The sequence below is a fragment of the Myiozetetes cayanensis genome, unplaced genomic scaffold, assembly GCF_022539395.1.
Source record: "Myiozetetes cayanensis isolate MyiCay16 unplaced genomic scaffold, myiCay2020 scf12, whole genome shotgun sequence".
NCBI classification, from domain to species: domain Eukaryota; kingdom Metazoa; phylum Chordata; class Aves; order Passeriformes; family Tyrannidae; genus Myiozetetes; species Myiozetetes cayanensis.
Window position 1 is genome coordinate 2,783,210 of NW_026086826.1, and position 116,486 is coordinate 2,899,695.

The window sequence follows — 116,486 nt, forward strand, 5'->3', positions numbered from 1 at the left end:
TACTTATCGTGCCAAAACAACTGACCCCTGCAGAAACAATGGAGCTGCATTACGAGGGAATTCAGGTGAGACAGGCAGACAAACAGGCTTAGCTGGCATACCTCTTGAGCAGCCTTTGCTGCTGAGAACCTTAGGCAGGCTGGTAATGCACTGCTATGTTCTTTTTTTTGTGCTCTTCATTGACAACTTACCCGAAAGCACAGAGGAGGAAGAATTTTTGTCGTGCCAGTTCTACCACTGAGTGTGCAAGTTGCACCAAAAGAAAGAATCTGCTAGGCAGCTGGCTTAATGCTCCACTAAAAAGATCTCTCCAGAGACCAGCAAGTTGGTCTGTCCTGGGCCAATTTCGGTGAAATCTCCTGTGTGTCCCAGAAGGATGTTGTGGAAAGCTGTACCCACTAATCTTTCTCCTGAATGCTAAATTCACAGCATTCAAAAAATCCTCATAAAGTTGTTATTATTCCAGAGTGCCCTTCTGCTCTCATCAGCATCATCTTTGGACATTTGGTAGGGTCCATTTTGTCCCTTAATATCATGTTGCTGCAATGAATTTCCAGCTTTCTGGGATATGCTGGCCCCTAGGTACAAGCACAGAGAGCTGCAGGCAGCACCCAGTTACCAGCCTGAGTACAGGCATAAATTCAGTGTCTTAAATGGCAGAGAAGGGATTTCTTAAAACAAGCTGGTAGTTTTCCTGTGAACCTTGCATATCTGGCTCAGGAAGCTTAGACTTAGAGATGGTGAGGTTAAATAAGCTGAAAACCATGTGGCCACAGAACTGCAGAGACATTGTTGACATGTGAGGTCTGTCCACTGCAAAATGTCTTTGACTTTTGTTCATGTAAGAAGTTACACACTAAAGCCAATATGATTTAGAAAATGTCTTTGTCAGCCTTAGGTTATGGGTCATTTGTGGTGGTGATTTTCCTCCAGGACATGTTAGGAAAATAATGTTAGGAAAATACAGGATGAAGATTACAACCCCAGCTAGTCCTCTGAATTAAAATTCAATAAACCTGTACAAATACTAGTGAGCAGTGCATCATACAAACAGAGTCTAAACCAAAATGTTTTTCTTCATCTTTATAACAGTTTACCTAGTTTGCCTTTACCCTCCAGGTCACGAACTTAGGGGTTAACAGGAGAGAAACAGGAAGAGAAGGCTAAAACATCCAGGAACGCAAAGCCAGGATATCCTTTCCCTTTGTTTCTCACATGACAAAGATTTTCCCATAGAAACTCATGAACTCCAGTAGGAAATCAATTGTGATTCAGTGACCTAAGAAAGTTCAAAGCTCCTAAAGCAGCAGATGAGCTGGAGAGAGCCAGTGCTTACAGAGAACACAGGCTACCAGTTACACACCTGGAGACTAATTTACAGTAGTGCTGAGCACTCACAATGCCAACTGAAGCCAAGTGGAATGATGGCAGATCAGCACATCAGAAGATGAGGCTCTTTGATTCAAAGATTATCCTGAGGCACAGAAAGCCCACCAGTGGGATGAAAGTGTGGAAGACAATGACTGTCGGTAAGAGCCGAGCACTTTGGGAAAACAAGTTGAAGCCAACAAAATAATCTGCTCTGTGTCTCACTCCTCAGAAACTCATAAAACTCAGCACTCTTAAGAATCCAGGGGTGAAAATTCCTTGTGGAGAGGAAAAAAGTGGTAAGTGTGCAGAGGTGGGTTTCAGATGTGGGTTTTTAGGGTGACTGCTGAATAGATTCTTGATGAGTGTACCTAAGGGAAGGCTGTTATGCTCTCCAAGTGTTAGAACCCATCTCTGCAAATAGATGGTGCAGGAATTCTTCTATTCCTGCAGAAGACAAAGCACAAGCAGATACTCACATGCACAGCCCTGTAACCTGTCTGCCCAGCTGTTCAGCAATTTCCCAATCTGCATAAGTATAATAAATCATATTTTACTACAAAATATATTCTCTCTAGTACCCATAAATATGACAGTTTATTGCAGAGTCTTGATTCAAGAGTATTGAATGCCCTCATTTAGTAATTGCCTCACCCACTGACAGCTATAGCTCTATCAAGGTGATCCTAGTGATATTCATTATGCATTGTATACAGTATTAAAACACTAAATTCTTGCTAAATACCAAAGAAGTGTCACCCTCTACTCTTTCTCCTTTCCAGCCAAAAAGGAAATGTGAATAAAGCTTGGTACTTTTGGTAACCACAAAGGAGGAATCGAATAAATGTGTAGTAAACTTCATAGTAATGCCATTAAAGCTTGCATGTGATTTATATTCACTGTGGATCATAAAGTTGAAGCCCATCCAAGCTTGATACACCTTGCCCAGTACAAGAAACTCAAGAGAAGGCCAGCCAAGCTCAAGAAAATGCATGTGTCTTTCTAAACACCAGTCACATTAAACAACTTAAAGAAAGGGTCTTAACTGATGCATTTGAAAAAGAAATATGATAAGGAAATTATGCTTTTCCTCAGCTGGTGTACAGGGAGAATACCAGATAAACTGAAGGCGAGACAGATCAGGTTAAAAGTTATTCCAGTTGTAGTTACAGAAACTGGGCACAAAACACTTGCAGAGTTTTGTTTATTTGTTTGTTTGTTTGTTTGTTTTAAAGTGCAGGAATTAAACCTGGTTTAGCTGTACCAATGGCTACGTGTTTTGATGATACTGTAATCTCATCTTTCAGGGAAGAAGGTTATGGCTTGCAAAAAAAACAAACAACAGGGAGTCTACCCCTCATCCCTGAACAAGTATATCTTCTTTCTGAGTGACTTAGATTGGCATATTCCTGGAAGGGTAGTCCTTCATCCTCTCAATAACCAGATTATAAAACAGTAGGCATCGCCGAGGGGAAGAAATCAAACTTCCCGTTCTGATGCAATGTGGCAATTCCTAGAGCACTACCAGTGGTTCATTTCCATACAAAGTCCTTCAAACAGCTGGGTAAGAGTTTCACTCTCCCTCAGATATCTCTGTCAACAGAAATTTGCACGGCATGCAATATTTATCGCATCCTTCAGGCGTTCCACGTGACTTGTCTCACAGTGCCATCCGCACATGTCCAGGTGCGTGTCAGATTCCCCGACAGGTTATGGGGGGACCCCTTGGCAAAGAAGCTCCAAGAGGCAGTCAAGGGACTAAGTGTCAAAATATTGAGCTAGGATTACACTGAGACTGCAAGACATTATGAGTTAGCTCTGTGAAAATACCTGCTCGAGACAAAAATTAAGACACAGCAGACACTCCACATCAAGGAACAGTCTGGCACACTAATTAGTTGTTATCATTTGGTATATTTGCAGAATGCAGCATAAGGAAACAATTAAGCCTCCATACTGCTTATAAGCTGTAGAACTGATTTTTGAATATCTTATTTGATAGAAAATAACAGCAGCTTCCAGCCTGCTGTCTAAGTAGGCAATGCAGGTTTTTTCTGACATTATGTCACTTACATAGCAGATAAGATCAAAACATGCACTATCCCCCTGCTTTTATTGTCAATTATCTTCTCTTTAATGAAATTGCATATTTTGGAGGCAGAAAACAATCCTGCACTTCTGAAAAAGTGAAAAGAACAGCAGCTGTTTACTTTTGAGTGTTTAATACCACCAGATCAACTTCTCTTCCCTCCAAATGAAGGGCTGGGTTTTAAAGTCTATTCCCTGTGCAGCATTTTCTATCCAAATACGTGTTGGAATTTTTCCTGTCAGTTGTTGGAAAATATGCAAAACAAGTATTGAAAAAATGTACTTTTCACTATAGAAAAACATACTGACTTGAGCGTTTAGCCCAACTAAATTCCCTTTGAAATATGGAGATATATCTATTTGGAATTCCAAAATAAACAAGGAATCCCCAGCCAAATCCTAGAGGAAGGGAAAAAAGGAGGTATAAAGCAGTTATCTCTGTTGTCAGCATGCCAAGCAAAGAGTTCACCCTTGATTTCTAGCAAATATTTCAGTGAAAGCAAGATGAAGTCTTTATGAAATGAGAGGTGAAGACAAAACATGCTCCATAGACTGAGCTCTGGAAATAAATGAGAAGGCTCCATGGTGTAAAAGTAAAACAGATCCTTTTGAAGGAAAGGGACCACTGCAGAATCTAATTCATTGGCAATATCCTCTCCTCTGTTTAGGCTCCATGGTAAGTGTTATGTCTTCCCTTTTGGTAAGTTTTATCAAGGTTTTTTTGTGTCTTCTGCCGCTTGTTTGGGATGAAATCTATGAATACATAACCAGCCCACGGACGTGTCATCATCACAACATGTGTTTTGTATATTTATAAGTAGGACATATTTTTTGTCATCTCCTAAATGTCCTAGAAATGCCTCCCCCACCCCACCTCCCCCTCTTCAAAGAGTCCATCATAGCAAAACATCCTTCACGAGTGCCAAAACAGATATACTGAAACACACTGCTAGGTTTTCTTCTGTTCCAAAAAGTTGGGTGCTCTGTAGTCTGGACAGCAAGTGCAATGTATCTACCCCCAGCTGTGACTCTTTTGGGGGGCACCTCACTGGACTGGGATGCATCTAACAAGGGTTATAGTCATTTGTATGTCACCATAATGCTTCCCAAAGGCTTCTGAACAGACTTCACGTCCACCTGGTGCCCCAAGGTGAACTGACAAACTCATCCTTTTTGATTTGAGCTTGTCTCCTTTCTGGTGCCCATCACAGCACTACAAGTTCTGCTGAAGTGGCTTTGCCTCAGTGCTGCTCCCAGCCCTCCTTTCTGGGCATCATCATCTCCACTGTTACACTTCTAGACATTCCACAGTGACACTGAAAGTGCTAAAGGACTGGGTAGGAACTCAAGGTGAGGCCACACCTCGAGTGCTGTGTCCAGCTCTGGGCCCCTCAGGTCAGGAAGGACATGGAGGGGCTGGAGCAGGTTCAGAGAAGAGCAAGAAGGCTGGAGCACAAGTGCTGTGAGGAGAGGCTGAGGGAGCTGGGGTTGTTCAGCCTGCAGAAGAGAAGGCTCAGGAGAGACCTCATCACTCTCTACAACTCCCTGACAGGAGGTTGTTCCCAGGTGGGGTTGGTCTCTTCTCCCAGGAACCAGCAGTAGGACAAGAGGGCTCAGTCTTAAGCTGTGCCAGGGGAGGTTTAGGTTGGATGTTAGGAAGAAATTCTTTACAGAGTGATCAGACATTGGAATGGGCTGCCCAGGGTGGATTCTCCATCCCTGGAGGTTTTTAAGATGAGATTGGATGTGGCATCAGTGCCATACTGTGGGAACCACAGCGGGGTTGGTTCAAGGGTTGGACTTGATCTCAGAGGTCTTTTCCAAGCCAGTTGATTCTATGATTCTTTCAGGCACTTTTGGAACATACTAGATCTCTTAACCATCCCAAAGGCCCATAGGCATATTGAATCTGGAAATATACTTAGTAACTACTCTAAATCTACTTCGCCTGCAAGCCTTGAGCTGGACATAATCCTAATGATTCAGTTTGTCTGGCTCTAGAGCAGAATTCTTCAGGGGGCATGTGCCTTATTCATCTTCAGTTTTTGACACAGCTTTCACCTTAGCAATGCTTGGTATCTCACTCCCAACACGCTACTTGGAATTGTCACAGCTTGGTACAGTGCTGAATATTGTGTTCATTGAGGCCTCCTTCTGCTGCAGAATCTCCTGAAAACCATAGGAAAGGTTGTCAAGAGGCTGATACTTATCTCTCATATACTCCTGAAACCCAGATTTCTCCTGAAACTTATCACTGTAAGATGGTCTATACCTTACAGAATTATTGAATGAGTGTTATGCTTATGACTTTTTGCCTGATGTTTCTGAGGTGTTATATTTTATGGAGGCTTTGACACTTTCAGGACAAGTGTCAAAAATCTGATTATAATTCCTTTTGACAATATTTCTATTAAAATACATAGGTCATCGCAAACAGTATTTTTGACCTTGTAGTTTTTTGACATCTGAGAATCCACAATATTACACAGCAGTCTGTCAAAAGTAGCATTGTATCTCTAACATGAATTTAAAGGATAAAAATTACTCTGTAAAAACAACTTTTTTTAAAAAATAGACAGAAAACATACGACAAAAGAAATAATCATAATGAAAGATATTAGCCAAACTTCTGTCAGAAGCATCTTTATCATAGCAAGGAGATTTTAATAAACCAATTAGTAAAAATGTGTTACAGTTACATTTAGAACACTGCAGGCTTAATGCAGTTGCCCACACATGGGCACATGGTGCCAGTTAGGATGCTGCTGGTGCCTACCCAGCTGCCATCCCAGAAGGGCTCTTATAGGTTCTCTATCACATCTGACAGCCCCCTGCATCAACATCATAAAAAATTTAAAAAATTTAAAAAAAAAATCAGTATGTGCACTATTCAACAATTGTAGAGTGAAAAACTTTACTCTTAGATCTTTTATCAACTTACTTTGCTTCTATAACCAGATTTCATAAATTATGTATTAGTCAGTAGTTAAGCTAAAAAATTCCATCCAACATCTTCATAATCTGTAATAGAAACAAGCATAAAATAATCATGCAAAAAGCAGCAAAATAGAGATTTTCCACATCTAAATGCAATCTCTAGAAATTCAGGTCCTTTCTCAGGCTCATAATAGAACTGCTTAGATTTAACAGCAGAAGACAATTGCATGTCACAGAGTGGCACAATACAAAATGAGAAAGCTTTAGTGTCTGTGAGAAAAATTACATAATTAGCATTCATAACATAACCTATAATGTACTGTATTTCCATTACTTAAGAGTAGTATTTGTTTCATCTCTTCAGAGCAACTCTGGATATGCAGATCTAATTACTAGACACAGTTTCATTACAGCATCTGAGATCAACAGCACTGTTGCTGCCTTTCCTGAACTCACAGGACTTCTGGGTACAGACTGTGAGGACACATTCATGTTTAATTATTGTGAAAATGTCACATAAAGAAATGAGAAGGGCAGTAAATCACTCTACAGAGATTTAAAGTGGAAGCTGGTAAGGTTTTAATAACACTCTGCTTGTGAATTATGCTTCCAATAACACATAAATGTATTATGAAGCTTCAGCTGGTATAAAACAGTTTCTTATGGTTTAATGTGTTTCAAAAGAGAATGGCTGTACTTTGTGGTAACAGAAATACCAATTATGAATCAAACTCTTAGCTTAATTCACTTAATGATAGCTGCAGTTAAGGCAAATGCCAAGCTTAAATTCTTTCTCTTCAGAGGGGAATAATGTGTGAGAAATGATCACCCAGGGGAGAGGTGGAGGAGAAGCTCCAGGTGCCCCTGCAGCCCCCAGAGAGACCATGGGGGAGCAGATCTATTCCTGAAGGACCAGGGCCTGTGGAGAAGATCCATGGAGGGGCAGGGGAGAAGCATGAACTCCTAGCTTGTGCAGTGAGAATGGCAGAGGTGCTTGCTCTGTCATGAGCCATGTGAATTGTCCTTACAGGAATCCAACCTGTTAAGCCCACCTTGCATCAGCAGGTGAAAGCAACAGCAGCACCAGACATTTTGAGGATGGCTTTGTGGCAGCATCATGGAAAAAGCTGCTCAGTCTTCAGATTCTTCTTCACTTTACTGACTAATGAAGAGAGGAGGAGGTCTGTTCTTGCAGTACAGTTACCACAATAAAAAGTTCTTTAAAAAAAAAAAAATCCCATGTTGTTGTACTGGTTTCTAGCTACAGACTGTCCCTCTGCAAGAAAAATCAACACATCACGGAAAATTTGGAAAAAGGGATATTTATTGTATTACAAGGTTTTTACTTTGTATATATGGAAGTATTATCCTGTTAAAAAAGGCCTCATCACAACCCTAACTGAAGGGGAGCCATGACAGAGCCTGGCAGCTCAGATTTGTCCTGACTGCTTCTTTTCTGATTTAAATAGCAGCCTTCAGACCCAGCGTCCCCATCCCTACATCTGCTTTAGCTGCAAGTGAGAACATCCAAAATTTACACAGACGGACCCCTTTTGGCCTCAGAACAGCTGCCAGCCCTTCAAAAGTCACTGCTATTCTGTTCCCACAGTTCCATCATTGAGAAGGCAACCACAATATTCATGTATATTTAATACCAACATGAAATATTGATTAGCCTTTCCAGCTTTAAGTTCTGTTTAGCATTTTATCTCAAACCTCAACTTGGCACCAAAAAAAAAACAAACCCATACAACTGTAAAGATTTCAGTCCCTAAATCCAGGAAAGCTACAGTCAAGTCAGTTGCTCCTCAGGATCACAATTAGAGGTTTATTTGCATAATCACCACTCTTACACTCTAAATTATCTCTTCATTACAGTGATACAGGATCTTTTTAAGAGATGTTAAAGGATTCGAGCCTGCATTATCTCATCCCTCTTATGCAGTCTGTCAATAAATCAGTATATTGTGTATGAGTGGACATGCCTGGCATATCCTTCCTAGCTGTCTACCCCAAGAATAAAACTCACTAACATTCTGGGCATTTCAGATCCCACACCTCAACCTCCAATGCAACACAAAGCCCTCACACTGCAGCCTGCCATCTCTAAAAACCTCCCTGTGTCCTACCACAGGAGGAAGAGGCTGAACCTGAGCACACCGTGTTCATGGGCACCCCACCTGGGTACTGGCACTATCAGCTGGGTGGGGACAGGGCTGCAACAGAGTCAGGCCCTCACCCAGCTCTAGTGGAAGCTGCAGACCAAAGAATCACACCTCAGTGCTCATCTGCACCAGAAGTGGTGCTTTGGTGTGCCAGCACCCTCCTTGCCAGGTGTGTGGGCAGGGAAAAGTTAATCTTCAGTTCCTCCCCAAGGTGGACGAACAGTTTATGTCCAGCTCAAAGGATTGGAATGTGCTGTTTTAAAAAAAATAATTTAAAAAGTTTAGAGCCTGCAGTGCGAGGGGGAAAGGGCTTGCCTTCCACAGGCTTCAGATACTTTCATCCATCCCCATCAGACTTCTTTGGAGAAACAATGTGCTGATACATTAAGAACCCCTCTGAATCATAGTCAGACTTCTGTCTCCTGCTATGACTCCCTCCAAAACCCTACCTTTCAAGCCCATTAAAAAAACCCAAACCTCACTTAAAATATACATTTTGAAATCCCATCAAAATCTGTTCTCTGTTATATTAACCACTGGCTAGTCAGCATCCTTTCCTGGCTTTAAGGAGTGGCCTTCAACTCACTCACTCACACAGCAGAGGTTTTGTTAGAGACATTCCCCTGCGAGAGACTATGTCATGTTTTATGTTAAACGTTTTAAAATATTCAAGTTACTTAAGCTTTAAGCAAAGTGATAAAATACAAAGACCAAAGCTTCTCCTTAATTAAGACAGTATATTAGGTCTGCTCCTCTCTGCTTTTGCTGAAACAGGTGACATTACAGCTCCCTTCACATGTCCATAGCCATTATTCCCTATTGCACACAACAACTTCCACCTTATTAGTCAGACAGGTTTTATCCAGGAGCAACTTTCATGTGTTTAAACAAGAGGAATTCTCACCAGCACTCATCTTCTCTCACCCCCTTCTTGCTTATGGAGTAACAGAAGTTCACAATTCTTGGTAGTTACATAATTACAGGTATAAGATGTAGGAATTCCTCCTATTTTTAAACAGCTCCAGTTCATCTCAGAAGGTTAAAAACATAAAAGTCACATTTTATGCAACAGACTAATAAAAATGCTACGTATCAGCATAACAGGCAATGTGTAGCTGGCAGTTCTGCTTGTGGAGGAAATTTTGCAAAGCCTCCTGGTGTCCAGCATCTGGAACACCCCAGCATGCTGTAAAGGGACAGCCCAGCTCCTTGCTTGCAGAAGAATCAACTATGTATTCCAAATACTTATCACTGCTTTCCCTTATGTCAGCAGCTCCTGTGAACAGGTCCAATCCATCCAGGCACCTTCCATCTCACAACAGTGGTGTACTTGAAGAAAAAATTCCTTTGATTTACCTGTGTTATCAAATACACTCAATAAGCAAGATCGCTGCATCTCAGCAGTCTGCGCTGACACTTCACAGAAACCAGGAGAGCATTATCAGCTGTGTTTCACGTTCTCCTTCTCATCAGCATCTGAATAGGTGTGTGGTGAATCCTTTGGGGAGAAAGAAGAAATCAAAAAATAAAAATAATAAAAAAAAATGGAACAGATTTCTATTGTGCCTACCTCCCCTTCGTTCCTTACTGCAAGAGGAAGACCAAAGAATCCCAGTCTATCCTTTGACCCACAGGGCCAGGTGGTGTTATACAATCCCAAAACTACCACGGATATTTTACCACCAGGAGCTGCCCCGCCACGTGCTCTCCCTGCAGTTTCATCTCTCCTGCCACTACAGGTTTTAATTTGAATGATCTTGGAAAGAAAAAGGAACATCTCAGTGCCAGCACCTCTCATCTTGGTTGCACAAAGCAGGCTTTGCCAGCATGAGGTTTCTCGTTACCTGGGTCAGCAGCTGATGACGTCTCAGCTGTCTGTAGAACTGCAGCACAGAAGGATCAGCTCTCACTACTTTTGGGTCAAAATCCAGAACACGGAGACCTTCAAGGCTACGGGCTCGGGACAGGGCTACATAAGCCTGCCCACTTTCAAAGACACGAGCCAGAGAGATTTCCACACAATCTAAAGACATGCCCTGCCAAAGACAGAGAACTTTGTTACAGAAAAAATCGGCAAGAGCACTGTGCTGTACCAACACTAACCTGTGAGTCTGTCAAAGGTATCATCTTTGGTGTAAGGACTGATTGATTTAAATAAAAAAAAAGTCTTTTGTTTTACTGTGTAACTGATTAAAAGATAAGAATCAGAAAGGAAAGGCAGTTTTCCACTGTCAGTAAACTTCTCGCAGATAGTAGGATCCACTAACTAACTCCAGTGAACCTGGAAACTCCATAAATCCCATTTAATCACCACAGCAGGGAAAGAAATCCTGCTGGTTTCACTCCTAGTAGTTAACTAGAGCAGTCACCATTTTCAAGCAGTCCTCAGGCAGACCAGAGAGAGAGTTTGGGATAGGCCTGGCCAGCCCTGTCTGCAGGGCTATCCTGGGCACAGCAGAATTTACAGCCTGCCCTGGTTTAAACAGTGGCATGGGAACAAACTCACAGGTCTCCAAGACCAGTATTTATCAAAGTGTGTGAAATCTTCTGGAAAGGAAGGAGCTTGGAGAAAGTTATGCTGTTACATTGAAAAAAAAAACCAAACACACACCACCAAAGAGCAAGTCCAGCCCAAAGAGCACAGCTGTGGCTCTGGCAGCTGCCTCAGTTACACTGCAAACCTCAGGGTCACTAGTGCTGATGACTCTCAAGGAAACACTGCTCTCATCAGCCCACAGTGGTAAATAATGCTGATTTATAGTTCAACTCCAACTGTGCAGATGGTAGCCCCCCTATGGAAACTCCAGCAGTGTATCTAGCCCATCTGTGACCCTACAGGCAGACATCCTGAGCAGAAGAGGTGCAGCTAAACACACATGTGCTGGAGTTCACCCCAACAAGGGCCTTTCAGCTTTCCCTCCTGTTTTACCAGCAATGCAAGCTCACCCAGGAAATAAGGCTTATGATGGTGTAAAAGTCTACAGACTGCTGTATAAGAACACCCACCTGACTCTTGTGAATGGAAATGGCCCATGCTAATTTTAAAGGCAGCTGTTGGCGACTCAGGTGAACTCCTGATGGTCCTTTGAAGACCCATTTCTCCATTCTTATGACCTGTGTGACCCCACAGAGAAACCTCACCTTAGGCAGCCCTGTAGGAATGGGAGCAGGAGAGAAACAGGGATGTATTCCTGACACTCAACAATCAGGAAGGCAGCAGCCTAAGAACACTCTTCTTCTCCCTAAACCAAACCTAAACCCACAGACAGTAAATAGCATGTGCTGAAATGATGTTTGGCTCCTACTTAAGGCAGGAGAATTAAAGTCACATAATTTATCAGTTGAGATGCAGAGAAAAAGACACATTGCAGGTAGCAGAACATTATTCTTTGAGAAAAAAAACAAACAAAAACTCACTTGAACAAAACAAACAGGAAATGCAAATGAGCACCCACATCTAGACAATACAGAAAAGCAAACACAAGAGGCCCATAGATAGCTACAGCTGATGCAGTGCATGACATCACAGCTGGTGAGAGCCCCAAGCCTGCAGAGATCTCCTCCCTGCTTTCCCTCTAGTTAGTCTTACCAGGCAGCAAACAAAGTTGAGAAGTCATCAGCCATCAATGAAAAATTGTTTGGTTATTTTTCCCCTCTTCCTTCAGCAAGAGATCAAAGAGCTTACTTACCCTTCTGTTCACTTTCAAATCCTACAACAACGCCTCGTGCCCCGTTCACCAGCCCTTGAGACACATCCAGATTCTTTGCTAGCATCACCTACAGAGAAAAAGAAAAATCCTTCAGTGCCCTGGATTTACAGCCTGTTCAGCCACCTGCAGCTAAACTTCTTTCCAGGAAGCATAAGCACATCAGGCTGATATGGCCACATCATCATACCCTGCCTATTGTGGGACAGAGCACCATCTCCAACTGAAATTATTTCACAGCCCTTCCTTCCTAGGATTCCCAACTATTTTGCAGCATTGAACACTTCACTTGAGCTGCTTCTATCTGCAGCTATGAGCTGCCTGTGCTCTCTGCTACTGAAAGCTTCTAAATCTGATTGGAAAAGTGTGTCAAAATCACAGCAATCACCACTGTACCCAAGACATGGACTGCACTCAAACCAAACTCATTCTCTGTCTAGATAAGATTCCAAGCAGAAAAGATATAAAAGATTGGAATAGAATCTTCTGTTGGCCTGGCATAGACATTCTATATTGAATCTACATTCTGTACATTAATCTGCTCTATATATTTATCTGATATTCCTTTAATTTTTCATATACCATTTGATCTGCTGTTCTATCACACACACACTTACCTGAGCTCCAACCTTCAGCTCAACTCTACCACCCACAGGACACTGAGCATCAATTAACTTCACTAGCATTGGGTCACTGTCCAAAGCCTCAAATGTGTGCACTTCTCCTGTTAAGGAATGAAATACATAAATTGCAGCTGTTGAACATATTACAGACAGCATGGCAGGAGGCTCAGCATTTATTTCTAACATCAGTTCCTCTTTCAACATCCATTCTGCTCTGCTGCTGGGACATCTTCACACAAACCTTGTCACATCTAGCAGCAGAGAGCTCACTATTGCCTCTCTTCCCAACAGAACTCCCAGAGCATGAAAAGGCACAGGAATCAAAAGCCAGCAGTAAATAAGAACTGAGCAGCCAGCATTTTGAGCATATGACCAGTTTCACTTGCTGCCAACACCAGATCTCTAAAGCAGACTAAGGAAGAATCCAAGGGCCAGAAAGGGGGGCAGAAGTGGAGATAGCCCTTAATTCATGACTGGATAGAGCACTGCCTAAGATGCTAGAGAAAGAAAAAGCAGGGATGTGGAGGCCATAAATGACCCCACCCTACCTCACAGCAAACAATGAGCTTAGCTTGTCTGTTACACACCAAGAAGTGACACTGAATATTTAAGCACAAAACTGAAGTTTTTCCCCAGGCAGCCCAACTCCAACACACACAGCTTCAACTGGTGCTGCTGTGCATGACAGAACACCAGTTCCTCCTGACACCAGGGTATCCCTGCTGCATCCACTCAGAGCTCAGCCCCAGAGTCAGCAGTTTCCTCCGGGCAGTTCACCTGGTAGCTGCTGCAAGCGTCTCTCATTAGTTATTTCGACATCATCTTTGTGGGTGCAGAGCCGTGTAGCCAGGATCCCATCACGCTCAGACCTGTTGGTGGCCGTCTGCATCAGCTGCCTGGTAACCTCCTCTGTGCACCTGGCAACCAGGAAAAGGGAGTTATTCTTCAAAGTGATCAGAAACAGGTCTTGAGCAGCAGTAACCTTCACACAGCTGGATCAGTCTGTGCGAGCTGCAGGCCTCCCGAGAGGAGGACAGAGAAAGATATATAAAAGTTAGAGAGCAGTGCCAGTGTGTGCCCCAGCCCTGCCCTGGCCACTGCCAGCTCAGGATCCACTGAATTAACTCACAGAAATTAAAGAGGAATCCTAGAAAGTGTTCTTCCTTACCAGAGCAGGATATATGAAATCTGCCTACGTTAAGTAAAGCATTTATAGCTTTTGCCCCTAGCTGCACATTCCTGATAGAGCCCAGAAAAGTGACAAACTGCTCTTTCTTCTGCTCCTTAGGTGGGGAGCAGAGATTACAAAGAGATGAGTTTCTCCTCACCTGCCTAAACGGATTGCACTCAGGAGGGAGACAAAGGTCTTGTCAGTCTGTCGTCGCACTTCAGTCAGCTCCATGTTTATGTGGATACATTTCCTCCAGCTTTTTGCCTGGAAAAACCATTCTCTGGTTAAGAAAGAGGCAGACTTGAAGTATGAGAATGAGTTCAGGGGCAGTTTTGTACCTGGAAGCAGAACTTGGTTTCTTCATTAGCCTTGCAGACTGGAGGTAGCTGCAAGAAGTCCCCACAGATGATTAGCTGAATTCCCCCAAAAGGCTCATCCCGTTTTCTGACTGCCCTGAAAGAGACACAGGAGATAAGTTTTGAATGTCTTCCAGAACTTGGACATAATAAGGTCTCAGAAGTTACTTCTTAGTCTATCAGTATATTCAAACATACACTAACTGCAGTAAAAGGTGTTTATCCTCAGCTTAATCAGAAGAGCTCAAATAATTAAGCAATGCTCTTACAAGACATGAAGTTTTCTCTGCCTGCCCACCCCAGATGTCCCTACTGGTCTTTCTTCTGTAGCTGTTGAATTACAGCTACTTCTCTCTGCAAGAGAGAAGTACAGCTGGAAACAGCTGTATTCTGGACTCAGCTCTACAGGCAACACTTAGCTCAGGAGATGGAAAGAGCAATCTGAACAGCCACAGCTGTGATTGAGGTGGGACATGATCAAAACCTATCTCATGATAAAGACCTGCCCAGATGCTATGATTCCACGCTTCCCTATGGTCCTATGACAGCAGCTGCCTTGTATCTATTTACAGAAACAGAGGAAGGAAGCAGTCTGAAAACTTAGGGAAATTCATTTCAGTTAGTTGCTTGACCTGACGTTTGCTCACCTTGCCACTGCCTCCAGCCTGTCAAAGAACTTTCCATCCACCATGGATATCTCATCGATAATCAGGTGCTGGCAGGCCAGCCAGTGCTGCCGCACCCCCGGCCTCTCTGCCAGCTGAATGCACTGTTCCAGCGGTGCCTTCCCAGAGCCGATCCCTGTCGGGGCAGAAGAAAGCAAAGCTTTGAGAAGCTCCTAATTCATTGGGAAGGGAGTGAAAGCTCCCAGCTCTTCGCTGTCGGGCAGGCATTACCTGCAAAGGCATGGAGAGTAGTGCCACCGATGTGGCAAGCGGCCACTCCCGTGCTGGCTGTGGCATAGGTGACGTTCGGAGGGAGGGAGCCCACGATCCTCTTCAGCAGGAACGACTTCCCAGTCCCTTCGGGGAGAGAGAAGCGACAGGTCAGCAGCGAAGCCCGAGGGCTTTCCCCGGCGAGAGCCGCCGGGCGCTCCCACCTGCGCAGCCGGTGAAGAAGATGCTCCTCCCGCTCCGCACGGCTCCCAGCACCGCCTCCTGCTCCGCCGAGAGCCGCGCCGGGGGCCGCCTCTCGGCGCGGGGCACCTGCGGGACAGACAGACAGACAGACAGCGGTGCGCTGTGAGGGCAGCGCCCGCACCCGGGGTCGATACTGGGACAGCCCCCCGCCCCGGGACTCACCTCGGCGGGGCACTCCCCCCGCCCGTCCCCGCAGCCGCGGCGGGGGCCGGGGTTGCGCAGCAGGTCCCGCTCCTGCACCGGGCTGATCACGGCGAAGGACGCCGGCGGCCTTTCCAGCAGGCGCGGGGGCCGCGTCGGGCCCCGCGACCCGGCGGCCACCTTGAGGCGCAGGAGGCGGAGGAAGCGGCGCAGCGCGTCCGGGGGGCAGTCGGAGAGCAGGACCTGCGCGCCGCCCGGCCCCACCCGCACCGCCGCCCGCCCCTCGCCCGCGAACCGCGTGAAGAGCCGCACGCCGTCTCCGCTCAGCGCGAAGCTCAGCACCGCGGCCGCCGCGCCGCTGCCGCCCTCCACCCGCAGCACGGGCTGGCGCAGCTCGTTGCGGCCCAGCAGCACGGTGGCGGCCCGCAGGACGCGGCGGCGCGGGGCGCAGCCCCCCGGCAGCGGCTCCTCCACGGCCGCCGTGCAGCGCAACTGCGCCGCCGCCATCGCCGCGCCGGCCGTTTTGAACGAGCCGCGTGCGCCGCCGCCAATCGGCGCCCGCGGGGATTTAACCCGGCGGCCAATGGGAGGCGGGGAGGCGAGCGGGCCAATGGGCGGCCCCGCAGGCCCCCCCGCGTCAGGCGTTGCCAGGCAGCGGGACGCGGGGCCGGCGCGGCCATGGCCGCCCGCGGCGGGCAGCGGGAGCGGCCGGACGCGGTGCAGCTCGACCGGCTCCTGAGCGAGCGGGTGCACAAGGAGATGCGGCACCAGAGGCTCTACACGCAGTACACCGTGAACCCGCTCCTACCCGGTGAGGCGGGGGCGGGCCCGCAGCGCTCAGCTGCACCCAGGAGGGGCAGAGGGGGAGCGCTGGAAGGGGCAGCCGGTGGGCCTTTCTTTCGCCTGAGGAGCCGGTCTGCGTGCCCAGAGACAGCAAGGAGACATTCCCGGATAGCCTTTAGTAACCCTGGAGAAGCGAGACAACTATTTAGGATGTGGAACCTACAAATCCTAAGCAAATACAGAGCTAAGATGGGGTAGAGAGCCCAAACACTACACCGTGTTCCTTCAGACCCCCTGGACCTGCCAATTCAGAGCCACAGAATATCACAGTCTGTGCTGGCACAGACAGGTGATGGGAGGAGATTAATTCAGGTCTAGCTTTTACAGTGAAACAAAAACCAAAGGAAAATAATTTCTTGAGACTTTGCACTTGGAGGACACCACTTGGGTGGGGTGGGACTTTGGTGTGGTGAACACAGGCAGCATCCAGTAGAAGGGCCTTTAGCATGCTTAGGCCCCTTGCCTTCCTAGGAAATTGCCATTAATCAGTATTTCTAACTCATTTTCTGCTATTCACATGCTGTTCTTCCTTTACAGCCTTAGTGAAGTAGCTGGGTCCACACTGGGGAATAACCAAAAAGAACATCTGCAGTGATACATATTCTGTACCTGGCTGTGATGCTAAATTCACATTATTCACCTGCTATTATTTCTTTCCAGTTCACACGGTCACCAGGAAGCCAATGTCTCGGCATGATAATATAGATGAGCCAACAGATGGTAAGAAATCTCTGAAAAATCTTTGTTTGTTTTGTTTTGTTTTTTTCAAAATTACTTAAGAAAATTACTAATAAATAAGATTTAATAATTCCAATCAGTCTAAAATATCATGTCTGTGGAAACACCTCTGTGGCCATATAAAAAAATTAAAACTCATTCATGATTTTTGTTAAATGTAAACCAGTGGGTTTTTTCCACTTTAGGCCCTTTCCCATTACTTTCCATTATCAGCAAAAGTCTGCATTCATGCAATTATGCTATTTGTTTTTATTTAAAAACTATACTATGAAATATATAATGTTTTTTATATCCATATTATAAAATTTTGCTTGAGAATCTAAACCTCCCCAAAACAACTGGAAACATGATCTACACATTGCCTGTCACTGCAGATTCTACTCAACCACCACATATGGTAAACTGCTGAAATATCTTTCAGTCTTGCTTTAGACCATTGGTAATAAGAACCCTTTACAGCAGCTGCTCCCTTATTTCTAACATGCTAATTTTGTCCAAAAACCTTAATGCTCAGGTAAGAATTGACAGGACAGTATCACCAGGCAAATCTTGAAACTGCACCAGGAATACTGAAGTAGAAATGTCACCCTGCATTCTCTGACAGTGTCATTCATAGAAGCACAGAGGTTGCTTTTATCCTTGGCTTTCTTGCTATTGCTAGGACAGCTTTAAGTTGTCCCAATTCTAACACACATCCACAGGTGAGTGATTTTTAAATTTTTTAATGCTTTCTTTCATTTATATTTGTGTCTCTTAAACCAACAGACGAGTTCCTGAAACTTTTTCACCGCGCAGCGCTGGAGCCAAGAAAGAAATATCCAGAGCCACAAACTGAAAGCCAAGAAATTGGCTGGAACACAACACCTCTGGTGAGTAGGGTGCTTAAGGACTCAGCTCTTTGCAGGATTCAGAGGTGTTGGTAGGATTAGGCTGGCAGGGAAGAGGCAACTAAATGTGCATGAAGGGAAGCAAGCTCAATTTATAGGGTCAAGGCTCATAATTCTGTTTAATTTGTTAATCTTGCCTTTTTCACCAGGTCCTACCCTAACAAAGTAGTGAACAGCATGGTGGTACCCTGATGTTTTTCACTTGGACATTTCTCAGCAGCAAGAACACCATGCATCTCTCTTCCCAGGAGGGACTGCTACTACCAATTTTAGTAAAAGCACGTGACTATTTGTCATTTTCCTTTCCCAGATTCCTGTGGACCGTAACGACTGCAGACTCCACTTCCCACGCCGGAAAACCGAGTTCACTACATAAACGGCTGCCCTGGGGCATGGGGAGGAGGAAAGAATCTTCAGTAGTAGAGGGGGAAAGCTACAAACTCAGAATGACACTGATGTAATGTGTTAGACCTGCTTATTAATAGGCGAGTCTGGTAGATTTCTAGTAAGAGACAATAGAAAAGGAAAGAGAGAACCTCAGTCTGTCCAGATTTGCAGCCTGACAACACTGACAGAAATAAACTTATAAGACTGCTGTATTTGTCTCACTGCTGTTTCTAAACCCATCTATATAATTAGTCTAAAAAACCATTCTAACATCTTGACAGGCTTCAGACTTCTCATTTGGACATCAGCAACATGACCCAGAACTCAAGGTCTCCAACTTCACATCAGCAGTAGTGGTGAAAAAAGCCGTCAGAATGAAGGGTGCAAAGGGCAGGCTCCAGCTGCCACTCATAAAACAGCTAAACATGAGTTACACACAGTTCTGTGCAAACCATTTAATGCGTTCACACACCACACGCTTACGTTAAAAACAATCCTTCGACAAAACAGTAAGAAGAAATTAGTGATAAGGCACTAGTTTCCACTGACTCTTTTCCACGCCACCTGGAAGCATCCAGCTTGCTCCAGGGTTAGCTGCTTGATGACAGCAGAAGCACAATTTGCAACACCCAGACACACAAGAACCCCAGCGGGAAGCACAGTCCTCTTAGCGCGCTCGGTTCTTCATTTTCTGCCTTGCTCTCTTTCCAGGTCTCTTCTGCAACAAACAGACAGAGTCAGATCTTTATTTTCATGTTCTTAATATGTGTTCTATTTCTATAGCTTGCGGAGGGTATTTGGCAGTACATGTGGAGAGGGAGGTTTTGGCACATGGGTAGCAAGTAGTGTTAACTCCCCTGTTTATTTCCCTGCTAATACCAAACCACTGTTCTCAGCTCTGTCAGCAACCCAATTATGCTCAGCTCCCAAAGACAGGCATTAACACTTCCTGATGCTGGAGGCACCCATCATGTACTCAGCTCTCCCTCCCAGATGAGGGCTGGCTTCTCAGCCAACCACAAGCATTTGCATACAACATTTTACTTACATTGAGGGCTTTTTTCCCTCCTTTTCTTGCTTTTCCTGGGCCTTTGCTGTGAGCCACTTTTGACTGGAAGCTGGATACATCATTGAAACTTTCCTTTGTGTTCCACTTTGAGCCCTTCTTCTTCCCACCAAAACCAAACTTCTGATTTTTGTATCTTCTTTTGGCATTTGGTCTGAAAAACAACCAAACAGCATCACTGCTTACATTCCTTTCCTCAGGAAGCTCTCAAGGCACATGTATGTGCTGATGGGCTCCCAACAGCCATCATAAACCTTTTCCCCCATAATAAAGATGTAGAAATTAGCACATTTCAGTCTCTGTGCCATTCTGGCCAGTTTTCTTTCTCTCTAAGAACAGAAAGCCACCTTGGACTTATTTAACAAACACTCATCAGGACAGCTTTCACGTTCCCAAAATTATCCCCTAAAAAGACAGAGAAGAATCAGACATTCTGTGTTTAAATATCTTTCATCTGCAGCCTCACCCTTTCTTTGTCCGTTGACTTGCACTGCCTTTTTTATTGCCCTGAGACGATGTCTGGTCATCATCTAGAAAGTCCAGCTTGTCAGACAGACCTGCAAGAGCGAAGACATCACAGCTCAGAAAAAACAAAGTCTAAGCAAGTAATAGCAACAAGTCACCCTCACTGAAGAACAGCTACTTGGGAGGCTTTGCACTGGCACTGGCACATGGTTCTTTTTGCACAGCAGCCTCCCAGGCTCAAGGCCCAGAACTACAGGTGTAGTGACCACCCATCACACTGTCTTACGTTGCTCCACACCACTGCTGGCATCACACATTTGCTCTCTTCGTCAAGTTGACTTTACCTTTCTGGTATTTCTTGACTGCATTCAACATATTTTTTTTCTCCTTCTGTCTCCTCTGCAGAATCTCAGTTTGCACCTGTGATCAGAAGCAGAATGTTAGTGTTGTTCTTTGCAGTATCCTATACTTTTTTTTTAAGCTATTTTTTAAGGTATCCTATCTTTAGCTCTGTTTTCCTTCAGAGCAGCTAGACAGAAGACTAGCCAAATTCTATATATTTTAGCCAGGCTCTGGTGGTCTCACTTTCCAAGCTGCTCACTCAGGCTCTACATTCTTGTCACAGATTGTAGCTCCCTTTTGTAGTTCCTCACCTTCTTGCCGTATTTTCTCATTGCACGGAGCTGTTTCGCTTTCTCAGACCTTTCCATTGCTTCCTGTTTACTCTTAAGCTTCTGTCGAATCTTATTAGGGAATAGAAAAAACAAAATTTATGAGTAACACAAAAGAAAATAAGAGAATTTTACGACTGCTTAGCAGTCCTTAAGTCAGTATTTGTGAACTATATATGAGTGTAAAAAAGAAAACACCTCTCAATCAGATCATGCTTATAAGGCACAATGTCCTTTCAGATCAAGGCTAAACCAGTTATTACAGAAACTCCTGAACTGATCTGCAGCCAAAACCTAGTTATAAAGACAGTACTCAGAGACAAGACAAAGCCTTATAATGGGCTCTAATGGAACCGAGATTATCTTGTCAGTCCATTTGGGTGCATGAAGAAGACTTGATAGTTTCTGCCTTGTCATTACTAAAAATAAAGCACTGAAGAAGAGCCAATAATCCTGCGCCACAGAAAACATCTTTTCCATTCCCTCCTTGGTCACATTTTTATAAGGATGCCACATTACAAAGGATTACAAGGATTTCAACACAGATCTTCTGGATTTAGTCTATGACTCCACTAGGAAATAAAAGCTCTGCTCTTTAGACAAAGTCAGCAAAAGAAAGGAACAGTAATGTGCAGAATTGACTTAAGCCTTAGCACAAACTACTTACTACTCTTTATCTTCTCCAGAAAGGTTCTATCAAACACCAAAATAAGTCATATGTGAATCTCCAAATTAGACTCACCTTTTTTTAACTTATACAATGTAGTCTTTTTTCCAAATCTAAACCAAAAAATAGAGTTCCATTTGGAGCAAAGACTACAGTAAAACCCAAGTTCATCAGAGTCTTATTTCCTACACAAATCTGACTTTCTATCCAAGACAGACTCATTCAATAACAGGCAGTCTAAAACCACTGAGAAACAGAACACACTGACTATAAACAAAGGGTGATAAATAGAAAAAAAAGGATCGTGTAAAAGACACAGTCAAGTGCAAGTTTTACGATAAAGAGCAAAAACACAGCCAACTTTACAACCACTCACACTGAGAAAAATTCTCCATTTTTAATATTAAACACATGCAGGACAAAGTATAAATAGTGCTTTTCTACTTCCTGTTCTAACCTGTTACAGAAATGCCCACACTGCACTGAAACACCTGAACAGAAAGAAATCGCCTGTCAGGAATGAAATTTCGAACACCCTAACACAGGGATAAAACCAACACATCACACAAGAAAGAAAGAAAGAAAGACACTCATTGCACATACCTTCTGCATCTGTTGGTCCGATTTGGCCATCTCTGCAAAGTAATCGTCCGGCCTCCTGGTGGGAACCTGGAGCTTCCGCAGCCTAGGAAGGGCGTCCAGGACAGCTGCCTGAGCCTGCCGGTAGCTGGGAGAGAGCACAGCACCACCTCTGTCACTGCACCAGCTCTAGAATCATATCAACACTCTGTGCACAGACAGCGCTACTGAAAGCAGCATGCATTTATTGCCAGTTACAGTTTAATATGTTGGAACACAAAAGGCAAAGCAAAACAAGGGAACTGTAAGATCACCAAAACAAACCCACATGGAAAAATCAATATCTTGTATTACAGCCTTAGTGCTGACACCAAGGCACTTTTAAAATATGCTTTTCGGCAAAGGATGGAATTCTGCTGGGAGGAGGGAAATTATGTGTCTTCAGTTACAAGGCAAATGAAATATACTAGCACTAATTTGCAATTATTTTGAAAAACATTCAGAGCCATCAAATCCTAAATAACATGGCCCAAGAGTGCCAGCGACAGGCACCCTGCAGCACACGGGTGAAACACAACTACAACCACGCAGCAGCATGCCGAGACCCTACGTGAAACCTCTTTTCCGGCACTTACAAGCTCATCTCTCTCTGGAAATCGTTCTCGGGGTCAACAGCATCTGTGCTAGAAGCGCTCTGGGCGACGGGGTCCGCGACGGGGCCCAGAGTCACGTCCAGCCTTTCCACCCACGCGAGCTGCTTCCCGAACTCGGCCAGGCACTGCTTCAGGCCGTCCTGCGAGAGAGGCACAGCTCGGCACGGCCCCGCACGGCTCAGGCTCCCGGGACAGCCCCCCCCGGCCCGCGGCCCCGCTCACCGTGTCGTTGCGCCGCTTCGGCCGCTCCTCCAGCACCACGTTGAGCCCCGGCTTCAGCTGCCCCTTGGCGAACGCCTCCTGGAGCTGTGAGACGGGCACGGTCAGGCCGCGGCTGCCGCGGGAGGGAGGCCCCGCCGCCCGCCCCTCCCCGAGCCCGCTCTCACCTCCGAGTCCGAGAGCGAGGAGTCCTCGGAGTCCGACCCGGAGTCCGACCCGGAGTCCGACAGGGACCCTCTCCGCGCCATCGCCGCCATCGCCGCCGCCGAGCGCCCGCCCCTTCCTCCCGCGTGGCCGCCGCTTCCGCGCCCGGTCGCCAGGGCGACGGCTCGGCGGGGCCATGGCGGCGGCCGCGCTGCCCGTGGCCGTGTTCGGCTGCCGGCCGCGGGTGGCCGGCGGCGTCTGCTTCCTGGAGGAGCGGGTGGTGCTGCACGCGGCCGGGGCGGGCTGCCTGCGGCTGCACCTCGAGCACAAGTGGCACAACTTCATCCCAGGTGGCACCGAAACCCCCGCTCCCGCCGACCCCGGTACCCCCAGCTCCCCAGTCCCCCCGCGGCCCGCCCTGACCGCTCCGCTCCCCGCAGGCACCGAGAAGAGCCGGGGCGTGCAGGCGCTGGCCGTCAGCCCCGACCGGCGGTTCCTGGCGGTGTCGGAGGCGGCGGGGGAGCAGCCGGTGCTGGCGGTGTACGAGCTGTCGGCGGAGCGGGCGCGGCGCCGCGGGGCGCTGGCGGCCGCCGAGCTGCCGGCGCGGCAGGCGGTGTCCCTCGCCTTCTCCCCCGACGGACGGTACCTGGCGGCCGCCACGGCCATGCCCGAGGGGCTCCTCACCTGCTGGCTCTGGGAGAAGCAGCAGCTGGAGGCGGCGGTCCGCCTGCTGGCCCCGGGCAGCGGCCCCTGCCAGGTACCCGAGCTGGGACAGCCCCTCTGCGTGCGGCTCGTTTGTAACGCTCCCGTTCGCGGCTGACTGGTTCTTTGGGACAGCACTGAACCTTTCGAAAAGGTGGATAAAAAGATCGAACTTTAGTTCAACAAGCACCGGGTCCCAGGTAGCACACATGTTCATCCTTCGGGATATGTGCCCGGCACGTTTTCCTGTGGCCACATGGCTTGTGTCAGGGGCAAGAGGAGGAGAGGGCTCCACATTGTCCACATTGTAGATTTCATACAGTTTCTGTGACCTTTCTTGACATCTGCTGTCGGCCTCCCTCAGCAATAGGACACTGGGCTAAATAAAGTCTTGCTTTGACCTATAATGGACATTCTCATGTCTGTATGTGTTGTATCACATGAGATTCTCTTACATCACATCAGGTCTATGTCATGAGGCCATCACAGCTGGCCAGTGTGTGTGCAATGTGTCCCTTGCATCCCTATACTAAATATACAAAATATACTGGCTGTGCTCAGTAATAGTAACACACTTCTTGAAAGCTCTTGGCATGCTCCTGCACCTTTTCCTTCCTGCAGTCTTCTGTGTGCAGATCAGAGGAGAAGAGTGGCTAGGAGCAGGCTGACGGCACTCAAACGAATCCTGCATCCCTGCTTTGAGTGCCCTTTTTTTAGAATATTTCTTGTAGGGAGGTAAGATGCTTTCAGTACATGGGTTGGTTGGACTCTAGCTGCCATTTCTTCTCAGGAACAGCTACAAGCAGAGGTTGGGTGAACTACTGAATTCATGAGCTCAAGTCCTAAAGAGGGCAGAGTGACTGTAAAGATTCCCCCTGTCTAAAGTCCTACTAAAGCTCCATTAAGCTACATCCTGCTCCATTGTACCACTCATAAAAAATGAGTTCTAACCACCCCCGCTATCCCTCATGGTGGGTATTGAGATGGCTATTCCATCATTATCACAAATAAACACCTGATTATGTGGATTCATATGCATAATGCTTGCCTGAAATACAGAAGTTATTCCTGGCCTTTTAGAACAAATGGTCACACTTTTCAGGAAGCTTGCTACTGGAAAAACTTGCTAATCAGCAATAAAGAGGTATTTTGGCCTTAACTTTGTAATTTGCTTTTGAAGGGCAGAGACAACTTTCTTGATACACAGTTTTGAAAGGGGCAAAACTGCAATATGTAGTTATGATGGTTAATTCTTAGTCTCTTCTGTATTCCTGTATGTTTCTATGAACTGTCTTCCCTTGTTTGTTTTCCTTTACCTGGTATTGAAAGTCTTCAGAACAGATGTAATATTTGCTTGTTTGTGAACATAGTTGTAAATAATGCTTTCCCTCTTTTGTTCCATAGGTGAGCTTTAGTCCTCAAGACAGCACCCAGGTTTGTATCACTGGAAATGGCTTTTTTAAACTTTTTAAGTACAGTGAAGGAAATCTGAAGCAGATGAACTTGCAAAAGGGAGAGCCAGAAAACTACTTGTGCCATGCCTGGCTGTCCGAGGAGAAAGTCGTATGTGGCACTGACACAGGCAAGCTTAGCGTGTTTGAAACTGGAGAGCTGCACTGGGAGACAAATTTGGAGTACAGAAAACCACCCAGGGAACTAGAAGAAGATACAGCAACAAAAGAATATGAGAGGTAAATCTGTTAAATATTATTACAATTAGTTTCATGCTTGTGCATGCAGATTAGTTGCAGGCCATTAAGTGATTTCCTTCCTGTCCAGCTTATGATTTTGATTGCTGCTGATTAAAATTTTTTGATTTGTCTTTTTATTCTTAAGTCTTTATGCATTTCCTGCTTGCAGCTCTCTTGATGTTTCTTGTGGACTGGCCTCTGAAAATACTGGCACACAACATAATTCTTTGCCTCAAATATCTGCAGTTGCAGCGTATTCCAAAGGCTTTGCATGTTCTCCTAGCCCAGGAGTTGTTCTTCTGTTTGAGAAGAGCAAGGGAAACGAAGTCTATGAGGAGAGTCAAGAAATCTGGGTAAGGAGAAAAAAGCTCTTCTAAGCAATTATGCAGCAGAGGCCTGTTTAGAGCACTGTGGGTGCTTCTGATTCAGTTACTAATAATAATTTTTAGCACATCTCTAAATTGCATTGTGAGCATTAGCTAACTGTGCTGATGATGTTGAAAGGAAGGGAGTTGCCAAAGGTCACTTGTCCTCTTGTCCTCTATTCCCTGCCTTGCAGTAGTTACATGTTATTAAATATCCAAGTTGTCTTGCTGCTATTGTGTATATCCTTATTAAAGTAACATTTCACCAAATGTTTGTGTGTGTGTGCATGCCTTCTACCCAAACACGGAAACCTGGCATATCCCAGGGGATGCATTTTTTGTGCAGCTTCCTCAGGACCAGTTCAGAACTGAGCCAAGGATGTCAGACAGACAGGACATTACATGCATATGCTTCAGCCCCTCTGAGGAAACAATGGTCATTAGCACGAACAAAAATCAGCTATACATGTTTACTATGGTCTCCACCAAACTTATAAAGGTAAGTGCAATCCTATCACATTCCACAGCCATCATGTCCAGGAAGGGGTGTATTGTAATGTCACAGGCTATTCAGTGTTGCTTTCTGTGATGCATTCTCATAAAATCCTTCAAATAGCATCTGAACCCTTAGAGCTCACGATACGAAGTGCTCTGCGTGCTTCTCTGAGAGACACACAGCCGTGGGAACCTCATGTTACTCTAAAATAATAGTTGTTGAAGTCCTAGTTAGAAGTGAAACCTCTTTATGAAGGAAAAACATAATGAAAAGCCTTCCCTACTCTGAAGGAATTAAATAATACAAGGACGGGAGATAAATGTATTAACATGAATTAGATTTACCTGGAGATAAACACCTAACCTGTGCACAGGAACATGGAAAGTCCTTTACAGGAAGTGGGGCTGTAGTGAGGGGTCCTGTTTCCCCAGGCAGCCTAAAATTTTATTGGTGCTTCACTTCCAGCATGTGGTAGCTAAACATCCTGGTTAAGTTGCTTATCACTCAGCACTTGATTTTTTAAGTATCGACAGGAACAGGAGGTATTAACTGAATTCTTGTAGTGTTATAACCCACTCCAAAAGGGGAGGGTAACCCAGGTTCTTGTTAATAGATTCCTTGGGGCAGATTAGAGTAAAATAAGAGTGATGATTGGTGTTTGTAAATATATATATACGTAGGGTTTATTTTAGAACAATTTGGTTTCAAAGGAAAACAGGTATGTAGCCATTTTGGTTGTTATCATCTATAGTAATATAGCAATATAAAAACATAAAAATAACACTTGAAAAAAATGTATAAGGAAAAGAAAGAAAGGATAAAAGTTGAAAGATATATGGTCACCACACATTGGATCCAGGAATGAAACTGTTATGTTCAGACCAGCATGGCGAAAGGATTAAGTAGTTTCCTCAATTCTATTCTGCTACTGTATGCAAAGACCCATGATAGATTTCTTATCTGACTTACTGCCTGCAATGAAATACCTGTGATTTTGTAATGTTCTCATTCCTTCTCAGGAGAAGATATCTTATTTTGCATATCTGAATTTCCCGTTGCATTCCGATTCCATCACTGGTCTGGACATGTGTATTTGGAAACCCATTCTTGCTACCTGTTCCCTGGATAGATCTGTCCGCATCTGGAATTACAAGACGAAGTAAAGAGTTATTTGTCTTTGTTATTACCTCTTGCTTTTTTGTATATTTTATTTAGCAGGCAACCTCATATGAATGAGAGTGTTGTTCTGGTGACATTCTTGTGTGGTGTGGGAGGTAAATGGTCTTGATTTGTGGAGTGTGAATATGCAGAGCCTTTAAAATCAGTGCCGAAAGAATCCATTTTCTATTAAGGTAGTTTTTATGTCAGACTTCTCATGTATTGGGAAAAAAAAATATCTTCAGGAAAGTTTCATTCAGCTTTGTCTTCCAGTACTGTTGTCCCATCTCCTGCTTCTTAACCACAGTTCTCAAACATAATGACTCCAGCTTTTAAGGTTCTGCAGAGGGAGAGAGGGGAAAAACCCAAATCTCAGGAGGCGTTTTTGTAGCTTTGCAATCAGTGATTCATTTACCTTCTTCATTATATTCCGGTATACAAGGATTTGCTCTCGCAGCCTCCACACCTAATCTGTGAACCAGAAAGTCAAATTTGCCTTTGTTTCCTGTAACATTTATGTGACCATTACTTAAGTGAATAACATGTTTCCTCAAGGACAAGGCAGAGTCAGATTGTAGCTGCAGTGTCCTTCCAGGGCCAGATAATGTCCTGTCAGGCATGCACAGGGAGTTTGTAATATTCCATACTGCACAATGGTTTTCTCTTTCAGCACTTTGGAGCTGTGTAAGGAGTACCAGGAGGAAGCATACACAGTATCACTCCATCCCACTGGCCTTTTCTGTTTGGTTGGGTTTTCTGACAAACTACGGTTTATAAGCCTGCTGTACGAGGACATGCATGTTTTCAAGGAGTTTGCCGTGAAAAAGTGCAGAGAGGTGAGGAATGATGCCAAAATGAAACTGGGGACTTACAGGGAGCAGAGTGGCGAAGAACGTGGCAGAACACAGAAACTTCTCCAATACATCCTAGTAGGATTTAGGATGTCAAAGCACAGAGAAATGGATTCTGACTATTGGAAAACAAGCCCAGAGGCTGATACGTAACTGTTGACCTGGGAGGCAGCAGAAGGGGTAATTTGCTCAGAAATACTCAAGGACAGAATTTTCCAGGGGAAAGCACCGATTAAGAAAGCAGTAAGAGGCTAACGATGAAGTTTTCTTTTTGTGTAACAGTTTGATATTAGACAATGTCATTTAAATTCAATGCATGAATGTTTTTATCCACTCCATCTACGGTAATGGGTGGTTGTGTTCTTTTTGTAGTGCTCATTCAGTAATGGAGGCCACCTTTTTGCTGCAGTTAATGGAAATGTGATTCAAATTTATTCCAGCATCACCTTTGACAACGTTAGTAATCTGAAAGGACATAGTGGGAAGGTTAGTAAACAAATCCTATGCAATACAACTCATTAACGTATTAACTAGTTGATAAGATGCATTTTGAAGAGGTGAAGTACAATTTTGGATCTGAAAGGTCCCCAAAATTGAATATAGACATACAAAACTCAGTTTTCTTTGGTCAGAAGGCAAAGTGTACAAGACCTAGACACATCTAAAAAATCTGTCCTTAAATTGAAGATGAATGATTGGCAGGGAGCAAAACCAGGAAAAAATCCAGTAATAAATTATAAAAACCCCGTACTACTCAGTATTAAAATGAACTTTTTCCTGACAGTGTGTTCATAAAGTAGTTCTTACTGACCTTGTGAGGGGTTTTTAACGCTAAAATAGAATTGGCTGAAAAACATCTAGGGGTTTTTAAGTAAGACTTTGATGTGTGATTCCAAAGTTGTCATGGATTTACCAGTAAAATGACTCCATGCTGTATGTCTACAACCTACACATCAGGCTCCTTGGTGTGTTTTGCCTTTGCCAGATCCATGCAATTAAGTGGAGCGCAGATGACGCTAAATTTGTCTCCTGTGACACACACGGTGCTGTGTATGAGTGGAACTTGATGACAGGTGAAAGGGAGTCCGAGTGTGTGCTCAAGACCTGCATCTACAGCAGCATTTCCCTGTCTTCTGATGCCAAAATTATCTTTGCCGTTGGGTCTGACCAAACTCTCAAAGAAATCTCAGAGTCTTCGGTGAGCAACAAGCACTCTGGGGTTTTGCTAAATCCTCTGGGGAGAAACATCTGAAACGTCGGCTTGAAATTTTAATACTGCATTTCTATAATGAATATAGAGATTGTATATCTAAATATCTGAAAATAAATTTCAAAAAATCTATAAAGTTTAATGCTAATTACTGTTCATGGCTTTACTCCCATAGGCATGTAGATTCTTTAAACTGCATTATTTGCTGCAGGCAGGGGGTGACAATCGGTCATGCAATAGGTAATCAAATACTTAATGTATTGTGAGGGGTTTGTGTGGTGGTTTGTGTTGTTGGTTGGTTTTTTTTTTTTAGATCCAGCATGAAGTGCCTGCCTATGGTGTTGTTTATACTGCTGTAGCTGTTTCCCATTCCGGGCACATGATATATGTTGGTACCTCCCTGGGGACAATCCGAGCTATGAAGTACCCACTCACCCTGAAGAGGGATTTCAATGAGTATCAGGCCCATGCAGGTGCTGTTACAAAGGTAACATAAAGTCCTTTTTCTTTTCCCTGTGATGCCAGGAAGATAATTTGGTCATAGAATCACTTAGGTTGGAAAAAAACTTTAAGATCATGGAGCCCGACCGTTCCCACAGCAGTGCCAAGTCCACTCTAAACCCTGTCCCTAAGAGCCACATCTACATGTCTCTTAAATACCTCCAGAGATGGGGACTCCATCATTTCCCTGGGCATCCTGTTGCAATGCTTGTTAAAACTGGTCATAATTTTGGCATTTTAAGTATCTCTGTCAGCTACAGCACCTTGAGTTATAGCTGCACGGTCCAACACTGGAATATGAACTTCAGTTATTGGAAGTCTACTTTCACCTCACTGATGAGCTGTATCAGCTCCCAAGTACTTTATGCCAGGCCGAGCGGCCACAGGAGGTCTGGAGGAGGTGACAGCAGTTATTACTAGATAGTTCTAGAGCTTAGTTACAGTTTCAAAAGGAAACATTTAGCCATCTGTTGCTCAAACAATTTCTCAAAAACACTAGAGACCTTTGGAATTGTCATATCATTTACCTGTCTGTTCTATAATTGTCTAGAAGGTCTTTCCTGTTCCAGTTTTTTTTTTTTTTTAAATCTTCTTACAGCTTTGAGGGCAGAAGCAGATCCAGTGTCTACACATGTTCCTCTTATCTTTCCCTTCCCCTGTTGTTTCGACCAGGGTGGAACAGGAGTAAAGGACATAATCAAAATGTTGGTAGTGGGGCCATGTTATTATTTCTACAGTTGACTTTCTGTGATAGATATTAAGGGAGCACGTGGGTTGGAAGAAAAATTTGCTTAAAAATAAAACTTTGTCTCAATTCTTCCTTGTCTCTTCTATTATTTTGTTGTCTCTTCCTTCTAAGATGTCAGTCACAAGTGATGACCAATTTCTACTGACTGCTTCAGAGGATGGCTGTATATTTATCTGGAAAGTGTTTGATAAAGAAGGTGGGGGACTGAAAGGGGAAGCAGAAGTTGAGTATGCTGAGGAAGTGCTGATCATGAGATCAGATATAGAAGAGAAGGTAGGAGGAGCAACTTGTGAACATAAACCACGGGAATCACAGTGTACAGCTTATGAATTACATTTGCAAGATGTTTTTGACTAGCTGTTTCTATATGGCTTGTATGGCTTTCATCATAAAAAGAGGTTACAGCAAGTAGTTGCAGCTGCTTGTCAATCTGCAAACAGCATTGAACAAACAGGGATTGTGGAGAAGGGTTTAGACTTTTCTCTAATACTTTCACCAGTCTCTTGAAAACACTTTTAATGGAGCAGAGAAGTCAGAAGATGGGTTTCTAGAAACCATCTTGTAAGATAACAAAGGAGTCTTACTTCTAGAACTTCTGAAGATTCTCTGTAAAGGCTGTCATTCCTAAATACGTGCATGTAATAAAAAACCTTTGATAAGCTGCTGCTAATGGCAAAAATATTCTCTCTGTTAAAATTGTCTTCTCATCCATGTCCTAACAGAGTCAGGCAATACTAGACCTGCAGATCTGTGTGAAAGATCTACAGACAGAAAGTGATTATGAGCTACGTCTCAAGGACCTCTACTGTACTGGAAAAATAAAGGCACTGGAAGAGAATTTCACTCAGGAAATAGACTCCCTTAAAGCCAAACACCAGGTATGATTCATATTGCAGAACCAAACACCAAGAAATCCTTCACTGAAGAGTTGAATTCAAGCTTGTATTACATATGTGTGAATGCCACAAAGCATCTGGAAAATGAATCGTTCCTTTCCAATAAAGGTGTTCTTGATAATGGCAACACATGAAGCTACCTTTGAGTCAAATATCTTATAGGAACAAGGGGATGCAAGAGTTCTCCTAGGTAGCCTGTAATATCTTCACATAAAACCAGCACAATAAAATGCTGCCTGAGACCAAGGATCAGTAGTAGAAATGGGACCATGCCCTAAAAGCTTCTTCACATACAAGGTTGCAGCTGCTGCAGGATCTAACAATTATTCTTCTCAATGCTGCCTTTTTTTGTTCTGTCTGCTTAAAATTTTTAAGAACATCTGCTGAGGTGTCTAATATGGGGTTTTTTTGAAAATGAAAGTAAAAATATATTCCCTGGATTTCTTCTGTTCATGTGCTTATTGATTTCTCTTGTGGTCATGAAGCAGCACATCCCTGAAAGGCAAAGGCTATTACAATTCCTCACAGTGTCTTATTTATCTGTGTCTGGTAATTCTATTCTGTCCATCTGGATTTCTGACCTGTAATTTGCTATATTTCTGGACTTTTTTTTTTTTTTTAGATTTAGAAGGCAAGTGACCCAGTAGCAATTTCTCTGACAGTAAGAGAGCTTGAAGTAAGAGATTACATATCACATGATTCAATTCTGTCAACCTCATGTTCTTTTTGAGCCTTTGGGTGAATATTGTCCTGTTCTGGTGATTTGTTACTGCATATTTTGTTGAGTTGAACATAGTCCCTTCAAGCAGTATTTCCACATAATTCACATAAAGAATTCCAGTATGAAAGCTTGCCAAGTTCCTTGCTAGTTTTGGTATTTTGCAGGCTTGTATTTTCAAGTGCTCCTTTTATACCTTTCTTGACTTTTGGTCCTAAAAGTGTTCTAGTAGGTTTTTTAATTTTTATTTTTTGAGGAAGTTTAATTATTCATTTTAATGTTCTCTTTAAGTAGTTTCTTAAGTAGTTCTTAACACACATATCCATATGTGTTAAGACTGAATTCAGTGACAGCTTTGGACAGGCTTGGGACTAACCTTTCTAGCTGTTGTATCCATCAGACAAATAGAATATTTCTGCTTATGCAAGACCCACGCAGTTCTTATGAAAAGAAAGTGAAAAAATTGTTCCTACGGTACAATTCCTAGCTTTTCTTGGAAATTTGTCACCTATTTTCTTGCTCCAGTTCTTTGTTCTTTTTTAGAAGATTAAATCATTTCTAGTGGTAGTCAGACATTTCAAGTAAATGGCAATCAAAACTGGCTCTTGCTTAGGTTTATGTCAGACTGTGCAAATGTCAGTGTTTTAGGGCCTCGGGCTTGCTTCAAGTGAGAGAGGAAGCAGCTTGAACTTTAATATCTGGACCACAATTTATGGAACTGCAACTTCTCCTCAAGCAGGAACACATAAATGAATAGAGGCTTTTGTAGCTCATAAAATTCTCTTGTTAGATTAGAATTTTACAGTACATATATTATATTTGCTACTTTCCCTTAGTTTTCCATAATTTTGTGATTTGTCATAACAAACTGATCTCTGATAAAACTTATTAGTAACACACATGGCATCTGAATTTTGGTGAGAGGCTTCAAAGACAGTTCTGTTGTTGTGTATGTATTCCCAGCCATGGGGCAAGAGCACAAACAATTTTGACATTGCTATGCCTAGTTTCAAATGAAAATGTCTTTTTCTTATTTTTCCCCCTCCAGATTTTACAGGAAGAGAAAGAAAAACAGGAGCTACAATACCAGTGTGAACTGTCTGAGCTGATGAAAAAACAGGCCAGGGAGGTGCAACGGCTAGGTTAGACTATAACAATTAGTGTTTGCAATTAGAAACTGGAGGAAATGCTTTGGATTGATAGCAAGTTATGCAGGGATGGATTACTAGAGTAGAAGTACAAGGAAAAATGCATATATGTCATTTAGGTATTGCACACCAAATGTTTGTCTAAACTGCACCACACCCATGCCCATGATGAGAAGATGCCCATGGGCCCTGTGTCTTAGAGGTTTGCTAATTTCTTCATTTATTTTATAGTGAAGTTGTACAGTTCAGCAAGGAGACTAATGTACAGTGTGCACAACATGGAAATACCGGGACTCCAGATTCGTAATCAAGATGAAAATGCTGCAAATTAGTACCAAAGAGCAAGTCCATCCATAAATGAGTCCATTGCCCACTCACTGTTGGTAACAGTTGAGCTTTTACAACTCTGCCATGATTGTCATCTCAAGGGAATGCCTAAATTAGTTGTCAGTTTTGTATGGCCACAGAGACTAAAGCCCATGTATATCTGATGAATAAAGTGATAAAGTGCTTCTACTGTAATTTATTGCAACCAGCTGCCAAAAAGACAGTAGAGAATAAGACAGTGCTGCCTGTAGAAAGATAGGACTCACCTCTCGTTTCTGTTAGTTTTATCCATTCCATATGTTTCCTGTTAACAGAATCTGAAAGTAATAAGAAACTCTTAATGGAAAATGAGAGATACGAGGAGCTGCAAGTGAAATCCCAGAAGATGCAGGAGGCATATGAGAGACAATTGAACAGTTTGGAGGAGAGCAAAAGCACGGCTGTGAAGGAGCTAACGGAGCATTATGAGGAAAAGCTTAAACAGAAAACAGTTCTGCTGCAAGAGGTAGGGAACTTGATTTGCAGTTTGATGTGTTGGCCCAGTTTATCTTCAGCTGTGATAAAATGTTCCCTAGGACTGGAGAGGTTGGCATCCTCCATGCAAATCCTAATCTGCCTGTAACTTTGGGAAAATATGTTGACAGGTAAAATAGTAATGGGGAAAACCCAGCTGAGATACCCAGTTTTCTGGGCTTCATACCTTGAGTAAGTAACCTGCTAAGATTAATAACTTTGGGCATTCTTAGCTAAATCCAAGAATTCCTGTTTATTTACGTGGCTTAGTTGATACATTTAATGTAATTGAAGAAAGAAAGATTCAATCATGTTCTAGTGAAGAGATAACATTTTGAAAATGGTGAATTACATTGCCGAGTCCTTGAGGTTCCTACCTGCATAATTAAGGGAACAAAGATAAATACCCTGAATACTTCAAAAACTCTTGCACACTGAGGTCAAAGACTTGGCTTGAAAAAAAAAGGCAGCCAGATAACTGATACTTACATATCTAGAGTCAATAAAGCCTTCTTGCAGCCCTGTGTTGCAATACCTATTTGAGAAGAATGTGGGAAGAGAGGCATGCAGAGACTGAGGAAAACAGAGTGGTTATTGGTTCTAAGGCATCAGAAACAGCAATTTTAAAACATCCTCTCAAATGTTACTTTCCTGTGATTTCTGCAGCCAGAACAAGTTTGCTGATCAGTATTTGGGCCAGGTTCCTAACCTGAAGCATTCAAGTCTTAGGAATAATTAAAGAAGAAATTTTAATGTGTATGTTATCAGTTTTAAAGTTACCTTAAATGATACTGCTACCATTGAAGAGGCCACTAAATATAGATCCTCCCAGGAGAAACAGAGTTACAAAGAACCTTTCATTGTTGTCTTACTGTTGTCTTCTCTAATGCTTGCTTTCCCTCACTGCAGGCAAAGGAGAATATGAGGAGGCAGCTTCAAGCACATGAGGAAAGGGAGAAAAAAATTTATGAAGATGGAGACCAAAAAATCTCAGAAATCAAAACCAAGTATGAGAAACAGCTCAAGGAAGAGAAGGAGTCCAACACGCAACTGAAAGGAGAAATAGGAGTCATGAATAAAAGGGTATCTTTTATTCTGTGGTGGGATCAGACCTGCACATGGAGACCTGTAACTGAGGATTGAATGTGATTAATGGCATGGCAACTCAGTCCATTAATTTGGTCTGTAAATATGTGGCATTTCATATGAGAACAGTAGCCCCTTCTTAGATCAGTTTGAATGTTTCAGATTATTTGGGCAGAGGAAGAAGCTGTGTGCTGATTGTATTGCTGATAGGATTACAGATATTTATTAGTTTTTATTAGTACACTTTTTCTTATCTACATAGTTTGAAATTATAAATGACATTGTTCATCCTATGATGGGAAAGAAATGAACCTGCTAATTTTTCTATCATCTAATATGTTACTTTGTTAGTAAAATACTTCTACTGCTTAATTCGATGCAATAAACACCGTGTTTTGAATGCATCATCATTTTTTATTGGTTTTAGCAGGATTTTTAAGGAGGCATAAAATCTTTTAGCTCTTTTATTGTCTGGGTATTGCATTTGCCTAAAGATGTTAGAGGGAAAATTTTTCTTTTTCACTTTCTTCAGTATCTATCTGATATCATGGTACTGTCTTTAGTTTCATTATCTTTTAGACAGCAGGAATTTCTCCATGGTTTGGCCCAGCACCATTCACTGGTTCTGACTTTCTGGGCTTTGCAGATCTTAGTCCTGGGGCAGGGAATTTGAGGGTACCCAAGAGGTGTGAACTAGGCACCCTCCCAGTCTACTTTTGACATCTTCAGAGATGTATAACAAATGCTGAGATTAAAAGAATTTCCCATGGATTGTGTGTTATTTTCAGCTGATGCTTGGGTATAATATCCATACCCTTCTTGTTTCTGGATGCAAATTCCTTGCTTCCCTGTAGTGCAGTGGTTAATCTATCAGAACATACATATAAATGATGTGATGCTCCTTCATCATATCTTAGTTTGATGTCCTTTATCCCACACTGTGTATAAGGTATCTTGGAGAACAGGATTGCTAAGGTGTGCATAGCTTTTGGAGACTGCTAAGTTCTTACTTGTTGGCCTCTCTAGTTGAACAGCCTGCAGAAAGAGCTCAAGGATCGAATTAGGGATATTGAGGAAATGAGACTGGAACAGCAGAAGCTGGAAAACGTCATTAGAGCACTGGAGAAGGACATCTCAGCACTGAAGACAGAGATTAAAGAGAGAAGTGACACCATCCTCGACAAGGTGAGAAACTGGACAATTGGCTGAGATCAAAATCACCTCCCTTAATACAATTTTAATAGTATTTGCTGTGATAACACCACATGACTGGAAACTCAGTTTTAGTTTAAAGAATTTGCAATCTCCAGTTTGGGATTTTAGTTTTTAGTTGACGTTCTAAGCTTTCCTTGAGGGGCTCAAGGTCAGGATGTTGACTTTCTCATCCTCTGTTCTGGGGTCTGTAGATGGCTCTGCATTATTTGCCCCCACCCCTCCCACCCAATCTGTAGATTTGCAACTGAAGTTCAGTTGCACAGATTTAGTCCAGTAGATCTGTGAGTGCTGGGTTTGCCTCTCCTGTATTTGTCCTAGGGATCTTTTTGAGAGTGCTGGGTCTGACTCAGGTCTCTGCACTGATTTCTTCCAGGAGAAGCATATATATGACCTAAAAATGAAAAATCAGGAACTGCAAAATTTCAAGTTTGTGCTGAGTTACAAAATAGAGGAGTTTAAGAAGCAAATAGAGTCACGTGAAAATGATATTAAAACAATGAAGGAACAGATCCAGGAGGTGAGTAACACTCTCATTTGGCCTCTGCTACTAAGCCCTTTGAATACAAAGGTGACCCAAGAAGTCCCATGAAAGATTCCACCCTGTTTGCTCCTTGGCTTCGTTCAAGGATACACAGCACTGATTCAGTATCTTTGCTGCTAATAAAAATATTTGCACACAACAGCTGCTATCATGTGCTACCAGTGATCAACGTAGTTATTTCCTGTTTCAGTATTTAATTCTAGATTTTGCTTAAAAATAGATCTTATCCATATGTGGTTGCCCTCCACATGCCCTATAGGGTTTGCAAGACAGTGCTTTTACTGATCTGGGGAAATGCTGTACAGTTAAATGCTGTAGTACCCTTATTTCTTTCTTCCTGTGTTTTTTACATATGTTACCCACAGCTTTTCAATTCATTTGTTTCTTTTCAGCATCAGGTTCTACTTATTGTTGCCCTCACTCTTTTCCAGTATTGACTCTTCATTTCTATCTCATCCATTTTTATTCAGATGGAACACTAAAGCTCCAGTTCCGCTCAAGGAAATGAAGGGGCATCACATAATTTAAATAAATGTAGCTCAAAAGGGAGCTGCACATTCAGTTTTGTGCTTTCTGTGTATTCTGACAGAGGGCAGTGTTGTTCCAAAATTGACGGGTTTCGTGTTGTAATTCAAACTGAAGGGGGAGCTGGTCCCTCAAGTCTGTATTTCCAGTCTCTGGCTTTCCTGTTTTGTGTTGTTTTTTCATGTCTCCTCTTAGCCCTGATTTCCTCCTCCTGCTTCCTTTCAGATGGAGGAGGAGCTGGAAGGATTCCACAAGGAGAGCACACAGCTGAAGCTGAACATCACACAACTGCAACAGAAACTAAAGGCATCTTATCGTGAGATGGACAAAGAGAGGCAGAAGGTATGGGGTATGACCACAGTGCAGCTCCTACAGAACATCTGTGGGAACAGAACACTGGTGAAGCATTAATTTGACAAACAGGTACTTCAGGGGTACTGTGTCCAAGGACCAAGAGAGTCTCTGGTCAGTGGGGATAAAGAAAACTTCCAAGCCTGCATCCAGGTTAGAGAGTTGATACTGGAAAAACAATCCAGTTAATTAAGTGTCAACACATATTCTCCTGGCTTTAACAGAACAGCGAGGCAAATGCTTAACTAATTACCTGCCCAAGCTTGAAATCTGGGGACACTTGGCCTAACCAGGAGCAGTATGTAGGATACCACCCAGGCATTGGAAGGATGATATAAAGGGTGGGGTCATTAATGGAGAAGTCAAGGACCCCTTGTTTGACAACAAGCACATCAGACATGAGGGAGGAAAAGGGACTGCTGGTGAAGGTGGAGGAGCTGGGCAGGCAGTGCAGGAGTGAGGAAGCAGGTCAAGGGACCAAGAGAGGATGAGAGGGCAATCTTGATGTGAAATCAGCGAGTTGTGCAAGTGTCTCATAAGTGTTTTGCCCCTTGCCTTCTCTTGATAACTGTTGGTGTGTTGTTTCTAAATAAGAATGTAGGGTGTTTGGGAAAGGACCCATAATAAACCACTGGTTTTCAGATGACATCTCTAGATGCTGGCACTTAGATTACCTAATGCAAGTATCTTATTATAACTGCTAAAATTTATCACTGCTATTCAACATGTAGTGCTCACATCCCCAGTGGGTTTTGAAATTATTTATTTCTTTTATAAATAAAGTGGAAGTAAAATACATGAGAGTTTTCACCAGTTCCCCTAGACTTTCTAAAATTGCACATTGATGGAGTGTTCTGATGAGCCAAGTAAAAATGTGACCACCTCATTCTTGCAGAAGCAAGACATGGAAACCGTCATCAAACGGTTTAAAGCAGATCTCCACAGCTGTGTGGGCTTCATTCAGGATTCCAGAAAAATGAAAGATGGTATCCGTGAACTCTACACCAAGTATGTGCAGCAATCAGACGTGGTGAGTCAGGACCTCTGCCTTCTCCTTGCAGGTGAATTTTGTCTGGTAGTGTAATTACTGAGGCAAAATGCTGTGCCCTCTCAGGTGGAGGCCGAAGAAGTAGACACAGATTTGCAGAAGCAGTTCATGAAACAGCAAGAGTATCATGAGAGGAGTTTGGCAGTTTTAAAAAAGAAGGTGATGAAGGATCAGGAAATGCACCAAGCTGCTTACATGCGCATCGTGCAGGTAATAAGCCTTTTCCTTGTGGTATGGAGGGGTAACAGAGGAAGTGGCTGCACAAAAGACATTTCAGTAGCCTTACTGTTATGGTTTCTTAGGACTTTGAAACAATTCTGGTTGCCTTCCTCGCCAGAAATGTGTAAATTTTTCAAGTGCTTCCATTAAATATTCTGAACAAAAAGAGCATGACCTCCAAAGACAGAAATTGCTGCTGGTTTGTGGATACTTTTGTTTATCTCCCACTCCCTAATGTAAAAGGAGATAGGGAACCTCCTCTGCCTTGATATTTTTTAAGAAATTAATGTTCTTATTTTTTATTTCAAACAGTATTTATCATTGCCATCATAGTCAATTTGCCCCTGTCTGAATGTCAACCTGTACTTGCTATGTGGTCGTGTTTAGGAACTAATTTTGGAGGAAGAAAAGGAAAACAAGTTACTTTCCTTGGCCACATAGTCCCATGCCTACTGATCTGAATGCAGAAGAACTTCCTGGTTTTCACATCCAGGTTTTTCAAGGAAATTCAGAAATATGTGAGGAATATGCCTATTTGTACTAAGATCTCTTGCTCAGAATCCTTGTTCCTTACAGGGCAGGGTGAACTCGTGACTGCTGGGGTCAAAGATCCAGTTTGTTTTCATCTGGAGTGAGAGGATCTAAAGCCCCACACCACACATCCTAGGAGGACAGCTTTCCTAGTTTCTTCTTACCATGATCTCCTTCTGCTCAGTCAGCATTTCCTTTTCCCCTCACTAGCCCTTTCATCATTGTTACTTTATTATGCTTCCTCAGGATCATTAGAACTCAGCCCCCTCCTTAGTCATCTGTTCTTTGCTATTTATTCATAATTTGCTTCTTCAGGGCTAGACAGCAGTGATCTTCTTCCCTTCCCTATTTTAATTTCTTTACCCCTCTGTGAGTTAGATGTTTCCTTTGGCACAAAAGGAGATGGCTTCAGAAAATAACCTGAAGAATTTCCTTGCTGGAACAGGGTGACAGATGGTGTTCATAATGATAATACTTGATGTCTTGGATCAGTAAGCCTAACATGAAATGATGATTAAAACCAAATTAATAAAACATCTGGAAGATGAAGATATCAAAGATTCTAACCAGCCTGGTTTCTTCAAAGAAAAAGCAATTCTCTGAAGTCCAGTAGATTAATGAGGCTTTACAGCCAGGAGGAATTATCATGGTCTTCCAGTCCTTCACAGGGAGCTTTCAAGACTAGTTTAGACAAACTTCTGTCAGGACTTGCTTTGAAAAAGTAAATGACATCTTGACAATCTTCTAGCTCTGTATTTCTATTGTTCCTCAGTTGCTCTTACATTTTCAGAGTTATGCATTCCTCTTTGAGTGATTATTCATAGGTACATTCCACTAGTGACTGCTGCAGCAGATGATTAGTACTGTCAAGATAATTTTAATTATTCTTACCAATTGACAAGTTGCTTGTTGTACAACTATTAGTTTTCCCTCCAGCCTTCTGTATTTGTAATGGCTTCTCTGTCACTGGGATACATAAGAGCAGAGACACTGAATAATCCTGAAGCAGAGAAGGTTTCTTCAGTGTCAACCAGCAGCCTTTTAGCACCCAGCAAACCAAACTTATTGCTGCCAACCTGAACTCGAGTGCATCTATCTACAGATAGTTGCAGTAAGCTTTGTACCTTGTTGCTAACCACTTTCCAGTTGTGTGATGCCAATGTTTTTATAAGCATGCTGTAAGGAACTGAATCATATGCCTTGCATAATCTTTTATGGCAACATAATTATCAACCAAAATTATAATTAAACAAACAAACAAACAAAACTAAAAAAAAAACCACCAAGATTTGAAGACATCTTTTTCATGGAAAATTTCATTAACCCTTGTTCTTCTCTCCTGTTGTTTTAGTGGATTCCCTACAGCTTGGGACTGGTATTATGTGAGGTACCCAAAGCATGCCTTTTTGCCATTTATCTTTTTTAAATATTGACACTCATGATGAAATTCCAGGGGTTGGAGTGGTGCTGTCTTCCAAACTTCTAAAAAAAAAACAACACAGGTGGCTGAAATAGTTGATATTCCCAGTTCAAGTATGATGAACTGTTTAATATTTGCCTTAGTTGTTGAGGTGATAAGGTATTTCACTGTCTTTGTAAACAGAGGCAAATATACAATTCTACTTCTCTCAAATTCAAAAAAGAAATATTTAGTTAATGGTGCTCCTGTTTCATGAGCAGCAGTTTTATCATCCTTCACTAGTATTACCCCATCCTGAAGTCTTGCTAAAGTCTTTGAATCTGTTACAACAATGGGTGAAGTGCATTTACTGGTACTTTCATAGCTCCTTCAGCAAAATGCTTCATGGTAGGCTACTAAAAAAATTAGAGTACTGAATTTTTATGGGCTGAAAACTGACTTAAAAAAGAACAAAATACAAATACTTGGCTAACTTTTCCTCATGTTAGCAGTACATATCTCAAGTCTCCATGTACTTTATATATTCCTTAATAATTTGGAAGGGGTGTTGAAAAGTGATGCCTGCTCAGAACTAATGAAGAGGGCTTTGAATAACTGCGAGGAGATACAGATAATTTCAGTGAACAAATGCATGCTGACAAGTGAAAAGCAAAATAATACACACTGGAGGGAGAGATGGGAATTCTCCGCATTAATTCTGAATTAATTGGATCAATCTAGGAAGAGCCCTGAGCTTCCCTGTGGAATTGGCAAGGAAGATGATACCTTGGAGTGCAGCTGCAGTCAGAAAAGCAAAGCAAATATTAGTTTATTGAGCTAATGTGCTTTGAATACTGTCGTGTTCTGTGTCAAATCTACTGTGGCCTTACCTGCAATGTTGTGTGCTGCACTGACTGCCCTGCATCTTCTGCTGGTGATACCGATTCTGTCCTGTCCACTGTCCTTCTCAATGATATGAAGATACATATTGCCCAGCCAGATGGTACCTGTGCTTTTCCTTATACAGCATAATCTTTTTGCAGGAGAATGTGAGCCTGATTAAGGAAATCAATGACCTGAGGCAAGAACTGAAGGTGGCCAACACCCAGGTGCATGACCTCCGGGCAGCACTGAGATTAAACAAGAAAAAGAAAGCAATTCAAGACACAGGTGAATAGTGCTTCTTGTGTTTTCCACATTACAGAAGCCCTTTTTGTCCTTGACGAGCAATTCTGTTAGCTTGTCTGCCTGCTGGTACCTGTTATATTGTAAATGTGAATTGTATAAGCTGCTAAATACTGCAGAATCTTAATATTACTCTCACTGACTGCTTCAGCCCTGAAAGATGCCCTCCCTCGTTCATGCCAAAGAACTGCATGAGCTGGACCTTTGTTACTGTGCTATGTCCTCTCTGATTTTATCTTCTAGCTCCCTCCACTGAACTGCTGTCCGGCCCAGCTGTCCTGAGGTTGAATCCAGAGATGGAAAGTGAGAAAATCATAGAAATTCAGCAGCTAGAAATTCAATATCTGCGAGACCAAATCCAGGAGAAGGGGCAAGTCCTGAACTGTCCAAGTCCAGTCTCCTTTGGTCAGAAATCTTCCTGAGCTGAATCTGGAAAGAAGCTACAAGACACAGGAATACTGACCCGGTTCAAGGATGCCTTACATTATTATAACCTCCTGTCAAGATTAGAAATGCAACAGCATAGATTAGACTTTCATGATCCTATCCTCTACCACTAGAAGCATTTGTGTAATGCTCACTGCTCTGAACACTTCTACTTTCCTGGAATCTGCCCTTTCCATGAGACTTGGGAGCCAAGATAAAAAAATAAATGTGTGTTATTGCAAGACTAATCTTTGTGCCTTCATGCTAGGGCAGGTAGTCACCTTTCTCTTGATAGCTAATGTGTCCTAGTTGAGAAGAGCTAGTCAAACTCTGTAAGCCTTTTCTGCTAGAATTCTAATTTGGTGTCACTGTGCTGCAAAATTCAACATCAGCCTTTTGCTTTCCAGGAATGAACTGCCTGTGTCCATGCCAAGGACTGCTGCCCTTAAGACAGATGTCATTGTTATTCCAAGCAGGTATCCAGTCACAGACTAACAATCAGCTACCTGGTGAGGGCAACCTTTGACTCCTTAGCACAACACTTTGACAACCTTAGCACACCTGAGCTAGAGCCCTTGCTCAAGCCTCTGCTTCCTGTCATAGCAGATTAATTGCCTCATCTGCAGCAATAATTTCAGCAGGACAAAAGACAGCCCAGTTTCAGACTCTGAAATCTGGAATAAAGTCCAAACCTTATGTCATAACTCTCCTATAACTTTGATAAATTGATTTTTTTATCTTGTCTTTTTTCCAATATCCACAATCCCTTTACTTCAGTTTTTCACTGAAATTCTTCTAATAAGTCACTCTGCAAAGTACTCATATACAGGAAAAGGCAGGGAGTAATTTCTTTAATAATGAGGGGTAAAAACCTAAGTTTTTCATCTTTGGTTGTTGGTGCATGACACACTGTCTCACTGAGGAATACTTCACATACACCAGAAGTTTAAGCTACTGACTGAGCATGGAACTGGACGGTGTTAAAAGAGCCGGTGTGTTACTGTTTCACTTTCTATCCTGAACTGTAGAAAAGTGACAAGTGCTTTCCACATACTCCTAACAGTATTACACAGAGGATGGTGGTGCCAAGGCTGGGTAACATGTAAGTTGGGATACTGAACTCATTTCCAGGGTAACACCGTGGCAAAACAGAGGTTCCATGAGCTGCTGTGACTTTGGACTCAGCTGAGTGCTTTGTCCATGAACGTGGAATTAAGCTTCTTCAGTCTTATTTTTTTTTTCCATTTTGCATCTTTAACCTGTATGAAGCATAGGTTTCACAGGAGCAAAAGGAAGAAGTTGTGATGGAATTGGTCTGTTAATGGGCTAGCTTAACACCCTTTCTTCCTCCTCCCCTCCCCATATAATCATCTTGATACTTCCTGTACAGAAAGAGGATGTAATTAATGTAATTAGTAAATATTTTAGAAACTGGTTCCCTCCTAAATTTTCAGCACACACCCATTTTAATTTGCTGGACTCCCATGTGGTATAATTTTCCCCTCTCTGTCAGAATAAATTGTGTGGTAGAATCACAGAACACAGTGTTTTAATAGTAGTGGTTTAGAGAAATGGAATCAATCCTTCTGAAAAAGCAGAACCTTGTCCTAACATACAGGTGAAGAATTATTTCTAAATGGTGACTGATGTGCTTAATAATATGCCCCATGTCACCCTCACTGGAAAGATTTTAAAGGTAACACAAGGCCTGTCAGATGAAGCCTAAGTAAGCAGCTGCCAAATAGGCTGAAGAGGATTTTGAAGTTGATCTTAGTGGCTTTAGAGGCAGCTAAAACATTGCTTCTATAGGGGAACATTAAAAGTCAGGCACAGCAGAGTGTTACAAGTGAGGTTTATCAAAGATCTGCTGGAAGCAAAGTAGATGTGCAAACCCCTTCCATACTGGGAAAACCAGACAAAGGTCAAACTCCCACGCAGATGCTGTAGAAATGTTGTAGAATTAAGCTGTAACTGGATTACGGTTTTGTGTGCTAATGGTCTTCTAAATTCTCCCAGGGTGCAAAGACACCTTCTGCTTTCACCCTCCCTTGATCTGCATTGTTCTGTTTCTCCTTTTATCTCTAAACGAGCTGGAAAGCATCTCATGCTCTTATAAAGCTACAGCCCATTTCTTTAAGTGAATATATCGTTATCTTTAAACGTGAATAAGGTTTCCCCTTGGATGACTCCTTTGTTAACTGGGCCAACTAAAAGACCAGGTTTTTCTGAATAGGGTCAAGCTCATTGTTCAAGAGTGTTTGTATAACACAGCTCACCACATCTCCTTTGCTGTTTTAGGTTTAGGACAACAACCTCTGGACTGATGATATTTCACAGATTTCAAAAGATCTCTCAGATTTTTCTCAGACAAATTCCTAAGATGTCACACTCCTTGGTTTCTATTTGATTAGCATATCCTAAGCTTCCCTGCTCATAGCCTGTTAAAAAAACTAGCATGTCACTTAAAGACTGAGCCTCCCATTCCATTAGTTGGGCAAGAGTTGTTGTTTAGTCCCATTTTCTTCTTCCTGCATCTCCCAGGAGATTTTTCAACTGCTCAGACTAACAGTAATGATCCCTTTGGCTGTGATGAAGCCCAGCCACACAGGAGGGGATATTCACTAAGCCTGGGAATCCCATTCCCCTACTGACTTCTGCTACTCCCTTTTTTATTCTTCACCTCTTAAACGAATCCTTTTCTGTTTCCCTAATTCCTCTCAAAATGGTTACCCTTTTCTTTCCAGGGGGTTACCAGGAAGCCAGCTCTTCTGCAGCACAGTAGGCTCTGCTGGTGCTGCTGTCTCCTAGCGAGGGGGGTTCTGCAGCTGCCTTGTCATGGGAAGATGACACCACGATGACATCTTGCCTGACTTAAGTGCCTGCCTGGACTAATGCCACGGAAAGATCCAGGTCTGATATGACCAGATGGCCCTGGCCTACACAGTAGTGCAGGAGCTGCTTTATTTAATACCACACGATACCAAATACTTGCTGAATGCGTCAATCTTCCCCAGCACTGCCAACCTGGCTGCAGGCTCCCTCTCACCTCGCTGCCTGGGAGCTGCTCCCTGGCTCCGGCACCCCTTTCCCCTCCAGCTGGGAGGAAATGAGCCACCTTCCAGGATCGGTGTGTGGCCAGAGGCCAGATCCTGCCCGAGGAGGGAGGGGTAGCACCTGCACCCCGGCGCGGCTCTGGAGCCGGTCCAAGAGCAGCAGCAGGTTTGCTGAGACACCACCCTGCTGGGGAATGCACCTGCCCGGGCGAGAGGTGAGGGCTCGCAGCCTGCCCTGGCTGCTGCTGCTGCCGCACCGGGACGGGCACCGGCAGGGCCACCGCACCTGCTGCTTGGCAGGTGGCTGCAGGAGGAAAGGAGGAGATTTTTCCCCCAGTAGCTGGATCCAGTGGAAGGAAAGCCAGGAAAAAGCGCTGCTGCCAGCCAGGAGCAGGAAACTGTGCTGGGTTGTCGCGTGTGGGCAGCAGGTGAGTGATCGATCCCTCCTCCCCGGGAGCTGCGCTTCGCCAGGAGCTGCCGGCAGGTTTAGGGGTTGCCTCAGACCTACTTCTTAAGAGACCCTGCCTCTTGCCTCCACTGTATTTCTTCCTTGCACCATTGTGTTTCCTCTCAGCAGGTAAGGCTTGGGAGTTTCTTGTCCCTCTGGGACTCCCAGACGACCCTCGGCAGAGGTGCGTGAGGACAGGCTCTGCGGGGTCAGGATAATGGACTTTATAATGGAGCATGCCAAAGCTGTCTAGATTTGTGTAAAAACCAGCTGCACACTGACCCTGTTAGTACAAGCCCTCCACCACCCTTAACCCCTGAGGCCCTAGGGTTGGAGAAAGGAAGGGACAGTCCACCATCACCCAGGGCTTCCCTGGGGCTTCCCAAAGGATGTCTGGTGGCAGGAGCACTGGTGGGACAGATGCTCACTTCTGGGAAAGCATTATCCCTCTGGCAGGGTAGAGAGGGTGGTCTCTTCCCAGAGGCACTGATTAACCTGCACAGCTTTGCATGGATTTTGAGAAGCCTGGGAAAGGGGGAATGCTAGGAATTGGTGGTTGATGGAGCAGCCAAAGAGCTTGAGTCTCTTGCTAGGATTTTGGGTGAGACAGACATGCCACATAGAGGCCCCATTACTCCCATTCTGTGCAGGTTCCTCTGTCCCCAGTGCTGAGTTCTCAGGAGAAGAGAGGGAACCTTCCCACGTGCTCCCAGGGGCACAGACAGGCCTTGAGCACCGTGACATTCAGAGCATCTGATTTTGTGCATTGTCAGTAATTCAGGCGTAAAACAAGGTACATGAGCTTCATTCTCTTTTAGCCTACTGGGGGTCTAGAATAGAACTGAATATGCTTAGGAAGCATTTCTTTAGTGAGAGGATGGTCAAACACTGGAACTGCCTTCCTAGAGAGGTGGTCAATACTCCAAGCCTGTCAGTATTTAAGAGGCATTTGGGCAATGCTCTTAATAATATACCTGAATTGGTCAGGCAATTGGATTAGATTATTATTTTAGGCCCTCTTCAATTGAAATAGAACAGAATAGACAGAATAGAGTAGACAAACTAGAATACAGCAGACAGAATAGAATATATTGTTTTGGTTGGAAGGGATCTACAACAATTCAAGGCTGACTCTGTCATTAAAGAAATGCTTCCTAAAGCACTGGAAGTTGGAAAAATTACATGAAATTATGGTAAAAGAATTATGCCTGTTCTGGTCTAAAGGTTTCTGTGAGGCACAGAGGGGTGGCAAGTCCATCCCAAACAGGCTATGGCCAGATCTGGCCAAGAAGCAAATAAGCTGTGAGGGACTGGGGAAGCAGGGGACTGATGTGGCTTGAATTTGTTTAAGATTGTGAGGCTCTGTTAGCAGCTCTCATCTAGATTGCTCATGCAAATCATTTCGTGTATTGTTATTTTACAGCAAATCTTGCTGACTCTTCCAGTCTCCACGATGCTCACGAAGCCCACATAAGGCTGCATAAAACCCTTCCAAGGCTGGAAGTACAAGGAAGCACTGCAGGAGCCTGTCCCATCCCCAGACTTCCTCTCCTGAATCCTGTGGGTAAGGAATGTCTCAAAGGGGTACCCTGGGTTCAGGGAGAGGAGGGAAGTGAGGAGTATAAACTGTATGTGACTCTGAAATTAAAGTGATAGTTAACATACAGTGCATGGCTTGTCTGTCAGATAAATCAGGCAGTCAGACATAAAAAGTTCATAAGTAAATAAATACATGCATGTATCATTCTAGGCATTCAGCCAGTGTGCATCTTCCACACCTGCAGCCAGGAGTGGCCAGGAAACTGTTGATGATGACCCTCAGTTTCCAGTTAAATGTTGTCAGAGTGGGGAAAAAAAAAAAAAAAACCAATAATGAAAAAGGGAAAACATGAACATTTTTGTTTTCCTACATTCCCAGTGTTTTCGTGTTCTTCCTCCCCACCTGCCAACCAGCAGTGGGGAAGGACAGAGTGTCAATTTTTTCCTGAAATGTGACCCTTGGACATTAAGCACAGTGTGGCTGGTCCTCTCCTCTTTTTTATCTTGCATACAGAGATGGAAGCACTGAAGGTTCTGGGTTCAGTAGTGTGATTGTAAGAGTAAAAATACTGTTATTAGCAGCACAAACCCTCACAGTCTAGAGAAGCCCGAGCAAGAGTGGATTCTTGCAGAATAAAGATTATACTCCCAGAACATTTTCAAACTGACAGAAGGAAACATGAAAGTACACTGCAGTGGAAGCCTTTGCCTCTCCAAATGAGTTGTTTAATAGGGGTTAATGTAACACTGGGAAACTCTCCAAATCATTTGTTTAATAGAGGTTAATATAACACTGAAAAATACATGCCCATAGAGGTGACAACCTTATTTTTTTTCCTCAGCCAGATGCTCTTACACTTTTACCTTGCTCCATCCTCCTTCTGAGCAACTAAAAAACTCAAATGGTTAACTTTTAAAAAGTAACGCAAGAATGCAGTGCTGTAGCTTGATTTTTGGTCACATTTTCCCTCATTGTGGTTTGTACTGTTGTGGTTTTTTTTGTTTACTGTTTGACTCACAACTTGTGTGCACAACTTGGGTCAAGCAGCAGAAGGACACAGACTTGGCACTTCTCCAAGCTTTATGCTTTCTTAGTCGAAAATCTCAATCTAATCTACAAACTTGCTATCTACCAGACTCACCCATTTGATGCTGAGGAGGAGATAAGGCACCTCTGTGCTTGGAGAAGGAGAGGCAGGAGGAAGCAGTGTTTAGCACCAGGGCTGATTTGCATAGGCTGGGAAACAACTCCAGACTCAACATCTTCCCACTCCTCTGCTTTGAAAGTGCCCCGTGACATCCTCACCTTCTCAGGGACCTGTGTCCTGGGCACATGTGGACATGGGGTGTCAGCATAGGGTACCTGCTGCCTCATGCAGACTCGGAGTCCCAGCAGGCACAGATCAGCCTGCTCAGCCACAGCGCTTTTCCCTCTCTAATTGATGCCTTCTGACTGTTCTGGCTCTACCCAGGAGCTGTAGACCTCTCACAGGCCTCCCAGCAAGTGTACCCTCTGGAGCCTGGGTTCCTGTGCCCCAGCCCCGGCAATCCAAGCAGCGGGAGCCGCGCAGGGAGCAGCCCCGTGTGCAGCTCACGGGGCGCGATGGGTGCCGGGCCTGCAAGCCCGCGGTGCTTGCGGACTTCCTGGCCACGTGCTGTCTCTGGCAGCGCGCCCTGAGCCACGTCCAAAGTGACCTCATGCCCCATCACAGCCGGGGAGTGACTCAGGAGGAGCTTGGCCTGACACTGTCAGGCGGTGTCTGGTTCGGGCACCCCCCCCAGTATTGTCCTCCCTCTCCCCACACCCCGCGTTGGCCGGGCCCCAAGGGAAGGGGGTTTTTGAGATGTCGTGAGGGGCTGTGGTTTGTGGAGACGGTGTGGGGACAGGGAGAGCGATGGGAGGAAAGATCCCTGGTGTGTGCAGAGCTGCCATGCGTGGAGGTCACAAATTGTCCCTGCCCGTGTGTAACGAGCCCCGAGTCCCAGCGCCACACAGGGCAGGGCACGAAGACAAACAGAGTGTGCTTGGCACGGGCTGACGGGCTCCTGAGAGCCATTTCCAGCAGGCAGGGTGCTGAGTGGCCGTCCCCCCACCCGGGAGAAGTGACACAGCTCTGACACAAGGGACCTGCGTCAGTTCCTGTCCCTGCCACGGGCTCCTGCAGGGCTCAGAGCAGTTTGTGTGTGTGTGCCTGTGGTGGTCAAGGGGGAATCATCCCATCTGGGAGGTGGCCACAGAGGCAGGGTCTCCAGGGTCTGCCCCATGTCTTCAGGGCACACCTGAGATGCTCCCGTCCTGTCCTCCCCAGCACCTCTCCTTGATTTGGGTACGAGCTGTTCTAGAGGGTCCCTGTGGTGCTGTGGGACCAGCTGGGGCACTGACGTGCCAGGGAGGCACATTATGTGAGAGAAATGCAAGTTTTTTCCACTCTTGGTGTAAAACTGTACCCAGAGAAGCACTGAGGGGAACCAGGACACTGGGGACGTGAGCCTGGGAAGCCAGGCTGTGGGCTGAGAAAGGTGCTGTGCCGAGGGGAGCCCAGCTAAGCACAGCACCTCAGAGCCTCCCTCCACCGCTGCAGCCACCACCACCCTTCCCCTGCTCCCCTCCAGCGGTGAAGTGTTTCATGGACCAGCAGAGAGGAGAGCAAAATCTCGGGGTGCCTGTTCCCAGCTGTCAGACAGCTCTTTCCAGGGCAGTGCTGAGGCCACTGGAGATGTAACCACCGCATTTCTGTAAGGAACTTGTGAGGGGAAACCACTGGCAGTGCAGGGGTAGGGACAAGGCTGAGAACGTGCAGCAAGGGCAGCTCTCGCTCTTCCAGCGCCTGGAATGGAAGGGTTAAACCCTGGTCCTGACCCCCACCTCCTGCTGTCCTTCTGGGCAGCAGAGCCAGTTGGTGACAAGAGGCTGATGCTGATGAGGGAGCATGTGAAGCCAGAGCTGTGAATGGGGCTTTATCCCAGAAGGGACCTGCCTCTGCTCCGTCCCTGCCCTGCTGCCAGCACCAGCTGCAGGCAGAGTCCTGTGGGCAGCAGTGTGCCAGTAGCCTCCGAACGGGGCTGGGGAGGCAGGACACTCGCCCTTGGGCCAGGCTGAGGTTCCCCTGAAGTGCGTGGAGGTCTCCTGGGAAGACGTGTGTGGATGATCTGTTCTCCAACGCACAGGGCTTTTGTGAGGGAGGCAGAGTGAGGTCTGCAGGCCAGCCTGGAGCAGCCAAGGCCCAGGGTTCAGCAGGAGATTGACTGGTTGATTGATTGATTGATTGATTGGTGCAGGGGAGCAGGGTCTCTGTTTAATGAAATCTTCTCTTCTTGACTCTTTCAGATGAAAGGCACAGGAAAGGAAGGACACAGCCCCGGTTATTCCCTTATGGTGCTGCTCCACCATGTTCCACAGCCGTGCCTGGGTGGTGGGCTCAATTTCAGCACGTGGACCGTAGCTCTTCAGGTGGCACCACTGCACAAGGAAGCTCCATGAGGATCCAAAGAATGAGATCCAGAGACATCACTGCTGGAGAAATGCAGCTACCTTGACCCTCCACTTCGCCATAAGGGTGTAGATCCATCTGTGCAACCACCCCACTGTGCCCTCCTCACCCAGCTGCCCACCATGCCAGAGCTGGCGGAGCTGAGCAGCCCCCGCACCCCTGCAGACGCAGACCACATCCAGAGGAACATCTTGGAGGAGCATGTGGAGCTCTGGTGGTTCCAGGACCCCAAAAAGTCGATCCTGTGCTATGGGATGGCTGTGGTGCTGATCCTGGCCTGTGGGATCGGGGGCATCATCCTGCTGTACAGCACCAGCAGCCGGTCCGGAGAGTGGCGGCTGGCCGTGGGCACCACGCTCTGCCTCCTGGCCCTGCTCGTGCTGCTGAAGCAGCTGCTGAGCTCTGCGATCCAGGACATGAACTGCATCCGCAGCCGGGACCAGATCGAGCTCCTCAAGAGCGGGGGCTTCTCGGACTGCCTGGTGCTGCTGCTCAGCGCCCTGGTGCTGCTGATCTGCGGGCTGGTGCTCACCGTCCTCTCCACCACCACCATGCAGCTCAGCCCCGCACGGCCGCTGGCCAGCATGTTCACCAGCGGGGTGGTCCTGCTGACTGCTGGCAGCGCCATCCTGCTCTGCCTGCTGCTCTACCTGCTCTGCACCTCCTGCCGCCGGGCCGCCCCTCGGAGCCTGGAGGCGGGCGAGATCCGCGTCTTCACCATCTCCGGCCGCCTCGCTGGGAACAGGCGGCTTCCTCCCACCTCCAGCATGGCCAACCTGATCTGAGCTGGGACACCTGAGCCAGGACCCGTCAGTGCTGGCCTTTCCCGAAGGAAGGGCGGGAGCTGCGATGTGCCTTGTGCTTCTGGCCGGGGATTTGCTGGCATTTGCGTTGCTGATGGCACAGCAGAGACTCGGGGTGCCTGGACGGGCTCTGGGACCTGGTGTGTTGGGAGTGCAGTGCTGGCCTGGTTGGTGTTTTATCTCCTCAAACCTCCTGTGACAGCTGCTCCTGACCTGTGTCACAGAGTGAAGGTGAGCCTGTCCTGTACCCCTGGGGACCCCAGTACTTGCTTGGTTCCTGCAGGTCCCGGAGCTGCCATGCGCTCTCCTGGCAGGAGAGGCTGTGATTGTGGGTGGTGTAAAACCACCCTGTGCTCTGTGCAGGGCCGCCAGCTCCTGAGCAAAGTAGAGCCTCTAGCAGCTGGGGAATGGCAGGGAATACTCTGTGTCAGCAGGCATGAGGCACAGGCAAAGGGAGCCTGGTGGGAGGTATGGCTGCAGGGCCTGCTCCCAAGAAAAAGCACCTGTGTGTCTGTGGGAGTGAGTGTGGGATTTGTATGGGATTCTTTGTGCCAGAGCCACAGCATGGCTGGAACCTCACATGAAATTCTGTTTGTGTTTGCAATGCCAGGATCTGTTCCAGCCTTACATTCCTGCAGCCCACCATCACCTGTGGTTTATCAAAGGGGTGATCAAGGGGTGTCAGGGCCCTGACAGGTTATCCATGCTGGACTGTGTGTTGGGGCTCTGTTATCACACCAGCATCAGCCACATGAGCCACAGACAGCAAGGTGCAGTGGCTGGGGGATGGTGATGGAATGCCTGAATCCCGGGGCTGGTGCTCTCTGCAAGAGTGGTGTGAGGGGGGAGCGCTGTGCCCTCCCACTGCAGTTTCCCAAGCAGAGGCACCTCTGCTGCCAGGAGCCCTGCAGCTCATCCCAGTCCCTGCCTGTTTCTATGCTGTTTCTGTCTAGCAAGTGCTGCAGCTCCTGAAGGGCAAAAAAGTTTTTCTGCTGCCTCTTGGGCCTTACCTGGGGCTTTTTTTGGTGTTTTATCTCTACAAGGTGTCTATCTCTAAGGTGTCCTTCCCAGAGACAGACTAACAATTCACCTTGGGAGCTTTTCCTGTGACTTAAAACTAATTTACGTATCAAAATTCACATTTCCTTCAGAGACCCACTAACCCATTTCCTGCTCTTTCCATTGACATAGATCTTAACCTCCTAGCAAAGCTGCTCCTGCACAACCTTCTCTTCATCTTCCTGTCTGCTCCCTTCTCCCCCTCATCTGAGCTGCCCTGCCCCAGATGTTGTTTTTGCTCATTATTTGCCAAGTTTCCTCTGCAATGGCACAAGACTGAGCTATTATTTTGAAGTGCTTGGTAGCAAATTCATTTGGAAGAGGATGGTAGCTCATTCCTCTACTAAAAGCACAAGTCACTGTCTCCACACCTGGAGGCAGTGTCAGAGTTCACCATCAGTGAGCCCCACAAGGTATATGCTGGGCAATGAAGGCTTCATCCTTTCACAGCTCCAGACCACACTGTCCCTGGTGCAGTGAGATCGCATGAGGGCACACCTGTATTCATCTGCTCTTGCCCTGCTCCGACTGGCTTTCCTTCCCCTGAAGCCTTGGATTGTTTCCCCTAAAGTATGGATACATCATCTGGGCTCTCCTTTCTGTATCTCTGTTATTCCTACATTTTCCTCTGCCACTTGCACTTCATCTGTAGGTTTTATTAAACTGCTGTTTCCTCTTCTCTCTGCATCTCCTCCCTTAATCTGCTCAAGAGCTCAGAGGGTGTTGCTGAGATCAGATTTTTCTGTGCTAAATCTCTTCAGAGCAAAGAGCTGTCCTTCCCCTCTGGGCTGTTCAGCCCCAGGTCCAGCAGGGACCACTGTGCATACACAGGGAGGGACAGGCCAGAGCTGCTCTGAGCTCTGCACCATCACCACTGCTGGTGCTCTGCACGTCTGTGTCAGTGCCTGTGCAGTTGTGCCAGGCTGCACCCCCTCTGGCTGCATCAGCGCTCCAGCAGTCACTCCCCACTCCCCCAGCCCGCACGTGTGGACAGGCCACAGCTGCCTCTGCCCCAGCTGTTTTGCACATCTGGGCATTGCTGTGAAGATGCGTGACTGTGCCCAGCTCGCAGCTCCGCGCTGCCTGAATGCCACTGTGAGTCCTACTCCCCTCCACAGCCCCTCCAGAATGTGCTCCAAGTGCCTGTGAATTGTGCCGGACAAGGGTGATCGTGGGCCACATCAGCAACCCGAGGAGAGAATGGCTGAGAACAGGCTGTGCCTGAAGATGATGGTTTGGGTGTCCGGTGCCCAGAGGGTCAGCCTGCGCTGCCCCAGTCACTGACACCTCTGCAGCAGGGGTACTGGTTTGTGTCTTCCTTAGCTCCCGTGTTGTGTGTGGAAATACATAATAAAGTGTTAGAGAAGCCGACTGTGTTGAAGGCTGATGCTTGAGCGCTGGCCTCTCTGCAGAGCAGGAGGTGGCAGGGCTTTGCAGGGCTGAGCCCAGGGCAGAAACCATGACAGCCCGGGGTCCCTCCTGTGGCTGTGCCACCACAGCCCCCAAACCTTATTTCCTGCTACATGACCCCCACCTCCAAATGCAGGTCCTTCTTCCTCTGCTGAATGACCCAGGTGTAGCCAGATCCCCTCTGTGAACCTGTGACCTCGCCATGACCCTTGAAAGATGCTCCCATGGAGCACAAAAAGCTTCCTGAATATGTCAGTGCTGGCTGGTTTGTTTACAGAGAAGCTCTTTTACCCTGTGGCAGGGCTGAGCCTTGTGGCAGCAGCTGCTCCCTGCAAGGAGCCTGGAACCAGTCTGCCTGCATACCTGCTCCCTGTCCCATCCCCAGCCTCAGCCACAGCAGCTTCCTGGGCGGACCCCCTCAAGAAGGATCCTCTTTTTCTGCTCTGACCCCTTGTATTCCCAGCTCTGCAGGTCAGCTGTATTTCCCTCCCTGTGAGTTGCCAGGCTCCTGCCCACTTGCACTGGAGCTGCCTGGAGAGAAGGCATTAAAAACCGCACGTGAAAACCAGACATGTCAGCTTGGTTAAAAAAATAAATGGGCGGGACTTCTAGCTGGGTCCAAGTAGACAAGCAACCCACCACTAGGTACTGAGGGACAAGAGTAAGTGAGATCCTGGATAAATAAGCCTGGGCACTTGCAGATTTAGTCTCTTTTAAGACATCACTGAGACTAAAAAGAAAATACTGCATCTAGCGTGAGTTCATGTGCTTGAAAAGCATGTTTAAAAGCCCAGAAAATACCCTCTGAAACATAACTGAAATGCATTTTCCCAGCCCTCAGATTAGTCTCCTATCTTACCTGAAAGATAACAAAAATTCCCCAAAATTACCGTATATAGTGTAGTATACATGGGTAGCTGAAGAGCCCGGAAGGCAAACCATGAGAAAAAGTAAAGCTCAGTTTAGAAATACGGCATTTAAGAGCAAAAACTGGCTGACCACTGAGAGGAAGCCAGCAAGTTTTCCTCCTCCTCATGGCTTCAAATGTCAACATCTGCTGTCTGGGCTGTATTGCCCATCCAGTGCCTGAGCCATTTGTCCTCTTTGGTTCACACTCTCCGAGGTGTATTATTTACCTTTGTATAAACTGTGCTCTATAAATGTCTTAATGAGTGGAGAAACAGAGAGTTAACAGTGAAACAGAGATTTGAAGGAGGTGGGGAATTGACTGTGTGTGGCAGGGCTGCAAGAAATGCTGTCCCCCTGTGTTGATACTTCACGCTCTGGAGCATGAGGAAGAGATTCCCGAGCTATCAGGCACGGTAAGGACTGGGCTGTGCCCTGGGAAATCTTCCCGGCCGGATGGTACCAGCCTTATGAATCACTTACCAGGGAGGGTGAATGTTGCTGCTGCTCCCTGCTTTTAACTCCAGCATAACCAATGCAGGCACAACCGACTACAGCAGACACAACTTGCAGTTACCTGCGTCTCATGTGCTGTTTATCGTACCACAAAGATGACAGGAATGCAAAAATTACCGTGTCCCTGTAACTCCACGGTTGGAGATGCACACAGGACTCTGTAATGGGAGCCGGGGGACGGGGTCGTCTCGCCCCAGCACTCGTGGCCGCCTGACGCTGCAGCTGGCACCACTGAAAAATTTGCTCGTGACAGGGGAAAGGTAAGTGTCTTTCAGCATGTTTTGCTGGAGAGGGAAGAGGGAAAAGGAAGAAGGGCTACAGTGGGAATCACGGATTCATAGAAACATTTAGGTTGGAAAAGACCTCTGAGGTCATCCTGTCTAACACTGCGAAGCAACGCTGGAGAGACACGCACAGAAACACTGTGACAGTGTCCCAGGGGTGCCTGCACCACAGTAGGTGACAGATCGGTCTGCACAAGGGCACTCGTGCCACCGACCTGTTCTCTCACTGCCGCAGCTAACGAGGAATGTATTTATGGTCCTTGAAAGCACGTGCAAAAAAAGCCACACCCCAGCTGTGGGGCTGGGGGTCTCCTCCCAGCACTGCCACGGGAGAGACCCAACAAACCACTGCAGGCAGAGGCAGGGCTAAATCATGCTTTAATCACACCCCAGAGTGACAACGCATTGAGGGACAGAGCAGGGCTGGGTCTGGTGCAGTGGGGTCAGTGCCCAGGACCCCGCAGACAACACCAGGGCAGGCTCCTCCTCCCACTGCACCAGGTTTCCTGGGCACAATGGGCACCATCTCCTTCATCCTCAGCATCCGAGCGAGGCTGGGACAGCAGCAGCAGGTCTGGTGTCCCTGTGACCGTGCAGCCTGTCGGTGTCGTGCTGGGGCACTGTGGGGCTGGCTGCCTTCAGCCTCCAGCACCATTCCCTGGCCATCCCTCTCTCCCCTCCTCTCTGCTCCTTTCCTCCTGCCCCCAAACATGCGGGGTCAACAGGCAAGGGGATGGAGCTACAGAGATGACAAGAGGCTGCAGGAGTGGTGGCTGGTTGTGAGCTCAGACAGAGAGATTCAAGTCCCGCTCCTGTTTGTCTGGCAACTGCTCGCTGGGCTGGATGTAGTTGTCCTCGATGAAGCCATCATCATCCTCAGCTTGCAGGTCAGCTTGCATGGACTGGCTGCCGCAGGAGCCCCTGTCCCAGCCGCTGCAGTCCTCCATGGGGCTGCCTCCGACGGAGCTGATCTCAGGCAGTGGTCGGTGGCGGTAGCTGGCGAAGTTCTTGTGGACGAGCTTGCACTTGGCAGCCACTGCGATCAGGATGGAGATGCTGACTGCTGTCACCAGGAATGCCACCAAGTATGGCCAGCTCTTTCCCCCCTTCATGGTGGCAGGCAGTGTGGTGTTGGTGGCTGTGGCACAGGAAAGGCACACGGTCAGCCTGTGGCACACCCAGTGCTCCCCATCTGCCAGCCCTGTGCCTGTCTGCAGGGTGCAGCCAGCATGGGATTGCCTTCCTTAGGAACACTATAAATGCTCTTCACCGAGGGTGTGTGAGCACTGAGGGCAAAGTCGCTGACAGCTGTCTGACACTGGTGCCCACCCCTGTGGAATCTGTGCTCCATGTGGCTTTGGGGCACCTGCTAACTTTTCTGTCACAAAGCCAGCAAGCACCTCCAGGCGGTGACCACCCTCCCCACCAAGCCACTGCACATCTGCACTGTGTCTCCACCCGCGGTCCCTCCACTATGACAGGGGGCAGGAGGGAGCTAGACCTTACAGACACCTCTGAAACTGCACAACTTACTGTTGCTCTGGGTCACTGTGATCTGCTGTGCCGTGCTGAGCGCACGAGGAAAGCGGTGCTTCGTCCGGCAGCCCAGGTCCTGGGAATCCAGAGCTGCGATCTCCTGGCCCCGCAGCCCCGGGGGCGACACGCAGGTCACCTGCACGGCTGGGGGACAAGTGGGCTAAGGTGAGACAGGGGGCTTCACCCATCCCCTCCCAGTTTGGGGAAGACGATCCCTGCTTGCTCCCGGGTGGATGGGACGCATTGCAAAGTGCTCCTGGCTCTGCCCTCCAGCCTCACCAGCCCTTAGCATATTGTAAGGCACAACCAAAGGAAAAATTCCCTGACCAAGGAACTGTGCAAGTGTGTGACTGTGATTATCAGGCTCCTTTTAACTGACTAATGCCAAAATCATGGATGTTGATAGGAACTGCACTGCTTTCCCCTGGGAGCTGAGCTCAGATGGTTGGAGTCAGATCTGCCTCCACAGGAGGAGCTGCCAAGCCCTCTGCAGCTCTTGAAAATGCAGTCACTCTACAAAGTTACATAATGATGGATTTAGGGGCTGAAGTGTACATGCAACCCCTTTCCTGGAAGAGTGACTAAATTATCCTGCTAGGTCTCTGGAGAGCCATCTCAGAGCCTGCCCAGGGGTTGGAGTAAAAGAATCAAGCAGGACTCCTAACCCAGGGTTCCTCCTGCCCGACACCTCTCCTGCCAGCTGCCCCATCGTCTCACCTTTCCTGCGCTGCAGCCACTGCTGCAGGGGCTGCACGGTGCAGTCACAGACCCAGGGGTTCCCTTCCAGACGGACCTGCGGGACCGTCTCCATCAGCTGCAGGCTCCAAGTGTCCACTGAGACCAGCTCATTGTGCTGCAGGTCCAGGTGGAAAAGAGCCTTCAGTGGCAGGAGGAAAGGGACATTGAGCTCCTGCAAGCTGTTGTTTCTTAGGAGCAGTGTGTGCAAGTTTCCCAGGCCCTGGAAAGTGTCCGTGTGGAGGGAGGTGATGCCGCAGCTGCTCAGGTCCAGCAGACGCAGCGCCCCGAGGTTGGAGAAGATTGCTGGGCTCAGAGATGGCATGGCATTGCTAGAGAGGTTGAGAGAGCGCAGGGAAGGGAAATGCATCAGGAGAGTCCTGTCATGGGGCACGACCAAGGAGTTGAAGGAGAGGTCCAAACTGGTGATGTTTCTTGGAAGGGAACTTGGAGCATGCTGAAGCCTCTTCCCATTGCAGCCGGCCCGTCCCTGGGAAAAGAGCTGCTGTCTGAGATGGGTTGTCCTTGCTGGGGAGTATCTCTACAGTGAGACTCCCCAGAAGTTCAAAATAATTACCCTTGCATAGTTTATAAGAAGCAAAGACACAAAAAGTTTAAAAAAAACACATGAGCTGCCCATGTGGGCCTGGATAAACAGAGAAAGATGAGCAGGACTGCCCAGGACTGAAGGAGTAAAGGAGGAGCATGCAGGGCTGGGAGGAAAACCCAAATAGATGAGGTGGGTGCAAAGGCACCAGGCTGTCACCCTCCTGTCCTTCCTTACTGGGCAGTTGTCATACAGGGTCAGCTTGCAGAGGGCTTTCCTCTTCCTCCCCCGGATCCCCACCTCCAGCCCCCTGGGGAGCTCTTCCGTGACACAAGGGCATCCTCCCAGCTGGGGCAGGGAAGGAGGCGAGCACTGCCAAGGGCAGGCAGGCAGCTGGCTGGGCTGCAGAGCTGTGGGCAACTGCACCGAGCAGCCATGGCTCAGAAGAGGCTTTGTCAGCCCTGCCGTGCTCTGGTGAACAGGCTGGAAAACGTGTTCAGCCTGAGGCTGGGAGCAGGACAGCCAGGCTCTAGGTGTGGGTGAACCCCCTGTGGCTGGTGGCCGCTGGCACAGCACATCTCCCAGTTTACTCCACTGGCTCCCATGGGTTTTCATTGCTCATCTTCTCTTGAGCTTTGCAGACCAGGAGCTGCCTGCCAGGCCCTGCTGCCCCATGGGCACCCCAGCTGTGCTGGCAGGACCAGGAGCAGGGTGCCCCTGCCCACCCCCAGCTGCTGCCCGTGCCAGAGCCCCCTCCGCCCTCCTACCTGGTGGTCAAGGCTGCAGGGGTGTCCTGTCACCACTGCCCAGGCACAGAGGAGGCTGCAGACCCCGAGCAGGCAGGCAGGAGCCATTTGGCTCCAGGAAACTTCCGGGCAGAAAAACAAGTTTCAGGGAAAGCTGGGAAGCCGGCAGAGCCGGCTGTGCTGGGTGAGGTGTGGCCACACTGCCACAGGGCCCAGGGCCCCCACCGAGCCCCTGCACCCTGGCAGCACAGCCCTGCAGACCACCAGAGCCTGGGAGCCAGTCTGGCTGCCGTCCTGGCCCCGCTCCCTCCCGAGCTGGGCGCGGGTGAAAGGTGGCAGTGCCAGTTACACATTAACCACCGCGCCCCGCCACCTCCCACCCCTGTGATCGGTGACCAGGGGACCGCCAGCATCTGCCTGGTGGACCATGGGGTGCCATGGGGACTGCCTGGGTGGGAGCAGGACACTGGGAAGTGCTGGGGGGCCAAAGGAAGGGGAGGAAGCACCTCCATGGCATCTGCCCTGGGATGCCGCGCTCAAGGAGAGCAGCCTGAGCCTGGCCCATGTGCTATGCCGGCTGCTGTGTCCCAGCTCCACACACCCAGGGCAGGAGCACACAGCCAGCCTCGGACAGAGAAGCTGGTGCTGATGGCAGCAGGAAAGTGTCCTACAGGAAAATAAAAGCCTTACTGAGATTCAGGCAGAAAGATGTTTAAAACATGCAGCAAACTGGCACGTCTCTGGGCCTGGCAGCAGCTCAGCGAGCAGCACCTGGCTGTGAAGGTCCCAGAGGATGGGAGTGCTCCACCACCTCCAGCACCCCCCTTGCAGACCTGCCATGGAGTCAGTGAAAGTCTGGGAAACCTGTCAAAGCAGCATCTCGTGGGTGGTGAGAGACCTGCTCCCATGCCTGCGGGTGCTGGGGCAGGAGAATGGGCGAGGGCTGGCAGAGCCACAGCCCAGACAAGGGAAATGCTGGCAGTACCTGCTCCAGGCTTTGCCTCCGCAGGAAGAGGGAGCCCCAAGCTCTCTTCCCTGCTCCATATTCCCTGGTCCCACTCCTGCTCAGTGATAGGAAGCCGCCTGCCAACAGGAGCACTGCTGAGCCGCAGTTTCCACCCATCGGCGACTGGGACAGGGCGGCCCCTCTTCCCCCAGCTGCCAGAGGGCTCCTCTGCAGCCGCATGTCCCACCCTTTCCTCAGGGAGAGGGCTTCCCAGCAGCCTGTCCTTCATCCTGTGCTGGATGCCAGCACAGCCAGACAGCTCCTGCTTCCCAATTGCCCTGCCAATGCCACCAGCTGGGCTGGGGATGCTCGGCCACCCCGCTCCTGGGATGCTCCTACACCTGGTGGCAGCAGCCCTTAGTCCAGCTTGTGGGGCCTCCCCAGGACCCGCTGTGCCTGTAAAACAAAACAAGCATCCAGAGAAGTGGGGATAGAAAACATTGCTGGGGCAGCCCAGTCCCTCAGTGGATTTGCAGGGCGTTTGCATTTCCCATCAGGAAACGTATCGGTGCGTTATGGTTTCTGGCATGCGGTGCCACGCATTAGAACGTGCAAATGGTAACAAAAAGGAGTATTTTTATCAGTCTTTGGGGTTTTTTTTTTTTAGTCTGTCGTGATTCAGCAAAAAAAATTGAGGTCTGTAAATTCAGCAGAAATTCAGGTGCTTTCAGCGTGCTGTGGGTTGGGCAATTAGAGCTTTCCATGTTCCAGCCGAGCACATGTGGGGAGCTGCTCTGGCTGTGCTCAGCCCTACCTATCTCTCTGGTTCCTCCTCTGGAGGTTAATACACTTAAACTGGAGCTGTAGGGTCCTGGCTGAGTGTCCCCACAAAACTCCCCAGAGAGGTTTCCCAGCCTACCTCCACAGCTCTTAACCAGGTGCTCCCAGAAAAAAAAATGCAAGTGGATGAATCAGCTTGGGTCAGATCCCTCAGTGGATCCCTGAGATCCCCTGGGCATCATCTGGTGCAGAGAGTGACCCCAAATGGCTGCCATTCCCCAAAAAGGCAAAGCACTGCAGCATCTCCCCTCAGGTAGTCCGAGGGGCCATGCTGTGCTCCCTGGAGGAGCACACTGCGGATCCTATGGTTGCAAAGCCACACAAAGGGGCACGATGGTACTTAAGGTCCTGAGCATGACTGGCCTCTACAGACAGTAAACGAGGGGAAGTGGGGTTCCCCAGGAGGGCACTGACAGCAAGAGGGACCACCCTCAGCTGTCCACCCTCTGCATATCTTGCTGTGGGATGGCCTTGTGCTCTGCATTTACAATGTGGTTGTGCCTCAAGTGCCCAGGGGGTCTCCTAAAAACAGTCCCTTGCCTATGCATAGCCCATGACAAAGCACCATGCTTTGTTTCCCAGGCAAATGGGGGCAGCTGCACCCGATGTCCATGTTTTTCTGATCCTCTCCATCCCTCCTGCTGCAGGGTGGCTGCACTGGGGGACCCCCTGCCCATTGCCATCCCTCCCTCAGCATGCCATGGGCACTGCATGGCCCCAGAGCACTCTGTAAATAGTCGGAAGCGATGAATGGATTTCCCTTTCCTCTCCATGTGTGCTTTAGATTTTTTGGCCGGATACAGCACGGGCTCAGGACACACCAAAACATGAGGCTCGTTCCCTGGCAGCCCTGGCTTTCATATGGGAACAGTTCAGTTTGTGAAGCAGCACCAGGTTTGGTGGGTGAAGCTGACGGTGATTTCCCTGGGGGAATGCTTTTTGTTTGCCAGGCAAAGAGCCCGGACCCCACCGGTGGCTGGCACAGCCTGACTGGAAGGCCGGGAATGAGTCCCTCTGGGGCTGTGGGGGCAGTGGGGTCATGCCATGCCCATGCCAGCACTGTGCACGGGAAAGTGCTGGGGGAAAACCAGGTTTCCCGCCGCCTTCCACTTCCTCACGGACACGTTCATGGCAACACGGAGGGTTTTCTGCCCGGGCAGTGACCATCCCACGCTGTGGGCTGGCCAGCTTTTTGCTGCCTTGCCTGTGCTCCCACTCAGCCCCTTTCAGCCCAGGCAGTGTTCCCATGGTGGGCCACTGCAGGAGTGAGTCTGGCCCGGCACATGGAGCCCAGGTGTGGCCGTGCCTCGGCACCGGGCCCGAGGCTGAGGCGTCCCGAGGTGTGCGCGGCCTCAGCTCCGCCGCACGCCGCTCCCCGGGGGACAGCCTTGCAGGGCAGCCCCCGCCGGCTCCTGCAGTCAGGGCCGTCTCCAAACAATGGGTGGAGAGCAGGAAACGCCGCATGGGAAACAGGATTTGGCTCTGCCGCCGCCGCCAGCCACGGCCCCTTGGCCCCTTTCCTTTCCCTGCTCCAGAGAGCCCTTCCCACAGCCAGCAGCCATGGAGATGCTGCTGCCCAGGCGGGCTGGGGCGTGAGGCACCTCCTGCCCGGGCTGGGGGTTCAGCATGGCTCAGGGAACCCTGAGCATGCAGCCCTAGCCCTGGAGGAGCGGGTGTCTGGCCGCTGAGCAAGCAGGAACGGAGGCATCTTTCTCTCCGTGCCCAGGCTATGCACCAGAGAAGGTGGTCCCGGCTGCCCTGGACGTCAAGCAGCAGCGTGGAGGCAAGATGGGGGGCACGGGCAGGGGGCAGGGGTCCTGAGGTACCGCTCACTTGGAGCCCCTAGGCAGCCACGGCCTCCAGCTCTGACCCCCCGTGGCTGGGACATGCTGGGGATTTTCTGACCTCCGCCAGATTCAGAACGCACTCCAAGGATATGGGACTCCAGATTTTTCTTCTGCTTCTCCTTCCACGCCTGGCAGGTAAATTGCGCCTTTCCCTCTGCCCCAGTGAGCAGCCCCGGCCACAGGGAGGCTTGGTGGGATGAGGCAGCCGTGGGAGCTCAGTGGCGCCATCAGAGGGGGTTTTGAAGGGAAGAAATACCCCTTTGTGATCAGCCATTTGGAGACCTGAGAGGCCAGCGGTGCCCTTCCTTGGCTGCCCCTCCCCAGCATGGGAGGACAGGCACCCCAAGACACTGCAAGCTCAGCTCACAGTGAGGAGCTGAGCCAGTCGGGATCTCCAAAAGGAGAGTGGAAATTCCCACTGTGTCATCCCAATGGGTCTGCAACACACCTTGCTGTGCCTCCTGGGCTGTGGGTGGTAAAAATGTCCTGGAAAGGGGGTGACGTGGGTGATGGGAACTGGTCCGGAGGAAGGGCTGGAATGGCCGTGTCCTTGACCAGTTGTGATGTGCCCTCGTACTCCCCCACCCCAGGGGCCATCCTGGACATCACCCTGATCGCCAACGTGCAGAGCCTGTCCCACTCCGACTTCTTCCTCTCCTGTGTCATGGGGGAGCGCGACGTGAGCTACCTGCAGATCGAGCGGGAGAACAAGATCGTGATGACCCACCCCAAAACGGGCTTCCAAAACTACCGCAACCGCAGCAACCAAGTGCAGGCCAGGGGCTTCTCCATGACCGATCTGGTGGGGATCTTCTACTGCCTGGGCCGCACCCCGAGCGAGCAGGCGCAGGTGGTCTACGTGCACAACAGCCACATCGGTGAGTGGCCGGGGGGGAGGTGGGCACGCCCTGCCTGCCAGCGGGGTGCACGGGGGAGCTCCCTGCATGGGGGAGCTCTGCAATCCCAGCACTAGCTGGTGTGGTGGGGTTTGGGATCCACCAGCATGGGCGCGGTGGAGATGGGAGCAGTGTTCAGCTGGAGGAGAGTGACTAAGCCCTACGGAGGAGCCTTCTGGATTCATAATGGTGACTGGGAGCGGGGCAAGGTCCAAAAGGAGGCTCTTGGGTGCCCTTGGAGGAGGTTGTGGGGCCTGGAAATCATTAACCAGAGAGGGGGGCAGCCCTTCTGAGCTGTGCCAGCCCGTGTCTCCACCGCAGGCTCACAGGGAGGGGCAATGCCAGGGTGTATCTTCAGCAGCCTCCCAGGAGCTCGACAAACACCATCCAGCTGCAGCACGGCACTGCTCCAGCAGTGGGCCTTGCTGAGAGGCATTGCCAAGAGCAGTGCTGGGCTCATCTCCCGCTCCCATTTTGGGCCATACAAATCAAAAGGGCCTCCCTGGCCTGGCTAGTAGCAGGGGCACCACCTGGGGCAGCACTTTCCCACACTGCCCCTCCAGGCTCCGCTCCCTCTGTGCTTGAGACCTTGCAAAACCATTAGGACTGAGATTTTCTGTGATGGGTGTTTGCCTCGGCAGTCTTTTTAGCTCTTTTTTTAGTAAGTTTAGCTAAAACAGTTGACCTTTTGTTGAGAATAAGAGGAGGGGATACAAGTTTCCCTGGTTATATTAAAATACAGCTTCAGCAAGCAGCTCTAGTGTCTACAAGCTGGGGTGCAGAGGCTGCTGGTGGGGTCCAAGCATCCCCCAAGGAGCAGGGCCCAGGCTGTGTCTTCAGCCAGAGGCTCAAGCTGAAAATGGCAGTGGTCCTATTGGAAACAGAGTGGGACCAAATAGGCACAGAGGTGCTGAAGAGGCGAAGCAGAGACAAACAGAGACAGTGTTGGAGGCACGGCCAGCAGTGGGGGGTGAGGAGCACAGGGTGGGGCTCTGCAGCCCCAGATCCTCCTGTTTATAACTCATGGGTGGAGGTGATGGCTCTGGGTCTCCATCAGTGTTACTGTGTTTCCCATGGCGGGGTGCTCCCAGCCAGCCCCCCACTCCTGTGATGAGATAGTCAGGCCAAAATGGTGCTGTGGAGGAACTGGTTAGTGCCCAGGTTCAAGCCCCTGTGGGAGTTATAAGTGCCAAAAAGATGCCTCTTTTACAAGTTCCAAGGAAGCTGCCATTGCTCTGTTTAGAGGAGGAGGAGATTAAAAAAACAAAACAAAAACCCCCAAAACAAAACAAAACAAACAAACAAACAAAAAAAAACCCCAAAAAACAAAACACACAAAACCAACAAAACCACAAAGGAAATAGTAAGCAAAAAAATTAATATGTTTGCAGGGGGCAGGAGGGCTGAGTGCAAAACCCACTGTGGGAGCCTGGCATGTGTCTGTCATCTCTCTCCCGTTTAGCCTGAGATCACAACAGAGCAGGCCAGGGCTTTGAAACAGTGGGTGGAGAATGCTCTTAGAGGAAAGTTTGAGAGGTCATGGATGGACAAAAACATAAGAAGTTAGATAAATTTTGGAAGTTTTGTTATAAAAACAAAGTAAAGCAGACCAAAGAGATCCTGAGGAGTAATTGCAGCAATGTTTACATCTGGCAGTAAACTATTTGTTACAATATGCAGAGCAGAAAGACACTCAGAAAAACAATTACAGAAAACCAATCTTTTTTTCTTTTTTGGGACTACGTGCACAATAGAGAAGCTGGGGAAACTTGCTGGGTGATCTGTCTGAAATGCCGGTGTTGATAGCAGGAGACAGGCGATAAATAGCGGAACAGAGGAGCACGGCATTGTCAGGCATGCAGTGAGCAAGGCTGTGCCACTGCCCCTGGGGCACCAGCCTTTCCTGAAAGCTTCTGGATGGGGAATTACAGGCATGTAAACCCAGATTGGAACCCACCAAATTAGCAGAAACTGTAATAAGGAGCAGAATTTGTGGTTATGTGGCCCCTGAGAAAGAGGCAGCTGAGTTGGCAGTGGGAGAGTCTCTGGGGTGGCAGCAGTGAGGATGCTATGGAAGACCCAGTTGACACTGTCTGCCTGGGTTCCTGGAGAAAACTGGGAAAATTCCCTTTCAAAGATTCTTTGAGAGAAACTTTGCACCCCGGGGGTGGCAGGAGAGGTCTTTGCATGGGTAAATAACTGGCTAAAAGAAGGGAAAGTGAGAAAAGGAATGGTCCTTGTCACACGGGGGAGTTCCCACCAACTCCCCCCAGCATGGCAGAAGGTCTCTGCAGGGACCTGTGTCACTGGCTGTGGGTACAAAGAAGTGAACAAGCAGCCATGCTGGCTGCTGTCCCTGAGCTGCCTGAGGAGACAATGGATGGGCTCTGGGATGACAGAGAAACAGGGAATAGATGCACTCTGGGAGGGCTGCAGTGATGGAGCGACAGATAAATCGGTGTGGGCAAACACAAAGGGCTGTGTTTGGAGATCACCAGGGAACTGTTGGCTCTTGTTCCAAGGAGTGAGCTGGAGTGAGACAGAATGGGGGCCACATCTGTGTGCCCTTTACAAAGGACTGCCAAGTCCACGGAAGAAAGATCCCAACTGGAGGGATAGGTGGGGAGGCGATTCTGGGAAATTATGAAGAAGTGTGACCTGCAGTGCCCTTTCCCCGGCGTCTGCTGCATGCGCTGCTTCCTCTGGTCCTTGGCCTCAGTGGGGTGGGACACAAGCTGGATGTGTTTTAGCTCCAACCCAGTGTGGCTCCTTCTAGTGAGTGCAAGCTGGAGTACTGCCAGGTCCTAAAGGCAGCAGCCGCCTGTGTCCTCCTTTGTGTCTGTCCTGGCACGCCCAGGGCTTGGTTTCCCAGGCCTTAAGGTATTTATAGCCCTGTTTGTGCTCAAGCTGGGGTCTGGCTGACTCACATTAATACTCCAGGAGCTCAGTGCTGCGGCACAGTCCAGCACCTGGGGAATCAGGGAAACAGCTGTGACAGTGTGGCAGGTCCTGGGGGCTGGTGTGCAGCTTCCCACCTGCCTAATTCTCCCCACCTGCCCGTTCTGTGCCTGCCTGCAGCACTCCACACCTCCTCAGCCAGCAGCAGGCAGAGTGCACCATGCAAGCTTGTCCCCAGATGTCACATCCCCAGACTGCTGCCACCAGCATCCCATGGTGGGCTGGTCAGAGGGCAGGGTGCCCCATCCCATTCCTTGGTGTCTGCCCACATGGACTGGAGGGGCCAGGAAGGAAGCCCTGCCCCTGCAAAAGGCTTGAGGGGGTCCTGGATCCAGGAGCAGACCCAGGAGCGGGAGATGCGCCATGACATCCCAGGAGAAACATGTGGTGGGTGCTGGGCTGTGCCAGGAGGTGTCTTGGGGTGAGTGGTCTGCAGGAGTCAGCTCTGCCCTTGGGCCCTACTGCTCAACCTGCTCCTCCTCCTCCTGTTCTGCAGCCCACCTCTTCCCAGTGAAGGCCACGCAGTCTGTGAACGTTGCCGAGCCAGCCACCTTCTCTGCCAGGATCCTCAAGAGGAAGGAGATGGATGTTATGTGGAAAAGAAATGGTAAGTAGTCCTGAGAACAGGCACAGGGCTGGGGCCTGTGGTCACGGAGGCACGGGAGGTCATGGATAACCCTCTGTCCCCTTGCAGGCACCTACTACCAGACCACAGACCGGGGTGAGGTGCAGGGTGACCGCGTCGTCCTGACACTCCCCAACGTCAGCGTCAGCGAGAACGGCGTCTACAGCGCCGCGTTCATGGGGGAGAGCCCTCTGTGGAGCGCCTTCTACCGCCTCATCGTGAGAGGTGAGCAGCGCCCTGGCTCCCTGGGTCCTGGGGACAGCCTGCCAAACCCTGCCCTCCAGCCTGGTGCCACCCTGTCCCCTGCCTCTGCTCTCCCCACAGCCTGCCCTGCGAAGAAATGGGGACCGTCCTGTGAGAAGGACTGTCCCGACTGCCTGAACGGCGGCATCTGCCATGACCACGTCGGTGAATGCATCTGCCCTCCGGGGTTCATGGGCACCCGCTGTGAGCGAGGTAGGTGCTGTGCCCAGGGCATACGCAGGGGCCCTGCTGCACCCCCAGACCTGAGCGTGGGGGGTAGAAATTCCCTGTGCATCCCCCGGGTGTCCCCACTCGCACTGCCCTCTATTTGCTGGAGCAGGGTGGGTGATAACGGGGCTTGGGGCACCCAAGCCAGCACCAAAGCAGTGCATGGGTGAATGGCAGGTGAGGGCAAACCACGCTTCTTTTTCCAGCCTGCCGGGAAGGGCAGTTTGGCCGCAGCTGCCAGGAGACGTGCCAGAGAGCCCAGGGCTGCCGGGGGCTGAGCTTCTGCCTGCCGGACCCCTACGGCTGCTCCTGCGCCTCGGGCTGGAGCGGCTCCCGCTGCAACCAAGGTACGGGAACACGGCTATCCATCAGCTCTCCCACCCAGCCTGGGCTTCCTCCAGGATCTGGCTGCTCTCCAGCAGCAAACCTCTCCCAGCCTGGGGGTCGGCACGGACTGAGCAGTGCTGCTGCCTGCACCAGCTGCCTGCTGTCCCTGTCTCTGTGCCTCCATGGCCAGGCGCACCAGCGAGCTCTCTTCTTCCCACAGCCTGTCCCTCAGGATTCTATGGCCCCGACTGTGCCCTGGGGTGCACCTGCCGGAATGGAGGCAGCTGCAACCGCTTCAGTGGCTGCGTCTGCCCGGCAGGCTGGCATGGGCAGCACTGCGAGAAGTCAGGTGAGGCTGGCAGGGGGCTGTGGTGGGTGTCTGTCCCACACCCTCAAGCGAGCTCTGGCTCCTTGCTCACTGGTGACTGGGAGGGCCAGTGGCTATCAGCCTCACCAGCTGGTTCAGCAGGACTCCTTGCCTTGCAGTCCTCAACCCTATGGGAACCAGGGCACTGCAAGGGGAACATCTGGGCTGGCACCCCAGGATTAGCTGTGCTGAGGGTGTTGCTGAGCCCAGCACGTGGGGTGGGGATGAGGGCTGCACACAGCATCCATCTCCCTGGCCCCTTGGCACCAGGGTCTGGCTGTGGCCGGGTCTGAGGAAAGCTGCTAGCCTGGCGTGCCTGGGGAAGGGCAGGGCCAGCCCTAACGCTGATTTCTGTGTGCCAGACCGGTTCCCCCAGATCATCCAGCTGGCCTCAGAGCTGGAGTTCAACCTGGGCTCAGAGCCCATCGTCAGCTGCGTGGCCACTGGCAACCCACTGCCCACCAGTGACAGCGTGGAGCTGCGCAAGGCTGACGGCACTGTGCTCAAGGTACCACCCACCTCCATCTCCGTGGTGCCAGCTCCCCCAAAATCACCTGTGTCCCCCAGGGGCTGCTGGACAGCTTCAGCCTGACACTGGGGCTGATCCAGGGGGCTGGGCAGGGGGCCTGACAGCACCCTCGGTGCTCACAGCTCATCAAGGCCATCATCGAGCCGGGACAGATCACCTGCGAGTTCCAGGTGCAGCACCTGAGGAAGGAGGACACGGGGCTCTGGGAATGCCGGGTCTCCACAACCGGGGGCCAGGACAGCCGGAAGGTCAAGGTCAACATCCGAGGTGAGGAAAGGGTGGTGGCAACAAGCAGGATAAGCCAGGGTTGCTGGGGGAGGCTGACAGCACAGTGTGGCAACACCAGACCCCCTGCACTGGACTGGGTGCTTCCCATCATATGCTGCAGTGCCAGCAGACAGGTTTGGGTGGTTTATAAAAGGCTTTCCTGACAAAGCTGGAAGGAGTCCAGAGGTGGAAGATATCTCCACAGTCTGCTCCTCGTTGCTCCCAGTCACTCCAGTGTCACTCCTTCCTTCCCCCCACAGTGCCACCAGTGCCCCTGAGCCCCCCCCGGCTGCTGGCCAAGCAGAGCCGTCAGCTCGTGGTGTCGCCCGTGGACTACTTTTCTGGTGACGGACCCATCACCTCCATCAAGCTGTTCTACAAGCCCAAGGATGACAACTCAGCATGGTCATCCATTGTGGGTATGTGTCTGCAGGGCTGGGGGGCACAGGCAGGACCTGTGTGGGAGGTGATGGCTGCCCCAGCCAGTGGAGGCCTGGGGTGGGAAGAGGTCTCCACACCAGGCCCCCTGTAGTGATGCTGAGGAGAATGCCAGTGGCAGGGCAGATTCTGGGTCCAGCTGCATGGTTTTGATGTGTCCTCTTGGCCAACAGTCGACAACAGCGAGAACATCACCCTCATGAACCTCCGGCCGGTGACTGCCTACATTGTCAGGGTGCAGCTGAGCCGGCCAGGGGCTGGTGGGGAGGGCAGCAAGGGACCTGAAGCCATCATGGTGACTGAGTGCCTTGGTGAGCCTCCATCTCCCTGACCCTGATCCTGACCCTAACTCTTGCACAGCACAGAGCCTGCAGTCCAGGAGCTGATGTGCCGTGAGGTTTTGTGTTTTTGTTTGCAGAGCCCACAGTCAAGCCTGTGATTGAAGGCTGGTCCATAGAAGAGAAGAACACGCTTCATGTCAACTGGAAGTTGCCAAGTAACCACGAGCCAGCACATGGCTTCATAGTCCACCTCTTCGACTCTGCAAGGCGACTGGTCTCTGAGAAAAACATCACGTCCATCTCTGTGCTCTCTGCCCGCATTGGAGACCTGGAGTTCAACAAGGAGTATGGGCTGGAGGTGCTGGTGTACCACTGCACCAGCCTGGGGCCGCCCTCTGACCCCTATAAGGTCATGATCAACAGCAAAGGTGGGTCCAGTGGAACACAGGGAATTATTATAGGGAATTACAATGGTAAATCAGTTATAATCGTAGCAGCAACCATCCCCAGGTCTGGCTGCTCCTGTATTCCATCTCTGATAGATCATGGAACAGCTGCTTGGGAAAAATGCATCCTCCTTTCCTTGCTAGACCCTGCAGCCTCCAGCACCAAGCAGCCCAGAAACATCCTAAGCTGAACGTGACATTCAGGCCATCACAAGTGACGCTCACAAACAGAGCTGTCCTCTGCACCCTTGCCCAGATCCTGATGGACCTGTCTATACTTGCAGCCTTCACAACACCCCGTAGCAACACAAGTCCCTCGATATAATTATCCTTTGCATGAAAAAAATATTTCCCTTTGGTTCACTTTAACCCTGCTGCCAGGTAATTTTGCTGGGTGGTCCCTCGGGCCCGGGGGAGCCCTGCAGTCCCACTTGTGGGCACACACACACACACAACACGTGCACACAGCCCCCCACGTAGGTGGGAGACTCTGGGAAGGTGGAGCATCAGCCTGACCAAGCTCTCTGGTGACCAGGGGAGAAGGCATGCAGGGGGCCTTTGGTGAGGCTTGGCACCGGCTGGCACACGTTGAGAGGACTGGTAGGTGTCAGGCTTGAGGGATGTGAGGTTTCCTCTGCTTCCCTGTTCGTAAGAGCTTTGTATGGTTTGGGGATTTGGGGTTAGGGTTGTGAACAGGCAGGGGAAGACTCAGAGGAGGTGGTGGGAAGACAGGGTATGAGGGAGGGATGAAGAAAAAAACCATCACAAGGGCTGGTCGATGCAGAGGCATCTAGCTTGATGGTGTCTGAAGCTGGGAGCATTTGGAAGTACAGTCCTGCTCCACTGTTGTCCATGGGGAGCAGCTCCACCTCCTCCAAGCAGGGGCTAAGGGTCCCTGGAGGTCCCTCAAACCTGGCCCAGCTTTGGTTGCCATTGCCATCCACAGGGTCCAGTCCTCACAGCAGCCCCTGCAGCGCCAGGAGAGCTGTCCTGGGCCTGACTCTCTGCTCTCCTTGTCCCAGGGCCTTCTGCCCCGCGGCTGCTCTCGGCGGAGTCCGTGTCCGACGCCGCTGTCAGGCTCTCCTGGCAGGTCCCCGAGTACCCCAATGGGGGCATCACCAAGTACATCGTGGAGCTGCAGCAGGTGGGGGGCACCAGCGAACCCCAGTGGATCGACACCGACAGCGGCGCTGAAACCACCAAGGTCATTGGGGGCCTCAACGCCAGCACCAGCTACCAGTTCCGTGTCCGTGCCAACTCCCACGTCCCAGGGGAATGGAGCCAGCCCGTGAAAGCCAAGACCCTGGGAGACGGTGAGAGGGGTGTCCCAGCAGGCAGGAGGCTCACAGCTCTGCTGCAGCTGGGGCTCAGAATCTGGGCCAGCAAAGAATGATTGAGGTGCTTGTGGTGACCTCTCAGGGTGGCTCTGAAGCAGCAGCCCAAGCCCAGAACTCCTGTGGGTGTCCAGAAAACCTGCTCCTCCTAGTCCTGGTGGGACAGGGGCAGCATGGTGATGGCATGGCACCCACAGGGTGGCTCTGCCGTGGCCAGAGGGTGATGTGGAGCGAGGGGCTGGAGGAGCAGAGCAGAGCTGGCATGGGAGGAGGTGGTGGCTGGGTCCAAAGCTGGTTGAAGGTGCAGAAATCAGTGGTTCAGAGGCAGGGCTCGGGCAGTGACACCCTCTTCCCTGTGCCACTTTGGCAGCAGGGGCTCAGGATGCGATTGTGGTATCTTCATGGCGTGCCTGGGTGTTGGAAGATGTCTGTTTTGGTGCTTGGCCACTCGTGCAGGCTGGGCAGGGCTCGACCGGGGACCACAACCCTCCATCCCTCCTTTTGGCAGGAGCGCTGAGCGTGCCGCCCAGCCTGGGCAGCCAGAGCACTGAGCAGGCAGGAATAGACCAGCAGCTGCTCTTGGCCATCGTTGGCTCCGTGTCTGTCACCTGCCTCACCATCCTCTTTGCTCTCCTGGCTCTTTTCCTCATCAAGAAGAACTTTTTCCACCGGCGCCGCACCTTTACGTACCAGTCTGGCTCGGTGAGTGCCGCCTGCCCCGCCAGGACCGTGTCCCCCGCTCCCCACGTCCCAGCCCAGGCCAGGTCACGCTCCGCAGCCTCCAGTCCAGATGCAGCCAGACCTCACTTCCACACAGAGAGGGTGCGGAGCCCGCCCTTGCCCAGCACTCCTGCCCTGCCGGGACTGCCGCGTGGGCAGAGGGGTGCCCGGTGCCTCTAACCTCACCCACTCCCATCTGCCAGGGGGAAGAGACCATCCTGCAGTTCAACTCGGGGACCCTGACCTTGACACGCCGGCCCAAGCCGCAGCCTGAGCCCCTCAGCTACCCCATCCTGGAGTGGGAAGACATCAAGTTTGAGGACATGATCGGAGAGGGCAACTTTGGGCAGGTCATCAGGGCCATGATCAAAAAGGATGGCCTGAAAATGAATGCAGCCATCAAGATGCTGAAAGGTGAGTGTCAGGGGAGATGAGCAGGACGGGCTGAGGGATGCAGGTGTGTCCTGGGCCATATTCATGCCGAGTAGAGTCAGGAGTCACTTGCAGAGAAGCAGAGGAAGGGTGCTTGTTGCAGGCCTGAGGTGTCCATCCCTTCTTTGCTTCCAGAGTTTGCTTCAGAGAATGACCATCGGGACTTTGCTGGGGAGCTGGAGGTGCTGTGCAAACTGGGCCATCACCCCAACATCATCAACTTACTGGGTGCCTGCGAGAACAAGGGTGAGGGCTGTCCCCCTCTCCCCAGCCCCACGACCTCTGCCCAGCATTGTATTCCTCTTTTCTGAGAAGAGCCCCAGTAGCCCAACCTCCTTCTGCCCCTCAGGCTACCTGTACATCGCCATCGAGTACGCTCCCTACGGAAACCTCCTCGACTTCCTCCGCAAAAGCCGAGTCTTGGAGACAGACCCAGCCTTTGCCAAGGAGCACGGCACTGCCTCCACACTCACCTCCCAGCAGCTCCTCCAGTTTGCTTCAGATGTGGCCAAGGGGATGCAGTACCTGAGTGAGAAGCAGGTACATCCCCAGCAAGCCCTCCAGAGCATCCTTCCCCTGCGCCCAAGGGCTCCCCATCAGGGCATGAGGTCCCTGGGGCCGGCAGGAGGGAGCGTGTGGCTCCTGCTGACTGCTGGCCCCTTTCAGTTCATTCACAGGGACTTGGCAGCGAGAAACATCCTGGTGGGAGAAAACCTGGCCTCCAAGATTGCTGACTTTGGCCTCTCTAGAGGGGAGGAAGTCTATGTGAAGAAGACAATGGTGAGGCAGGAGTGAAGCATCTCCATGGGGTCTGCACCAGTATGGTGTGCAGGACACGCACCACCAGTGTGAAGGGCCTACCCTTCTGGGACCAGCTGCCCTCCATCCACAGGGCATCCCCCCACCCCTGACAGTCTCTCTCTGCTTCCCCAGGGCCGCCTGCCAGTTCGCTGGATGGCCATCGAGTCCCTGAACTACAGCGTGTACACCACCAAGAGCGACGTGTAAGTCCTGTGGGCGGGAGCGCCGGGGCTGGGGTGTGGCTGGGGCTGCCTCCTTCCCTCTCTGGCACATTCAGCCTGGCAGTGCTATTGCTCTGGGTGCTGAAAGGGCAGGAGGTGATGCTGATGCATCTCCCTGGGGAGCTGCTGGCTCAGCCCAAGCCATGGCTGTCCACTCCACCCTGGGCTTTGCCCCGTGCCCATCAGTGGGGCTCAACTGCGCACTGTGACAGCCTCATCTGCCCTTTCAGGTGGTCATTCGGCGTCCTGCTCTGGGAGATCGTCAGCTTGGGTAAGACTTCTCTCTGTTCCCTGCCTCCACTCGGGTCCCTGTAGGTGTGGTCCTCCTGGAGCCCTGGAGGGGACACCCTGGGGACTGTCCCCACCTCATCTGTGCGTCTCTGGCTGCAGGGGGGACGCCGTACTGCGGGATGACATGTGCCGAGCTCTACGAGAAGCTGCCCCAGGGCTACCGCATGGAGAAGCCGCGTAACTGCGACGACGAGGTGTAAGTGGGCAAAGCCTCAGCTGAGGGTGGCACCCACGTCCCCCTGACCCCACTGCCCCACGGGGCTCCCACCACCTTGCAGTAGCTTCTGCCTGGTTCCCTCTGCGTTGTGCGGTGATCTGGGGGCTCACATCCCAAACACCCTTCTCAGGCTTTAGTGTTCCGCCTGCTTCCCCCCATCTCCCACAGAGAGCTTTTCTTTCCCCTCTGCCCCCGGGCACTCTGAGCCACCCCCAACTCTCTGCCCCCAGGTACGAGCTGATGCGGCAGTGCTGGCGCGACCGCCCCTACGAGCGCCCGCCCTTCGCCCAGATCTCCATGCAGCTCATCCGCATGCTGGAGGCCAGGAAGGTGAGTGGTGGCAGATGCCCGTCCCGTGCTGGGCTTGTCCACGTGCTGGAGCATCCCTTGGGCTAGAGGAGGGGACAGCCAGCAGCAGAACGTGTGTGACCCCCACCACGCGTGGCGGTAACCCCAGCATCACTTTTTTGGGTGTGGGGAGCCCTCTTGCCTTCCCCCTCAGGGCACAGTGCCTGTGAGTGTGCCAGTGGGGACGGGAGGTATGTGGGGGCGGTGTCACAAATGGCTCCTAACTGGTGTTCCCCCACAGGCCTACGTGAACATGGCCCTGTTTGAGAACTTCACCTATGCGGGGATCGATGCCACGGCCGAGGAGGCGTGAGGCTGCGCTGGCACCGTGCAGAGGGGTGATGCTGGCACCAGCCTGTGGGGACAGTGCTGTGGGGACAACGGGCTGCTCATCCCCCTCCAGGGCCAAGTGGCCAAATGCTGGTGCCCCTTCCAAGAGCACCTTCCCTGCAGCAGGACTCTGCCATCCCCTCCTCCCTGGCTGCCCACGCAGCATGTGCTGGCCACACTGCCGTGGCATCAGGCACCGACACAGCCCCACGCTGCTGGGGGACATGCTGGGGTGGCCCCCAAGGACAAGCAGCAGCACGGTGCTTGCAGCAGAGTGGGCAGGAGAGGGGCTCTCAGGAGCCTGAGCCCATGGACACAAATGCTCAAGCTCTGAGGCAAGAGGGGGAAGCAGCAACCCAGCATCTGCCCACCCTGCAACTCTCAGTGTGCTCTGGGCCTAAAGTGGTGCCAGCAGGGCTGTGAGCATCACTGACACGTGGGATGGGGCCGCTCCAGTGGGTGCAAAGGGATGGCTTTGTCTGTGCACAGCCTCCAGCTCTGCAGTGACCCTTCGGAGGTGTCAGCTCTGCCTTACAGACAATAAACACCATGCAACAGGCAGCTGGATCCAGAGGAGTGGTGGTGAGGACCCAGCTCTGCCCTGCTGACAGCACTGTGGAACAGGATACGGGGCCCAGTGGTCTGCTGCTGTGGTGGGCACTCCTCAGAAACCTGTCCTCCCTGGAGTCCTCTGATGATCCCCAGGAAAGGCCATGGTCTCATCATGCCATGGAGATGGGTTTTCTTATGATCCAACTGAGATCTTCGCTCCCATACACAATTTAAGATTTGGTCCTGTCCCGAGGGATATGGAGAACAGACCATGTCCTTCCTTTGCACAGCTGCCTCTTGCATGCTTGGAAATTGTTCCTGCACTTTCCCCTTGGTTGGCTGCTCCTCACAGGGATGGCCCCGCTCCTCTGGCTGGCCCCACTGGGGCTGTGCAGCTCCACAGCCTTCCCACCCTGCCCAGCACTGTGCTGAGCGATCAGTGAAGCAGTGATGGGGACTGACCCTCACAGACAGCCTGACATGTGCCACTGCCCCTGCCCCTCCTCTGCTGCCGGCTGGGCATGGTGTCTGAGGCAGTGTCATTAGTCCTGCTCGCACCAAGGCTCCTTCTGCTTGTTGCCTCCCTGATGGCACAGCCCCGTAGCCAGATGGAAAAGGAAGTGGGGCTGATTTGACAAAATTTGGCTGTGGCAGATTGGTGCTGGCTGCTCAGTGGCTTCTTGTGCCCTGGATGGTGCCCCCCAGGCTGTGCCACCGTGCTGTGCCCTGGCAGAGTGGGAGACCCTCTGGCCACCCGTGCCAGGCAGCAGTGGTGGATTGGCACGAGGCTGAGCATGGCTGCAGGACTCCCCCCATGGTGGCTCTGCCCCTGCACCAGCACCACCAGCAGCTGTGTGGGCTCTGCCAGTCCCTCCATGCCTGCAGCTCTCCTCTCGGCACAGCCACAGGGACGGTGCCAGGGGCAGAGCAGACCCAGGGCACAGCGGTGCCAGGTGGCACAGGACAGGATGGAGCCAGAGCAGTGACCCTTCGGAGGGTCCCGTGCTCCCACGTGGCAGCAGCCCCTGACAGCCTGCCCTGCCCCACACGGGGGCCTCCCTGGTTTCTCCGGGGTTGTTTTTCTTCCTACCCCAGCCTCCCGGCGCGCCGGTAGCCACAAGGGCAGGACATGCCCCTATCTGATAGGAGCAGTCTCCCTTGGCACTGCGGCTGGCGGCAGAGGGGCTGCGGCGTGGTGGTTTCAGGCACAGGGAAGTGCTGGCGATGAGGTGGGGGGAGCCCCCCAGCCAGGCTTCCTGAGCTGCACAGCCACCACTTCCCAGATAAAAAAGTACTGCCTGGAGGAGCCACGGCAGCTCCCAGGGCGCTGGGAAGGGCTGAGTACGGCACGTGTGGCCACCGGCACAGGGGCTGCAGGATGGCAGCCTGTCTGTGCTGGGGCTGGCTGCTCTCGCTGATCCCGGCCATCCTGCTCAGCCTCCGCAGCCCACCCTCAGCGCCCGAGCCAGTGACATCCCAAGGTAGGTCCTTGCGGATATCTCCTCCCCCAAAGGATGGGCCAGAGAAGAGCTGGCATGTCAGGTGCGGGCAGTGAGCACCTCACAGCAGCCAAAATCTGTGGGATTGGGAAGGGGCATCCCAGGAGGGCGTGCGGGGGGGTGTTTGGGGTGGACAATGGAGTGCCCTTCTCACCTGTGGGGCACCCTGAGGTGCTTGGAGTAAAGGAACATCCCTGCTCTCTGCAAGCAGGATTTGGCAGCCCCAGAGCCTCTTGGGGATGTCAGGCTGGTGCTCCCAGTCCTGCACAGATAGCAGGGGCTGCCTGCTCATCAGATGTTCTTGGAGTTATGATATGATGAGGGTTTGAGGGAAATTCAAGTTAACATCTCATGGTTCAGCCCTGCACCACGAGTAATGCAGTGGCACTGCCAGGCTAATCCCAGTGCTCTCCCACCAGCCTTGCCAGGATCTCGCCCTGCCAAGCATCCTCAACCTGGCCCCAGCCTGGCTGACTGCACCTGGCAGAGCCACTTCACGACTTTGTCACATTTCAGGGCTGCTCACGCTTTCTTTGAGCCCCTCTTTAGCCCCCTTAACACCCTCCGTAGCACCATTAAGAAGCATTAACTGAACAAAAGCCTGTTGATCTGCTCATCTCTCCAGACCCACCCTGGGTGTCTGGCCAGGGTGGGCTTCAGAGCACGTTTGGAGTCACCCCCATAGGGACAGTGGGAGGAGTGTCGGGGTTGGGCTCATCCTCTCTGCCCCCAGGCTCTGTGACATCGCTGTGTCCTGAGCCCGAGTTCGGCAGCACTGCCAGAGCACGGCTGGCATGGGCTGCAGAGCTGGGTGGCCACTATGCCTAGGACATGGCCTATGTGCAGCAAAGATGCTCTGGTAGCTCACAGAGCCAGTGTGACCTCCATCAGTGCCATGGGTCCCTGTGCCACTGAGCTGCTGGGCAAATAGGGAAGAACAGATGGGAGGAGGCTGTAGGGGAGATGGGACAATGGGTAGGGGGAGGAAGGCAACACAAGGCTGGGAAATGAGGAACAGGGCTGGGGGAGCGAGAGCAAGACCAGGGACAGGGAGAGCAGAAGGACACCAAGAAGGTGGCAGGGACATTTGGGGACTGTGACTTATTCTTGGCCCAGGGTGGGCTCAACTGGTAGCGTAGAGGGTGCACAGCAGAGAACAGATGCCCTCAGCACACGGAGCAGAGCCAGGCACTGGATCAGCTCCTGGGGAAGGCAGTACATGCCAGAAGGAAGAAGAGGAGGAAGAGGGCTTGGACAGGTCTCAGGGCGGAGGCAGAGGGGGAGAAGGGAGAGCTGGAGCAGTTCTGGGGGCAGCAAGACCACCTCTCTGCATCACACATCTGCATCTGGGGCTGTCCTCCTTTCCATGACAACAGAGGCAGGTACCCATGTGCCAGCAAAGCTTGGGACAGAAATCCTGCGGGATGCAAAGCTCCAATTCATCCATGCAACTACAGGGAGAGCGGTTTGCTGAAGGGGGGCAGAGAAACCCACAGCCCCCAGCAGTCCCTGGGCCGGGGTTTGGGCATCCCCCCCTGCTCAGGACCACACACCCCCACGCCAGCCCCGAGGCCCTTTCCCTCTCCCTGGGGTGCTGCTCCTCCTTATCTCACTTCCCTGCACCTTCCGGCATGAGCAGGGCAGGGGTGCTTCCCCCTGATCGCCGGGCCCTGAGCCCCTCTCCGACCGCAGGGCTATTTCGGGATGTTTGTTTGTCCTGAAGGACCCCCCGTACTGAGGAGGGGGGCACGGTGGGGGGTAGTGAGCCCTGCCACAGCCAGGACCCCAGGCCAGCCAGCAGCCAGCACGTGTGCCCTGTCCCTCCCCGCCGTGCCAAGCTGGTTGGGGCACCTGTGCCACGGCCATGCCCAGGCTGCCCCGGGTGCCGACACAGCCTGGCCTCAGAGGCGAGCTGGCCAGCGGGCATGGGGCAGGAGGATGGGGGTCGGATGGGGATGGGTTTGTGCCCAGGGGCTCCTTCATGCCCACACTCCTCCCAGACGCTGCACTGCTGGCAGAGGTGTCCGAGGACATCCTCTGTTTCTCCCGCTCCTTCGAGGACCTCACCTGCTTCTGGGACGAGGAGGAGGAGGCAACGAGTGGGATGTGCCACTTCTACTACTGGTATAGCAGGTAGGAGGTGGTGGGGACACAGCCCAGCCTCCCCCTTGCCTGCACAGAGAGCAGCAGGGTCGGGGTGCCACAGCAATCTGTGCCATCCCAGTGGCTCCCAGCTGCAAGGAGAGATGAGGGGGAGCCCACGGGAGCTACACAGCAGCCACTGCACACCCTGCAGCAGGGCTGGGGCATTGGCTGTCCCTCGGTGCCATGGGGACGGTGTCCTGCAGTGGGTGGTGGCACAGGAAAGGAGCCGGTGACACTGAGGTCCCTCGGTGCTGTGCCCCACATCCCCTTTCCTCCAGATTGGCCCGAGGCAGGAGGCATATGAGGTGCTGCAAGACCCCGCTCTCCATTCCTCAGGGAGATGCCCACGGCGTGCGTGGTCTCCGCGTGGCGCCGAGGGGCTGGTGGGAAGCGGCATGTCTGCGTCTTCCCCAGCCAGGACGTGCGGCTCTTCACCCAGCTCCACCTCCGCGTCCTGGATGCCGCCACAAACCACACAAAGTACTGGCGGGAGCTCAGCGTGGACGCGGTGGGTGAGTCCCTCTTGCTGGGTAACACCCTGGGTGACACCAGGACAGTCCCCAGCCCTTCTGCTGGCCACGGGGGCTGACAACACCCTGTGCCCTGCATGCTGGGCACAGAGACAGCCTGGGGGGAACCTCCAGGTATCCCCCGGCAGGACCAGGGGTTGCCCAGGCAGGGGCTGCAGCAGGAGGGCAAACATGCTGGCACGTCCCCCGCAGGTCTCATCGCCCCTCCAGTGAACATCTCGGCGCGCTGGGCTGGGGCTGCGGGGCAGCTCTGCGTGTCGTGGCAGCCGCCGCTCGCCGACTACCCGAACTTCTTCCTCTACGAGGTGCAGTGCTGCCCTGCCAGCTCCCCGGGGATGCCCTGCAGCACCACGTGGAACCCCACTGGGGAGCACCCTGGGGAGCCCTCCACCCAGTCATCCGTCAGCACCCAAACACCCAGGGCAGGGCCAGCCACAGCCTCCCCGGGAGCGGGGCAGGTACATAGAGGGGCCAAGGATGGGCATGGGGATTTGGGGGCTGCACTTGCTCCTCAGCCTGGCCCCTCTCCCGCAGGGGCTGGTCCAGGCCAACACCTGGGTGGTGCTCCGGGACCTGCGGCCAGGGGCGAGGTACCACATCCAGGTGCGCAGCAAGCCCGACGGCACCTCCATGGATGGCGTCTGGGGGCCCTGGTCGCAGGCAGTGGCTGCGGAGACGCCCCGCTCCTCCGGTGAGCAGCCACCCCCTCTGCCGGCAGGAACAGCGGGGAGGCACCCGCGCCCCGGGCTGCGAGGGGTGGGGGTCCTGGGGGAGGCGAGGTGCGGCACCCAAGTTTTGGGGGGCCAAGGGGAAGCAGCCCCCCTCTCCCTGCCCTGGCTCTCGCCTGCCCAGGAGACATCGGGCTGCGCTGCAGCACCCCTGACCTGCAGAACGTGCGCTGCGAGTGGACCTGGGACCCCGCAGAGCCCCGCAGCTCCCACCAGCTCTTCTACCGGCCACCTCCAAGCGGGGCGGGCACACGGTAAGGGGCATGGTGGGCGTGTGGCACTCGGGCAGGCACATCCCAGGGACCAGTGGTCCTGCTGTGTCCCACCATCCCACACTGTGCCACCCACTCATGCCCTGCTCTGTCCTGCCCTGCCACCATCAACCTTGTACCTCCCCACCACCTCTCCTGGACACGCTGCACCTCTGACTACAGGCAGCAGTAGCTCTCCTAGGCAAGTGCAGGAGGAGCAAGGCTGTAGTGGCTGTGGGGATGCCATGGTGGGAATGACCGGCTCCCCGCTCCTCTCGCAGGGAAGCTGCATGGCAGCAGTGCGAGGAGCTGAGCGTGGGGACACAGGGCACCCACACCTGCACCTTCCAGCCCAGGGCTGACAGCGCCATCTCTGTCCTGGTGAACATCACCCGGACCCAGATGCCGCCCACGCTCAGCTTCTTCAAGGAGCCCTTCTGGCTGCACCAGGCCGGTGAGTCTCAGTGCCACCACGGCCACTGCCCTCGCCCATGCCCAGCTCAGGGGACACAGCGTGCCATGTCCCATTCCGTGTCAGCGACACAGCCCCGTCCCCAACACCAACAGTGCTCACAGACGCCCCGCAGCTCGTGCAGGCCACAGTGTCGCAGGGCCGCCTGAGCCTGCAGTGGCTCCCGCCCCTGGAGGTGCTGGCAGAGCAGCTGGACTACCAGGTCCGCTATGCCGTGGAGAACAGCCAGGACTGGAAGGTAGGGCCTGGCCAGGGCACCCCGAGCAGCCCTGCAGACCTCCAATGCCAACACACGGCCTGCGTGGGGTCAGGCAGGATGGCCCCACACCCCTCTGGCCATCCCACAGCAGTCCTGCCTCTCTGCAGGTCCTGCAGGTCCCACGGGCAGCCAGGAAAGAAGTCCTGGACCTCCGGCCGGGCACCCGCTACCAGGCCCAGGTGCGGGCCCAGCCCAGGGGGCCGTGGTACCAGGGCAGCTGGAGCGCCTGGTCCGAGCCTGTTGTGGTTGATGCCATGGCCGATGCAGGTGAGGGACAGGGCAGTGTTTGGGGCCACAGCCAGAGGAGCCACGTGGGGCAGGAGATGGACAGTGCTGGAAAGGGGATGGGGAGCAGCGGGCAGAGGGTGACAGGGCTGTGAAGGGCTCAGAGGTGGCGGGTCTGGGAAGGGCTACAGCCCCGGCGCTCCTCCCCCGATGCAGGCTGGATCATCCCCAGCGTTACGGTGGTGCCGCTGCTCTTCACTGCAGTGCTCCTGGGGCTGCGGTGCACCTTCCCCTCCCTCTACAGGTAAGGGCTGTGCCAGGGGCAGGCAGAGAGTCCAGCACCAGGCCTGGGCACGCTGCAGGGGGGCGTCAGGGCACCCCAAGGCTGGGGTTTGCCTTCGATGTCCCCTTCCCCGTACCCAGCAACGTGAAGCAGAAACTCTGGCCGCCCGTCCCTGACCTGCACCGTGCCCTGGGCAGCTTCCTCCAGGAGAGCGGCAAGCACGGCCAGGTGAGGGGCTGGGGCAGGGCTGAGCCCCGCCGGGGTCAGCTCGAAGGGCAGCTTCGAAGGACGCTCCGTGTCCCCCCAGGCCAGCGCCTTCGACAAGCAGCCGCCGGAGGAGGCCGTGCTGCCCTGCCTGCTGGAGGTGCTGCCCGGCCCGCGGGGCGAGGCGGGCCCGCCGCCGGAGCACGCTGGAGGCCACCTGCCGAGCACCGACATCGCCAACCAGTCCTACCTGCTCATGAGCGGCTGGGAGCCGCGGGGGGCCGCGGCCACCCCCGCTCCCACCCCCGCCCCGCCATAAACGCGCGTCCCTACACAAACAACCCGCCTGCTGCTCCTTCCGTCGCCCCGCCCCCAAACCAGTTGGCCCCGCCCCCCGGGGCGCGATGGCCCCGCCCCTCTACACCCGCCCCCTCCAACGGCTCAGCCAATGGCGTTGCGGCGCGCGGCCGTCGCCAGGCAGCGCGCGGCCGTTGGGTTTGAAGCGACCAACCGGGGCCGCGTCCGCGCGCGCTTTAAAATGCCGCGGCGCGGGCGGGGCCGGAGAGCGGCGGCGGCGGCGCGGAGGCGGTGAGGGAGCGGAGGGGCTAGGGGGCTGCCCGCGGCATGGCTGTGGGGATGGGGTCACCCAGGAGCGGGCGAGGGGACGGAGGGGATGTCCGTTAGCAGAAAGAGCCCCGAGGAGCGGATGGAGGGGGTGTCGGGGGAGATAGAAATGGCCCCGAGGAGAGGATGGAGGGGGTGTCGGGGGGATGGAAATGGCCCCGAGGAGAGGATGGAGGGGGTGTCGGAGGATGGAAAGGGCCCCGAGCAGCGGTCGGGGAGAGGCGCGGGGGGTGTCCCGGTGGTGCGGAGGGCCCATCGGAGCGGGCTGCAGCCCGGGGGGTGTCCCGGTGGTGCGGAGGGCCCATCGGAGCGGGCTGCAGCCCGGGAGGGGTCCCGGTGGGCCCGGCTGACGCCGCCCGCCCGCAGGACCATGGCGCAGTTCCTGTTCGAGGCGGACCTGCAGGGGCTGCTCAAGCTGGACACGCCGATCCCGAACGCGCCGCCGGCGCGGTGGCAGCGCAAGGCCAAGGAGAGCGGCCCCGGGCCCAGCCCCCTCGGCGTGTCGCCCATGAAGCCGGCCAATCGCTCCCACAGCTCCAGCAAGACGCCGTCCAAGACACCCGGTGAGCGGCGGCCGAGGCCAGGTGGGCGAGTCCGGGCTGCTTGCCCGTAGCCACGAGGCTGTGGGCTGTGCCGCGTACCCTCTGCGGCTGGCGGGTCAGCAGGCGATGGGCTGGGCTGCCCGCTTGCTGGCACAGCTGTGCGTTGGGACAAGTGCGGGCAGGACCGTCAGCTGACAGCTTTCCTTGGTGTAACTGTTTTCGTATCCTTCCCCTTACCTGTGATCTCTGGAACTGTTGCGCTAGACCCAACTTGTCTCCTGGCAGTCCCTATCAGGAGCTTGGGGGGCAGGGTGGGAGATACCAGTTAGTGGTGACTGAATGGCACGAGGTCTGAGGGCCCTGCTGCTCTGGGACTTGAATGGTGGGTGTGATGTGGGAGAGTGCTGGGTTTGCTCTTGTGAAAGCTCTAATACAGTCTGTTAAAAAGCCGTGAAACAATATTTATGTATGTAAATGCAGGGAAATCTGGATCCAAAATCCAGAGCACCCCAACAAGGGCCGGAGGGGATCGCTACATTCCCAACCGCAGCACTATGCAGATGGACATGGCAAGTTTCCTCCTAACCAAAGAGAATGACCCTGCTGAGGAATCCCCTACCAAGAAGGTGAGCATGTTGCTAAGGCACAATTGCCTCAACAACCACTTCCAAACACTTAATCCTTCCTGCCCATTTGCAGAAAAATAAACTGCAGTTTCTATGCAGTGGGCACATGTGGCTGACAAGCCCTAGCCATGTCTACTTCCAGGGGCCTGGTATGAGATGGAAGCTGTAGAGCCTGTCACTTGCTCTAGCCTATGCTGCTTCTGGTAGCAAAATTCAGCTTTTGGCTAACAAGGCTTTAAAATATAGCAGGCTGCAAAAACACAAAGCTGTGGGCCTATGCACAGTAAAACTGCTGGTGGTAGCTATTCTAGGACAATGTCTACGTGGGGAGCAATTCTGGAATGTTTTACACTGTGTTTCTGAAATCTGTTTATGAAGCATTTGGTCCCTTGTGGCTGTGGCTTTTCCCACCGGCACTGACACTGAATTTGCTACTGTATGAAAATGTGCTGTATGAAAATGTGAGCAGGACAGCGTGCCAATGTCTGAGGGAAAACTGCTTTGACATGCCTGTGGCTGACTCTTGCAGCACTGTTTGTACACCTCCTGATTCTGGGAGAAGAGAGGTTAGGTGTATGTTTTAACTGAACTGCAGCGTGGGCTTTGTGTTTCAAATGCACTGCACTGAGAGTGGTTTGTCCCTGTAGGAGCAACAGAAAGCCTGGGCAGTGAATCTGAATGGCTTTGATGTAGAAGAGGCAAAGATCCTCCGCCTCAGTGGAAAGCCACAGTACGCTCCAGAAGGTATTACACAGAGTCCGTGTGAGTGGAATCAACTGGGGAGATCTAATCAGGGGAACCTCCTAAGGTTGAGGGGTAGCAGAGCAGTTTTAGTGAATTTTTTTAGGAAAACTGAAATAACTGCCAGCCTTTCACATATACTGGAGGCAACAAACCTTCCTGAGGTCTGCAAGAGCTTCAAACTCTCTGCTGTGCACTTTCTAGCTGAACTGTAACTAAACATAATGGGATACAAAAACCCAAGTGTTTGTTAAATTAGCGACTGAAGGAAGTGTAGCTCACCCTGGTTCAGCAGTTCCTACTGCCAGAGGTGCTTAGCACACTGCACTCTTGTGAGTGGATCTCTTCTCTTAGAACTTCATTTTCACTGGAAGGGATTCCTAGTTGGGTGAGCAGCACTAGGTTGGAAGGAAACAGTAACTCAGGTCAACAGATCTGTCCCTCTGCACACAGGCTATCAGAACAACCTGAAAGTGCTCTACAGTCAGAAAATGACACCTGGATCCAGCAGGAAGAACAGCAGATATGTTCCCTCCATGCCAGACCGGATCCTGGATGCACCGGAGATCCGCAATGACTACTGTAAGTAGGCTGCAGTGTGGAGTGCTGGGCATCGAAAACATTCTGCCCTGGAGTGCAGTTCCTAGGACAGTGTAACTGGGCTGTTTACGTTATTTTATGCACCCAGACTAGCACAGACCACTTCTGGAGCGTCCCTGTGTAGCCTTATAGGAACAGTGGTCCAGAGTGCTGTGTAGGCGACCTGGATCAGGGTTACCTGACCCCACTAGCTGCCCCTTAGTTGCATGTGTGTGTATATGCCCATGTGTGCACACACACAGCTGGTGCAGGGGGAAGACCTGGCATCAGCACTGGTGAAGGGCAGGGCTCTCCAGGTAAGCACGGTGTGACCTGTGTTGCTCTTCCAAATTCTAGATCTGAATCTCATTGACTGGAGCTCCCGGAACTTCCTGGCAGTGGCTCTAGACAACTCTGTTTATCTGTGGAATGATGTCACTGGGGAGATTATCCAGCTGCTGCAGATAGAGCATCCAGATGTTTATGTTTCCTCTTTGTCATGGATTAAAGAAGGAAACTACCTTGCTGTTGGCACAAGTAATGCTGAGGTCCAGGTGAGTGCAGGAGTAAAATTAAATGTGTTGTCCAGGGGTTGATGGAGCTATGGGGCGTGGGGACAAAGGTTTGGCTAGCACAGGAAGGATGCAATGCACCCAACTTTTCTTGCCTGGTTATGGGATAGAACTGTCCACAGCCAACTGCAGCATGCAAAGCAGTTTGGTTTGGGGCTTTTCTGGATACCTGGAGTTATCTTCTGTACCACAGGCACGAGATACAAATTTTCTCTGCTCCCATACTGAGAAGGCCGAATGCCAGGTTCCTAGGGCACAGCAACGGGGCTGGGTTTCCTCATCCTCTGGAGAACTTATTGCTTTGCCTCCCTAGCTATGGGATGTTCAGCAGCAGAAGCGCCTCCGAAACATGACCAGCCATTGTGCCCGCGTGGGATCCCTCAGCTGGAACAGCTACATCCTCTCCAGGTAAAGCAGTGGGTGGCTCAAGGACAGTGTCCAGTTGTTGCAGATTCCTGTCCCTAGATCTGTGAGCAGTGTGGGTTAGGGATGGCAGAGAGGAGTTTCTTACTCAGCCTGTTCTGTTGGGACTGTGCAGAGAGAGCCTCTCTTCTGTCTTGCCCCTTGTTCTGAAGCTGTGAAGAGCTTGTGTGGCTGCTTCACTCACACCAACAGACCGGTGATGCTGGTAACACTGGTTGAAATCCAGCGGCAGATACGACAGTCTTGCAACGACACAGAAATGGATTTGGGTGAAAATGTGTCAGCCTGACCAGGCAAGCCTTTTCTTCTCTCCACAGCGGGGCACGGACCGGCCACATCCACCACCACGACGTCCGCGTGGCCGAGCACCACGTGGCCACACTTGCTGGCCACACGCAGGAGGTGTGCGGGCTCGAGTGGTCTCTAGACGGCCGCTACCTGGCCAGTGGTGGCAATGACAACCTGGTGAACGTCTGGCCATGCACCCAGGGGAGCGGTGGAGACGTCACTCCTGTGCAGACCTTCACGCAGCACCAGGGCGCTGTCAAGGTGAGCGCGGGGCTGCGTCGGGCACACGTGGGTGGGCAAGGCAGAGGACAGCACTGGCTGTGCCCGGGTGGCCTCCTGCACTGTTGTAGAATGAACTCTTCTCTCCCAGGCTGTGGCGTGGTGCCCATGGCAGATGAACGTTCTGGCCACCGGAGGTGGGACAAGCGACAGACATATCCGCATCTGGAATGTGTGTTCTGGCGCCTGCCTCAGTACTGTGGATGCCCATTCCCAGGTGAGACGTGAATTATCAGCTTGGAGCACACACCTTCTGGCAGCACACCTACACAGAGTTGCTGGCTCCTGAGGCCCAGAGGCATGGGAAAGGAGGGCTCCATGCTCAGCTGTGGCTGGTGAGTATCAGCACAAGCAGCTTGTCTTACCTGTGTTACTGCCTCTTCTCAGGTCTGTTCTATCCTGTGGTCAACAAACTACAAGGAGTTCATTTCGGGCCATGGCTTTGCACAGAATCAGCTGGTTATATGGAAGTATCCATCGATGACCAAGGTTGCAGAGCTGCAAGGTAGGCTGGGCCCTTTGCCTGGGGAAGGGGGGCTGCTAGAGGCTGGAAGGCAGATGCAATCCTTGGTTTGAGCCTGCAGCATCACTGCTGCAGGATGGTATGCAGGGGCATGCTGCTGGAGAGAGGGATGCCCACAGGCTGCTGAAGAAACACTGTTTCTCCAAATGCATGCCTAGGGTCTGATTGGTGCTGCCACAGCACAGTGGGGGGACAGCTATGCAAGCTGGGGGGACTCAGGGGGGCACGCAGGAGTAAATAAATGAGCACAGGGTGACTGCACAACTCCTCCTCCTCAGGTCATACTGCCAGAATCTTGAACTTGACTATGAGCCCTGATGGTACTACAGTGGCCTCAGCAGCTGCTGATGAAACACTGAGGCTCTGGCGCTGTTTTGAGATGGACCCCATAAAGAAGAAGGAGAAAGAGAAAGCAAACAGTGCCAAAACCAGCATTATTCACCAGAGCATCCGTTGAGAGCACAGGGTTGTTGTGGGGAGGGGGGTATTTTGGTTTACATGCTGTACAGGATTTTAAATGTTAATAAAGTGCTTTACCTTGACTCTTTTTTATGGAAGCTGATGGGAGAAAAAGCCATGGCTCCCAGAACCTCCTCCCTGTGGTTTGGGATCTGGGCAAAGGGTGGAGCCCTTGTTCTTTAGGGCCTGCCTGTTTACAGGCAGACCAAGCCTAGCACAGCCCTAAAGTCCTAGGATAAGGATGCTGTGCAATGGCTGTGCTTCTCTCTCTGTCCCAGCTAAGGTACGTATGTCACCTGCCCTATCTTGATCCTGACCACAAGCAGGGCAGCTCCCCCCTTTTCCACTCCTACAGCAGGGTTGCAAGGAAAGAGCTCTAACTTGCCTCAGTGATCCACTGCTGAGCTGGATGCCTGCCATCTGCCCAGCTAGAGCCTGGTTTGGTGCCAGCTGGGGTGGGGAAGAGCAAGGCTCAGTGACAGCATGGTATGGCTGTGGCCCCAGCTTCTGTTGTGTCCTGTCTCGTGACTCTGGGTCTGCAGTGCTCACCTGCTCCAGAGCTGTAATTGTGCACACTAGTTTGTCTTGTTCTGCTACAGGCAGCCAACACTGCCTGCTTCTGGTGCAGGAGTAGAATAGCTACTTCTGCAGTGGTTTAGTACTGAAGTTAAGAGCCAGTTGCTATTAGAAAAAAAAGGGGGGGAAGGGGAGGATGGGCTGGAAACATATACACTAACAGCTGTAATCACCCCACAGGCCAGAAAGGGGCTGGCAATGGCCTAAAGCCTGATGCAAAACAAAGGGTTAGTTTACATTGCCACAGCCAGCCTGGATGTCATGCAAGAGACTCACAAAGGACCACCAACCCTGTGCACAGCCCTTAGTCATGTATTCTTCCAGCAGCCCTGATCTCTGTCCTCCCCTCTGGCTGAGGGGAAGCCCTGGTGCCAAGCTGGGGCTGGCATGTAGGGAAGCAGGCAGCAGGGCTCAGCTAACATTTGTTAGAGCTCCTGCACTTGGAAAAATGCATTTTTTCCAGGCTGGGTTATGCTGGTGTAAGTTGCAGGGAACGTATATGAGCCTTTACCTGAGCAGGAGCCAGCACAGCCACGCTGCTCTGCATGTTGGAGCCACAGTGTCTGAGGTTGTGGGGCTGCAGCAGACCCATCAGGCCTGTCCTTCAGCTGCACCAGCACAGCCAGGGGCTGCTGGGGACACTGTGCAGCTGATTAGCACCTTGGCCTGTGCAAAGCAGCTCCACAAAGCCTGTGCCTCCCATCAGCCTGTGATTAGCTGAGGGTGGATTATTAACTGCTTTCACCTTCCCCTCAGCACAGTACCATGCTGTACCTGACACCAGCTCTGTCTCCAGAGCTTTAAGGCACCTGGAACCTTCAAAGGTGGGCATGGCAGCACCAACTTGTGCCAAGGCCTTTGAGGGTGCACCCTACACCCAAACTGATATGGGGAGGGGGCACAGTCTGAAGAAACAGCCTGCAGCAGCTGAGCCCAGCACCTTCCAGCAGGACTGCTGGTGCATCCCTGCTTCGCCACCTGGGGAAGGTCACAGGAGGTCCAAGGAAGATGCTCTCCTTCACCTTCACACACAGATCCCAGGGCAGCAGCTGTGTCTAACGGGGAAGCAGGGACCCAGAGGTTGGGCTCCTCCCCAGAGCTGTGCTGCTGTTGTGGAAGCCCTGTCCCACACCCCTGCATTTTGGTGCTGGGAGTTAGCATAGACTTGTCCTATAGCCCTACAGCTGATAAAGCCCTCCCACGGTTCCTGATTGGAAGGAAGGCTTTATATGCCTAAAAGCTGTTGTAATTTTTTCACTAGCTGTAAGAGCAGCTCAGCTTTCTCAGACATGCAATACAGGCTCTTTCTCCTTAGCACATACCCCACTCCCTGAAGCTGTGCATTGCACAGCCCTTGAAGGTCCTCTCAGCATTACTAGAGGGTAATGGTATTGCAATGTCTTTGGCCCCTACTGGTCCTACTACCCTGGAGTGAGGAGGAGCAGAGGAAGGAGCTGGGCACTGATCCAGCAGACCCAGTAAACACAGCCCTATAAGGTGTGAATTCAGTTCACAGCATGACAGCATATTAATTTACCAAGTGCCATGGCCAGCCCATAGAAGAGCACAGCTAACAGGAACAATTGGAGGAAGGGAGCGCAGAGCACACGGAGGGAACAGCCCATTCTAAAATACCAAGCATAAGTAGTTTAAAGCATTGTTACTATTTTGGGCAAAAGCAAAGACAGCTCTGTCTTTGCCAAGAGCCAACTGGAGAACAGAAGGAGGAAAAGGTCCATCTCAGCTGGACTATCAACGACAGCTCCTGAAGTGGTGACCTCTGAGCACCGAACTAATGTTACACACCACTTCAACACGGACCAGAACAAGCTTTCATGCAAGTCCTTGCTCACAGAGAAGCAGCAACACTGGGAGAACACCACACAGTGCAGCAGCCAAATCCCAGTTTATGGGCACTGAGGCCTGTAAAACAGGGTGATGTCACGTGCAGTTCAGGCGTATCAGTCACACCAGGTCAAGTCAGTTGAAGATGCTTTCCTACGTTTCAGAGCACGGCCTTGAGGTGTACAGCAGCCCAGGTAAGATCAGCAGAGCTTCCTCTCACACCAAGCCCTGCTCCAGGGCTTTGGCTGGACATCCACTAAAGCCCTCCTACCCCACAGCCAAGCCCACAGTGAAACTCAGCGTCTGGAGGCCGCTGCTCCAACACGTTCCACCCAGCCGCAAGCTGCCCAGCCAGAACCCACTCCTCTGCCCAGGCCTGAGTCAGCACCCAGGCTGCCCTCTGTGCCCAGGAGGGCCCGACTCACAGGGTGATGGGAAGGCAGCCCAGCACCCCAACAGGACTGAAGGGGGACACCTGAATGAGACAACAGTGGAGAAAACAGAGCCCAGCCAGGCGAGATGCACTTCTGCAGCAAGAGCAAGGCAGCAACAATATAACCCTCCCTCTGACCACCCTGAGAAACACTCCACACAGATGCATGCTGCAGAGGCATTCACAGATGGCAGCAGTTTTTGCTTCGGCAGAGGCAGAAAGCAACAAACTGCTGTTTCCCAATCACTCAAGTTCCCAGAGTCTCTGTTCCCTGCTCTGCCATACCTCAGCTCCCTAGGATTTCTGAAAAGCAGCAGCTTCCTGGGCAGGTGGCCCAGTGCCCAGCCCTCACCCACACTCCACCCCAGCCATTTTTTGACAGGGTGGAGTCACTTTCACAACAGAAGCCTTGACACACTTCCTGCCCTGAGCACTGCTCTACCAAAACACTTGGAAACAATCTGCCATCTGCTTCATCAGCACACAGCTATCACTCTCTCCCCCAACACACAAACCTGCTACACCAGCTGCTTCTCCCAGCCCTGCCTCCAACCACACTGGGCAGGACCAAGCACCTGGAACAGCTTCTGTGTACAGTGAGCCAAGAAAACAAGAGGACAGAGCCATTTCTCCTTCTGCCTGTTTATTTGTAATAGAAGAGCAGCCCAATCTGACAGGGCCTGGCCCCTTCACCTCATCCTCAAGGCCATCAGCATGTTTTGGTTACAGCCGGAGTAGGTGACAGGCACCAGGCCCAGGAGAGCTGCTGCACTGCCCTGCTGTAGGGCAGAGTACACCTTCACCCAGGCCCACTCAGATCCAAAGAGGCAAGAGGTGCTCACTGTTACACCACAGCAGGGCATGCTACAACCACCCTCTGGTGTGCTCATGCTAGGCCAGAGCAGGGCTGGTCCCGAGCAGCAGAGCCCAGGAGCTGATTCTAAGGGGCACTTATTGCTCAAGTCTTGAATTTACAGGAATGGAAGTGGTCCAAGACCAGACTGAGCTTGGTCTCCCCCACTCTGGAGCAAGCCACCAGCTGCCATAGAGGATCAGGTTAAGTGTGGCTAAAGCACACACTGAGCACCCAGCCCAGGCACAGAAAGCCACAGCAACCTGGGCTTATCATGTGGGGGAAGCCTTTTCAGGATGTCACAGCCCCTGCTATGTACTAGGCACAGGGCATGTGTACTGTACTGGGCAGGTCTGGGCCCTCAAGTCCCATATGCACTGCCCCTACACTCTCCACAGCCACACCTGGGCACAGATGTGCCAGAGCAGGACCCCCCAGCTGGGCACACAGGGACATGCAGCACTGTGGCACGGCACAAAGTGGCACAAGGCATGGTAGAGCAGGAGCACTCACACGTGAGCTGGCAGTGGCAAATAGCCAGGGACAAATCTGCTCATCCACACAGGCTCTTGTGAGACAGGGAAGAGGAGAGGGCACCAGGACAGGAAATGGTCTCTTCTTTTGGTCCTACTCAGAAGGAAACGGCCCCTAAGGCAGAAGGGCCAGATGTAGGCACTTGGGGAAAGTTCCTTTGGAAACACTGGAATGGGACTGCAGCCCCACAGCTGTGATGCAGGCAGCTGCCTCTCTGCTCAGCAACACTGAGAAACAGCACAAGCCCTCCCAGGAGCAGGAGAAGTGGCCCGTGGCTGCTCAGAGCAGAGGGGCTGGGCATGCAGACAGAGGACAGCAGGGCTGGGCACAGGGGTAACAACAGTCTGTAGGCACTTGACTTGGCTAGTGGCACCCAGGGACAGAGGGACAGGTCCCAGCTGCCTCTGCCCCGGGGCTCTCATTGGCTCTGGGAGCGCTTTGCCCTCTAGTTGGCTTTGACCTTGCCGTTGGTGACAGTGCCATTTTCATGGATGCTGCTGCCGTTGTGCTGGGCTGCTTGCTGAGCCACCCTGGGCAACCGTTTGCCCTTGGTGTAGGACTGGTACCAAAAGTTGGAGAAGAGGATGAAGAAGATGGTCCCATAAATCCAGATAAGGTGGATGAAGATGGGGAACTGGTACTGGCAGTTGGGCATGAAGTAATACTGGGAGATGTGGACGGAGACAATCACAAACTGTGCCTGGGAGCAAGGCAGAGCAAGAACAAGTTATCCATGGGAGCAGGGTCAGGGAACCCACTAGAGACCTTATTTCTACACGAAACCCACAGGCTCCTTTCCCACTCTGAAGCTGCCAGGGCTGCTAGAAGCTCAGAGTGAGATACTACAGAGAAGACAACTACAGCTGCTGGCAGTGCCTTTCAAATGTACAAGGGCTGGCCTGTCCCCCACAACACAGACTGCAGCACATGCCCTGCTCCACTGCACAGACTCACCAGCTGGATGGCCGTGATGTGTTTCTTCCACCACAGGTACTTCTGAAAGGCAGGTCCTGCTGCTGAGAGCCCGTAGTAGAAGTACATGACAACATGCACCATGGAATTGATCATGGCATGGAATGAGCCCATTCCCCCTGTTAAGACAGACTTCCATTAGTGCAAGTCAATACTCCACAGCAATCAGCACCACAGGGAGCTCTAAGAGCCCAGCAGGGCCAAAAACCCTTTCTCAGCATGCTGGGGTAACCCCGCCCTTTCCCCCAAGCCACGCACCCAGACAGTTTCCATCTTACCTGGACCAAACTTTGCTCCCCACCACCAGCTCCATGGCAGAACAGAGTGGTGGAAAAGGTGCAGGAATGTGACCTGTTCATTCTTCTTCCGCAGGACAAAGATCACCTGCAATGAAAGGTAAACAGCATCAAGGACCTGCAGTCCTGGGAGCAGCTAGAGCAGGCTGGGCCACTAATTCAGTGTCTGACCTCAGGGATGCTTCTCTCCCTCCATGCTCGCTGCCATCACACACTAGGTCACCTCACAGCTTCCAGAGCTGTAGCGTGCCAAGAGTGGCCTCAGCAATATCCCAGAGCGGCCTCTCTGGCAGTGATGCCAAACAGAAGCACTACCAGGTCACACTGGAAGGGCTGCAATAGCATCTACCCCAAGTACACTGGGCCCCAACTCCCTGCCCAGCAAGTGATGACAAGGCCTTCTCAGTAACTCACTCACCGTGTCTGTCAGTTCGATGAACTTGGAGAAGACAAAGAGCCAAGCAACACTGACCATCTGTAACAGAACAGGTTAACATTAGAGACCCACCTCAGTCTGAACATGTCCAGTGACCAAAGGTCTTCACACAGTAACCCCAGGGTTACAGAAACCAAGAGCCAGAGCCTGCAAATCCCCTGCCTCGGGAGAGGCAAGTGGCTGGGACCCTGCTTTCCAAACAGAAGCACTAAAGGCCATCCCCACTCACCAGGAGAGGGATGAGAACTCACCCTGAGGGCCTTGGGGTCCTGCGAGAAGTCCACAGGGTCACATCGCCAGGTGTACCCCGTAAGCCACCCTGCCATCAGGAACTGCAACAAGAGCATCACTGGGGTGAGGCCCAACACATCACCCACTGCACGTCAAGCTCTGCACAGAAGGGCAGGGAACAGCCTGGAAAAGGGCTCCCCATCACCCATGCAGCCTGCACACACTGCTTCATCCGTGCTAGACCAAGCTGCCGACAACTCACCTCATAGACTATGTAAAGTGAGAGTCCCACCAGAAAGAAGTTGTATAGCACCATGAACTTCTTCAGGTTTAAAGGCTTCCTGTTGGCCATTAGCCGGGGACCCAAGGATAGGACAAAGTAGACATATCCCAGAAGGATGCCCATCACAAGGAATGGGGACTGCATCAGTGGATAATCAGCGATGCGGGGGTCTGCGGAAAGAGCCGGGGTGCAGAGCGGTTAGTCCTCACCCCAACCTGCTGCCAGCAATGCCACTGCCAGAGGGGAGGCAAGGACATGGCAATCCTGTTCTCCTAGGACAGGACTGCAGGTAGGGAAGCAGTCTGGGAGCAGAGGCTGGTGAAGACAGCCAGACTCAGCAGGGTATAGCCTGAAGCCACACTGCAGGGCAGCCTGGAGATCCACAAGTGCCCCAGAACAACTTGCACAGGCCCTGAGGCAAGACAGCCTCAAAACAGGCAGCACAAAAACCCCAGAGACGCATCTGTGTAAGGCTGGAGGCAGGATGCAGCCAGACCAGGACTGCTCCAGGGATGACAGACCATCCCTACAGTGCCCGTGGCAGTGAGGCACTACCTTACTCTGGGCAGAGCCAAACACCCACCTGCTTTCTTCATGAAGTCCTGATACATGGTCACAATCCCCTCCATGGTGGTGGCAGTATCTCTGTGGAGAGAGGCACAGCAGATCAGGCAGCTGTTTTCCCAGGAGGGCAGCCTGCAGAGCACAGCCCTGCAGATCAGCAAATTTCAAGCACAGCTTCAGAGAAACAATCATGTGTATCTGGCCAGCACTGCTCTCAGCTGATCACACACCAGCATCCACTTTCCAGCCGAGCCACATGCCCCACACTTCTCGCTGAGCCTGGTCCTGTTTCCCCAGCTCTCATGGGCGCACCATCATCCACCACCAGCAGTCCTTCCAAGGTAGCACCCCAACATTACAAGCCAGCTAGCAAAGCTTCCAACCTCAGCACTGTATCTCCAGCTCCTTAATCTTGCTCCTGCTCAAGCAGGGGGCTCGAGCATCATCACCCACAGCCACCATGACATTGCCACCAGCCCTGGCACCCCACTCAGCACACTGCTCTGCCTGACCCTGCTGCAAGGTCTCCAAGGGAGATGTGGAGCTGGCCCACACCCTCCACAGAGCAGTGCCTTTATAACCAAATCTGGGCTCCTGCTCCTTGATCTTCACCACAGAAGCAGCATGCCATCACAGGCAGACCCACTGCATGAGGAAGGAAAGCCACTTTCTGGTATCAAAGTTCCTGGTTTCACATCCTTGCAAAAAAAACCCTCCTGAGAAGAAACTACTATCACATAACCCAGTACATCTCAGAGGGTGCATCCTGCTTGGCAATGGCATTTCTACTCCCCTTCCAAACAGCAGAAAGCCACAAGAGAAGGACAGGCTGCAGGGAGAAGAACCAGCACTGCCCACACTTGCTGAGCCTCACTATGAGCACACACCAGTGATCCAGGCAGATGTTCTCCAAAAAAGCAGGAAGGGCCCAGGCTCTTACTGCTGCAGGCAAGATTGAAACACCTTCACCCATTTCCCTGTACTCCCCAACCTCTCCCCAGCCCACAGGACACCAGAGCAGCAGGAAGAGAGGCAGAGCACAGGCACAGCCTCACCTGACTCACCCACCTGCGAGGGAGGCATTCCCCACAGCTGCTACCAGACACTCCACCTACCCCTTCCACCAGAAGGCACACAGGAATCACTGCCCACACACAGGCCTGGGGAAATCTCCCCAGGAGGTATATTGCTGCCTCCACCAGGAATCACACAGCCTCTTCCCAACCAGCAAGCTGAAGCCAGAGTACCCTTCTTCCCAGTTAGGTCTCAGCTGGGAGTATTCAGCAGCCACTGCCACCTCGAGCCCTCACCAGCCAGCACCAGCATCGCTCCTTCAGCTTCATGGCAAGAATTAGAGCTCAAAGTCCTCTTGGCTCCAGGTAGGATGGCAGCAGACAACCTGTGCAGTGCTGCCAAGCACCTACATGACAGGCACTGCTGGCAGTGATCTTCACAGGGGCCTGGCACACACCGTTCTGGCTCACTGTAATATTCCCTGCAAATCAGTTTGGTGCAGCAACAGTGCTGGCTTTGTGCCTGCCCAGTCATAGCGCCCCATGTTCCTCCAAAATGGGGAGTGCCACCCAACCTCCCTGCAAGAGCAGTGGGGAGGTCTCTTCCTTCACCCCCACCCCCCAAAATACCCTTTCCTCCAAGTAAGGCTCCAGAGCAGCCTGTACAGCTGTGCACCCCAAGGACAGAGCCCAAGAAGTCTTGCTGTGCTTCAGATAGGGTCCTTGTGCCATCCTGGAGGCAGCTGCAGCAACAGGACAAAGCCCTCCCAACCCAAGGTTTCCAGGGGTTTAATACCAAGCAATACTCACTGGTAGTATCACTGTGATACCAGTAATATTTAAGGTCCTGGGCACTGCCAAGGTAATCCACTGTCCACATGCAGCAAAGGCCAGCAAAAAGTGCAGCAGGAGCTACGGCATCCCTGAGAGCCACTCACAGCTGCAGCTGTAGGAAACGCAGTAAGTACAAGTCCTGAAAGCTGCTGAGCTTTATGCTGCTTTAATGGCTACAAGCAAGCTCCAAACTTGTCTGTCTAGTTTCAGCTCTCAACCACTACATACAGCTACACCTTTATTTGCTAGATTGAGGAGCCCTCAAGAGTCAGCTCCCAACAGAGGTACCTGACTATTCAGGCTCTGTGTTTATCTTATCAGGGTGAATGAGTCAGCCTTACTACAGGTCCAGGGCAGAGACAAAAATCCTGCAGGGTACTCTCCTGTTTTGGGCAGGCTGGGATGAGGAGATAGTATCAGCCACCTCCGAGCTCAGAGCTGCGTCTCACACTGCAGGGAAACACTCTGGCTCAGGCACTACAGATCACTTCGCTGACTTTGATGCCACCAAGGCTCCAGTACCACTGGCCAACTAGGACCTCAGCTCAAAACAATCCGGGGTCCATGACCGCTATCCATCCAAGCAGTGGGAGAAGCCCATTTCAATTCAGCACGAGCACAGAAGTCCCCACCAGTGCGAACAGCAACAAGCCCCTCTTATTGCTGTGTCTTGTGAAGCACCTCCATCACTCCTACAGCCATATGTGCCCCAGGAAGATGGGAGGCATTGGACTCGTCCTGAACACAAGAACCAAGACGTCTAACAGGGCAGAACTAGCAGAATTATGCTACAGGCCCTTATGGAAGGACCTACACATTTTCCACCGCTTCTCTAGGCAGAACAACATCCTGCTAAATTCAGCTAACAGAGTAATCACGTTTCCAGGGAAACCCCAGGTCTTCAGGTCTTGGCAAGAGCTGGCATCCATCCACACTGCCATGCTACTTGGTCCTGCACCAGAGAGCAGCCCCAGAGCGCCCTGCTCAGTGAGCAGATGCAGGTATGTCTCACCCTCCTCTGTCCCTCCAGGGGCAGCCACCAGCCTTGGGGTGTTGACAGCTGAGCTGCCAAGTTGTAGGGCAGGCTCAAGGGTTACCTTCACTAAGCAGGGGGATGTGAAGTGCACTGGCCTGCCTGAGCCATGACTGCTCCATGCCAGCCTTTCTGCTGCAGGCAGGCATTTTCCAGCTCAGAGCACCAAGTGGCCGGGAACCCAAACTCCCCTCTCATGTCCCCTGTGCAGAACACCAGGACTTGATGTCCCTCTGCACTTTGAGAGGGGTTTATCATCCAGACAGGCATCTGCTCTTACTGCACTCTAGGCTAAGCCACACTTCACACACTGCAGGTGTTCACAGTTCACTGGTTTGATCTGAGAGACACTTGCTTTCCTCTGGCTCCTCACAGATCCTGATCCTCTTAGGCAAGGAGCTGGGAGGAGATGAGGAACCCAAAGCTGAGCCTTGAAGAGCTGAAGAGAAGTCAAGCAAACAGGTCTAAGCATCCCAAATCATCAGGAACCCTAGGGGCCCAAACACACCCTGCACAATATATAGAGACCTTGCAACACATCTTCCACCTCTCAGCAACAGGGAGTCACTTCCCCATCTGAAAAGTTCCCACTATTTGCAAGCTAGAGTATTAGGCCACAATCTGTCCAGTAACCAACATCAAGGATTAGGTACTTGCTTACACCAAGCAATGTGTACACTGCATATTTCCAACAAGCTATACAGCTAATTAGTGCAACTTCAGCAACAACAGCAAGGCCCTTTATGACCAGCCCCAGTCAGACAACAGCACTGTCAGAACCATGACACTGACAGAGACCAGAGCTCAGTGCAGTTAGTTTTATTAACAGCCTTGCAGGGCACACATCTCCCCACGCAGCAACCATCTGCAAGCAACAGACTCTGCCACAGACATCCAACATTGCTACTCCTCAGCACTCGGGTCAGAAATCAGCCCTGTAATAAGCGTGAAAGCAAGCACTCTTATCTCCCCACTAGTTTAATTAAAGGCAGCACCAAAACAGTCTGCTAGGTGGCCACAGAGCTGCCACCCCAGGGAGAGCTGGCACAGGGCCCTTGCTGAACTGGCTAAAGCAGGCCTGGCCCCTCTGGGGTTCCCAAGGGAGTAGTAGCCCTCAAAGGTCAGGAGATTATCAGTTGGCCAGATGTGAAACCAACTCACATCCCTGACCTACAAGACAGCATCGAGGCTTGCTGCCTGATGCAGCTCTGAGCTCCACACCTCTCAGGAAAAGGCATCTTTCTCTCCCAGCTCCCCATCATAAGCACCAAGGACCTGTGGTTCAGAAGCTGCTGCTGCAGAAGAGTGGGACTGACCAAGCCAGGCTCTGGTAGCAGCAGAGCGGGCCCAGACAGGGCTGTGTACTGCAGACACAAGGCTGGCAACCTCAAGCCATCACCAAGAGCTGACAGTCACAGCTCCACAAGCTTTCCTAAGTTTGTGCACAGGAGAATCCTGCAAGATTGGGAACACAAAACCATATCTGTCCTGAACAACACATGAGCAGCAAGGCAGTTGGAGCAAGACAAGAGAGAAAAGTAGCCCAGACAGCCATAACCTGCCAACCCCTGTTCTTTATCAACCCTGCAGTGGGATCATTCTAAGACTGAAGTTTACAGGAAAGCACAGAAAACTCAATTTGGATCTCCTCTGTCTGCCACTCTGTGTCCAGGTAAAAGGGAGGGGGCCTGTAACCAGGCAGTGCACACTTGCTTCACACACAGCATCTCAGGACAGCAGCACAAGCACGAGGAGCAGAGAGCACTCAACAGGAGAGCTGTATTCAAGTACACCTGCATTACTGCTAATGATTTCAGCCATTCCCTGAAGACTCAGTGAAGGTAGTGTTGTCCACATACTCCTAAAGTCACGTTTTTCTCTTAAAAGCAGTCACAGCCTGAAGAGATGCCTGGCACCAACTCACAGGGCACAGAAGGCAAGTCTAGCAGGAGAGAAGGAGTTTCTGTGTTTCGAGTGTGGAAAGCCATACCAACCAATTAGGCCAAAGCAGGAAAGCAGCTCTCCTCAGCTCTGAGGGCTTGGGACAGACTCAATCAGAGTTTGAGAACAACCAGTCCCAGAACTCAGTCCACAGCATAACTAGAACGTCTGCACGGAGACTTCATGCTAACACCACCAGGTAAGTTTTCCTACTTGAATCACATCCATTTGTCACTTCCTCTGGCCCACCTACTTCACGCTGAGTGTCAAAGGACATGGCTAACAGCCCAGTACCGTGTGCTCTGAAGTCCACAGAGGAGGTCTGTGGGGATAAGGGATGAAAACTCTCAAACCCACGATACGTAAGAGCTCTTGCAAGAGCTGCCGTTGCAACTGCCGCAGGAGCCACGCTGGCTGGGTGCTGCTCCTGGCACACTGGATCCAAGTGGCAGAAAGTGGCCTGCCTGAAGTGGAACAGTTTCCCCATCTTCAGCCAGTGTGTGTTAATACCCTATCACTATCTCACGCAGCAGCTGTAAACCCCGAGGCCCTTGGACAGCATCCTACAAACAGATTAAGCTCTCCCCTTCCCATGCTCACTGGAAGCAGGGAAAGCAAGAGGAGACTCCCAGGTTAACAGGCAAGCTCTGCAGAGCCTGGGCAGTCAGCGTGGCACCTCACAAGCTTTCAGGGAAAGGAAGACACCCATTGCATCAGGTACTGGTAATCTTGTACAAAAACCACAGCAGGTAATCAGACTTCAAGGTCCCACAAGAGCATTCATTACAGTAAAAGGTCTGTATGCACAGCACAGTTTTGTCGGGGACAGCACCTCCTCAAGCTGTTAAGAATAGGCTTACTACTTATCACATTCAATGCTGGTGGCTGCATATTCAGGGAGCTGATATCAGCAGAGATGACAGCAGGCAGGGAAAGAGCAGAGAAAAAGCAACATTAAGCAGAAAGAGTAACATTGCAAGTAGCAAAGGAGTAAAGTAGTAAAGGAACAAAAGAAACAGAGTAAGCTACCTACACAAGAGGAAAATAAGGTATTTCCTTTCAGAGCTAACCATACTGATCTGTGTCCACTCCCTCACACAGCACCAGGTGAAGGGGGAAGAAGGTAGAGATTCCCTCTCTGAAGCGGTGGCACCCAGCAGCCCCTCAGGGTGCAGAGAGCACACTCAGGAAGGACAGAAGTGATGGCAGGTGACAGAGCAGGGCAGGCAGGACTAGACCGAGCAAGGCCAGCTTCTCACACCTGCATCTAAAAACAGGTCAAGCCTTCTAAATCCCCCCAGCAAAGGAACAGAGTACCCCGATACAGAGATGGGACAGGCTGTAACCACAGCAGTCATCACTGGGTTTCATCATCATGCAAATGCCTCAATAAAAGGCTTCACCTCCGTTCTCACAACAGTGGCTGTAATCATGACACAGAAATGATTACTGTGCTCTGCCCCATTCAGGCCTGTGCCTTAATTAGACAGCTCCACCAAGACAAGATGGACATTAAAAGTCCACAAAGCAAGATGCAGAAAGGAGAGACTCACAAAGCTTTATCTGGACTATTTAAGAAGCCACAGTGTGAACTCAGAGACACTTCTCAATGAAACAAGGGGTCACTGCCTGGAACTCACCATGACATCAGCTTTAGGCCCCTGTACCCTCCACACCAAGAAGGCAGTTCAGCCACACAATCACCTTTTAGCAAGAGAAAGGGATGTTTTCTGGCAGTATGACAGATGTTGGACTCCAGCAGCACAGTACATGCACACTAGAGCCCAACAAGCATAAGGCTTAGTAGAGACCACCTTTAAGAAGGTTCACAGCCATTTAAGCACAAAAAATGAAGCACGAGGCATGATGATCTCAATACAGGCACAGATGGACCACTCAAAGTCAAGGTTGTTGCTTCTACTGCTGGTCCTGTACAGACAGGGAAAGCCTCTTAGGGTTAAGTAGAAACAGCGTGAGTTATAAATCTGTGGGTGTACAGAGCAAATCTATTAACAAACTATGAGAGCAAAGCTAGCTGGTCTGAGCCACAGGGTAAGAGCACTCCTTGTGCAGCTGGAGAACCTGCTGCCAGTGACAGCTTACCACCCTGATCCATCCCACAGGGAAGAATCAACCAGAAATTAAAAACCCTGGGAGACACTAAGGGAAATCCAGAACCATAAGACCCAGTCACCACCTCCACCATTCTCAAGCCACTGAAGGCTCAGATAGCATGCAGACACAGGCCTGATGGTGGGGAGCGGGCTGTGGCAGCTGCAACTTGTCATCTCCGAGCAACAGCAGCCCCACAACTCCTGCAGGGAAGAGTCCTGGCTCCTGGGGACCGTCTCCTCCCTGTAGGAGCCCAAGCTGCCTCACCTGTTTGACTAGCAAGAACCAGACTTTCCAGCCCAAGTACTCCCACCATCTGTCCAACACAGAAGCACAGAAACACAGAGCATCTCTTGGGCCATCACAGGCACCACTCCCAGCGTGTCTCTCCTGTGAGCTCCCCAGGGGAAGGATCTCAGGCTGAGTGTTGACAGGGCTGTAACCTCAGCAGAGAAGAGGAAAGCATTCACTTGTAAGCTTGAAGGACAGTGCCAAGCCAAGTATGCAGCAATGTACCTGCTTCTGACACCATCTTTGGAGGTTCCTCAGGATGCAAAGCTTTTCTCCACCAGGAAAGAAAGGAGATGCTATGCACCTTCAACAAGCTCACTTATCTTCACCTCTAATGTGTGGCAAGAGACAGCTCTAGGTCAGAGTGAGCTTTCACTCCCCTAGTTTTAACAGTACTTTCTCTCATTTTACATTTCTGCCCAGAGGGACCACAGAATCCCCCCAATCCAACAGACTTTCAGGAAACAGAAGTGAGAATAAAACACAGGGCAGGACTGCAGAGGCCCAGGCTGTGTGGGTGGCATGGCTTAATCCCCACAGCGAGATGCAGCAAGTAGATGCTGCAACAGCTGTCATCACTGCTGTTGCTCACAGGAACAGGCTGTTAGCAGCAGCTCACACCCATGAGCTAGAGGGGCTTCCTAGGAAAGAGATAACACACAGCAGTGTCAGTCAAGCCTCAAGGGCTCAGCCAGCTGTTTGACTCTCTAAGCCATCCTCAAGAAGCTGCCCAGCAGGTCTGGTGGGAAGGTCAGCTCCATCCAGCCAGGAATCTGCCCTGGCTGCATTCTGGCAGAAGAGAAGGTGGTCAATTTGGGACAGCACGGCAGGAGAGATGCACTGCTGCACAGGCAATCCTGGCCTCCAAGAGGGGAATAGATGCTCTAAGGAAATGCACTAGCAGGTAAAGCATCCTGCGTTACTTCATGCTGCCCACTGAGCACAGGAAGGGGTATTCACCCCACTTCTTCCTGCCTTTAGGACTCCAGAACCGAGGTGGTCAGTCACAGGGAAAGCATCTGACAGCCCCCCTGCAGGAAGCAGCCCAGGCACCGAGGCACAGACTGTAACTCCCAAAGCTTCCCTGCATGTTGCAATGCCTATTTATACTGCCTCATTAGTCTGTTATAAGACCAAAAAGAAGCAGCTTCCCCAACTGCCCCCTCGTTACAACAGAGGAACGAGCCCATGTAAAAGACTTATAGACTGTACTGCCAGTGGTTATTAAGCCTGAGGTTATCCAGCAAGTGCAGACCCCTGTGCATGGCCACGCCAGTGTGAGGTGAGCCCGCGGCCAGGGCACTGCTGCCACCAGGAGGGTGACAGTGACCTCCTCCTCCTCTTGCCACCGCGTTCCAGAGCGAGGGCCAGCGGGAGGCCAAGCACCTACACGAGCCGGCACTCAAAGCTGACATTGTGTCGCAGCAGCGGGGGAGGCCTGGTACTGCCACCCTGCCCGGAGGAGGAGGGAAGAGCCATCTCAATGGTTACATTGATGCCGACGGCTGGGCACAAGAGAGCTCCCCGGCCGCCGGGGGCTGCTCTCGCCCCGCCGCAGCGAAGCCCCAGCGGAGCAGAGCCCTCCCGGGGCTGCCCGGCGTACCCGCAGCTCCCAGCCGGGAGCGCCCCGCTCGGCCCCGGCACAGGCCCCGCCGGCCCCCCCGCCCGGGCGGCTCCCGGCCCGGCTCGGGTGTGGCGCGGCCGGGCCCGGAAGCGGAGCCGCGGCCCAGCGGGGCCTGCGCGGCCGGCAAGGGCCGCTGCGGGCCCGGGGAGGCCCCGCGTGTGGGGAGGGGGCTCGGCCACCTTCAGGCGAGCCCCGCGGGCCGCTCCGCCGCCTGTGGGGTCGCGGCACAGCCCCCGCCGAAGCGCCAAAGCGGCGGTGCCGGTCCCGGCCCCGAGAGGCCGCGCAGCCGCCGGTCCCTGAGCCGGGGAGCGGGAGAACCCCGGGCTCGGGCAACCGGCAGGACCCGGCACGGCCGCCGGGCACAGCCCTGCCGGGACGGGGACCGCTGTTCGTGCCCCGGCACAGAACAGCGCCGAGGGACCGTCCTTCCTCCCGGCCGGCCGGGAAAGCATCCCAACCCCGCACAGAGCAGGCGGCCCTGCCCCAGGGAGGGAATTAACTGCGCCCTTGCCTGGCACCATGGAGGGAGAGCTGGGGCAGTGGCACCAGGCTGTGAGCCAGGGAGCACTCTGCAGCTCCTCACAGCGTCAGGACCCAGCTGCTTTAAAAAAAAAAAAGGCAAAAAACAAACCACACTTCAGCAACTCAGCTTGAAGTCCACTTGTCTCCCTGCTTCTGGCACGGCCAGGTTCGCACACCTCTGCGCTGCCACGAGGACCCACATCGCCACTGCGGGCACCCCTCTCGCCAGGAGGGTGACAGCCTCCGCTGGTGGCAGCCGCACCCAGCGTGGTCACCCCATGTCACAACACCCACCCCACCCATCAGGCCACGGCCTCCCCCGCCGCGCTCCCCCCACGCCTGTGGTGAGGGCACACCACCCACCTCCTCCCGGCACACAGAGCATCCCGGCTGACGGGCACACACGCAGCCTCCTCCAGCAGCCTGGTCAGCAGGTGCCAAGCCAGCGCATGACCTCCCCGCGGCAGGGCCCACCTACCCTGGCAGCAAAGCTTCACTCCCAAAGCAGCTGAACCCAGCTAAGGCCTCCCCAGCACCCTTTCGCAAACAGCCCCAAAGTCCACCCCCCCCGGCACAGCCCAACAGCCAGCCCAGACCGGCTAACCTCGGACACCTTCACCCAGACTGCCCCCTCCCAAACATCCCAAGGGACGGCTGGGACAGCCTGGGCACCTCTGGCCCACCGCCACCGGACAGTGCTGGGCCCCGCGCCCTCCGCCCCACGTGCCCGCGGCCCGGTGCCCGCCCGCACTCACCGCCGGCCGCACCCCGCTCTGCCGCCGCCACGGCCGCCCCCACCATTAAACCGAGGGGCCACGCCCCCCTCGCCGCTGCCCATTGGACAAGGAGGGCAGAGCTCCGCCCCCGAGGCAGCCGCGGCCAATCGAAGCGGCCGCCGCGTCCCGCCCGGCCCGTGGCCACGCCCAGGCCGGCGGTGCCGGGGCCGCGCGGGCGCCGCCTGAGGGAGAGCGGGGGAGAGGGAAGGGGACAGCGATGGGGACAGGGATGGGGATGGGGACAGGACCCGGTGCGGGCACGGGCAGGGCGAGGTGCGCAGGGCCGGCTCGAGGGTGGTGGTGACGGCGTGAGGGAGGCCAATACGGGTCCATCAACAGGTGTCTCGTTTCCTCCCCCAGAGGCACCTCAGCAGCCACCGCGAGCGTTTGGGAACGCAGGACAGGAGGACGCCCCGGAGACCCCGGCTCCGCTTCCAGCACCACTCACTTCATCCTGTGGTGTCCTCACGGCCACGCCGAGCCGCATCCTAAAAAGTGGCCGGGCCTCGGCTCGTGCTCGTCTTGTCTGAAGGCGTTTTCGGAACTCATATTCTAATTGTTGGGAATCATCTTCTCATTTCCAGCTTAATTGGATGCACGGCTGGTTAATATCCATTTGCTCCTGTGCCAACGCTGTAATTTATCTCTCATAGCTCCTGCCGTGGTGTTTACACTGCAGTGTATTTGGAGACGGCAATCATCTCCCTCTCAGCCATTACAGGGAAGACTAAACAAGTTTTTCCAGCATTTTCCTGCTAGCCTGCCTGTCCCTGCACCTAATGCCATGGTAGCTCTTCTGACTGGGCTGCTGCTCAAGGCTCCTCTCCTGAAAACGGGGGATCAGGAGCTGTTGCAGACTTTGTGCTCATCTAGTTAAGAATTTCCCAGCTGGGCACGGCCAGGGTTCCATTTGCCCTTCACAGTCCCATTTTGCACTGGCAGCTCAGTGTCACTCTGTGGCTGGTTACTCCTGTGATTTCCCATCTTCAGATGCTTGCAGCTCACAAAGTCCCCAAAATACAGTAAAGAACTGCATTTCTGGTGACTTTTATCCTTTTTTTTTTTTTTTTTTGGCTCTACAGCATTCCTTTACATTCCCCTACACTGCTAACACACCACAACATTCTGACTTCATCAATTGCACCTGATATTTGTGCCAGTCGGTCCTTAAGGAAACCAATTTATAAAAACATCCACAAGTACCTCAGTAGTAACCTTCTGTGTGTCCTGATGTGCTCCCTTCCCCAGGCTCCGCTTTCATCTTGACCTTAACCACTCCTTCCTACATGAAATTCCTGTGCTTATTTCTGCCTCAACATCTACCAAGATTCCCAATTGGTCCCAAGGTTCACAGCTGTTTCACTGCAGTCCCTGCAGGAACTATAGCTTTATAGAAAGGTTGGGGGGTTGTAGGTTTTTTTAACTATTAGGTTAGTCAGACATAATAAACTTTATTTTATCCCCCATTTCCTGTCCGTGTGCTATGTTACTCTTTAACTGGATACTGTTAAGATCAGACTGGCAGGGCTTCAGCTTTCTGGATCACTTTTTCTCCCTTGTTAAGTACAGGGTTAGGTCTTGTTTGCTATTCTTCACTTCTTTTTCTTTTTTTGCCCTCCTTTTATTTTGCACCATTTCTCTATTTTTAGTTGATCTGTGGTCCAATTCAGTGGAAATCTTGCTGTGTAGTTTGTCACGAAATTAGAGATCACCAGTGGATTCCTTCACACTCCCTAGGACTAGATTCTCTTCCCCCTTGTATCCCAGATCTCATAGCTTTCTCCAAGCATTCCTTCTCTCCTCTGGATCCACCCTTGCTGGCAGGCTTGTCAGGCTCTAACACTGAGCCCCAAATTGCACGGCCCAGCCTCTTCCTGCTATTGGAATAAATTTCCAGGTCACTCTCTTTCTTCTGCTCTGAATGCAATTTCTTTCTCCTCTCTTGGTCCTGGGCTCTACTTCCCTGTTGTGTCTGCTGTCTCCTCCATTATTCCTGTGTGGTATTTGCTCATTAATTTTCCCTTTCTACTGCATCTTCTCTTTCTCTCCTCAATTCTCCAACACATCAAATAGATTTTACCATTTTATTTCTCCTCCATTGATCAGTTCTACTTTTCACGCTCGCTGGCTTTGATGGGTTACCTTTGTCTGCGTGTTGGCCTTTCTTTACTTCTCATGCTCAGCAGGTGTCTGCAGCTCCTCAGTGTTCCCCCTTCCCACCATATCCCTGGAGCTGCAGCAGCCTGGGCAGGAGTTTCAGCTGGAGCCAGGACCCTGCTCTGCCAGAGCACCCTGGCTGCAGGCAAGTGGATCCAGCAGCTCCTGTTCGAGGGAGTGATGCAGGGTCCCCTCCTAACCCTTGGGGACAGGCCTCCAGCAAGGACCTGACTAATCTGCTGTGAGTTGTGCATCCGGGTTTCTGCCTTCCAGCCTCCTTTGGAAGCAGGGTAGCACAAGCACACGCAGCAAGGAAAACCCCTCAAAAATAAGGGAGGTGAGGGAGACAAGGCCAGAGTGGCATGACCTGTTGTCCACAGCCAGATGTTCCCAAAGTGTCTGGAGAGAGACTTTTATAAATGGATAATTTCCTGCTTCCATCTTGAATCCTGCCTGTGTGACCTGAAAGCTGGGAGAGGAGCTGTTTGCAGCCTGCCAGGCGTGTCACCCTGACTGGTGATCATCTCTGGACCGCCAGAGCAGAGATGATCCTGTCACATGCCTGCACAAGGGTGTCCTGCCTGCACCAGCCACTCCTCCAGCAGACAGAGCCCTACAGGTCATTAACTCTTCACCTGCAGCGCAGGAGACAACCTGGCTGCTGTGTCCTGGTCCCAGCAGCCTGGGCTGCACTAGGCTTGAGTTTGGGAGAGCTTAAGCTCCTTCCTCCACTTCTTATCCCGGAGAACAACACACCATTTCCACTGTAGCTCTAGTGAGGGTCTTGCTGATCCTTCTTGACATGGAGATCTGATCAGGTGGAGCTGGTTGTGGGTCTCTGTGCTCCTTTCCATTGTTCCCTCCACCAGTCCTTGTCTTCTCCTTCCTTCTTGCTCCTTGCAGAGCCAGGTGCACCTCTCCTTCCCTTGGTGCAAAAGGCAGGCGTGTGTTAATGTAACTTGCTGAAGGCACAAAGACTGAAGCCATCATCAGTGCAGAGGATTATCAGACTATCAGATGGGAAGGGAAGGTCTATAGGAACTGAGCAATGGAAAAGGGGTGAAGTTCAATGAGAGGTTATGACCTTAGAGATTAGTAACGATGATTTCTTCTGCGTGTAATGAGAGATGTAATGAGTTTCTCGGTATTGCATCTTTTCTGGTGCCAGTCTAGAGGACTGGCTTAGACTCACCATGCAGCTGGATAGGGAAAATAGGGAATTTCAGCCCCCTCAGGGGTTTAAGTTCCTCAGTTTTTTTGCAAATTTAAAAATTCTTAAAATCCTGGCTTGCTGGGGAACTAAAATATCTTTTTGATCATGTCTGGCTTATATAGTAAGTTTGTATTCTCTTATTCACTGAATTTATAGCTATGAATTTATTGCTTTTTAATTGCTGATAAATTGAATGGTGAGAGTTTCATTTGGTAATACATTGACCTTATGCAACTTGAAAAATCTAAAATATAATGAAAGGACAAAATGGATTCAGTGAAATTAAAAACATGTACACTTGGCCCTGTAATTTTTCAGTGAGGTATTTGACATACATAGTTAGTAACTTTACCTAGCTTATTACATTTGGGGAGTGAAAAGATGATTCCCAGATCCTCCCGTCCTTTTCTTTTTAATAATGAAAACCCAATGATTTTGCATGTGATCAGATAAAACCACTGAATGTAAATTGGCTCTCTAATGTTGTTTAACTCTTCTTCCCTTTCCTTGAGGTTGGACCCTAAAGCACTATCAACCACACCTCATTGCTGCACACCTTTCTCTGTGGCTCCATGACAAAAAATTACAGGTTGATTACCCTGGGAATCTCAAATCATCCAAGAAATGCTCCTGCACCACCTCTGTCTATGCTGAGAGAATCAAACAAGGCTTTCATGACCACTAAAAGCGGAGACAGATTGCACCGCTGGGAACCTGAAGGACCATTAAATGCCAAAGTGTTACTTTGTGATTTCAATAAATGGAGGTGGGCAGGTAGGCCATGCCCAAGCATGCATTGCTCAGGCTGATGTGCTGCCTCCTTCCGTGGCTGATACCAAGTTTAAGTGACTCATCTTGGGCAAAATTTTATGTGTTATATACGCCGATTACATCACACTGGCAGCAAAGGCCAATTACCCCGTCACTGTTGCCCTCTTCCCCTTAAAGCCAAGAAGAAATACCTTCATTCCTGAGATTCAAGGTTCCTACAAGCCCCTCAGGCTACCAGCAAACAACTCACAACATTTCTGTAGCCAGCAGGCACGAACGTGACCCCGCTGAAACCCCTGCTGTAACACGACGCTGCAGTTTCACACTAAAACATCACCTGGAAAAAGGCGTTCCCGGGAGATGAAAGGGGAGGTTGGAAGCATCACCCGGAAGCTTGCAGGCACCGTGGTGTTGCCCTGGGAGCTTTGATGGCAGACTTTCACCCCGGCGTGTTTAATTGCCGGACTTTGCCTGCCAGCTGGGGTGGGCAGCGCACATGACTGCGGTTTCCTGCCAGGACCTTTGTCAGCTGCACCAACAGCCTCTCCAGCGTGAGCCCTGGCACCCACCTCTGCAGGCTGGCAACATCACCCCGGCGATACAGGACCCCCTGGCACCTCCACAGACATGCCAGGAGTCTTGGCCCACTCTGGATCTGTTAAAGCATCCTTGTTTGTTCCCGTGGCTTACAGGATAACCTTACGGAGTAATGGTGCTTGTTTCAAATCCACCAAACCACGGGGAGGGTGGGGGGTGAAGAAGCAGAGCCACAGCCAGAGCAAGGCACGCAAGGATACCAAAAGTCTGGAGGAGCCCATTCTGCAGTGTCACTGCGTGGCAGCAGGGCCAGCTCAAGGCCCAGAGTGGACTGGTAGGAGGCTGGAAAGGGTCAGGAGGTTTGGGGGCTTCAGCACATGCAGCAGCACAACAGCAGTCCTTGGTTACTTATGCAAGCATTAGTGACTGTCCACAGGGAGTGTGTTGTGGAAGAAGACCATAGGAGTTCTGGGAGCTCTGTCTCTGGCAGGGACCTGAAAACTGCCCCTTCTCAGGGAGCCTTTAAGGCTGTCTCATGGGCACGTGCTCCTGAAGAGAGAAAATGCAGGTGAGGAAAAAGGCCCTGGTCTTGCTCATCCCCAGATGATGAGCCCTTTCCATCTGAAGTGATCATCTCTGGCAACCTGTCCCAGACTGCCTGGAGCCTGAGAGAGCATCTTGGCAAAGTCAGGTGACTTCTCCACCCTTGGCAGGCAGTTGGGATTACACTCGGATTTGGTGACTTGACACCCACATATCACACTCCACAGCCATGTCCCAGGGCTGCCTTCGTAACACGGTACAGCAGTGCCACGCAGCTCCATGGAGCACACAAAGCTGGAAGAAATAACCCTCCCAAATGCTGCAGGCTGTGCTGGACACTTTCCTGGGAAGACTTTGCCCTGACCTGAAGTGGCCACGGAGTCCCAGGCAGAGGCTGCCCAGGCCAGGGGTCCCGGGTGCTGCCCCCTCGGCCGTGGGGCAGTGGGGCTAAGCCGGCGCTGGCATGAGCACGCTGCTGGTCACTCTGCAGGGACTAAGCCACAGAAAGGACATTGTCAGAGTGGAGGATTGTTCTGGGGGAACAGGCTGCACAAAGGGGAATTGTTTTGCTGTGAAATGAGGCCGTGTTTAGCTCCAACCGAGGCTGGGCTTTGCCTGCCTGTCTGGGCTGTGGGCTGGTGGGGGACACCATCCTCCCTGGCCTGCCTGGCATCTTCTCCGCTTCTAAGGCTGTCCAGCGGTGCAGTCAGAAGCACAGTACATGCTGTGAGACCCACAGGGGCTTGGGAAGAAAAAGAAATTGAGGGATAAGAGAACCCATGGCACATCTACCATGGCCACCTGCACCTGCCTGGCATGTCCAAGGGGCACAAGGGAAGGGGAGAGCAGCAGTGGGGCAGCTCCCACAGTGAGGGGCTGCACTGTTTCTGCTAGGGACAGATAACCAGGAGGGAAGCAGAGGTATGCAGTAAACTGCTCCAAGATAATGGGCAGAGAATATAGTGGCCCTTTTTCTGGAAATGCCTCTCCAAAAAGTGTTGTTAATGGTGAACACCACAGGCCTTCTTGGATGCACGTGTGGGGACAAACGTCTTGCACTTGAGCTCCAGCAAGACACAGCAGGGAGCACAGGACACGAAGAAGCAAAGGAGGGGGAGCTGCATGCTCAAAATGCGGGCTGGAGCATTGCTATTAATTCCTAGGGGTTTTACTCCCTATGTGAGTGAATACAAACAGTTAAGAGCAATGGTGGACGCACCCACAGAGGCTTTCTGTGAGTCACTCCTGGCTCAGCAGTTGCTGTGGGGTTTCCACAGTCCAGGGCTGCAGGTCCTGCTGGCCCTGGCTCCTCCTGCCCACAGCCCTGTGCTGCCCAGCTCCCTGCCCTGCCCGTGCTCTGCCGTGGGGGGATGCACATGGTGTGTGCTCTCTGACAGCCCCACGCAATCAAATCTGGCACATTCCACTGGCTGGAGCAAAACAGGCTGTGCTACGATGATGATGGTGATGATGACTGTGGCAGAAACTGCTTGGACATGACGGGAGCAAAGGGAGAAGCCTCACAGCAAGCAGGTAAATCAGTGACAGAATCTGAGCAGCAGTGGCAAGATTGCTGCTGCAGGAACCACAGCTCTTGATCCCCTGACCTTGGAAAATATGTGTCTCAGTCAGAAAAATGCATGCAGTAATTTCCTTTCTTTAGCAAACACACACTTAAAAAATAATAATAAAAGAAAAAAAGACCTAGGCTTCTCCTTCAGAGGAGCCAGCCAGCACACTTTGCATTACTCTCATGTCAGGGTTACCCCTGAGGAAATTGCAGAAGGTTTTCATTAATTTTTAAGTGCAGGTTTCCACCAAGGCAGTGTTCCTGGATCCAGCCAGAGCGCTGCAATATCGTAAGGACAATAAATAAACTGTGGAGTCACATCAGCTTGAACTATTTTTATGGCATGTATTACAAATACATCCAAACATCCCATTTCTCCAGCATGTATTTTTACCAACACAAGCATCTGTGTGAGGTACAAAGCGATAACATTTTATTTTTAAGACAGATGAAGATTTATTGCACTCCAGTGGAAGGAGGAACTCCATGTGATTTTTCCAAAGCACCTATGTATTCATTTCAGGTCCCAGCTGCCACACAGACATGCTCTGCCTCTCCTGGGGCCCCCAGGCTCATTTGGGGAGCCCAGGGGAAAGCAGAAAGTCTGAGTGGGGGGCTGCTTCCACCACTGGGCCATTTTCCCTCAGTTTGTGCCTTTGACTTTCAAGCAATTTCTGATTTTTTCGATGGCCAGTTAAGACCCACCTCTTGCTGCTGTTTCCATGTATTTGTCTCTCCTCTGTCAGCTGCAGGTGGAGCTGCTGTGGGAGCAATTCAGATGCAAAACTTGGCTTAACACCCTTTGGCAGCACACACCCCATTTATGTCGCTTCTCGGCACCAAAAAGTCCTCAGGCTCTCTCAACCCAACCACCACAATCCTCTGGTTCCAGATGGTTCTGTCAGAGAGATCCCATCCTAGCAGGAGGATGGAAACCAGCCCTGCAGCCCGTGCTGAAACCCCACCCTAGCTGTGTTATGGAGAGTGGAGAACTGCAGAGTGGTCCCTAATTCTCCTGTCCCCTCCACTGGAAAGGCTTAATGACAGCCACTTAAAATATCTGTAGGTTAAAAAAACCAAACCAAAACAAACAAAAGTGTTATGTTTTGCTTGTTTAAACAAAAGAAGACACCTGTGTGCACCTCTCCACTTGAGGAGGGGACAAGGGAACAAACAAGCAGCAGGTGTTTGTCGTGCTGATCAGTGGATGCAGAGAGATGCAGGGAAGTGGTGGCAACAGGCTGAGCTTCACGGCTTCCAGAGGCAAACTGGCCCGGGGGAAGCAGCAGGACAGGCTGTGGGCACCACCCAGCACGGCTGGATGTGCGATACAGGCTGGGAACGGTGGGCCTGTGGATAGCCGGGCAGGAAGGAAAGGCAATAAATATCTCTCTCCTGCGTTTGGGAGGAAGCCAGATGAAGCATTCCTGTCACGAGGGTGAAATGCTTTCCACTCTAACAGTAACTCGGGAGGATGTTAAACAACAGCTGCATAAGGCAAACATTGAAAACGCAGCAGTCTGGGTATCCCACATCTCAAAAATATATAGATATATATATAAAAAAATAAAATCTGTTTTTTAAAAATCCAAACTGTTAATAGTGAGATTCAGTAAGACAAGGGAGCCTGGCAAAGCTCCAGGGAACAAGCAAGCTGATATTATGCCAGCATTTAAAAAAAGTAAACAGGATGGCCTTGTAAACAGGTGTGTCTATTTGACAGGCATCACATGCAAAATAATGACCAGAAATATGCGATCGTATTGATAAAGATTTAAAGCGGAGAAATATAAATATCAATCATCAGGGATTAGAGACAATAAACCTTCAGACGAACACGATAATTTTTTTGGCTCTGTATGTTCTTAAGTATCAGAGAGCAAGCTGGCTGGTACAGAGGCATGTGAGGTCAAGGAACAGGCTCACAGGTGACCGGGCCAAGTGCGAGGCAGCAGAGGAGATGCTCCCCTTGGAGCTGGTACCCAGGATGTGTTTGGAGCAGGGAGTGCTCAGTAGTGTAAAGCTGATGACCCGGAGGGAAATGAAGCCATGATGGGCACAGCCTGATGTCCTGGGAGCCCTTGGGATCCCCTGGGGCAGTGGGGCCACACAGTGCAAGATGCCCATTGTGTGCACTAGAGCCCAACTGGTACTGAGGAGGGACTTGGGGGGCCAGAACAAACCAGTGTCCATCTCCATCACACTCCTGCACCCAAGCTGGGGCCCAGACAACCCAGCAGTCATGCCTGCCGTGCTGTGACTGAGCCTCCTCCCTGCCAAAATTATCCTACTTGGAAGAGAAGAGTTCAAAAGGAATTGGATAAGGCAAGGGAAAAGATCCTGAGGGCTCTGCAGCAGCACAGTCCCATGCTCACAGGAGGAGAGTGCTTCCCCATGGCCTGCTTGGCCGCTGCACAGGGGACACAGCCCCAGCCTCTGCCCTGACCCAGCAGGGCTGTGCTGTTATTCTGACACGGTGCACCGGGAATGCTGAACCCCTGTTGGACTTGCAGACCACAGCGACAAGCAGTGGACCGTGAATTCCACTGTAATTTTATGGGTAAAAGGCTTGCTCCTGTTCCCTGTTTAAACATTCAAACACTGGCAGCAACCAGCTGAGAGGTTAAAGTCGCTCTGCATTTGAAACTCCCATTCCCACAATCAGAATTAGTGTGTCCTAGTCCAGCGTCCCAAAGGACACAGATGCATAAGGGGATTTGGATGCGAGTCAAGAAGTGGAAAATGGAAAATATGCCTTAAAGCAAAAGGGACTTCCATCAGTTCGGTCTATCGTTAAAAAGGATCAGGAAAGCTTGATCATAATATCCGACTTCTCTCTCTGGGACCAGCAGCTGAGGGGCTCACCCCTGGCTGAGAAGATTCACTGACTTGAAGGGAATTAAGGAAACACAGCCTCAATCTAAGATGCAACAAGAAAAGTAGTTTTTAGAACGACCTACCAGCCCCTGTAGCTGAGACACATTCAGTTCAAGATCAACTGTTTTTTTCCTAACAGCAGTGCTCCAATTTTCTCAAGAACTAATTCACAGCAGCCTGTGTCATGCAGGAAGTTACGCTGGCGAGCCCAGCCAGCCTCCCCGGCTTTATAATCTACGGAAAAAAAAAAAACCCTGCCTGTGTTTCCCTTCCTCCCGTCCAAGTGTGTGAAAGGTCTGGCCGGCCCCTCTGGAGGCGTTTTCGGGAGAGCCAGGTTAGCGTGGGCAGCAGGCAGCTATGCCGTGCCTGTGTCCCACGCTGCCCGAATCACCCCGGCAGCCGCCGGCCCTGGCACTCCTGCACCGGGGCATTTTGGCTTTATAAGGAAGCCGGTCTTGGGGGGGATGAAGGGAAGCAGCATCCTAGAGCTGAAGCGCCACGAATGGCGAGTTCCAGGCGCCTGACACACACAGCGTTCTGCCTGCCTTCCCAACCAAAGCAGGGACGTGAGACAGAGCAGGCCACAGCCATTCACGTGGTGCTCAGCCCATCGCAGGGAACAGCCCTGCAGGCTCCAGTTTTTAGCACAAACCCCTCACACCAGAGCCTGTGCCTCCTCTGCCCTCACGCTGCAGTCAGCGTCTCCGAGAGAGCCGGGACCTCCTCCTTGTTTAGGAGCAAAAAAGCAATTCCATCGGTCTGGCTGGGATGGTGCTGTTGCAGACGCGTCACCGGGCTCATTCCTATCGGAGCGGCTTTGCCATCCTATAAGCTGTTTGTGCTCTCAGCTCAGCTTTCTGCTTCCCAGCTCAGCACTTTTCAAGGGCCAGCACACCAAAATGGGCCGGTAACTGCCCTAGTCACAGCTTTGTGGAAGGTTTTGTTTGGGGAGAAGGGCTCACAGCCTCCGCAAATA

The 116,486-nt window shown here is 51.2% G+C and overlaps 10 protein-coding genes across 14 annotated transcripts; 6 read left to right on the forward strand and 4 right to left on the reverse strand.

Annotated features, from left to right (window-relative positions):
• Nucleotides 1–7,748: 7,748 nt before the first annotated feature.
• PIF1 (PIF1 5'-to-3' DNA helicase) lies at nucleotides 7,749–16,202 on the reverse strand. Its single transcript, XM_050306852.1, has 12 exons — nucleotides 15,717–16,202; nucleotides 15,515–15,620; nucleotides 15,312–15,437; nucleotides 15,063–15,216; nucleotides 14,398–14,512; nucleotides 14,217–14,323; nucleotides 13,666–13,805; nucleotides 12,883–12,989; nucleotides 12,248–12,335; nucleotides 11,565–11,710; nucleotides 10,403–10,594; nucleotides 7,749–10,056 (listed from the first exon to the last, which is right to left on the reverse strand). The coding sequence occupies exons 1-12, from the start codon at nucleotides 16,200–16,202 to the stop codon at nucleotides 10,000–10,002; spliced, it is 1,824 nt and encodes a 607-aa protein (XP_050162809.1). The 3' UTR covers nucleotides 7,749–9,999.
• A 171-nt stretch (nucleotides 16,203–16,373) lies between these two features.
• CFAP144 (cilia and flagella associated protein 144) lies at nucleotides 16,374–18,752 on the forward strand. The gene is made up of 4 exons (XM_050307260.1): nucleotides 16,374–16,506; nucleotides 17,199–17,258; nucleotides 18,042–18,145; nucleotides 18,474–18,752. Exons 1-4 carry the CDS (start codon nucleotides 16,374–16,376, stop codon nucleotides 18,537–18,539), a joined length of 363 nt encoding a protein of 120 aa, XP_050163217.1. The 3' UTR covers nucleotides 18,540–18,752.
• Nucleotides 18,753–18,990: 238 nt separating this feature from the next.
• Nucleotides 18,991–23,142, reverse strand: EBNA1BP2 (EBNA1 binding protein 2). The gene is made up of 9 exons (XM_050307259.1): nucleotides 23,038–23,142; nucleotides 22,874–22,957; nucleotides 22,634–22,791; nucleotides 22,023–22,146; nucleotides 20,735–20,824; nucleotides 20,426–20,501; nucleotides 20,083–20,173; nucleotides 19,599–19,770; nucleotides 18,991–19,268 (listed from the first exon to the last, which is right to left on the reverse strand). Exons 1-9 carry the CDS (start codon nucleotides 23,125–23,127, stop codon nucleotides 19,218–19,220), a joined length of 936 nt encoding a protein of 311 aa, XP_050163216.1. The 5' UTR covers nucleotides 23,128–23,142; the 3' UTR covers nucleotides 18,991–19,217.
• Nucleotides 23,143–23,210: 68 nt separating this feature from the next.
• Nucleotides 23,211–43,331, forward strand: CFAP57 (cilia and flagella associated protein 57). Its single transcript, XM_050307302.1, has 22 exons — nucleotides 23,211–23,364; nucleotides 23,455–23,771; nucleotides 25,121–25,407; nucleotides 25,577–25,760; nucleotides 26,119–26,271; nucleotides 27,288–27,427; nucleotides 28,097–28,262; nucleotides 28,650–28,763; nucleotides 29,263–29,475; nucleotides 29,801–29,974; nucleotides 30,848–31,009; nucleotides 31,459–31,614; nucleotides 33,399–33,492; nucleotides 34,140–34,330; nucleotides 35,248–35,421; nucleotides 36,451–36,609; nucleotides 37,013–37,156; nucleotides 37,931–38,047; nucleotides 38,952–39,086; nucleotides 39,171–39,314; nucleotides 42,297–42,423; nucleotides 42,682–43,331. The coding sequence occupies exons 1-22, from the start codon at nucleotides 23,211–23,213 to the stop codon at nucleotides 42,858–42,860; spliced, it is 3,684 nt and encodes a 1,227-aa protein (XP_050163259.1). The 3' UTR covers nucleotides 42,861–43,331.
• A 4,480-nt stretch (nucleotides 43,332–47,811) lies between these two features.
• Nucleotides 47,812–54,628, forward strand: TMEM125 (transmembrane protein 125). 5 transcript variants are annotated; one of them, XM_050307043.1, is made up of 2 exons: nucleotides 47,812–47,929; nucleotides 51,233–54,628. In XM_050307043.1, the coding sequence occupies exon 2, from the start codon at nucleotides 51,518–51,520 to the stop codon at nucleotides 52,178–52,180; it is 663 nt and encodes a 220-aa protein (XP_050163000.1). In that variant the 5' UTR covers nucleotides 47,812–47,929; nucleotides 51,233–51,517; the 3' UTR covers nucleotides 52,181–54,628. The 5 variants fall into 5 exon arrangements, with proteins under 5 accessions (XP_050163000.1, XP_050162996.1, XP_050162998.1 ...); XM_050307039.1 differs by lacking the exon at nucleotides 47,812–47,929 and adding an exon at nucleotides 50,936–51,098; XM_050307041.1 differs by lacking the exon at nucleotides 47,812–47,929 and adding an exon at nucleotides 50,936–51,079.
• Nucleotides 54,629–56,743: 2,115 nt separating this feature from the next.
• On the reverse strand, nucleotides 56,744–60,226 carry CUNH1orf210 (chromosome unknown C1orf210 homolog). The gene is made up of 4 exons (XM_050307038.1): nucleotides 59,959–60,226; nucleotides 58,627–59,134; nucleotides 57,907–58,053; nucleotides 56,744–57,511 (listed from the first exon to the last, which is right to left on the reverse strand). The coding sequence occupies exons 1-4, from the start codon at nucleotides 60,043–60,045 to the stop codon at nucleotides 57,159–57,161; spliced, it is 1,095 nt and encodes a 364-aa protein (XP_050162995.1). The 5' UTR covers nucleotides 60,046–60,226; the 3' UTR covers nucleotides 56,744–57,158.
• A 3,079-nt stretch (nucleotides 60,227–63,305) lies between these two features.
• TIE1 (tyrosine kinase with immunoglobulin like and EGF like domains 1) lies at nucleotides 63,306–76,912 on the forward strand. The gene is made up of 23 exons (XM_050307037.1): nucleotides 63,306–63,705; nucleotides 64,161–64,448; nucleotides 67,921–68,031; nucleotides 68,119–68,274; nucleotides 68,374–68,505; nucleotides 68,727–68,867; nucleotides 69,068–69,196; nucleotides 69,577–69,722; nucleotides 69,866–70,010; nucleotides 70,271–70,429; nucleotides 70,622–70,759; nucleotides 70,867–71,157; nucleotides 72,198–72,488; nucleotides 73,018–73,211; nucleotides 73,433–73,643; nucleotides 73,797–73,907; nucleotides 74,011–74,201; nucleotides 74,328–74,441; nucleotides 74,595–74,665; nucleotides 74,914–74,954; nucleotides 75,074–75,170; nucleotides 75,422–75,521; nucleotides 75,781–76,912. The coding sequence occupies exons 1-23, from the start codon at nucleotides 63,660–63,662 to the stop codon at nucleotides 75,850–75,852; spliced, it is 3,375 nt and encodes a 1,124-aa protein (XP_050162994.1). The 5' UTR covers nucleotides 63,306–63,659; the 3' UTR covers nucleotides 75,853–76,912.
• Nucleotides 76,913–77,799: 887 nt separating this feature from the next.
• MPL (MPL proto-oncogene, thrombopoietin receptor) lies at nucleotides 77,800–83,336 on the forward strand. The gene is made up of 12 exons (XM_050307071.1): nucleotides 77,800–77,902; nucleotides 79,921–80,044; nucleotides 80,402–80,577; nucleotides 80,788–81,053; nucleotides 81,130–81,286; nucleotides 81,448–81,577; nucleotides 81,856–82,028; nucleotides 82,142–82,284; nucleotides 82,413–82,635; nucleotides 82,714–82,834; nucleotides 82,954–83,041; nucleotides 83,121–83,336. The coding sequence occupies exons 1-12, from the start codon at nucleotides 77,800–77,802 to the stop codon at nucleotides 83,334–83,336; spliced, it is 1,920 nt and encodes a 639-aa protein (XP_050163028.1).
• A 645-nt stretch (nucleotides 83,337–83,981) lies between these two features.
• On the forward strand, nucleotides 83,982–88,763 carry CDC20 (cell division cycle 20). The gene is made up of 10 exons (XM_050306703.1): nucleotides 83,982–84,204; nucleotides 84,664–84,809; nucleotides 85,457–85,553; nucleotides 86,004–86,132; nucleotides 86,487–86,683; nucleotides 87,015–87,109; nucleotides 87,442–87,673; nucleotides 87,783–87,908; nucleotides 88,079–88,196; nucleotides 88,493–88,763. The coding sequence occupies exons 1-10, from the start codon at nucleotides 84,012–84,014 to the stop codon at nucleotides 88,669–88,671; spliced, it is 1,512 nt and encodes a 503-aa protein (XP_050162660.1). The 5' UTR covers nucleotides 83,982–84,011; the 3' UTR covers nucleotides 88,672–88,763.
• A 3,386-nt stretch (nucleotides 88,764–92,149) lies between these two features.
• Nucleotides 92,150–105,859, reverse strand: ELOVL1 (ELOVL fatty acid elongase 1). The gene is made up of 8 exons (XM_050307061.1): nucleotides 105,822–105,859; nucleotides 95,716–95,777; nucleotides 95,112–95,302; nucleotides 94,870–94,950; nucleotides 94,601–94,657; nucleotides 94,165–94,270; nucleotides 93,869–94,005; nucleotides 92,150–93,614 (listed from the first exon to the last, which is right to left on the reverse strand). The coding sequence occupies exons 2-8, from the start codon at nucleotides 95,759–95,761 to the stop codon at nucleotides 93,360–93,362; spliced, it is 873 nt and encodes a 290-aa protein (XP_050163018.1). The 5' UTR covers nucleotides 95,762–95,777; nucleotides 105,822–105,859; the 3' UTR covers nucleotides 92,150–93,359.
• Nucleotides 105,860–116,486: the final 10,627 nt, after the last annotated feature.

What these genes read in the sequence shown, in the direction of transcription:
- PIF1 (XM_050306852.1), bottom strand. Translation starts at nt 16,202, where the DNA reads ATGGCGGCGGCGCAGTTGCGCTGCACGGCGGCCGTGGAGGAGCCGCTG. An exon ending in GGGGGGAGTGCCCCGCCGAG is followed by an intron (nt 15,621 to 15,716) that starts GTGAGTCCCGGG and finishes TCTGTCCCGCAG; the next exon opens with GTGCCCCGCGCCGAGAGGCG. An exon ending in ATTTGAAAGTGAACAGAAGG is followed by an intron (nt 11,711 to 12,247) that starts GTAAGTAAGCTC and finishes CCATTCCTACAG; the next exon opens with GGCTGCCTAAGGTGAGGTTT.
- CFAP144 (XM_050307260.1), top strand. Translation starts at nt 16,374, where the DNA reads ATGGCCGCCCGCGGCGGGCAGCGGGAGCGGCCGGACGCGGTGCAGCTC. An exon ending in CGTGAACCCGCTCCTACCCG is followed by an intron (nt 16,507 to 17,198) that starts GTGAGGCGGGGG and finishes ATTTCTTTCCAG; the next exon opens with TTCACACGGTCACCAGGAAG. An exon ending in TATAGATGAGCCAACAGATG is followed by an intron (nt 17,259 to 18,041) that starts GTAAGAAATCTC and finishes TTAAACCAACAG; the next exon opens with ACGAGTTCCTGAAACTTTTT.
- EBNA1BP2 (XM_050307259.1), bottom strand. Translation starts at nt 23,127, where the DNA reads ATGGCGGCGATGGCGCGGAGAGGGTCCCTGTCGGACTCCGGGTCGGAC. An exon ending in TGAGAAAATACGGCAAGAAG is followed by an intron (nt 20,502 to 20,734) that starts GTGAGGAACTAC and finishes TTCTGATCACAG; the next exon opens with GTGCAAACTGAGATTCTGCA. An exon ending in AGTCAAGAAATACCAGAAAG is followed by an intron (nt 20,174 to 20,425) that starts GTAAAGTCAACT and finishes TCGCTCTTGCAG; the next exon opens with GTCTGTCTGACAAGCTGGAC.
- CFAP57 (XM_050307302.1), top strand. Translation starts at nt 23,211, where the DNA reads ATGGCGGCGGCCGCGCTGCCCGTGGCCGTGTTCGGCTGCCGGCCGCGG. An exon ending in AGGAGAGTCAAGAAATCTGG is followed by an intron (nt 25,761 to 26,118) that starts GTAAGGAGAAAA and finishes TTTTTTGTGCAG; the next exon opens with CTTCCTCAGGACCAGTTCAG. An exon ending in ATCTGGAATTACAAGACGAA is followed by an intron (nt 27,428 to 28,096) that starts GTAAAGAGTTAT and finishes TTTCTCTTTCAG; the next exon opens with CACTTTGGAGCTGTGTAAGG.
- TMEM125 (XM_050307043.1), top strand. Translation starts at nt 51,518, where the DNA reads ATGCCAGAGCTGGCGGAGCTGAGCAGCCCCCGCACCCCTGCAGACGCA.
- CUNH1orf210 (XM_050307038.1), bottom strand. Translation starts at nt 60,045, where the DNA reads ATGGCTCCTGCCTGCCTGCTCGGGGTCTGCAGCCTCCTCTGTGCCTGG. An exon ending in GTGGCTGCAGCGCAGGAAAG is followed by an intron (nt 58,054 to 58,626) that starts GTGAGACGATGG and finishes CTTGTCCCCCAG; the next exon opens with CCGTGCAGGTGACCTGCGTG. An exon ending in CACAGTGACCCAGAGCAACA is followed by an intron (nt 57,512 to 57,906) that starts GTAAGTTGTGCA and finishes CCTGTGCCACAG; the next exon opens with CCACCAACACCACACTGCCT.
- TIE1 (XM_050307037.1), top strand. Translation starts at nt 63,660, where the DNA reads ATGGGACTCCAGATTTTTCTTCTGCTTCTCCTTCCACGCCTGGCAG. An exon ending in CGGCTCCCGCTGCAACCAAG is followed by an intron (nt 68,868 to 69,067) that starts GTACGGGAACAC and finishes TTCTTCCCACAG; the next exon opens with CCTGTCCCTCAGGATTCTAT. An exon ending in GCATGCTGGAGGCCAGGAAG is followed by an intron (nt 75,522 to 75,780) that starts GTGAGTGGTGGC and finishes GTTCCCCCACAG; the next exon opens with GCCTACGTGAACATGGCCCT.
- MPL (XM_050307071.1), top strand. Translation starts at nt 77,800, where the DNA reads ATGGCAGCCTGTCTGTGCTGGGGCTGGCTGCTCTCGCTGATCCCGGCC. An exon ending in GCTCAGCGTGGACGCGGTGG is followed by an intron (nt 80,578 to 80,787) that starts GTGAGTCCCTCT and finishes CGTCCCCCGCAG; the next exon opens with GTCTCATCGCCCCTCCAGTG. An exon ending in CCAAGCGGGGCGGGCACACG is followed by an intron (nt 81,578 to 81,855) that starts GTAAGGGGCATG and finishes CTCCTCTCGCAG; the next exon opens with GGAAGCTGCATGGCAGCAGT.
- CDC20 (XM_050306703.1), top strand. Translation starts at nt 84,012, where the DNA reads ATGGCGCAGTTCCTGTTCGAGGCGGACCTGCAGGGGCTGCTCAAGCTG. An exon ending in CTGTGGATGCCCATTCCCAG is followed by an intron (nt 87,909 to 88,078) that starts GTGAGACGTGAA and finishes GCCTCTTCTCAG; the next exon opens with GTCTGTTCTATCCTGTGGTC. An exon ending in CAAGGTTGCAGAGCTGCAAG is followed by an intron (nt 88,197 to 88,492) that starts GTAGGCTGGGCC and finishes CCTCCTCCTCAG; the next exon opens with GTCATACTGCCAGAATCTTG.
- ELOVL1 (XM_050307061.1), bottom strand. Translation starts at nt 95,761, where the DNA reads ATGGAGGGGATTGTGACCATGTATCAGGACTTCATGAAGAAAGCAG. An exon ending in GGACTTCATGAAGAAAGCAG is followed by an intron (nt 95,303 to 95,715) that starts GTGGGTGTTTGG and finishes CTCTTTCCGCAG; the next exon opens with ACCCCCGCATCGCTGATTAT. An exon ending in GGGAGCAAAGTTTGGTCCAG is followed by an intron (nt 94,006 to 94,164) that starts GTAAGATGGAAA and finishes CTGTCTTAACAG; the next exon opens with GGGGAATGGGCTCATTCCAT.